This window comes from Phascolarctos cinereus, unplaced genomic scaffold (assembly GCF_003287225.1).
Source record: "Phascolarctos cinereus isolate Bilbo 61053 unplaced genomic scaffold, phaCin_HiC Scaffold_2;HRSCAF=192, whole genome shotgun sequence".
Lineage (NCBI taxonomy): Eukaryota > Metazoa > Chordata > Mammalia > Diprotodontia > Phascolarctidae > Phascolarctos > Phascolarctos cinereus.
In genome coordinates, this window is record NW_027555625.1 from 367,894,309 (window position 1) to 368,038,487 (window position 144,179).

At 36.9% G+C, this 144,179-nt stretch overlaps 1 protein-coding gene and 1 long non-coding RNA gene across 2 annotated transcripts in view; both read right to left on the reverse strand.

Annotated features, from left to right (window-relative positions):
- Positions 1-3,243: 3,243 nt before the first annotated feature.
- LOC110220914 (protein TUNAR) lies at positions 3,244-91,771 on the reverse strand. The gene is made up of 3 exons (XM_078150425.1): positions 91,629-91,771; positions 76,192-76,302; positions 3,244-5,587 (listed from the first exon to the last, which is right to left on the reverse strand). Exons 2-3 carry the CDS (start codon positions 76,228-76,230, stop codon positions 5,402-5,404), a joined length of 225 nt encoding a protein of 74 aa, XP_078006551.1. The 5' UTR covers positions 76,231-76,302; positions 91,629-91,771; the 3' UTR covers positions 3,244-5,401.
- A 40,502-nt stretch (positions 91,772-132,273) lies between these two features.
- Positions 132,274-144,179, reverse strand: part of LOC144455958 (uncharacterized) — a 47,300-nt gene continuing 35,394 nt past the window's right edge. Inside the window, exons 2-3 of the long non-coding RNA XR_013484860.1 lie at positions 139,859-139,953; positions 132,274-132,358 (exon numbers count right to left, since the gene is read on the reverse strand). This is a non-coding gene — a long non-coding RNA (uncharacterized LOC144455958). The remainder of the gene's footprint in view (positions 132,359-139,858; positions 139,954-144,179) is intronic.

Here is a 144,179-nt window from a genome sequence, read left to right on the forward strand (position 1 = left end):
TTCGCTGAGAGCATGGGCTCAGCACTTATCAAGAGTCATCATGAGATCCACAGAGAGTAGTAGAGTGATGCTCCCAAAGGGAATGTCATACCCCAAAGAAGCCAGGTCCAATGAGAATGGAATATTAACACCAACAAAAGACATAGATGGTCATGCAGTGTCAGATAACATGAGTTGTTCCACACTTATGTCTTGGCCATAGCTGTTTCCTATGTGTGTGCACCTCATGAGTGATTCTTATTCATGTACACGCCCCCACTGATGGCGGTTATATATGTGGGAGTGTGTCTTGGATTTATGGAGAGAATGTTCTATTGAAATGTTTCTTATGCTATTTCATTAAATGCCTTTGCTTTGAACCAATTATCTTCTGACTAAAACTGCTATGGCATTCACTGGGAGTATCTTTGGAGTTTTCATGAAGGAGCAAGCATTAAAAAGGAGTGTAGAATTCAGAACCAGGTCTCTAGAGGTCATGTAGTCCAACTTCTTCCTTTACACATTAGGAAAATGAAACCCAGAGAGGTGAGGTGACTTACTCAAAGCCACATAGGAAGTAATTACAGGAGTCAGGTTTCAGACTTAGACTTTTTGATTCCAAATTCAATCTGATTCTGAATTCTATGATCCTTTTACTAAACAACACTGGCTTTGAACTGGGATGTATTCAATCAGTAGGGGGAATCAGTAGAAGAGGTTTTTCCTACAAAGGAGCAGGAAGGTGTGAGACATATTTAGAATGTAATGAGTAGCTCTTTTGGCTGCAGCATAAAAGGAGAAAAGATCGGGAAATGTTAGTCGGGGCCCAATTATAAAAGGCCTTGGAGGAAAAAAATGAATATTTATTTTATAGGAGAGGAATTATGTGGAATGTTTGAGCAGATGGAGAGACATGAAGGGTGCTAAGTGGTTTCTTTTGATAGTCCTAGTTACCTTACCATCTCTTAATTTGGGAATTGGTTAGGATGATATAAGAACCCTTTTAAAGGGCAGATATAGCCCCAGCAGTAACTGCATAACTTCTTTCACTATACCAAAAACTCATCTGTTTTTGGCTTAATTCCTGCAATGTGATGACGATGACAATGATGATGATGATGATAAAAGTGTAGAAAGGTTATGTCCCATAGCCCAACTCCAACTAATGCAACTAACAAGATGCTCTAAGCCCTGAGAACTTTGTTTGAATATATCAGGGTATTTATACCTCTTTGAGTTACAGGAAAAAAATTATCAAAAGAGTAAGATAAGTAGAAACAATTTCTAGGCACCCCTACTGAATCAATCAGTCAACCAATCCAAGGCATAAACTTAGTGGAAACAACCCTAGTTTATTAATTTAGGAAGGAGTGAAGCGTTTGAAGCCATAGGCTGAAATCAGATAATAGAATGTATTGGGATTCATTGAAAGAATTAGGCACACATTGAAAGAATTGGGTCCTAAGTAGAGGAAACTCAAGCAACACTAATACTCCTAGTGGTAAAAGGCCTTGCCAGGGTCTTCTAATTTCATCCTGTGCTCTTTCAACTGACCAACACTGCTTTCCATAGGCCTCTGATAAGCCCAAAATTTGAATGAGGCAGTTTCTTCAGTCTGCTAGCTAAAGGATCAAGGAATGGCTGGTGTACTCCATTCACAAAAATAAGACAGAGAACTGAAGATATTCATGATTTTTGATTCAGTTTTTTTTATAAACTATGGTTTGTATTTGAGCATGGCATAAGTAATACACCAAAGTGAACAGAGAAGTGGCATAGATACACACACTTACACTCCCTGGTTATTTGTGGTTAATACCACTGATGCGAGACATTCCAAATTATTAGTGAAATTTCAGCACATTTGTCTACCTAGGCCATAGCTGTTTTCACGGCTAGCTTGTCCCTTTAAGTTTGTTTCTGCTACAGGGTGGAGACAGATGAAGAACCATCTCTGGATCTGATAATAAGCAGCAAGCTCCCAACTCCCCAAGGAATGCCCCTGATGAGATCTTCTCCTTTCCTATACCAGGTAAATAGAAGGTCCAGGCCCCTCCCTAGACTACAGTAGACTAGAAATAAAGTTGTATGATATTGGGGGGGGGAAGCATTGCTTTTAGGGGGAAAGGACACCTAACACGTGCTTGATACATGACCCTAGAAAAATCACTTACCTTTTCTGGGCCTCAACTTCTTCATCTATAAAATAAAGATGATATAAATACTTACACTACTTACCTCCCAGGATTATTGTGAGGAAAGTTCTTTGTAAATTTTAAAAATGTGATTAAAATTCAAGTTGTTAATAACAATAAATCAATTTTTTTTCTTTTTCTTTTTCTTTTTTTGCTTAGGCAATTGGGGTTAAGTGATCTGCCCAGGGTCACTCAGCTAGTTAGTGTCAAGTGTCTAAGGTTGGATTTGAACTCAGGTCCTCCTGACTCCAAGGCCAGAGCTCTATCCACTGTGCCACCTAGCTGCCCCAATAAATGAGTTTCTTAAGGAAAGAAACATCAACTGGGGTGGCTGGTTTACATAAAATGTTACTGCAGTTGAAGACATGATGTAAAAATGTGTGTGTGTGAAGGTTGAAGATAAAACTTCATATGGAAAGAGGCCAAGGACTCTAGTTTCAGTTCTAATATTAGTGAAATGTTGGGGAACTTACTTTTCTTCTATAAGCCTCAATTTCTTTATCTGTTGAATGGGAATATTAAGATTTACACCCTCAAAGGGTAGTTGTGAAGAAAGTACTTTATGAAATGGAAATCACCATAAATATGAGCAATTGTTATTATAAAAACTGAATTATGGGCATTCCTTTTCTCAGTACTCCAGGTAGGACAAACAATCTCCTTATCATAGACTCTTCAGATAGAAGTAGTACTTTCCTGGTTAAAAAAAACACCCCCCCAAATTTAAGCTCATTCAGACTTAAATTCTTCTTATTGTGATTGAGGTGAACAAACTGATGCTCCCTCTGGCCCTCCACTGCTCCCCCACTTTAGGAAAAAAAGGTTTATACTCAGTTAACAGTTGATATTTTCAAGAAAAAAAAAAAAGGAAAACTGGAACCCGTTTGAGAATGTATGTTGAAGATGAAAATCATTATCAAATCAATAGCAAAAAGCCTTAGAAGTCATCTAGTCCAAACCTCCCATTTGAGATGGGACTTTCTCCTACAACACCCCTAATACTGCTGATTTGCCTTCAAAATATCCCGTGAGAGTTGTATTGAAAAAAAAATCGTGATATGCGTAGTAGTTATTTTTTCCCATTGCACCTTTATTTATTTTTTACTGTAGTTTGCTATCCAGCATTTTTACATAGACTTTCCATAACCATATTACATGTCCCTCCTCTTCTCATTCAGTCCTATTCCTTATCAGTCTTTATGAATACTGCTGCTGATTTGCATGCTATTCTTTCAACATTTATATTATTCCCTGGGTTTGGGTTGGAAGTTTGGGGTGAGGAGAGTCAGCCCTTGGTAAAATTGTGAAGTAGGTGAAGTTTGTCTTTTAAGCCTGTCACATCCCCTTTCTAGGCCTTTTCTTGGTAATGGAGGTTGGATTTTTTTTTATTATTGTTGCTGTTTTTTTTTTTGTTTTCATCTTTTTTGTTTGTTTGTTTTTTATCACCCAGGCACTTGTTAGGAGAAAAGTCACTAACATCTTAGTATGAATTAGTTGAAGACTGAATCATAGAATCTTAGAGTAAGGGATTGTTTAGTTCAATCCCTTCCATGTGTGAAAATTCCAAGGCATTTACATTTAAAAAAAATCTAGCCTAGGGAAAGAATCCAAAGGAAAAACTGTCTTCCATGGTAGAATAGCAGGCATGTCTCATGTGCTAGATGAGGTATTTTGGGGCAGGAGGACTTCTTTGCTCCCTGAAAATTTCACTATGTAAGTGATTGCCAATTTTGCTTACACAGAAGGTCAGTCTTAGGGGAGGGTGAGATGCTATTCTTAGGGAGGCATTGATATACTAGAAGAGATTGATCAACTGGTGTAAATATATCCAAATTCTGTCAGAGAACAAGCTTTTGGGGTGTGAAATCAGGCATTTTACAAGTGTATGTCAGGGCATTAGTGGGTACCATTTAATGCAATGGAGGAGTCATTTATGTAAATGGTCCCCTGAGTGAGTTAATATATGCCCCATGGTGTGTAGAGACCTCTCAGGGAGATTATTGGCAGGGTCTGGCTGACTACCTCCATTTAAAAATTTGCCTATTTCCTTTTGCCATTTTCTCTTGTATTTTCCTGGCACATCTGACTGACTTATCTCAGTGCATTTGCAATTTAAATCATGATATGATAAACTGATTGTTGCAATGACAGAATTGTAAATTATTAAGAATTGGAGTTTCTATGTGGGTACTCCCTCTTTTTTTTTTTTTTAAAAAGCTCAATTAAAGATAGGATTTTCAAATACTGTCATGTCTCTCCAACCAATCTTCAGTTTTGTCTCTGATTGACCCACCACACAGGCCTTGTTCATGCATAATCCTCAGTCAAGATAGCATGCATCTCAGATCTGTATGCCCATGATATTTTCATATTTCTGACAGTTCCACAAAAAACCTCACCATAGACTGTTTCATCTGAAGTCATGCACTAACCAAAGCTGAGGTTGATACTGTATAAAAGTGGTTTGGAACAGAAGAAGTAAAAGATATTAGAGAGGCAATAAATAGTCATAACTTCTAGAGGAAGGGACACTTATCATCAAGGGATCATTTCAGAAAACCAAATCAAGCTTTGGACATCCAAGGGGACCTCTCCAGATATTTGGTCCATGCTAAAAGAAAATAACATATTTATTAAAAATAGAGATTTGTAAACATCAGCATGAACTGATACATATGTCAGGCCAATGAAAAAAGAAAAATAAATTATTCCCCCCTCCTCTCAGTATCAAAGGCTGAGATACATGGCATTAATGGGATTGTTGATAAGTAATTGCTACAAATTTACCCCCACTATATGGGCTCCTCAGTTATGGGGCAAAGAAGCTCAAAAAGTTTGACCAGTGATGAAGACAATGTTGATTTTTGAGAGGACACAATCTGTGTCCACATAGTCCTATGTTGGATATGCTCTTCTCTTTTCTGCTGTGTTAAAGAACTGTTCTGCTTGACACCATTAATTCCATGAGCCTTCTGCTGTGGCCCATCCTCACACAGAAGGGGTTTTTTTTGATGCTGCTCAGACCAGTTTCACTGAATACATTGTGCTTTTGTTCTGCTATTTGCAGATTGGTGCATTCTGTTGATAACTTGTTTGAAGAGTTCAAAGGACCATCTGATCTTGCAGGATGTGGATAGCTACAGTGCTTAGGCTTCACTTAGCAGCCCATTTCTTTCTCTGTAGGAGTCTGTGGTGTCTCAGCAGAAAGATCCCTCCTGCTCTGCCCTTCACAAAGTTGTATAAATATATACAAAGATGATGACAATGAGGTTTAAGATAGTCCCAATAATTCCTAGCATGGCTAGGATACTTTCTTCTTTATTTTCCTTTTCTTGTCTGCCTCTATCTTCTTCATTACCACTAGTGATTACCATCTTGGTGGCCAATGTCTTTATCCTCCTCCTTAGGCTAACCTGGAATTATAAAGAAGCATCAAAGGATATTACAGATTTGCAAAGGTATTTACTTGGCTAAACATACCCCAAAATTATGGTCAGTTCATGCAAGTACTTTGGATAGGAAGGTGTGTAGAGTAGATGGGGGTAGTGGTGGAAGCTATGTGTGGGAGGAGAAAGTGAGGCAACTTGGGAGGGAAGACATAGCCAAATATTGGCCAATTTTGGGGACACACATTTCTTGACCGTACATTTAGGACAGAGAGACAGACACAGAGAGAGAGAGAGAGAGAGAGAGAGAGAGAGAGAGAGAGAACTGGTCCTATGACTTCATTCATAAAGAGAAGTCTCACTGAGAATGCAGATTAACTGCTCTGTAAGTTGAAGTCTTAGTTACCTGATTAAGTGAATTGTTCAGCTTTGGACTTGAGAACTGAAGCCATCTCCTTGATTCTGAGGTCAACCATCTATCCACTATACCATATACCACCTTTGATAACGATATATAATACTAAACTTAAAATAACAAACTCAGTAGTTTATTTTTAAAAATTACCTATAATTACTAATCAAACACTGGTTCTATTACTTCAGTGTTCATGTGATTTTGAACAAGTCACACGAGTTAAGAACCTCTTTTGGCTTCAATTCTGTCATCCATGAATGAGAAATGCTATAACACTGTGAGTCAGTTACTTCTCTAAAGTTGTTTTCTCAGGAGCTATGCACTTAAGAGGGATGTACAGTCCCTTCATTATGTGTCCCTGTAGAAGTTATATGTGCTGGGCTGTTCTTTAAAGTGTCCTGGCCACAGAAAATACTGAAAAATTGGGGCATTGGTGACTTTAGTCACAAGGTCATTGACAGGCTCAAACTGGAACTCTCCTCAAATTTTTTTGGGAATACCTGCACTAGAGGTAGTGGGACCATGGCAATAAGACTGTTTATATGATATATTACTCTTATAACTAAAGAAAAATATGAGGAGGGGCTTGTGTCTGAAAATATTTTCAATTTACTGTGATTCAACTGAATTTAGTCTTTTGAAAGTACTTATTCAGAATTATCTATATTGTGCTTTGATGGAGGGAGATCAGGTCACTGTTACTAAGAAATTTAAGAAGTATGAGTCATATCAACTTTCTAAGTAATTTCCTCAGAACCTAGACATTTACAAGGGTGTATAACTAATTCAGGCCACAACTTTGGGCATTTTGCACATTATTTTCAATGTGCCTGTGGAAGCAGGGTGAAGGGTAAGAGCTCTATCATAATCATTACCTAACAGATGCAAAATGTATTAAAAGGTCATAGAGATCATAGACTTCAAAAGCTAAGAAGGACCCTGGAATCATATCATAGAATTTTACAAGTCACAAAGGACCTTAAACATCATCTGACTTTACCCCAGCATTTTAAAGAGGAGTAAATGAAGCCCACAAAGGGAAAATGACTTGTCCAAGATTTCACAGAAAGTACAGTGGAAGAACTTGAGACTAAAACTCTAATGCCTTGCCTCCCAGGCCAGCATCCTTTCTTCTGCATTAGAGTGACATAAATAGACTCCAGTCTATTCTATTTAGTGTGCATCTCTAACTAAAGAAGTCTTATTTGTTAGGATGAAGACATCACTCTTCATACATGTTTATTTTTCTGCAGTTATTGCTGCATTCTTTCTGCCTAAATACCAGCCACATCAGAGTTCTATATCACCCAGCTATTTTTTCCTATACATTGCTCAAAACTTCCCCTTGAATTCCTGAATCCTTGAGCTTAATCCTTTCCCTTCTGTCTCTGTTGTCTTTCCTGTCAATCAGGTTGATTGATAGAACTAAATCTAGAAGGAACCTTAGTGGTCATATAATCCAACTCCTCTCTAATTTTTAGGTGAGAAATGACCAGTTTTATGAAGAATAATAGATTCCAAAGGTTGACCTTTTGGTCAGCATTCAAAACACTAAGCAAATTCCACAATGAATATTTAATCAATTAATAAATATTTATTAAGCTCCTACTATGTGCTAGGCATTGTGCTAAGTGCTAGACATACAAAAAAGGCAAAACCATTCCTGCCCTTAAGAAACTAACAATCTGGGCAGCTACATGGGATAGTGGATAGAGCACTGGTCCTGGAGTCATTAGGACCTGGGTTCAAATCTGACCTCAGACACTTACTAGCTGTGTGACCCTGGGCAAGTTGCTTAAGTCTGATTACCTAAAAAAAAAGGTACTAACAATCTAATGAGAGAGACAATATGCAAATTAATATATACAAAACAAGCTATATACAGGTTAAATAGAAAGTAATTAACAGAGAAAAGGCACTAGAATTAAGAGGGGGTTAGGGAAGACTTCCAGTAAAAGAAGACATTTTAGTTGGAACTTAAAGGAATCTAGGAAAGTCAGTAGGCACTGTGGAGGAAGGAGACCATCCTAATCACGGGTGATAGCCAGAAAAAAATGTCAGAGATTATAATGAAAAAGTGAAGGCCTTTAGCAATACCTATGTGTTTTCAAAATTGCTCCGAAAGGGTCAGAACGATGGACTCTTTTGCATTATTCCTGTTGAGACAAGTGACTTCATTCCAAGTACATATTATCTTGGTCATGTTATTGTTTTTTTATTAAAATACTCTAAAGCTTTGCAAGTAAAAACAGGAAATTTGGAATAAATGTTTTTCAACTCCATTTGAGTCTTACTCTGATGCCATATTGCAGTGTGGAGGTGACTCTGAGATTTGGAAGGCTATGTCAGCAAGGCTTAAGAAGTTTCTACCACACAGCAAAGCTTCAAGTACAGTTCCTGTAATAGTATCTGATGTCTGAGGGGCAGCCTAGCTGAGTCTAGAGAGCCTCAGTACCAGGAGGCCAACTTCTAAGTGATAAATTCGCAAAATCCTACAAAACAAGTAAAAATATAAGATGGCTTTTAGACCTCTGTAAGGACATCAGTAGCCTACTTTACCACTAAAGGAAGAAGCCAGATAAAGCCAAATCCCCTGATTGAGGCTTGAAGCAATGGCCTAAAGTCCCTTTTCCCTTATGGTGGTGAGGGTTTTTTTTTTTGTTTGTTTATGTGTTTTTGGCTAGGCAATGGGGTTAAGTGACTTGCCCAGGGTCACACAGCTAGTAAGTGTCAAGTGTCTGAGTCTGGATTTGAACTCAGGTCCTCCTGACTCCAGGGCCACTACTCTATCTACTGCACCACCTAGCTGCCCCAGTAAGTTTTAATATCAACTGTCCCAGCATAAATCAGCAATAGTCCCTGTATTTTTACCTTCTCAACAGATTCAGGATCCCCACTGCTTTCTCTTAATGCCTGGTCCTACTTGACCCACATAAGAACCCTATCAAATTCTAGCAAGTTCTATTCTACCAGGGATCCCAGGGGACCTGACTTGTTTCATCCCCCCGATTGCTTCTTATACTGTGAATAGTTTCCCCTCAACAAGTTATTTTCTTTCTAGGCCTGTATTCAATTGTGGTGTACTCCACCCTCCCCATAGGTCGGCTTTCTCATTTAGAAGCATCTGCTGCTGTCCAGGGCTGAAACTAATGTTCTTGAAAACCTTCTCTATTTCCAAAGCCCAGGCAGGCCTGGGAACTCTGCTCCAACAGTAGGATCTACCCCCTTCTTCCTGCCATCAAAGTTGTGACTGGGGGCCAGCCTATAACCACTTACCCCAAGGGCTCTTCCCCTGGCAATATAAGGTGCAATTAATGGAAATTGCTGATGCTTTTTTTTTAATGTACCTTGAAATCCCTGATCTCTCTTAAGCTACATTAAAAATCCCTTTCCCTCATGAAGGGACATGGTAGCATGGTAAAAATGGTAGCACGGAAGCTAATAATCACAGTTCATAATCCATCTGTAGATATCAACTTACATGGTGATACCCTTGATGTGAGATTATTAGTCCAAAGACTAACAAGGGATGTACTACTTGAAAACCTAAATCATACTAATATTGACATAAGCATGAAACTAGAAGATGTAAGGAAGTTGTTGCTAAATGGAAAGATGGCAGATGGGTTCTCCTTGGAGAGATAAACAATGTAGTTGGTTTTATTGTTCATCAAAAGCCACCAATCCTTTACAACAGAGGGTATTTTAATATCGAATCTATAGGCCCCCAAGGATCTGTGGATAGAGTCCAAAAGGTCTGTGGATTTAGATGGGGAAAACATTACATTTTTATTTTCACTGACTTCAACTGAAATATGAAATTTAGCATTTCCTTCAAATATTTATTCTGAGATGGAGTCCTTAGGCTTCACCAGATTGCCCAAGGGTTCCATGCCATAAAAAGTTAAGAATTTCTGTTTTAAAATCTATTTCAAATTCTGCTTTCTTGATTCCCCAATTTGGTAACAACCTTTAGTCTGGATCTCAAATAATACTTCATTTTGTAATTCTTAAATTCACTTATTGTGTTGCATATCTATAACTATATTTACCGTTATCTTCTCACCCTAATAGTATATAAACCCCTTGAGGTCAGAAACCTTACCTTATCTAAACTATGTATAATAAATAGTACTATGCTCTAGAGGTAATAAGAACTTGAGAAGTATTTATTATTTTGTCTGGCAATTTACAAGATGTAGCAATACCCTGTGCAGAGGTAAATTAAACAAAATGAGTGGCTTCATTATGTTTTGATGAGGCTTATAGTCTTCCTAGCCAAATTTATTTGTAGTTACTATTTAAGTTACTAAATCCTTTTAAAACCATTTTGTTAATGCAAACTGATTTTTTGAGAATTAGCATTGTTTTCTGTTCAAGAACAAATAACATTCCCTACTTGATTTATATTATGTATTGGACATCTCTTTTTAAAATTTCCTCTCTTTTCAGGACCCCCATAGATTTTTGAGCCATAACTATTACTATATTTAGCAGCTTTCTGTGGGACTGCAGAGATGAGGACTATATGTCAATGATTGTGAGAATGGGGAGACCAATACCTTGAGGAGAGGTCAAACTTTTCCAAATTTGAACCTGAGTAAACTACAATTTCTGGGTACAAGTCTTGTCCTTCTTTGGTATCTCCTCATCCTCCTCCTCTAGATACCTTGTATAATGATCCTTCCATGCCCTCATTATAGTATTGCTTCCAGTACCAATCTATTCTCTGTATACTTAATCTAATTTGGCTGCCTTCCCCATATTTGTTTGATTTAGTACAGTTTCTTTCTTCTCTGTAAGTTCTTCAGAGGCTGTGAGGTTAGGGTTCAAGTGGTTTCACTATTCTTGATAGAAGTCTATGATACTACATCTATAAATTAATATCATTTCAATTACATTGACATAATCATCTAGTACATCATAGAATTATAGATCTAGAAGTGGAAGGACCTCAGAGACCATCTAGTTTAGCTCTCCTCCAATTTTACAGATCAAGAAACTAATTGGAGGACTAACTCAAATTCACAAAGATAATAATTGTCAGAGGTGAGATTTAAACCCAGGCTTTTGGCTCCAGAAATTATAGTATTTCAATATTATGATGCCTACCTATAGACTTATTTAAGCACAATACTGGGGTACACAAAAGGCACTTAATAAATGCTTGTTGATGGTCCAACCATGGACAGTGAATACCTCCAATTGTTTTTATTTCTGTAAATGTAAGAATGTTTTGTATTTTTGCATTTGAGTATATTCTGAGCATTGAATGCTTTTGTATTTACATGAGTTTTGAGTATGCTCTGGGTAAGTTAACTTTCAAATATTTATGTATTTTATAGTTATTTTGAATGGAATTTATTTTTTATATCTCCTCCATCTGGGTTTTGTTAATAATAATGATAGGAATAGGGACTTAACCTGTGATTTCATTAGTTTGGGGAATATCTGGATGAGCAAATTCCCCCTATCAATTCAGGACAGCTCCTTTTCTGCAATTTAGAGTCTTAGAGAAATGTCTGGGACAATGACTTGCTCAGGGTCACAAAGTCATTATGTGTCAGAGACAGGACATCATCATCATCATAACAAACACTTATTTGGTGCTTTAATGTTCATAATGTACTTAACATATTTTACTTCAACTGATCCTCACAACAATTCTGTGATGTAGGTACGATTATTATCCCCATTTCATAGATGAGGAACTAAGGCTGAAGGATGTTTGCCTGATTTACCCAAGCAACTGACAAATTACTCAGGTGAAACTCAAATTGGTTTTCTTGATTCCAAGTCCTACACTCTCTCCACTCCACCAGACTTCTTCCTATTGTGCACAAAAGTTAATTTTTGTTATTTTCCCAATATACTATGGCTACATGAGTTCTAAGAGCCTTTCTTGATCTGACATTCTATAATACCTCAGAAACACTGAACTTGAGTTCACATTCTTAATGCTTGGCACAAAGCTCTCGATACAAGAAGCACTTGCTAAATGCTTCCTATTGTTCTCATCTTAAATTTGTTTTAGGTAACAAAGAGAACAAGCCACTTCTCCTCTCTGAGGGTCTGTTCTGTTTTATATATATATATATATATATATATATATATGTATGGAAGATGGGTTCAGTGATTTCAAAGGAAATGAATGAACACTCCAAGTATGATGTTTTTACTCAAATTTTAAATTCCTTTCTAAATCTACTATCCAGGGATTCTGTGATTTTCATCTCTAAAATGAGAGGTGCAGAGGGTAAGATTCCTTCCAGGATCACAGGTTTTGACTTGCAAAGGGCATTAGTGATCATTTACTCCAACTCCCTCATTTTAAAAATGAGAAAAAGTGAGGTCCAGAGAAGGGAAGTAGATAGTTTTCAGAGTCAGAAAGGTTTGGGTCTTCTGACACAATGGCAATGTAAATCTGAGCAAGTGACTTAACTTCTCACTGCCCCAGGAAACTATGGTTTATAAGGTCCTTGAAATGCATTGATAGGGTTCCTTCATATACCAACAAACATTCCTTCTATACCAACATTCAGTTTCTATCTCTAGGCCCATTAAAGATATACAGGGAATTGACACAAATATGACAACTCCAAGAATCATTGCTCAATAGATAAATGACAAAGGATGTGAACATTCTTTTTAAGGAGAATTACTCATTAAAATAAATTTAAATAATTTTGAGTTTTCACCTTATATCATGAAAATTAACAAAGATTAATACACAATATACATCTCCATAAAAATCCAAGAATGGTCAATGCTGGAGGCAGCTATGAGAAAAGATGTAGAATAATACATTGATTATGGAATTGTGAATTGACCCAATTATTCTGTATATAATTTTGAAATTATTCAAGAAAAGTCACTAAATTGTTAATGTTCTTTGATGCAATAATCCCAATACTGGGCACTTATCTATAGGAATCAAATACAGAAGTAAAGGACCAATAATTACACAATATATAATAATTTGTTACACAATATATAATAATTCTTATATAAGCAGATAACTAGAAATAAAGTGGGTGCTCATCAACTGGAGAATAGCTTAAAAAATCCCTTTAGCATATGAAAGTAATGGAATGTTTTTATTCTGTAAGCAAAGACAAATATAAGGAATTCGGAGAAAAAAATGGGAAATTTGTAGGAACTGATGCAGAACAAAATTACCAGAATGTCTTCCCCCAAAACAATAATATATGCATTGACTAGGACACTAAGGATGCAAAGAAAAAAAATAAAGAAGGCTCAGAACAGATCTCCCTTCTCATGGCAGAGAGGTATTAGACTACCAAGATAAAAAAGTGTAGATGTTGTTAGATGTGATAACTATATGAGATAGTTTAACTTGCTTTCTTTGTCACAAAGAAGACTCAATATAGAAAGGGGAGATATTCTTCCCCCTCCTCCAAATATTGGGATATAGAGTGAAAATGTATTTTTTTAAAAGATAGTTCTTATCGTCTTTATTCTTTGTTATTGGGGGTGACTCTCTGGGAGGGGATGGAAAAATACACTAGGAAATGTAGATGATGTAAAAATAAAACATATCAATAATTTTTAAAAAGGGATTTGTAAAAGAGGAAAGAAAAAAAAGTGTAGAGATTTTAGCTTAGTTAGAGCTATGCGATTAGCTAGCTGGCCATGATCAACTCAGTTAACCTCATTGAACCTGTTTCCTAACCTATAAATTGAGGAAGTTGAAGTAGATGATCCCTAAAGTCCTGTATATTATAAATTTATCTCAGTCTGATATCCTGTTTCTTAGCCATGCTATAAAATATGATGATGGTGATGATGATGATGATGGTGATGATGATATCACCCTCAAAGTCCAATTCATCCAATTTATTTATTTTATTCTTTGAGCTACTTTGACTTTTGATATTAACCTTAATCTATTCATGTTGAATTTTTTTTTGCCAGTTGCTGATTAAAAGAATCTAGAATTTCTAACATTTGCATTTTCTTTTCCAGATTTGTTTTCCCAGGTTTCTCTTTTGTTGACTTTATTTGATAAACATTTCATTGTTTTCAACTTTGCATCACAGTTAGATATTGATATAGCCTTTCAATGCCTTTATATAGATCTTCAATAGCTCTCTCAAATCACTTCTGTCATACTGGAGTGTGATTCCTGACTTTATGGGTATTTCTTGAAAATTCTACTTTTTCTCCTATGTTTCTTACCTTAGTATGGCCACTGAATATACTATTATGTGCAGGTTATGATATTGTTCATACTTTTTGCCAAAAAATGTAGAAGAATGCATTTTTTCACAATAGCTTGATGCAGACTTCAAAATATCTGGGGGAAATTAATTAAGAAACTGTACTGAACTCACTATTATTGTAGGCTGAACTACAGTTATTACCTACAATCACTCAGACATAACATTTATCCATAAAAACTTAAAAACAGCGTTTTATAAGATATTGCCATGGATCACAACAAAATGTGGCAAGTCCTCAAAGAGATGGGAATATCAGATCATTTTACTTGTCTCCTGAGCAATCTATGTGTGGGCCAAGAAATAACAGAACTGAACACGGAACAACTGATTGGTTTAAGATTGGGAAAAGAGTATAATAAGGCCCCATATTGTCAACTTATTTATTTAACTTACATGCAGATTACATCATGCAAAATGCCAGACTGGACAAATAAAAAACTGGAATTAAGGTTGCTGGGAGAAATAGTTCATGGGTTCATGAGGAGTTGGACATGACTGAACAACTGAATAGCAAATAAGAATATAGCAATTACTCATAATCTCCAAGCTACGTGGAATCAAAAGTTTTCAAAATGTAAACACCCAGCAGAGGAGATCAAAATCATGAACCAACTAGGTGGTGCAATGGATAGAGTGCTTTAGCCTGGAGTTGGAAAGATCTGAGTTCAAATCCAGACTCAGGACTGTTCACTTAAGTAAATGAAAACACTTAAGTTTAGTACTTAGCACAAGGCCTGGCACATAGCAAGTGCTTAATAAATATTTACTGAGTGACTTAGTAACTGAATTAATCATTGTCTGCCTCAGTTTCCTCAACTTTAAAACAGATGATAATAACACCTATTTCACAGGGTTGTTGTAAGGATGAAATGAGATAATATTTATAATGTGCTTAGCACAGTGCCTGGAACATAGTAGGTGCTTAATAAATGCTAAAACATTTAAATGTGAGAACAGAATGAACTCTCTGTCCAGAACTAAATGTCTCACCTCTATGGCCGTGGACTTTGGTGAATGTTAACCTCAATATGCCTGGTCTTAAGCCCATCATTCCTTGTCCCAGCCCTCTGTATGTCATGTTATGAAATTTTTTTCATTCATTCATTCATTCATTCATTCATTCATTCATTCACTTATTCATTCATGAAGGATATATCTCTGTCCCCTACTAGATGTTTCCAGTGAGCTTATGAGGAATGATTTTATTCACAATACTTCTATCAAATTGCAAAATAAAAATTGCATTTTATCCAGCTGCACACCAGTCCCCTGAATAGCTGGCCATGGTGGTGCATACCTGTAATCCTAGTTACTAGGAAAGCTGAGGCTGATGGACTTCTTGAGCTCAGGAGTTCTGAGCTGCATAAGGAGTTTTCACTAATAATAAGTTTGACATCATTATGATGAACCTCTGAGTTTATAAGAAGGAATGGATCACTTCAGGTTAAATACAGGTCAAATCTCCTATGCCAATCAGTAGTGGGATTGGCTTTATGGTTAGCCCTTGAATATCCAGCCTTATCGAGATGAAGAGACTTAGATTTGAAAAAATATTCTCTATTTTTATTTAGAACATTGTGTCTAAAAGAAAAATAGCTGGATAGTAACTTGTTCTGGAACTATTTCTAACTAAACCCCAACAAAAAAGATGAAAATGAGATAATAATGTTAATAATTATATATGGTTATATGTAGAGTTACATAATTAGTTACATGTGTCAGAGGATAATCATTAATACTAATTTAATGTTTTAAAGATTTATAAAATACTTTATATATATCATCTCATTTGAGCCTTACAACAACCCTGTAGGATGGGTACAGAAGGTATCATTATTATTATTATTCCCATTTTATAGATAAGGGACTTGTGGCTCAGACAACTTAGGTGACTTGTCCATGGCCACACTACTAGTAAGTATTAAAAGCAGGAGTTAAAACTGTGTCTTGAATAAGAGTGTCCCATACTCTTTAAATCCCATAATCTATTCATATGAAGCTACCTTTCTTCATTTCCAAGTGATTTAGACCAAAGTGCACTGGATTTGAAGTCAGAACACCAGGATATATACTCTGTCTTTGCTACCCACTCTAACTGATTTTATATAAGCCATTTATTTTCACAAGGCCTCCGTTTCCTTATCCGTAAAATAAAGGGTTTAATTAGATTATTTCTAAGTTCTATTCCAACCACAATCCTATTATCTCTAGTCTTGTGTCTACTACTTACCATTCCCTCCCAAATTGCCCTCTTCTCTTTCCCTGGCTTTTGCTTTGTGGTGCATTCTCTGTAAAGTATGTTTTCTGTTTTCCCTTTTTCAAATTCCCACTAAGAAAGAGAATAATTTTATTCAAGAACAATAACATCACTGCCCTTGATCGTATTGGCAATATAAGTGTTTGAAGAAAGTCCAAAGGAAATTATTTTCACAGCTCTTGGAAACAGATTAATAAAGGGCACCAGAGACTTGGCCAACTTCCCACCACCTATCATCTAGAAAATGAAACATTATGGAAATAACCTAGCAGTCCTAGATATAGTTGTTTGTACTTTTCTTAATGAGACTGCAGTCTTCATCCATTCATGTTTTCTTTGGTGAAAGGCACCATTCCAGAGAGTGAAATAGCACTGGATTTGGAGTTGGAAGCTTTGGGTTTGAATCACAGCTCTGCCATGAACTATCTTTGTGACTCCTTGGACAAGTTCTTCTTATCTTTGCACCTCAATTCCCTTGTCTATAAAATGAAGACTAGGTGATCTCTCAGGGCCCCTTCTAGCTCAAGATCAAAATGAATCTCCGTGTTTTCAGAGGGTACAAATATGAAGTAATTCTATTGTTTCAACCTTGGAGCACATTTTCACATGGAACTAGAACCACAGAATATCATATTTATTTATTTTGCTTTTTTTTTGGTGAGGCAATTGGGGTTAAGTGACTTGCCCAGGGTCACACAGCTAGTAAGCATCAAGTGTCTGACGAATGTCTTATTTAGAAGAAACTATGAGATAATATATAGCCCAATCCCCCTCATTTTGTAGATGAAAACTAAGAGAAGTAAAATATCTTTCCCGAACAGCTAGCCCAGTAACAGAGCTGGGACTTGGTCCCAGCTTTCTGATGCCAATGTCTAGTTTTCTTTCTACAACATCAGTAATTGAAAGTTCTATAGTTTTCAGGTTTTACTGAGTAAACCAGATAGGTCCTACTTGCCTTGGATGAGCAGCCTATGTTTCATAAATAGTTTGCTTTGGAGTGCTGTACCCATCAACCATTCACTTACTCAGAAGCATTTGCATTTTTATGTGATTTTTCACTATGACCAGACAGCAGGGTGGGTTCACCATATCTGGCCTACAAAACCCTCATTATCTCTACATATGGAAAATCCATACTGAATCACAGAACCTCAGATTTGAAAAGTACGTTGGAGGTCATATCTATCTCAACTTACATCTGGATCAGAATCCCTTCCTTACATCAAGCCCAAATTTATCTTTCAAAATTTTACTGATTGCTTTTTCTTTTTCTCTCTGTGGCCAAGCAGAACAAGTCAAATCTCTCTTCCATGATAGCCCAGTTCCTTCAGCTAATCCTTATATGTGATGATGTCAACGTCCTGTAACATTCTGATTGCCTTCCTCTGAATACTCTTCAGCTTATCAATGGCTTTCCTAAAATATAGGACCCTAAACCAAATGAAGTAGTCCAGATATGATCAATGAGGATACAGTACAATGAGATTATAGTTACCTAGGTTCTTAGACCTGGACTAGTGCCTTCCTTAATACAGCCTAAGTTCACAGGGACAGCTAGATGACACAGTGGATAGAATGCCAAGCCTGGAGTCAGGAAGACTCATTTTCATAAGTTCAAATCTGGCCACATACACTTATTAGGCGAGTCACTTAACTTTCTTTGCCTCAATTTCCTCATCTTTACAATGAGCTGGAGAAAAAAAAATGGTAAACCATTCCAGTAGCTTTCCCAAGAAAACCTCAAATTGGGTCACAAAGAGTCAGACGCAACTGAAAAACAATTTAACCACAAAGTTCACAGTTTTCTTGTTTACCATAAAATTTTATTGAGTCATATTCAATTTGTAATCTACTAAAACTTCACTGATCTTTTTCATATGAACTTCTATCCAGTCATAATTTCCTATTTTGTACTGAAGGAGTCGATTTTTTTTTGAACCTGAGTATAAATCTTTCCATTAATCCTTATTAAATTAGATTATTTTATTAGATTTGGTCCAGTCATCTAACATGGCAAAATATTTTAGGATCCAGGTTCTCATCATTTACTGTGGTAGCTATATCACCTAGTTCTGTATCATTTACCACTCTAAAAGGCATATCAACTTTATTTGCATTTGAGTTCAAGTTGGAAATTGTAGAGGTTGAATGATGTATGTCTAGCATAATAATAAGAAATCTTATAGGGCTAAGGACTCCGTGGGGAAAATTGGATAGATATATAACAGAGACCTTGTCCTCCACTCCCAAACAGAGAGGAGTTAATCTACACATCCTTGAGATTTGTCAGGGATAGGACTATATGGATTACACTGAATCCTCACCAGTGTTGGTATCTTGCCATCTAACTACATGAGAACCCTCTGCCCTGTCCCCTCATTTCACTTCTTGCTTAAGGAATAATAAGCAAATTACTATTCCATTGTTACTGGAAAAGAAGCAACAATCTATCGGTCTGTGGCTCCATTCATAATCCTTGTGACTGCCTAAATCAAAATTCCTGTCCCCGGACATTACTTCCTGATACATATCATATACCCCAAAGAAGATATATTCATTTGAAGGTAGGGACTATTTCAATTTTATATTTGTACCCATAGTACCTTAGCACAGTGCCAGGAAGACAGTAAGCATTTAATAAATGCTTTTTGCTTGACAATAAAAAGTACACTGGAGCTCAGTGTCAGGAAATCTAGATTCAGCCCATAATTTTGACAATTTCCAGCCATTTGTCCTTGGGAAAATCCTTTAGACTCTTCAAGGATCACCTTCCTCAGTTATAAAACAGGAATACTACTAGCAAATCTATTATGCAGTATTATTAAGAGAAGGCATTTCATAAACCTTAAAATGAAATATAAATGAAAAGTACTTTAGATCTATTTATTGTACAGTGCTAATGGAAGGAATAACACACACACACACACACACACACACACATACACATACACACACCTGTAAGGGCATTTGCCATTAGAGAAATAAAGATTTTTTTTAACATAAGTTAAACTATATCCTGAATCATATCCATATTGTAGAACACATGCTCAAACATGTAAACAAGGACCTTAAATTTAAGATTGTCATAGTGATAGTATACCTGTGGTCCATAGCCATCAGTCTAGATTTACATAAACTTTAGTTCAATCTTAGGGATGTCACAGTGATCATAATTTCATACTCTTTGGCTGGTGCTTCTACTCTTGGAGCATCAGATTTTGGTTCCTGTCTAGGTCTCAAAGGATGCAGTGTGGCATAATGGATAGATAATTGGCCTCAGAACCAGAAAGGATGGGGTTTAACTCCCACCACTGACATTTACTGGTTGTGTTGCCTATATTGGTAGTGGCAGTTTCCTTTGCCAGTGAAGTCATGGTTCCAGTCCCATCCCCAGGTCACTACAGCAAAGGTAAAGAACATTCAGCTCCCTTATCAGCATTAAGGTTAACAGAGCATGGAATATAGTATTGGTTTTATTTAACCTCAAGGAAAATGCAAAGGAGTCACACTTGAGTTCATCAATACTCAAGACAAGTCTCCTTTCTTTGCGGTTTGCCTCAGCTCCCCAAAGTATCTATAGAGTCCTCCCAACTACCCTAGGACTGAGGTCTCTCTGTAATGGGAAAACATTCAGTATTGATAGAGAGTGAATCCCTTTCCCCAGGATCTGCAGAGAATTCATAGTACTTAATCTAGGTTTGCTCTTCCTATATCACAGCTCTCACTGTGTCTTTACTATGGCTCCTGCTTGGCTCAGGAATTTCTCCACTTGTCCAGAAACTTCTCTGGTGGCCCACCACTACTTCTTCACTGCTGCTGCCTCATGACTTTTTTTTTTTTTGGTGAGGCAATTGGGGTTAAGTGACTTGTCCAAAGTCACACAGCTAGTGAGTGTTATGTGTCTCAGGTCCTGCCCACTCTAGGGCCACTGCTCTCTCCACTGTACCACCTAGCTGCCCCCCTTCTGACCTTTTAACTCCTAGCCCAGTCCAGGAACTTTTAGGGGCTCTACCACTGCATTTCCAGGGCCATGGTGTTCCCTGATCCAGTTTTCTAGGGAAGAAATAAATGGCTGTAGGCTTCCCTCTAGGAAATTGGATTGTTTCTGTCATATGGATTTCTCCCTGGCTGTTTTCTCCATTGCTCTATAACTCTTCTTGTTAAAGGTCAAGTTTGAAAGGTTTAGCTCAAATCACTTAATCATTCCTAATTGTAGTCTTGAAGAGCCAACGGGTACCCAGGGCAAATTGAATTCACACTTTATCAATAAGCTATCATAAATGCTAGGACAAAGGCCTCATTCACCCAACAAGGTCCTTACTACCGTCTACATTCTCACTCCAGGTAAAATATTTTCAGTCCCTGTAAGTTATACCCCAGCACCTTACCGGCATCTCTCTAGGAACCTGGGAAGGTTCCATAGTATCAGAGAGTTCACCCAATGATATAGAGGAAACCTTTTTTTTTCCTATTTTTGCCAGCACTTTTTTCACAGGTCTTTGTGACCTGTGCTTTCATCAGCATAGGGAATTCCCAGTGGGGAAACTCTTCTAATGCAGACTGGCAACTTAAAGTCAGAGAGTTACCTGGGGAACAGAGAGGTTAACTTACTTGTTCACAGTCACGCAGCTATTGTGTGCCACGACCAGGATTTGAATCCAGGATGTTTATCCACTATACAAATGGTGTAAAATTCTAACAGAAATGGATCGCTACAAGCCTGCATATTGACTTAGAAAACCATAAATTTACTCTACTTATGTTATAGCCTATTTTTATTTATTTTGTTAAATATTTCCCAATTACATTTTAGTTTGGCTCTAGGTATACTGGGGAGTTTTGCAAGTGCCTAAGGGTTGCCAATTTGATACATCTACACTACAAATGTTGCCCCTCTCCCAGCACTTTCAATTACTCTAGTGCAAAGACTTTTGATAAACTTTTTTTATGTCAAAAGTCCTCTTTGGCAGTCCAGTGAAGCCCTATGGATCCCTTTTTCAGAATAATATTTTTAAATGCATAAAAGAAAACATAGGATTATCAAGGAAACCAATCATTTAGAAAAATTCATCAAAATAATAAAAAAAATATTGATAGTACCTCTGAAATCTCCCCACAGATCCCATGTAGATTGAAGGTTTAGATAAGCCTTTTGCCTGATGAATCCACTAGAGGTGGTTCAATAGTACTCTTGTTACAATCCATAGGTACTCACAAACTCAACAAATCTTACTTATGTGTCCCAGTCACTAATTCCTGGGCAACCACAGTGCTTACATTTACTTTCAACACATAATTGTATAATATTAGCCCTTATTTTATTTTAGTTTAGTTTAGTTTTTTTAGTTTATTTTAACTTTCCCAATGCCATGCAGGAAATCAGTGATCACAGATAAACTCTCAAACTGGACCAAAATTTTGTGCTTCAGTTTAAAGAAGAGTGTTCTTTTTTAAGCCTCACCCAACAAACTGCATCTGTACCAGGAATCAATTTCTTCACTAAGCTAATAGTTCTATGACAGTTATTCTAATGTTTCTAATAATTATACATTTCTATGATGGCAGGTGAGGCATATCATTTTACTTTAATCTTATATCCCTGGGAAGTAGTGTGGAAAAATGTCATTATCTTGATTTAGTCTGAAAATCTAGGTCCTTCCAATCTTAGCTCTTCAGATGAAAGCCTGTCACTTCCCTGCTGTGATTCTCAATCTCCTTCCCCTGAAAAATTAGAGAATTAGACAATGATTTCTAAGGTCCATTCCATCAAACAAATTTAGGACACTTTAGGGATGACAGAACAAGTTGCTAATTGTAGGAAGAGAATGATAACATTCTGTTACAGGGTTCTCTGAATGACGCTTCTGACATATGGGATTGATGTAGAGAAGAGTGAGGGTCAGTTAACAGAAGTGCTAATAAAACTGTAATTACAACATCCTGGATGGGGAAGTAAGTGCCTTTCTGCTCTAATGAAGTTTGAAGCAACTCTTAAAGTTTCCATCCAATCACCCAACTCATGATACCCAGAATCGAGAGACTTCTCCTAATTGTAAAAGTGGGGTGACAGAAGACCACATGCCTGAATCACAGTGTCTTGGAAAGGGGGAGGAGGTTTCCAAATATATAAGAAAAATGTATTCCTGCTTCTAACATATAGTAGCTATATGACAACAGGCAAGTCCTTCAACCCCAAGACACCTGAGATAACCTCTAAAACTGTAAGTTACAGACAATTTACTGAATTCAAATTGGTAGAGTTGGTTTCCATACCACCAACTCTCTATACCCAAGTTATATGTCTGGAACAAAACTACTTAGTACACCCAATTAAGTTTTCTTGATAACTATTTACATGTAAGTTAATTCATTTGATATGAAAATATCATAACAATCTCCTTTCTAAGTTCCTATCAGGATTCTTTAATTTTTTTTTATTCTGAAGTTGACAAAATCAATAAAAATTAACATTTCCATATTGAAAGAAGAGAAAACTAAGATTGTATGTGAAAACCAGAAATCTCTTGTTTTTTTCAAAGTATAAAACACAATCAATACATTAGTTTTAAAGCTGTTCTGCTCTTCGGTGTCTCTAAATTTCCTTTTATTCTCTTCTGTGATTTTTTGGGTAACTTCCAATTATTCTCTTCTGTCTTTTGCTTCTTTTTTAATATCTCTATCACTAATATCCCTCTGTTCCCAAAGCACTCCCATTTAAAAAGTTCTCCCTTGTAAAAAATAAGCATTGTCAGGTAAAACAAATCCATGATCAAAAATGTATGGATCATTCTGCACCATCACTCCTCTCTCAGGAGGTAGACAGAATGCTACAGCATTGGTCCTCTGGAGTTAAAATTGGTCCTTGAAATGATCAGAGTTCTGAAGGTTTTTGAATCTGTTTTTATTTACGATGTTGCAGTCATTGTGTAACTTGTTCTTTTTATTCTATTCACTTCACTTTACATCATTTTATATGTCTTCCCACGTTTCTCTGAATCCATTCCTTTCAGTGCAAGACTTTTTTACTTTTGGCAAAATATAACACCCACTTCTGTTTAAAATAAAAAACAGTATAAGAATAAACAAAGCTTTCCTTAATTTGTTTATATCATCTATCTAAAACTAAGAGCAGCATTACATGTAATGGAGAAATGCTAGGGACCCTTCCACTAAAATTCGTAGCGAGGCAAGGATATAGATCATTAGCACTATTATTTGTGATAGCACTAGAAATGCTAGTTATTCAGTAGTAATTGTTAGCATTTACATAGAACTTAAAGGTTTGTACATTTCATCCTCACAATAGCTCTGTGAGGCAGGTGCTATTAATATATTTTATAGATACATATTTTTATAAAAAAGGAAATTCACACCTAGTAGTGCCATGACTTCCCTACCGCTGTCTAGGGCACCACCACCCTTGCACTCACTCAGGCTCACAATCTAGGTGTCATCCTTGACTCTTTACCCTCTCACCTTCCACATACAATGTGTTGCTAAGGCTTGTTGATTTTACTTTTGTGACATTTCTAGCATATGCTCCCTTCTCCTCTGACACTTCAAAATTCTGGTGCAGGCCCTCATCACCTGACTCCTGAACTATTGCAATAGCCTTCTCATTGGCCTACCTGCTACATGTCTTTCCTCACTTTGATCTAGCCTCTATTATATCAAAATTATCTTTTTACAACATTTCTGTGACTGTGTCCTTCCTCCCTCATGCCCCCCCCACTTAATAAACTCCAAGGGCTCCCTATTATTTCCAGGATCAAATATGAAATCCTTTGTCATTCAAAGCCCTTCATATCCTGACTTCCTCCCCCTCCCCACTCCCCCAACCCTTTCCATTTTTCTTAATCTTTACATCCTTTACATAATCTTCAGCCCAATGACACCGGCCTGGTTGTTTCTTGAAAGAGACACCTCATTTCTGGACTCCAGAAATGTTACCTGATTATCCCTTGAATGTTTGTAATGCTTTCCCTCCCCATCTCTGCTTCTTGTCTTGTATTCTTCAAGCCCCAGTTAAAATCCCTCCTGTAGAAAGCCTTCCCCAGTCCTTCTTAATTCTAGTGCCTTTCCTTTGTCAATCATTTTCACTTAATCTTATCTATAGCTTGTTTGTACATGTTTATTCTCATGTTGTCTCCCCCTTTAGATTGTGAGCTCCTTGAGAGCAGGGTCTGTCTTTTAATTTTCTTTGTGTCCTGAGAGGTTAGCCCAGTGCGCCTGGCACATAGTTAAGTATTTAATAAATATTTACTGTCTGATTGATAAAGGGTGTGGACATTTAAGTCACTTTATTTCCATAATTCCAAACTACTCTGCAGCTCAACTACTTATTAGCTGTAAACTCTAAGCAAATCTCTCCTCTGTGGGTCTCAGTTGTTTTATCTGCAAAGAGGGAATAATTAGCACTGCCTAACCTAAAAAGTATTTGTGTGAGTGTATGTGTGTGCACATATGTATATGCAAAGAAAGTATTTTGTAAACATTTTAGAGAGAAGCAGTGAAGCAAGTATTTCTCATCTATTTGGGCTAAACTCATGAGTGTGGTGAATAAAGAATTAGCTTCAGAGTCAGGAAGATCTGAGTTCAAGTTCTACCTCTGACATATCCTGACTGTGCAATCTTGGTTCTCCTACCTAGCAGACTGCTCCTTCTGAGTCTCTTTTGCTGGATCCTCATCTCTCATGCCCTCTAACCACAGGTGTCCCACAAGGTTCTTTTCTAGGCCCTCTTCTTTCTCTATTTTGCTTCACTTGGTTATCTCATTAGCTCCCATGGATTTATTATCATCTCTATGCTGGTGATTTCCAAATCTATCTATATTGTCCTAACCTGTTTGCTGACCTCCAATCTCACATTTCCAGTGGCCTTTCAGACATCTCAAATGAAGTGCCCAGAAGACATCTTCAACTCAACATGTCCAAAACTTAACTCATTATCTTTCCCCCTAAATATTTACTCCCCAACATCCTTGTTACTGTCAAGGGCAGCACCATCCTCCCCATCCCTCAGGCTTACAATCTAGGTTTCACCCTTGACTCCTCACTATCTCTTATCCCTCATATCCAAGCTGTCACCAAAGTCTATTAATTTCACCTTTGCAACAGCTCTTGAATATGTATCCCTTTCACTCTACTCACAAAACTTCCTCCTTGATGCAGAACCTAGTCACCTCATATCTAGACAATCGTAATAATGGGTTTCTTTTCCTCAGCAATCTCTCAATCAACCACCACCCCAGTCACCTGCAAAAATGATTTCCATCAAGTGCAGGTCTGACCAAATCAACTTCTCTACTAAATAAATTTCAGTGGTTCTCTATTTTCTGTAAGATCAAATACAAAATGCCTTCTTTAGCACTTAAAGCTCTGCATAACCTAAGTCTTCTTACACCTTACTCTCCATCATGTTCTCTTTGATCCAGTGACGCTGGCCACCTTGATATTCCACAAACAAGACATTCTCTCTCTCAGCTTCAGGCATTTTCTCTGGCTGTCCCCCATGGCTAGTATACTTTCCTTCCTTATCTCCATCTACTGGCTTCCCTAACTTCCTTCAAGTTTCAACTGAAATCCCATCGGAGGAATTCTAGTCCTTTCCTTCTCTTATTTATTTCCTATTTATTTTGTGCATGGCTTGTTTATAATATATTTGCCATTGTCTGCCCCCATTAGATTGTGAGTTCCTGAGGGTAATCAGTCAGTCAGTGAATAGACATTACTAGGTACCTCCTATATGCCAGGCATTGTGCTAAGTGCCAGGTATACAAAAAGAGGCAAAAGATAGTCTGAACAGTTGCCAAAATAATCTTTCTAGAGTAGAGCTGTATTTCGAGCCTGAGTTAGAATCCTGATTTTGCTACTTACCCTGTATATTTGACCTTTGGTAAATGGTTGAACCTTTGTCCACCTCAGGTCCTCATACGTAAAATGGAGAGGTTGGACTAGATGGCCTCCATAACCTCTTCTAGCTCTGAATCTAGGACAAAACACAAACTCCCTAGCCTGCTATTTAAAGCTTCCATAATCTGGCACCCCTGAACATTTCCAGTCTCATTTCACATTCATTTCCTTTCAGTCAGTATATGTTCTAGCCAACCTGGCCTTCTTGCTACACCCTAAGGCAGAATTTCTCTTCTATTTACATCCCTTCTCTTCAAGTGGTCCTCTATACCTTGAATCTATTTCCTCTTCTTCTTCACCTGTAGACCTCTATTGCTCTCTGTCTCCTCAAATTACCTTGTTCTTATTTATGTGTGCATATTGTTTTCCTCCCAGCCTGACAGAATGTAAGATTTTTCTTTTCATTTCTGTATTTCTATTCTCTTTTAAAGAGGCAGAACAGAGAGCTGGACTTGGAATCAGGAAGAACAGGGTAGTCACTTAACTGCTGAGGGCTCTAGGCAGCTCTCTAAGACTATAAGTTGTAGAACAGTTGCCAATCTGCATTGGTAAAGTGATTTTTCTCACTAGAGGCAGAAATGAACCCTAAATGAGTGAAATTGGCTTGCTAATTCAATCATTTTTTAATAATCACCTTCTACCCACCTAATACCAAGGAAGAAAAGATAAGACATGGGGCATAATCCTTGTTCTTGAAAAGTTTAGAGGGCTAGCTATTGAGATAAAACTAACACATAAAACAACAGTGAACAATATAAGGTAAGAGATAATTAAATGTTAAATTGTGTGGTATAGACATAAAGTGCTACAGAAATTTAGAGAGGAAAGACTGCTGTGAAATGGAAACTATGCCCTTGGGGTTTCTCATCAATCCTTTTAATCTTCAATGTCTTGCTATTGTCTTTATCATAAATTATAAACTGATGTATGTAGACTAGCATATTGCCTTTTATTAGCTCCATGTTCCAGGCAAACTGGAAGACTAGATATTCTTCAATTTCATCTTGCCCTATCTTGTCTCCAAGCATCAGTGCTGGCTGCACCCTATTTCTGGAATGCTTTCTCTCTCTCCATACTTCCACCTCTTGAAATTCTTCTTTTTAAGGAGCAATTGAGGTGATCCTGCTCCATACAGCCTTGTCTTAATCATCCCAGAACAAAGGCCCTATCCTAGTCTGACTCACATTATGTTTATTTGTGTACAAACTACCCTTCTGCTATGAGAATTTATGGTGTTTGAGGACAGGGATTACAGCTCAGATCATTTGAGTGAAAATAATGAATTCTCCTGAAGTGGTTGCATTACATGATCCTCACTGCATATTTCCATTGGAGTGGAACTAATCATCATATTTTACATAATTATAACATTGAATAGTGCAAATCTGAATACATGCAACTATTTCAGGGGACTCATTATTCACACTAATTAGGACCTAGCTCTACAATTTTTCATCTTTATTTCACTAGTACATAGCACAGGTCTGGAAAATAGTGGATGCTTAATACATTTTGATAAACAATTACAGTTTGCATGGTTTTCCTTGTATACTTCCCACTGTGGCTATTCCAGATTAATAATTGCAAGTGATAGGGATAACAACAGATTGCCTTTGTGCTGCACTGGTGCCTATGAAATGTAAAAAGTCCTGGAAGAAGGTCTCCAACACATTCAGTTCACTCTTTTTACAGCATCTATAGAAGAATATGGACAATAATTGCACAGGATGAGAAAGCATAAAGGGATTGTGATCTGTACTGATTGAGTGAATGTTCAGGTTCACAATTCCAGGAGATGCACTCAGACTACAACAGAGCTAGTTTTCCTTTTACTAAGATCATCAAAGGAGTTAATATTAGCAATGGAGGATATGTGATGAAAATTAGACATAGTGACAATTTGGACTAGGTTATCTGTGCCTCTGTTAGTCTCTCATAATGGTATCAGTCTGGGTGAATGGTTTAAGTTTCAGAAGGTTACAAGAATAAGGATGCTTTCACCACTGACTGTTTTTATCTCTCAAGTACTAGATGGCAAATTAGCCTGTTGGTTACTTCAGCAAGTGTCAAACATACTGTGTATGTAACTTAAGGGTATATGGCTCTAAACTTTTCCCTTTCTCCTACTTACAACTGTGTTTTTCACATAGTTAAGTTTCCACTGTGCTGCCCCCAAAGAAGTATTTCCATATCCTGACTATGTAAACAACTGGGACTTGGGGATTGCAGCAGGGCCTGGCTTAAACCCACTTCAGTGAGATCATAGATCAGTTAAAGAATTCAAATGAGGTATCCCAAGGCAGGGCCTTTCCATTATTCCACACAACCATTTTTCATAATGAATTCAATAGATGAAAATTAAAATAAAGAATAAAATAGGCAAAAATTTTGATTTAATAACATTTACTTTAGCTATCTCAAAATATTATTCATAGTCTTTTATTTTAAAAATATAAATTTTATTGATATCTTTTGTTTTGACACCACCTAAAATTCTCTTATTCCCCCTTCCAAAGAGCCATCTCATATATAATAGAATATTTTTAAAGAAAAAAAGAGAAAGAAGAGAAAAATCAATCTGCAAAAGGAAACAATATACTGAAAAAAAATTATGTGATATATGCAATATTGTACAACTGTGGACCTTCCACCTCTACAAAGAAATTGGGAAAGAGGGATGTATCCTCTCATATCTCTTCTTTGGAGCCATGTCTATTCTTTATAATTTTATGACATTTTTTAAATTGTTTTGTAGTGGTTGTTCTTTTTGTTTATATATTGTAGTCATGTATAGTTTTGTTTGCTCTGTTTACTCCACTCTGCATCAGTTCACGTAAGCCATTCCATAGTTCTCTATATTCATCATATCTTTTGTTTCTTAAGTACAGTAATATTCCATTACATTCATATACCTCATTTTATTTGGCTATACCCCACTTAATGGGGCATAGCTGTCCCTAGTTAAACCTTACTTTGTTTATAGGCCTTTGCTATCACAAAAAATGCTGCAATAAATATTTTGATGCATAGAAGGACTTTCTTTTTTATCAGTAACATCCTTGAAGGTACAGGGCTAGGAGTGGAATCTCTGGGTTAAGGACTAAAGATATTTTCATTTTATTTGTATAATTCCAAATTGCTTTCCAAAATGATTGTAGCGATTCACAAGTCTGCCAAATACACTAGTGTGTCTATCTTCCCAGAACCCTTTGAGATTTGACTATTCCCATCTTTTGTAATCTTTGCAAATTTGTGGATGTGAGGTGAAATCTCAGAGTTCTTTTGATTTGCATTTCTCTTATTATTGATTTGGAGATGTCTTTCATATGGATATTAATCATTAGCAATTGGCTTTTAGTTTTATGCATATGTGCATGTGTTTATATGTGTATGTATATACATATTCACAAAACACAATATATGTATATGTATACATGTGTACATAAACATAAGCATATGTATGTGCTAGCTGTCTATTTTGGATACTAAACCCTTATCTGAGAAATTTAATACAAATATTTTTTCCCATTCATTTGCTTCCCTTCTTATCCTGGATACGTGAATTTTGTTTGTGCAGAAGTTTTTCAGTTTCATGTAATCAAAATTATTATCTTTGCCTCTTTTTCATGTTTAGTTAAGAATACATCTCTACTCATACTTGTGAAAGGCATATAATCTGCTTTTCTTCTAATTTTTTGTATGATCTTTAATATTATAGCAAGGTATCAATTTTGAATTTATTGAAGTAAGATGTTGGCCTAAACTTAGTTCCTGCCACACTACTTTATTGTTTTCTCAACAGCTTATTATTATTATTATTATTAAATAGGGAGTTGTTGTTGTCATTGCTGTGTTTTAGTAATTTATGTTTTGAAGTTTATCAGTCATTGGGTTATTGAGTCCCATTGTTTCTAGTTCTCCCTTTTCTGGTCTGTTCCGATGACCCGTTTCTGTATTATAAAACTAATATCAAATGTTTTTGATGACTATTGCTTTATGATATAGTTTGAGTCTAGAAGAGTTACTTCCTCTTTATTCCTACCTTTTTTATTATTGCTCTTGATTTTGTACATCTTTAGTTCAAGATGAATGTTGTTATTTTTTTATCAAGTTTTGTAGTTTCTAATGTATCCCCAATGCATGTAATGTTTGATTTTATATGGATACTTTATCATATTAAAAAAGTCCTTCAATGCCTGTACTTTACTACTGGACTTTGTCAACCATCTTTTTATATATTTCTTGATATAATCATGTGATTTTAGATGTTTTTGTTTTTAATACAATGAAATATGCAGACGGTTTTCATAATGTAACTAGACCATGGTGAATTATTTCTTGGATGAATTTCTGTAGTATGATAATATTTACATTTATTGAATCAATATTCATTAATGATATTATACTATAATTCTACTTACTTGTTTAATACTTCCTGGTTTATATGTAAGGTCTATATTTATCTCATAAAAGGAATCTAGTATAATGTTTACTTTTTCAATTTTTGAGATAAATTTGTGTACTATTGGTATTAATTGTCCTTAAGAGTTTGATAGAATTCCCCAATGACTCTATCAGGACCAGGAGTTGCTCTCATCCCCACTGTAACCTTCTTTTCTAATATTCAATAATTTAACATTTCACTTTTGCCTTCTGTTAGTTTGGATTCTTAAAATTTAAATGTATCCCTTTATTTCTTTTGTGCTTTAAATTTTGTTAGAATGGTGCATTATCAGTTCTGATAATTCTTTAAAATTCTATTTTATTGTTTTTCTACTTTGTTCATTTGCTATTTTGTTGATTTGAGTTTTCTGGCCTCCTCCCACTTTTTATTTAGATTGCCTAAAAGTTTATCAATTTTGTTATCCTTTTCATTTTTGCTTATCATTTCTATAGGCTTTCTGATTTCCAATTCATCTATTTCTCCTCTAATTTTCAAAATCTCTTGCTCATATTTTAGATTAGTATATTGTTCTCTAATTATTAAAATATATATTCAGCTTATTAATCCACTTTTTCTATTTTATTAATATGATTTCCCCCCTGAACTCTGCATTAGCTGTATTCCAGAATTTTTTGGCCTATTATTTTTGTCAATATAATTTTCTTTTACATAATAATTAATTGTTTATGTGATTTGTTCCTTGGCCCACTAATTAATTAGGATTCCATTGTTAAATCTTCACTTGGGTTTGCATCTTTTTTATTTGAAACTCTTGAACTCATTAAAAAAATGTTTATTGAATGATGGTCTGTTAAAGATTTTCTAAAAAATCTTTTTCTGCCTTTTTACATTTATTTGCAACATCTTCATGCATGAACACATGGTCAAGTTTTGTGAAGTTCCATGTGGTCCAATATTCTTTAGCAGTGACATTTAGAAGATGACATAAAACTTTTAGTTCTAGTTTCTCCAGTGATTTGTTCAATTCTATACTTTCTCTGTTGTTTATCTTTCTATTGTATCTGTCTAAAATTGAAAGAGGAACATTAAAGTCTCTTGATATTATTGTATTATTGTTGCTGTGTTCTTGTTAGTTATTTTTTTCCTTTATGAATTTAGATGCTAAGGCATCTATAGTCCTGAGAGACTGTAGAAGTTATTTTCCCTTCATTGTTTACTATTGATGTGATTACGGTACATCACACAGTTTCCTCTACTTTCTTTAAAATTTAATTTATTTTTAATTTATTAAATAAAACAGGCATTTCCATAATGTAGTATAACAGAAAAGATGAAACTGCAGATCTACTATGTACAACTATTTCTATTCCTTTTAAATATACAACAAATGTATCATGTAAATTTCTTTTATTCTTTCCTCAGCCCACCCTAGAGATTACTACCATTATACACACACACACACACACACACACACACACACACACACACACACACACATGTAAAATTATTCTATACATACTTCTATTTATCAGTTCTTTCTTTGGACACAGATAGCACCTTTCTTCATATGTCCTTTATAATTAATTTGGGTATTTATAATAGTCAAAATAACTTATCCATTTAAAGTCATTCTTAAAACGCTATTGCTGTTGTTGTATACAGTATTCTCTTGGTTCTGCTTATTTTGCTCTTCATTATTTTGTACAAGTTTTTCCCTGGTTTTCTAAGGTCATTGGGCTCATCATCTCTTGTAACACAGTAATATTCCATCACAATCATATACCACAACTTGTTCAGCCATTCCCTAATTAATGGACATTCCTGTAATTTCCAGTTCTTTGCCACCACAAAGAGAGCTGCTATAAATATTCTTTTCCTTTTTCCTTGATTATCTTTGGAAATAGATGTAGTAGTGGTATTGCTGGGTCAAAAGGTATAGGTAGTTTAATAACTCTTTGGGCATAATTCCAGATTGCTCTCCAAAATGGTTAGATTAGTTCACAATACCACCAACAATGAATTAGTGTCTCAACTTTTCCATATCTCCTCCCACATTTGTCGTTATTCCCTTCAATCATTTTAGACAATCTGGTAGGTGTAAAATGGTATTTCAAGGTTGTTTTGATTTGCATTTCTCTAATCAATAATGATTAAGAGCATTTTTTTATATGACTATAAATTTTTTTGATTTCTTCATTGGAAAACTGCCTGTTAATATTCTTTGACCACTTATCAATTGTGGAATGACTCATATTGTTATAAATTCAACAAAGTTCTCCATATATTTGAGATAGGAGACCGTTATTTGAGAAACTGTCCAAAAAAGCAAAGGAAGGAGGATTAGCAGTACCAGATCTGAAACTATATTTTGAAGCAGTAATTATTGAAACTATCTGGCACTGGCTAAGAAATACAAAGGTAGATCAATGGAATAAAGTAGACATGCAATTTGCAGCAGCAAATAAACACAATAACCTTGTGTTTGACAGGTATAAAGACTTAAGATTTTGGGATAAGAATTCATTATTTGGCAAAAATTGCTGAGAAAACAGGAAAGCAGTATGGCAGAAACCAAGCATAAACCAACATCTTAAACCATTTGTCAAGGTCAAAATGGATACATGACCCTGGCCGTAAAGAGAGACATTACAAGGAAGTTAGAACATGGCACATATTACTTATCAGACTTAAGGATAGGCCAGCAATTTATGAATAAGTGAGAGAAAGCAAACTTAGGTGTAAAATGAGTATTTTTTTTAACCTTAAATAAAAAGGTTTTGTAAAAATAAAACAAACGCAGCCCAGATCAGAAGGAAAGCAAAAAAATTGGCAAAACAAATTTTTATAGGTAGTTTCTCAGATAAAGGTCTCTCCATCTTCTAAATTTTTTCTCCCTTTTTATGTGCCCCTTCATCATACAGCTTAGGCCACAGAAAAGATTAATTCACCTGTAAGGAGAGGGGAGTGTGAGATTTATTATTTGATTTTTTTCAACATGTCCTTCCACCTCCACTTCTCTTATTTAACTTGTTTTAATTCTTAACCCCTTAGGGGGAAAAAATCTCTTAATACTCCCTTTGTTGTGTTGTTGTAGTTTTAACATAGGTATCTTTATCTTTCTAGTTTTTCATCCTTTTAATAGTCTCTAGAAATGGAGTGATTAATTTCATTACTTTTGCATTCCTTCGCAGCTATATTTATCTTTCTTATTGTTTCTCTTATCTGGAGTGTTCGGAAAAAAAAAACCTCCCAATCCAATTTTTGTTGGAATGCTAAAAATTCTTCTCTTGTTGAATGTCAATCTTTTTTTCATTGATGATCAGGCTCAGATTTGGAAGCTATGATATTTGAGGTTGCATATTGAGCTCTTTTGCTTTTCAGGACATAGTATTTCAGGTATATTGTGATTTCTGATGGGGCCGAAAAGTCTTTTGTTATTCTAATTTACTTTATATATGAAGGTCTTTCTCCTATTCACATGCAGAATTTATTATTTGTCCCTGGAATTGTTAAATTTAATGAATATGTGTCATGAAGTTTGCAGCAGTTTTTTTTCCCCTAAAGACAATCTTACAAAGTAAAAGGACCCACATGTATAAAAATATTTATATGCAATGGTATACTATTGTACTATAAGAAATGACAAGCAGGATGATTTCAGAAAAATCTGGAAAGATTCACATGAACTGATGCAAAGTGAAGTGAATAGAATCAGGAGAACAGTGTACATAGTAATTGCAACATTGTAATGATGATCAGCTGTGAATGATTTAGCTATTCTCAGCAATACAATAATCCAAGATAATTCCAAAAGACTCATGATGAAAAATCCTATCCGGATTCAGAGAAAGAACTGATGGAGCCTGAATGCAGATAGAAGCATACTATTTTTCACTTTATTCTTTGTAGGGATTTTTTGTGTTTGTGTCTTCTTTCACAACATGACTAATATGGAAGTATGTTTTGCATGATTGCACATGTGTAACCTATATATATCAAACTGTTTACCATCTCAAGAAAGGGCAAGAAGGGAGGGAGGGAGAAATTTTGGAACTCAAAATTTTAAAAATTGAATTTTAAAAATTGTCTTTATATATAGTTGGGAAAAATAAAATGCTATTTTTTTAAAAAAAAGACAATCTGTCAGTTCTTTTGATTCGCATCATGTTTTCTATCTTCAGAAGTTCTGGGCAGTTCTCTTGCATTATTTGTTACATTATATTTTTTAAATTTTTTTAAACTTATGCTCCTCTGGGAGACTCATGCTTAAGCTTAAGGTACAGCCTGTCATCAAGATAAATGTGTTCTGCATGTGTAGGGATCATTTATTCTTTTAACAGTATTGCATTTTCCTTCTTTTCTTCCAGACTGTCATTCAGTTCAGTATCTTCTGTATTTCCAATCTGTTCTGTCTTTTGTTTCTTTGGAGAAACTTGTCACCAAAGATCCAAGTTTTTCTATTCTGTTAATTATTTCTGCTCTGCAAGCCATAAATTACGCCCTTTCTTCCCATTTAATTTCTGCTTTCAAGATTCTTATTTCTCCCTTGAAGCATTTGAGAACATCCTTTTGTGGTTCCATTATCCCTTGAAAATCTAGAGTGCTCTGCCTTACCAGGCATTGGTTCTCTTTCCTTTGTCATGCAATATTTATATAGAAATGGTTGTACTTGTTTCAGTTTCTTGGGGACTATCTTCACTGATGATTCATCTTTTTATGCTCTTGGCTTTTTTGTTTTAACTTAGTTTCATTCTTCCTGAGAACTTTGGTAATTCCAGTCTTTTCCCCTTATGTTCCCCTAACACTCACTTTTTGACTTCTTCCCTCTAGGAGTTGGATCCCAAAACTGTCTTTCTCCCATGTTGGAGAATTTACTTTTCATCAGTCTCAGTCCACTATTCCCAAGTAGCTTCTGGAGGGACTGAACTGACCTCAGTTGGATGCTAGGCCCCCTTTCTTCAAGCCTGGTACAGACATACAAACATAGCGGTGCATTAGCTCAGTTATCTCTATTCTTCGGTTCTCCAAATAAGGGATACTTCAGTGAGCTGTTACCTCAATCAGAACAAGCTTCTATTTTCCTATATGGACCCCTCTTCCAGAAGGGGATGTGCACATTTGAACTCTGCTGCTTTTTGCCATAGAATGGTGACATTAGAGTAGGAGCAAAATGTTCTGATAGAGACTACAGCAACAGGAAGGAAAATACCCAATAGTAGTCAGAGCGCAAGCTGGTTTTTCAGGTATGCTACAGTATAGGTTAGTCTTATCTGCTCTTAAATCATCAGGCTGTTACTTTGTTAGGCTTCTTATTGTCTTGGTCTATGGAGACAGCTGTAATTGTTTTACTTCTTGCACTTAATTCTTATTGCGGAGAGTTTTGAGAGTTTGTGAGAGCCAGAGAATATATCTAGTTTACCATCTTGTTGGTAACATGATCTGGAAGACTTCAATAATCTATTTTAAAGCACTAGTAGGCATTTACTAAATGCTTGGTTATTTGAACTGAATTATGACCTTTTTCTAATCATATAGTTCATTCAAATGGAGGCAGAGTGACTATACTGGCACACAAAGGTATCAACACAGCTTTAGGGCCTATAAGCACCTGATCCCTGCTTTAGAACAACCCTGTCTTCCCTCAAAGAAGAATAAAACCTCAGCATTGGAAGAAGCAACCATATACTCCAACCCATACCTGAAAAAGAATCCTATTTCCTTTTTGCCTGATAATTGATTGCTCTATCTCCGCCTGAAGACCTACAATGAGAGGGCATCCATTACTTCTCAAAACTAGACCATTCTCTTTTTTGGCTAGTTACAAATGTTGGGAAATTTTTGCTATAATTTTTAAAAGGCAATAATAAAACTTACTTAAAAAAATAAGATATGGTGTCAAGAACTGAACAAAATGTTTTCTCAGTTACCATTCAATATTTTGCAATCTAGTTTTCTACTTTACACGCAAATGAAATGCTGTCTCAAAAGTAATAGCACTCTCTTAGTTTTCCAATCTTATTAGCTTTTTTCAGTCTTTATCATTTTGAACTCTCTGCTTCATTGGCACTGTTGTCTACTCTGTCTTTTTAGATATTCTTTTTTTCTCTAGGTTTTCATGACACTCTTCTCTCCTGTTTCTCCCACCTGTGAGACTCTTCCTTATCAGTGACCTTTGCAGAATCCTAATCCATATTTCATGGATAATGTGGTTAATCCCTAAGACTTCCCTGGGTTCTCTTCTCTTCTCTCTATATTTTTAGTGACCTCATTAACTCTCATTGCATCAACATACAAACAATTCACAGATTTGGAAATCCAGCCTCATTCTCTCCCCTGAGCTTCCTGCATCACCAGCAACTTGTTGGACACTTCCAATTGGGTATCAGAGAGACAACTCAAATGCCACAAATCTCAAATGAGTCTCATTGTTTTATCCCCAAATACATCTCCTTAAAACTTCCTTATTTCTTTCAAATGCACCACTATTCTTCCAGTCTTCTAGGTTCATAGCCTTGACATTATTCATAGCTCCTCATTCTTCCTTAACCCACATACTCAATGAATTGCCTGCGTTGAACTTAAAGTCAAGAAAACTCCAAAATCTGGACTCCAACACTTACTAGTTGCAAGATCTTGGGAAAATTACTTAACTTATGTTTGCCTCAGTTTCCTCATCTATAAAATGGGGATAATGATAGCATCTACCTCTCATGGTTGTTGTGAGGATAAAATAAAATATTTGCAAAGTGCTTTGCAAACTTTCAGGTGTTCTATAAATTTAGCTATTATTATTAGTATCATTATTACCAATTCTTGTTATTTTGACCCCTACAACATCTCTCACATCCAACTCCTTCTCTGTCCTCTATAGTCATCACCTGAGTTAGGTCCAAACAGCCTCTCCATTAGATTAATGCAATAGCTTCTTAATAGGTATCTTTGACTCTGTGCCTTCAAACAGGTCATCTACCATACTTGGGATGTAGTCAAAAATGTGCTGGAGCCAGTTCTAAATGGCTTGCAAATGATTGTTAAATTTCCATTGTGAGCATTTACCTCTCAGAAATCAGTAATCCCTGCAAATTGGGGGGGGGGAGGTTATTATTTTGTTGATTTTCTAGACTTAAGAAACTATTAATAATGTAGATTAAACTTGAAAGTATGTGTGCATACATTTTTTCTCATTTGTTAAACATGTACCAGCACATCCCTGTCTTGGTGTGTAAACATTGCTGGAGCTTGGCAGTAGTACAGTGGAAGACTCAGGAAATGATGTCATGACCAGGCTGGAGGATAATGATGATAATTACAATAACTGATATTTATGTAGCACTTTAAGCTTTGCAAAGGGCTTGACATCAGTTATTTCATTTGAACCTCATACCACAGGATATACCTCCTCACCTCCACCTCATGGAATTATGCCCAAGGAGTTATAAAACTGTGTATACCCTTTGACCCAGTAATTTCACTATTAGTTCTTTTCCCAAGGTATATCAAGGAAAAAGGAAAAGAACCTATGTGTTATAAAGTATTTACAGCTTCTTTCTTTGTGGTGGCAAGGAACTGGAAACTAGATACCCATCAATTGGGAAATGGCTAAACAAGTTGTGGCATATGATTGTGATGGAATACTACTGTGCTATAAGAAATGATAAGCAGGTCGATTTTAGGGAAAAAAATGGAAAGACTTACATGAAATAGTGAATAGTGAAATGAGCAGAACCAAGATCATATTGTATCCAGTAACAGCAATATTGTTTGAATACCAACTGTGAAAGACTATGTTATTTTGATACAAATTACAAAATTATAAAAGACCTATGAAGGAAAATGTTCTCCTCCAGAGAGGGAGCTCAAAAATAGAAGTATGTATAATATGGTTTCACACACACACACACATACACACACACATATGCACACATCACTGTCTTCTCTAGTGTGGAGCGCTGAGGAGGGAAAAAAAATTAAAAGTACATAGCAGAGAATAAAAGAAAACTCAGAAAAAAGCACAGAAAAGCAGAGTAATTTTAGAAATGATATGTAGCATTTATTACAGTTATTTTTTTTAAAAGTGAACAGTATAAAATGGAGATTCATAGCTTCATATTGAATCCTCTTTGTTGTTGTGCTGTGTACATGGAATTTTTTTTTGCCTTTTTGTATTTAAGTTGAAAATGAATAAAAAATTAAAAAGGAGTCATTCCAATGTGATAAGAACAATTCCATTTACCTGTGTATATTGCCTTATATTTCTGGAAGGGAGAGATAAAGTTAGATGTCTAGCTACTAGATTAAAGAAGCAATATGTGTAGGGCATCTTAGGTCCACCATGCCATTGGGAGGCTTCTTGACAAGCAGGGTAGAAATTTTGGATTAGAAGGATGAACCAATGAACTCCATCCAGAGAATATAGAGTAGGGATAAATCTCAAAATGGAATAGCTGTATTCTGAAGGGGGAAAAATAGGTATGAATCTTTAAAAATACATGGCTGCTTTTTGTTTAAACATCACATTAATTTCCAAATATACAGTTTCCCTACCAAGAGGTCATTCCTTTGTAACAAAGATTTTTTTTAAAAAAATAAACAATTCAACAAGACCAAATATATCTATTGGAAATTATGGTATATTCAACATAGCAAACTCATAATTTTCTGTTTCTGCAATAAAGTGTGGGAGGAACATTTTCCCAGCTCTTCTCTGGGGTCAAGCTTGATGATTATAATTGCATAGCATTTTCTCATTTTATTGGTCTTTCCATCTAAATTCCATGTATATTCTTGTTCTCAGGGTTCTGCTTGCTTCATTCTATATCAGACCATATGTCTTTCCATGTTTCTCTGAATTGTTCATATTTATCATTTCCTATAGAATAATAATATTCAATTTCCTTCATGTACCACAATTTGTCAGGATATTCTACAACTGATATAGACCTACTTTGTTCCTAGTTCTTGAAAGTTTTGGTATTGCTATATATGGAAGCTTTCTTTCAGTCTTTGGGGGTATATAAACTTGGATAATTGGAATAATCAATTAGTAACCATTTATTAAAGGCCTACTTACTATGTACCAAGAATCTTGCTAGGTGCCAGAGATACAAAGACAAAAATGACAATGTCCCTGACTTCAAGCAACTAACAATCTAGGGGGTGGGTGGGCAGCATACATACAAAAGTATATACGGAATAAATGAAAATATGTAAAGGTAGTTTGGGGAGGAAGGAAAGAACTAGCAGTTGGGAAGATCAGAAAAAGTTCCAGGTAAAAAGTATTGCTTGAGTTGAGTCTTGAAAAAAGTAAAGTATACCATGAGGCAAATGTGAGAGGGCATTCCAAGCTTGGGGGGTGGCCAGTGCAAAGGCACAGGGGTGGGAGATTGGGTATCATTTGTGAGGAATAGCAACAAGGCCAGTTGGGCTAAACTGTAGGCTGTAGAAAGGGAAGCAATATATAATGAGGCTGCTGGGATAAGGTTGTAAAAGGTTTTAAAAGCCACACAGATGAGGTAATATTTTATCATATATACATGTATATATGTATTTACATACAAATGCATACACACACCATATATGTGTGTATGTATAGATGTGTGTATGTATTTATAATATATGTGTGTGTGTATGTATGTATGCACATATGTGTGTATGTATGTATATATGTATGAAATGTCCCCTACAATTGAAGAAGTGAGTGACATGGCCAGACTTGCCCTCAATGAAAATCACATGGGCAGCCGTGGGAAGGATGGTTTAGAATGGGGATTGACTTAAGACAGGGAGATCAGCTAGATCATTGCAATAGTGGTGAGGACCTAAACCAAAGTGGTTGCTGTGTAAGCAGTGAGAAGGATTCAGACACAAGTGATACAGAGGTAGAAAGAGAACAAACAGGCAACTTATTTGATATATGGAGTGAAAGAGAGCAAGTAGAGGATGATGCCAAAGCTGAGAGCCTAGGAGTCCAGAAGGATGATAATCCCTTTGAGAGAAACAGAGAAGTTAGGAAGACAGGTAGAGGAAGATGTATTCTGTGTCAGATAGAAGAGTGTTTGTGTTTGAAGTATCTGTCAGACATTCAGTTTAAAATGTCCAATTAATTGTTGATTATGTGGAATGGGACCTCAGAAAAGAACTTGGGTTTGGGTATATAGAGCTGGGAACTATCTCCAAAGAGGTGATAATTAAATCTATGTGACTAGGAAGACACCAAGTAAGAGACCATAGAGAGAAAGAAGAGAGCCCAGGACAAAGCCTAGGGAGTATACTCTCGGTTAGAGGACGTGATATAGAAAATTATCCCCACAAAGAAACCCCAGAAGGATTGGTCAGACAAGTAGGAAAAGAACTGGGAGGGAACAGTATCACTAAAACCCAAATTAAAGAGAGTATCTAGGAGAGATCAAATGTGTAAAATACTGCAGAGAGATCAAGGAAGATGAGGAATGAGAAAGAATCATGAGATCTGTCAATGAAGAAATGAGTAACTTTGGGGAGAAAAGTTTCAGTTAAGTGATGGGGTTGGTAGTCAGATTGGAAAAAGATGGGAAGGATCATTCTCTATTTTTTTTGTAGCCATACTTTAATCCCTGTCCTTGTTTCAATCTTCAAAATAACCCATCATTCGGGACTTGCAGGAATGAGGTTCAATACTGAACAATACTCTAAAAATCATCTCTTTGTGGTTCATTTTGCCCCCAGTTAAGGTTACTTCTGGCAATCTTAGTGTAGAGCTTAAAAAATAGCTCTTTTAAAGATGGTGCATGTGTGTGTGTGTGTGTGTGTGTGTGTGTGTGTGTGTGTGTGTGTTTAAAAGGTTTGCCCCATCATACCCTCAATGTAATAATGCTTATCAGGTACCTTCATTCTACTTCACAGGAAATATAGAAAAAAATAAATGGTTAATGTTAGCCTACAAACAACAGATACAATTCTCCTGCTTCTCCTATAGTCCACCAGACTTATAGCACCAACCTGTGATTGATACTACTTTCACAAGGAAAACAAACTTAAGATTGTTGTAAAGGCAACTCTGTTTTTCACACATCTGTACTGTCCAAATGATTCACTGTAGTAAAGGAGGGCAATATGCAGGGTTTTTACTTCCCCATACCATGGCTGTAGTGCCCTTCTTCCTCTCCAGCTATGTGGATGATATGTGCAATCTTTTTTTTTCAAGAGTTTGGCTGTACTCAAAACCTCTCTCTAGAAGGCTAGGTCCTCTGCTGTGGAGATTAGGAACTCTTCCCACACTGGTGAAGGCATGTACAGCCCCAATACATCTATGCCTAAGCTAGCTATTAACTACTCTTAGTGGCTAGAAGAATGCCCAGGAAGTTATTGGCTTTGTTGCTCTCTGATATGTCTTCCAAGAAGAGAAAAAGCAGAAAAGACAAATATACAATAAAGACTCCCTTTTACAGGTTCAGCATAAAGGGGTGGTTCTATTCCACAATGGCCCAAGCCAATCATTTCCTCCTCAATAGATGACATAAAATGAAACTCTCAAACAACAGGTCAGTGCAATCTAAGACCATCAAACTGATAATGGAATTAAAATTGGAGTTAGTCAACGAGTTTCCTGGATAGCTACATCAGTCTCTTTAGACATCTCCCCTTTAGAATCTTAAAAATAATTTCTTCCTGGGACTTTCTCACATCTGGAACTCTCTTGCCTTATAGTTTCCATAGATTCAAAATATTTAGCAATTTTATTCTACTTAGCCTTTCACTGAATACTTTAAAATCTTCCCTACCAAAATCTAGATTATGTGTTACAAAGTGCTCATGTTGTCTTTCTAACAAAATTTATGATGAGATGCCCTCTCTCCTCAAGATTCTTGCTATTCTACTTCAGCAGTCAGCTCCTCCTTCTTAATCAAAATCAGATCTAGTATAGAATTTCATTGCAGGCTAACAACTACAATGACTATAATAACAATAATAATTTATATTTACATAGTTCTTTTAAAGTTTGTAAAGCATTCTACCCTATACTACCTAATTTAATGCTCTATGAGGTAGGTACTACAGATACTGTCACCTCAGTTTTACAGATGAAGAAACCTAGAGTAGTAAGGGTAAGAGATTTACCCATGATGACATGGCTGGTAAATGTCAGAGGCAGGATCATAATTTGACTCTAATTTCAGAAATTAATCAATTAGCAAATATTTACTCAACAACTCTTATGTGCTAAGTACTGAGAATATATCACCAAAAAAGAAACAGTTGATGTTCTCAAGGAATTTATATTCTAGTACAGGAGAAAATACATATGTTACAGAATCATAAAACCTGAGAGTTGGAAGGGATCATAACAACCTTCTATCCCAACTGAATCACAAAAGGAAACCTCATTATAACCCCCCCAAAAAAATGTTCATTCAGCCTCTGCTTAAAGACTTCCACTAGAGGGAACCCATCATCTCTTGAGGCAGTCCATTCTACTTTTGAACAGCTCCAAGTTAGAGAAAGTTTTTCCTCATATCAAACTTAAATTTGTCTTTGAGCAGCATCTACTTATTTTTCCTACTTGTATCTTCTAGAGTTAAACAGAACAGGTCCAATCTCTCCTCCTCATGATAGTATTTCAAATACTAATTGACAGTTGTCATTTATCCTCTTGGCCTTCTTTTCATTAGGCTAAACACTTCTAGGTCTTTTAACTGATCCTCAAATGCCATGGACTCAAGGTCCTTTACCATCATGTATGAGTCTTCCTCTCTATGCTCTCCAGTTTATTAATGCCCTTATTAAACAGTGGTACTCAGAATCAAGCACAGTAGTCTGTGTTCTGATAGGGTCTGACAAGGACAGAGTAGAGTGGCACTGTCACCTCTCTATTCCTAGAAGGCATGTCTCTCCTGAGACAGCTAGGTGGTACACTGCATAGATCAGTGGGCTTGAAATCAGGAAAACTCATTCTTATGAGTTGAAATATGGCCTCAGATGCTTATTAGCTGTGTGACCCTGGGCAAGTCACTTAACCCTGTTTGCCTCAGTTCTTCATCTGTAAAATGAGCTAGAGAAGCAAATAGCAAAGCACTCTGGTATGTTTGCCAAGAAACTCCAAAATGGGGTCAAAAAGAGTGAAACATGATGGAACAACAACAACATGGGCCTCCTAATGTAGGCCAATATTTTGTGAGCGATTTTTTGGGCTAATATACTGACCTATGACCTTCTTCAGAACAACAGCTGTCTATCCATGCTTCTCCCATCTTGTGCTTATGAAGGTGGCTTTGGTACTCATTGGAAGCCTTTAAACTTATCCTTATTGAATTTTGATTTATTAGATTCAGCCCAATTCTCTATCTTATCAAGATCTCTTGGGATCTTGACATATTTAAGTATATACAAAATATGTGTAAAATAAATGTGAGATCATTTGGAGGGGAACTCTAGCAGCTAGCAGAATCAGGAGATACTTCATGTAGAAGGTAGTGCTTGGGTAGAATGTGAAAAATGTAAGGGCTGCTACAAGGAGGACATGAAGAAGGAATGAAATATAGACATGAGGTGCAGCTAGTGCAAAGGCTAGACAGGAGATGGAGCATCATATGTGAGGAATAGCAAGAAAGCCAATTAAGCTGGACCATAAAGTTTGGGAAGAGAAACAATTTATAATAAAGTTGTAAAGGCAGTTCAGGGCCAGGTTGTAAAGATCTTTACTAATCAACCATTTTGCCTGTCAATAGGGAATAAATATTGTATCAAAGATTCATTACAGATTTGCTGTTTAAGTTTCCTTTTCAATTGCAGGGTAGCAGGAGGTTTTTTGTTGTTGTTGTTTTTGTTAAATTGCTTGTTCATTGTTTTGTTCTCACTTATCATTAGCTTATGGGGCATAGTGAACTAGCCATGGAATTAGGAAGACCTCAGTTCAGGTCCAGCCTCTGATATATACTGGGTCTGTGGCTCTGGGCATATTATTTAATCTCTTGTCCCCAGCAATTCTTTAATTCCATAATTTGTAGAGTAAGAGCCAATCCATATCAGTAGTAGATCCTCATCAAGAGTTTGCCACACCAGTAAAATCACAGGTCCATCTCCCTCACCCTAAATGACTATGGTGAAATTTCTTGTAATTAGAACCATACATCAATGTTTAGTTGAGGATAAAGAAGGATGAGCAAAAATTAGACATCTGTTGTATGAAATGTGCCACATTTACCCCCAAAGTCCAATTTTTAAAAAAAGTATACAGTCTCATTGACAAAGCAGTTGATTGCAATAAATACTAATTGATTGGGTCATAGATTTAGACCAAAAAAAGGATTTGTAAATTAAAGTTATCTATAATCATATGAAAAAATGCTCTAAATCACTAATGATTAGAGAAATGAAAATTAAAACAACTCTGAAGTACCACCTCGTACCTATCAGATTGGCTAATATGAAAGAAAAGGAAAATGATAAATGTTGGAGAAGATGTGGGAAAATTGAAATACTAATGCATTGTGGGTGGAGTTGTGAACTGATTCAACCATTCTGGAGAGCAATTTGGAACTAGGGCCAAAGGTCTATAAAATTCTGCATAGCCTTTCATCCGGTAATACCACTACTAGGTCTGTATCCCAAAGAGATCGCAGAAAAGAGAAAAAGACCCACATGTATAAAATATTTATAGCAGCTCTTTTTGTGGTGGCAAAGAATTGGAAATTGAGGGGATGCCCAAAAATTGGGGAATGGCTGAACAAGTTGTGGTATATGGATGAAACTGAATACTATTATTCTATAAGAAATGATGAAACGACCAGGAAACAAGAAATACAGGAAATGGGGTACAGAAGTCTATCCTGCCCTACAGGAAAATAGAAGGGGAAGGGGATAAGAGAAGGGGGCAGAGATAGAAGAGAGGACAGACTAGGGGAAGGGATATTCAGAATGCATGCCATCTTGGGGTGAGGGGAGGGGTGAGATGGGGTGAAAATTTGGAACTCAAAAACTTGGGGAAGTGAATGTTGAAAACTAAAAATAAATAAATTTATATTGAAAAAAAGAAAGAGAAAAAAAGAAATGATGAGCAGGTGGATTTCAGAAATATCGAGACTTATATGAACTGACGCTGAGTAAAATGAGCAGAACAAGGAGAACATTGTACATAGCAACTGCAACATTTTGTGATGATTAACTATGATAAACTTGGCTCTTCTCAGTAGTACAATGATCCAAGACAATTCCTAAAGACTAATGTTGGAAAATGCCAACCACATCCATAGAAAGAACTATGGAGTCTGAATGCAGATTAAAGCATATTATTTTCACTTTTTTGTGTTTTGTGTTTTTTCTTTTTTTTTTTAAGGCAGTTGGGGTTAAGTGACTTGCCCAGGGTCACACAGCTACTAAGCGTCAAGTGTTTGGTCTGAGGCCAGATCCAAACTCAGGTCCTCCTGACTTCAGGGCCAGTGCTGTATCCACTGCACCACCTAGCTGCCCCTAAATCTCATTTTCTTTTTTTTTTTTAGGCAATTGGGGTTAAGTGACTTGCCCAGGGTCACACAGCTAGTAAGTGTGTAAGGTCAGATTTGAACTCAGGTCCCCCTGACTTCAGGGCCAGTGCTCTATCCACTGTGCCACCTAGCTGCCCCATTTGTTTGTTTTTTTCTTTTTAATGGTTTTCCCCTTTTGCTCTGATTCTTCTTTCACAACATGACTAATGTGGAAATATGTTTAACATGATTGTACATATATGACTTATATCTGCTTGCTGTCTTGGGGAGGGAGGAAGGAAGGGAAGGAAGGAGATAAATTTGGAACTCAAAATTTTACAAAAATGAATGTTGAAAACTCTCTTTACATGTGATTAGAAAAAAATAAAATACCATTAAAGAAAAGAAAAGAACTTCATGTTTCTCCTATATGTTTTGACATCCTTGTTTTCTTTCTAGACTCAGCTCAAATGCTACCTTCTATGTTAAGCCTTCCTAATTTACCCAGTCACTCGAGCCTTCCTCTCTAAGATTACTGTCCTTCTATTTTATGTTTATCATGTATGTACCTATATATCTATATGTTGTTTTCCCCATTTCTGTGTATGTTCTTTGAGGAAAGGGACTATTTTTGCCATTGTAGCCCCAGCACTTACGCACAGTACATGGAACATAAATAATGTTTAATCATTGCTTTTTGTCTGTTTGATTGAGTCTAACACCCTTACTTTCCAGATGAAGAACCTCAGGAACTGAGAGATTAAGTGACTTGCCTTACATAGCCAGTAAATTTTCTGAAGCAGGATTTGAACCCAGGTCTTCCTATCTTCAAATCCAACACTCCAGCACTCAATGATTTTGAATGCTATATATAGCTCTAGCAACATCATTTTCTAAGTTGATTTGAGTTGGGGTACTGTTTTGTTCTATCATTATCTGTTTTCTGTACTTTCACAAAAATACCTATTGATATTTTAAAATTTCTTCATACATGTCCTTCAGACTCTTGATAGAAGTCAACTAGAAGCCACAAAACTGAGTATCTGTCTACCTTCTCCATTCTATCAGGTCAGCTGTCTTTGAGTTTTTGTTTCAAAAGTAAATTGGACTCCTCTGCAACCCCTGAAAACACCTTGAATAATTCAGCTTCCATTTCCTCATGCTGTGGCCTATGCTTGGAATGTTTCCTGTCTATCTTTGCCTTAAAGCCCAATTCCAATGCCACTTCCTTCATGAAGCCTACACTGATTTTCTACCTATGTCAACTTTCCCTTTTGGATTTCATATTATACTTGGTTTGGGACCTCTCTGTTATAATTACCATGTAATATCATAGGTAAATATCAGGGCATCTAGGTGGGGCAGTAGATAGAGTGTCAGACTTGGAGTCAGAAACACCTGAGTTCAAATTGGGCTCAAACACTTACTGTGTGACCTGGGCAAGTTACTAACCCAGTATGCTTCAGTTTCCTCATCTGGAGAACAAAATGGCAGACTATTCCAGTATCTTTGCCAAGAAAATCACAAATGGGGTCATGAAGAATCAGGGACTGAAATGACTGAAAAACAACAATCATGTACAACAATTATCTATATATATATTATCCCTTTCTTATATTGTAATTTCCACATGAGTAGAGATTATGTCTTAACTAAACTTTATCTGTCCGCCCAATATCTTCCTTTCCCCAACTGCCAAACACCAGCAAATTTTATAAATATGCCATTCATGCCTAACTTACATGTTAAAATATTAGCCTGTACATGGTACCAGACAGATCCAGGTGGAAAATGTATCTGCTAATAGTCAGTCAGTCAAAAAGCGTTTACTAAGCACTTACTATTTATCAGTCACTGTGCACATCTTTGCTTTGGCTAACCCCATTTATTATGGTTAGAGTATGCTCTTTAGTCTTTTAATCCTTTTGATCTATTGATCCTTCAAAACCTTGCTCTAATACCATCTCCTAGACAAAGTTTTTCCTGATTTCTCTCCACAACAACCTTTAACTTTGCTCCTCAAATCTTTCTTTCCTTGGACTCCACATAGCAAGTTTACAGTTCTCCAGTTCACTTAATGTACTTGTGTTCTATTTTGTACAACAGTTATTGGTATCTAAATAGACAGAAAGCTCTGTGGGGCAGTGAGATTATTTCATTTAATCTTTGTAGAAGTCCTGCACAGAGCAGTGTGGAATTGTGGTAAGACCACTGAATTTAGTGTTAGAATTTGATTGAATTTTAGTTCAGAATCTTCTACTTCCTACTCTTGTGATGCTGGGAAAAAATTTTGTTTCTCTGGTTTTCTCATCTATAAAATGGGGAGAATAACACCTGAATTACCTCCTCCATAGGATTGTTGAAAGGAAAACTCATTGTGCTGTAGAACACTGTAGAAATGTGAACTTTTATTAAGGTAGTTGTTTACTGTTCATGAAATTGAATTGTGTTGCATTGAAGTGCTTAGTCCTGAGTGAGACTTTTATCTCCTGAAAAAGGTGATGCAGCCTCCCCCAAAATGCATAACTGACTTTCAAGGATTATATCACTGAGTGAGATCATCTAGCCCCAAATGATTTTTAGGCAAGAGGAGGATGGGGGGGGGGATAAAAAGACAGCCCCTTTCAATATCATCATACTTTTCTGCCAGTCCCACCTTGATATTTCTTAAGAGGAAAAGTCAATTCAGATACATGCAGTACTGGTTTTTAGGAGCCCCATGTTTCAAAAAGAAATAGTGAAAGAGATTTTTTTCTAGTTCTGTATTTTCAAAAAAAGCACTTGTGAATAAATAGATCTGAGCCTGCTTTCACCTGTGGGCTTTATCTAGACTTTCTATGATCTTCACTGACCTCTTTCAAAAGTCGGTCATCTCCCCAGTGAAGTAAAAGGGAAAAACATGCTGCTAATGATGTGCCATTCTGCAGTCCAACAGAGCACGCAAGAAGCAGCATGGGGGAGGCAGCACTTTATAGTAGAAATATCACTTGTCTTCAAATCAAAAGACCAGTGTTTTTGCCACTAACTGTATAAGCCTGGCAAATCCTTTCTTCTTCCTTGGTCTAAGTTTCTTCATCCATAAAGTGAGGCAATTAGGATTGACTATTTCTAGTGCCCCCTTTTACTCTAATATTTTGCAATTCAGTGCTTACCAGCAAAGGCAGCATGGTATAATCAATGGAGATCTAGCTTCAGAGTCAGAAATACCCGAGTTCAAATCCTGCTTCTAATATGTCTTGCCTATGTGACCCTGGGAAAGTCATTTAACTTCACAGTGTTCAAGGCAATCTTCTGAAGCTATGGTAGAGGAAATCTCCTCACCCATGAAAATGGTTCCTTATACCAACAAAATTACAAGTCTAAGCCTTTTCTCTCTTTCCTGTGATTATTTGCAAAGCTCTATGGGGAGGGCTTTGAAAAAAAATGAAAAAAAGAAAAAAGAAAAATCCAGTATTTTCAGGGAAATCATTATTGGTTTACTAGACTCCTACTGTTTTTCTTGGCTGCCCCAGGTATTTCTCCCTTTCTAGTCTATTATTTACAAACAGGTAAAAGCAGATTCCAAATTACCTTTGCATGAATTAGGGAGAAGCTATCGATAGAGAACTATAAGATTTAGAGCAGGGATTCTTAACTTGGGCTCCACAGACCCTCAAGGGGTCTGTGAATAGATTTTAAGAGGTTTGTGAACTTGGATGGAAAAAAATAGATATCTTTATTCTGATTTACTTCTCACCAAAATTTAGTATTTGCTTTTACTACAAATTTTGAAAATAATCCTGAAAAGGAGCTCACAGGCTTTACTAGACTTCCAAAGGGGTCTATGACACCCAAAGATTAAGACCCCTGATCTAGAACACCTCCTTCTTGTACAGAGGGAATTAAGACATGGACAGGAGAATGTGACTTGCCTACCATTATACCATCAGAGATGGGACTAAAAGTCATTTTCTTGAATCGCTGGCATTCTTAGACACCATGCCCAGTCTTTAATTTTAATGGCAGGCTGGAAATAGTAATTGCCTCTACATGAAAGAAAACTGGAGACCTAGTTCTTGGTTTCCTCTGGTGACAGTGTCTAGAGGGGAAGGCAGGAAAACAAACTTCATCTGAAGTGGAAAGGACACTTAGATGGAATGTTGGAGCTCAAAAAGTCCTTTGAGACCATCTGGTTTCTAGTTCATCCTCATCATGTTAAAGACAAGAAAACTAAAGTCCAGAGAGGGGAAACTATTGGAAGGAGCAGGACTGAAGTCCAGATTTCCCTAGATTCTTAGGAGACTTCACATAACACAGGGCAAGTCACTGGTCTAGCTGGGATTCTAATACAGGGCTCCTGGCTTCAAATCTGGAGCTCTTTCCACTACATAATATTTTGGGGTAGTTGAGGATTTTTCCTTTTCCTTTTCTTTTTAATTTCTTTGCTTGATTCTTTCATTAAAATAATAGTAAACAGTGTAGGTGAAGCCTGAAACTTGCTAACAGATAGATTAGTTTTGTCAAAAAGTATGGTAATTTTTGGGTCTTTTAAGGAACATAAAACCTACATTCATCAAATTTGGGAAAGATAAAATTTGGAAACTTTGCTGCCATTTCTTCTACATTTAGCACAGCAATGACAAATATTTTATATGAGAATGCTGGCAGGACTTCTTCATGTAACTAACTATTAAAGCTTCAGGGTTCCATTAAATGCCATCTAACACAGACATGCACTAGGCTCTGTGTTAGACAGCCCACAGTGCCTAAATACAGTGACAAAAAAAAAAAAAGCTCCTGAAATCAAGGAACCTCCAATTTAGTAGGAAAACATTTATGCACATATGTGATAAGAACAAAGCAGGAATCCTGGCAAAGTTTTCAAAAATTTGTTGAGGGAGGGGTCATTTTCAGCTGAGGAATTTGAGAAGAATTGATTTAGGTGACTGTATCAGAACTGAGCCTTGAAGATAGAATTTCTAGACAGTATATTTCAGTTATGGAAAATCACCTGTGTGGACACAGAGAGATGAAAGAGGGCAGGATGAAATTGGACAGCAAGTTGGTGAAATTTTTTTAATGAGTTAGTAATATTTTCATCAGCCTCTCACTCATTCCACATAAAATAGACCAGGTGTACAGCCACCTGACTGCTTCCACTTCTCACAAGAAGTCCTAGAGTTACTTGATGTCACCAGGAGGGTTAAAGGAAATGAGATACAGGAGTGGAGTCTCTCCCTTTTCTAAAGGTCCTCTTTAACTCATCAACTCCTCCTGGATCACTGCCTTGCCATGGTGGAGAGGCTTGTGTAGCTCAGTGAAACTATGAGCTATGCTATGCAGGGTTACCCAAGATGGATAGGTCATAGTGGAGAGTTCTGACAAAAGGTGATCTACTGGAGAAGGAAATGGCAAACCACTCCAGTATCTTTGCCAAGAAAACTCCATGAGCAATACTAAAATGATAAAAATAATGACACAAAAAAATGAGTTCCACAGGTTGGAAAGTGTCCAACACATTACTGGGAAGAGCAGAGGACAATAAGGAGCTCCAGAAAGAATGAAGCAGTTGGGCCAGAGCCAAAAGGAAGCATAGTTGTAGATGTCTCTGGTTATGAAAAGGAAGTCTAATGTTATAAAGATCAATATTGCACAGAAATCTAGAACATAAGATCGATGAACCAAGGTAAGCTGGATGTGGTCAAATAGGAGTTGGAAAGATTAAACATTAACATCTTGGGTGTCAGTGAACTTAAATGGCTGGAAATGGATTGATTTAATTCAGGTGATCATTACATGTACTACCGTAGTCAAAAATCCCGAAGTAAACAGAGTAGCCCTTATAGTCAATAAAAGGGCAAGAAAGGCAGTATTGGTGTGTGATCTCAAAAATGACAGAATGATATCTGTATGAATCCAAGGCAAACCATTCAACATATAACAATGCAAGTCTATGCTCCAACCACTGATGCCAAAACAAGCCAAAGTGGATCAGTTCTATAAAGATCTATAACATCTTCCAGAAATAACATTAAAATGATGTCACATTCATCATAGGGGATTGGAATGCTACATATAGTAGGAAATCAAAAGATAGCTGGAATAACAGGCAAGTTTGGCCTTGGAGTACAAAGTAAAGCAAGGAAGATGCTAATAGGGTTTTGTCCAGACAACTTGCTGGTCATAGCAAACATTCATTTTTCAACAACCCAAAAGGTGGCTATACACATGGACATCATTAGATGGTCAATGTCAAAATCAGATTGATTATATATGTTGCAGCCAGAACAAGCCCTATACAATCAATCAGTTAAAACAAGGCCTGGAGCTAACTGTGGCTCAGATCATGAGCTTCTTATTTCAAAATTCAGACTTAAAATGCAGAAAGTAGGGAAAACCATCAGACTATATAGGTATGACCTAAATAACATCTCTTATCAATATGAAATGAAAAATATTAAGAGATTTAAGGGATTAGATCTGGTAAATAGCATGCGTAAAAAAACTATGGACAGAGGTTCATGATATTGTACAGAAGGCAGCAACAAAAAAAAAAACCCAAAGAAAAAGAAAAGCAAGAAAACAAAATGGCTGTCTGATGAGGCTTTACAAATGTCTGAGAAAAGAAAGAAAGGGAAAGGGAAAAGAGAAAGATATATCCAGCTAAGTGCAGAATTCCAGAGAATAGCAAGAAACAATTCTTAAATGAGCCATACAAAGAAATAGAAGAAAAAGGAATGGTAAAGACAAGAAATCTATTCAAGAAAATTAGAGCTATCAAGGGAAAGTGCCATGTAAAAATGGGCATGATAAAAAACAAAAATGGTGGAAGTAGAAGTAGAAGAATCCTAAAAGATGACACTGTTAAAGGGCTGTGCTCCATATATCAGCAAATTTGGAAAATACAACACTGGCCACTGGATTGGAAAAGATCTGTTTATGATGCAATCCTTAAAAAAAGGGCAACACCAAAGAATGTTCAAATCACCAAACAGTTGCACTCATTTCACATACCAGCAAGTTATGCTTAAGATTCTGCAAGCTAGGCTTCAGCAGTATGTGAACTGAAAATTGCCAGAAGTGCAGGTTGGTTTTTGAAGAGGCAGAGAAACTAGAGACTGAATTGCTACCTTTCATTGGATTATGGAGAAAGCAAGGGAGTTTCAGAAAAACACATACTTCTGCTTCATTGACTGCACTAAAACCTTTGTGTGGATCACAGTAAAATGTGCCAAGTCTTCAAGGAGATAGGAGTAACAGATCATTTTACTTGTGTCTGAGGAACCTGTATGTGGATCAAGAATCAACACTTAGAACTGAACATGGAAGAACTGATTATTTTAAGAGTGAAAAATAAATATGACAAGGCTGTATATTGTCACCTTATTTATTCAACTTACATAAGCACATCATGCAAAAATACCAGGCTGTATGGACTAAAAACTGGGAAAAAAGTGCCGGGAGAAATATCAACAATCTTAAGTATGCAGAAGATACCACTCTGATGGCAGAAAGTGAAGAAGAATTAAGAAGCCTCTTGATGAGGTGAAAGAGGAGAGTGTAAAAGCTGGCTTGGAGCTTAATAATAAAATTAAAAACCCTGAGATCATGGCAACTGGTGCCATCACTTCCTGGCAAATAGAAGGAGAAGAAATGGGAGCAGTGTTAAGTTTCACATTCTTGGGCTCAAAGATCACTATAGATGGCTACTGCAGCCTGAAAGTAAAAGACACTTGCTCCTTGAAAGGAAATCTATGACAAATCTGGATAGCATACTAAGAAAGCGGAGGCATCAACTTGCCAACGAAGATCCATATAGTCAAAGCTCTGGTTTTCCCAGAAGTAATGTATGGCTGTAAGAATTGGACCATAAGGAAGGGTGAGTACCACAGAATCAATGCTTCCAAATTGTGGTGCTGGAGAAAACTTTTGAGAGTCCCTTGGACATCAAAAAGCTCAAATCAGTCAATACTTAAAGAAATTAATTCAGCTTATTTATTGGAAGGACAAATAATGAAGTTGAAGTTTAACTACTTTGGCCCCATAATGAGAAGACAGAACTCATTGGAAAAGACAATGATGTTTGGAAAGATTGAAGGTAAAAAGAAAAGGGAATAGCAGAGGATGAGATGGATAGATAGTGTCATGGAAGCAATGACCATGAGCTCCAACAGACTTCAAGAGACAATGGAAGATAGAAGGGCCTAGTGTGCTATGGTCCATGGGGTCATGAAGAATCAGACACAACTGACCAAATGAGCAACAAAATAAGTCAACAGCTCTTCAAGTTCACTGGATGATAAAGGAATTTCTTTGTCATTCATCCCAAACCTAAATCTTTTGGTACTGAGTCACAATGGCTGACAAAAAGCAACCAAAGAATTCATTATTCCCAAAGTACAAAAGCACTGATTTAGCACAGTTGGTTGGTCAGAAGGAGGCAAGGAAGCATTTTGTGTTACCTACAGAATCTAAGCTACCAAGTGACTATACTCTCATTTGCTTTTAAAAAAGGTTCTTGCCTTCTCTCAATTCCAATTCTCCTTGGCTCAGGCTTAGGCCTTAAGGACAATGTCCATTTGCCTGATTCTGAACTGAAATCATCACATTTCATTAAGTATAGACACAAACAACAGAATAACTGGCAGGAGGTGGTGAAATGTAGGGGCAGTTTCTATTTCCAAAAAGCCTATTTATCTTTAATATCTGTCACCAGACCTGGATTCCAAAAGAAGAAAGAAAGTCACTTCTTTTTTCCTACTTTAAAGATGTGAGGTAACTATTCCAGAAAGCAACTAGGAATTATGTAAACAAAATAGTTAAAATGCCTCAAACCTTTGACCCAGAGATTACACTGCTAGGCATGTATCCCAAGTAGGTCATAGAGAAAACAAAGGCCCCATATAAACCAAAATATTTATAGCAGTACTTTTCATGCCAAAGAAAGGAACTAGAAACAAAATAGATGTCTGTCAACTAGGGAACAGCTAAACAAATCATGATAAATGAATATAATGGAATATTACTGTATTGGCATATATAGCCAACATGACAAATACAGAGAAACATGGGATAACTTGCATGAAACAATGCAAGAATGACCACAAAACAAATGAAACTGATGTTGTTGACATTACAAATAATAAACTTGGACCCAAAGAAGAGATATAAATAGACACATCTTTTTGCTCCTTTGAAGAGGTAGAAAAATCCATGAGTATGGGACATTGCATATAGTGTCGGATTATTTTTCTATATATTGACTAGATCTGGGGAATTTTTCCCCCTCTTCTTCCTTCCTTTCTTTTAAAACAAAATTATTTGTTATATGTGAGGGGGCAGAGGTAGACAGAAAGAGGAAAAGTCAGGCATTATAAAAAAAGATATTAATAAAAATCTATTTTAAAGAAAATGAAAGTGTAAGAGATAGAATTTCTATGTCTAACTGATTTCCAAGCAAATAGATCACTTCCTACATTTTTATCCAGATGCCTCTTACATGCCCTAGTGTTAACAACTTATTAAGGTCATATCCAATTGTGGCAAAACAGTGTCACAGGACTAATTATTATGGCAGACTGGCTCTTTTGGCCAGTTTAATGACCCATCTGTAGCATGCATTCAGCTGGGCTGCAGCAAAAATCAGCAGAATGTGTAGGCAGAATTGTAGTAAACCAACTATCTTAGTTCATCCATACCATGGTTCAGTGGTTTGCCCCATATGGAAATAACCAATGTGAAAGGGATGGTATTTCTGAAGGGCCAAGTTTCTCTGGGAGGAGTAAAAGAATCCTTGCCAAGTGATCTGTGGGAATCTGCATTTCCCCCTTCTTTTCAGTGGTTAAAGGGAGATAGAATGTAGTACTGGCCTGCAAAACACAACGTGCTGATTTTAAAGAAAAAAAATTTAGAAAGTACAATATAATTTTTCCTCATAAATGAAACTCATAGCTCACAGAGGCTCATATGAGTTACTATTGGAAGGGACCTTATAGGTCATGTAATCCAGCTCTCATTTTGCAGATGAGGGAAGTCAGTCTCAGAAAGGGGACTTGCCAGAAGTCCCACAAGCAGTAAGTAGCATATCTGGGAGTAAAGCCCAACTACTCTGACAGCAAATACAGGGATCTTTCTATTTTATATCCTACCCCACAGCTTTTGTTAATTGTTAAAGAGGGTGCTACTTCATGCTCTTGCCTCTCTGAATGACAAGCCCCATAGTCAGTGGACAAGAGGGTTGGATCCAGACTCATGAGCTTTTAGAGCTATGAGATGATGTTAACTATATGGATAAGAGTGGCCAATATAAATTCTAAAGATCTGATGACCTCCTCTTCTCTAATAAAATCTAGTCAGTCATGAGAGGTAACTTCTTAGATTTTCAAGAGGCTTCCACTTGATAATGCTGTAGGAATGACTTTATTGTTTTCTTCCATTAAATTATATTCTGGTCAGAGGATTTTCAATATTCAGGCACAGCTATCACCAAGTGATCTTCATTTCTGATGGAAACTGGGTCTTCTTACTGTTCTTGCTGATTTATTAGCAATTTAGATGGCAGACAGATAATTGCTGTTAGATATGTATGTGGGGAAAAACAAAGGAATTTATCTATAATAAATAATCATTATGATTGTTCACATGTCTACCAAAAGCATGTTTACATGTTGACTCTCTTATTTGAATGTATACTTCTGAGGGAAGTTGAGGATTTTTTTTTTTTGTATTTCTTTATACCTCCAGTGCTTAGCACAATGCCTGGCACAAAGTAAGTATGCTTATTGACTGAGTATTCACACCAGACTATACACAATTATTCAACTTTTACAGAGACTAGACTATGGAAAGCAGCAAATAAGAGTAAGAAGAACTAACTTGAAATTCTGGGTCCTAGTTCTGTCTTGGCTATTGACTTACCATGTAACATTGGGCAAGTCATTTCCCCTTTATGGGCCTAAGTTTCACCACCTAAAGTGAAAGGATAACATTTGATGCCATCTAAAGTCCCTTCTAGTTCCAGCATCCTGTGTGTCTTTCTATCACTATCTATTTATGTGTTTGTCTGGCCCTCTTTCTCTCTGTGTCATACTCAACTGTGCACCTACTTGGACAGCATTATTTTTAGGCTGAGACTGTACCAAAGGGTTTTCTGAGAAAGCTGATTGCATGGCTCTGTGAATCCTGATGGGGTCAATGCATGCCTCATTTTTACATTAGCTGTCACTCCTCATAGCTATGCAGGCATTTTCAAAACAATTAGCTGTATTACTCGTTCTTGAAAGCCTTATGATGTCCTCAATAGCTGAAATTAGGGGTGAGAAGGGGTCTAAAGGACAGTAGGCAGCTCAGGGGAACTGGTCAGCTAATTCAAGTATATATCTACTGAAAAGTGGAGACTTGTGTAGAAGCTGAAAGCATTTGGGGATGAGATATAACCCAAAGGCACTTGAAATTAAGGAAGGTGAACCACATTTACAAATATTTCTCCACAGTATTTATTACTGTGTATATTACGTAAGTATTGCACATTATAAGTGAATCACAAGCAGAGTATGAAGTTATTCTGGTCTGGGTCTGACTCAGGTCAGTCCTCTGGTAATTTAGGTTCAATGTTGCCAATGAGACATTTATAGGTTATCCAATGGTTAATGAAAGGATATTTAATTAGCTGTGGCAGGATATTATAAGGATAATAAGGAGGGGCATTGAGATCCCCCTTTGAATTGATTCAGCTGAATGAAGCTCCCATTCCCATCCTCTAGCCAAGCATCAGCACACACCTGACTCTCCTTCTGGCTATTTTGTACTCAGGTGATGAGGAAATGATATTAATGATCTGAGTCTTTAGTCATCTGAGCCAATTAAATCTCAAGGATGGCTTCAATATCTTTTAAGGAAAAAAATCTAGTCTCATTTTTATGGAGGAGTGAGGTAGCAAAGAGAGACATGGAAAGATTAGGGTATTGCTCCTAATATTGAAAGGAACTATTTTTTAAAAAAAGAACTTTCACTATCTTAGGGGGAGGGCAGGACACAAGGGAGACAGAAGATGGGAGGACCACCAGTATTAGAATCAGAAGACTGGGTTTGGTCACTCACTAGTTCTGTGATGAGTGATGAGTCACTGCATCTCTATGAATTTCAATTTTCTTTTGAAAATGGGGCTGCAACAGGGCTTCAAGGAAAGTACTCTATAAACTTCATAGTATTACCAACTGGTGAGCTGTTATCACCCATTAACTCTATTCAGTATAACACCTACGCATATAGTACAATAACAGCTCACCTTTCTCTAGCACTTTAGGGTCATCACAACAGCCCTATGAAGTAAGTGGTAAGAGTAATAGTAGTAGCAATAATGATAATAACAATAACTGAGAGATATTTGGTGCCTTAAGGTTTGCAAAGTCCTTTACATGCATTATTACTTCTTTTCATTCTCACACTAATCCTGTAAACTAAGTGCTATAAATAATTTTTAATGGATCTTTGATAGCATCGTTGTAGAGAGGTCCAGTTGGGGAACTTTCTTTTTCAATGGAGATCAGTATCTCATCTACAACTTATAGACTTGGAGAATTCGAATGACTTGCTTTGGTTCAGAAAGCCAGTTTTTGTCAGAGGCAGGGCTTCAAACTAGGTCTTTTTGACTCCAAATCCAGCTCTTTATCCACTATGCCATGCTGCATCTTGCTCTAGGTATTATCTCCATTTTACAGATAAGGTAACCACAGCCACTGTGACTTGCCCAGGGTAACATAGCTAGTAAGCGGCTATGGTGGAATTAGAATCCAAGTCTATATGATTCCAAGTCCAGGGATCTATATGCTTCAAACAGGTATTATTTTCATTTTACAGATGAAGAAACTGAGTCTAATATAGGTTAAATGTCTTATCATCATAAGATTTGGGGCTGGAACAAACTTTAGAGATTGATCCCAATCAACTCAGGATGCTAAAGTCCAGAGAACAGTGTGACTTGCCAGTGCTTATGTTAACTTCCAACTAGTGTCATCAGGATTAGAACTCATATCCTCAAATTATACATCAAATATTCCATGCACTAAATCACGCTATCTGATGCCTAAGGATAATACTATAGCTGAAATCCATTCCCCTATACACATTTATAATGCATCTACTACTAGTTTTGCCAAATACCTTTATAGTGAGCACTGTTGAAAAGTTTGAAATTCACTGCAAGTTCTTTAAACTTAATTGAGAAGACTAGAAAGTCTTTGTCAAGTAAGTTAGCTTTTTTTTCCCCCTAAAAGGCAATGAAACCATCTTTGAAGCCTGATTGATCCAAGGGGATAAGGCTTGAGATATTAGTGAAATTTGTGGTTGCCTAAGATTAGCATAAAAGGAGTCCTCCTACACTCCATCCAGTTTATTCCCTGTATGTGAGATTCCATCTCCTGCCTATGTTTCTTTGCTTATGCTCTTCCCCACCCTTGGACTGTTCTTTGTCCTCACTTCCACCTTTTAGAAGCCTTAGCTTCCACTGAGGCTCAACAAAAGTGCCAGCTCCTTGAGAACACTTCCTTGAGTTTCAAAGCCTCTCTACTACCTTGCCAAGAGTCAAAACCCCTTTCTGGGGATATTGGCAGAAAGAGGAGCTAAGATCAATCGAGTCAACATGTCTCCTTTATATACTGCTATTGAACAAATTATTTTGGCTCATCATCAGACGGTATAAGACTGTGGTGTCAAACTTAAATAGAAATTGATCCCTGCTGGCCCACATATTGACCTGGAAAAACACCAATTATCATAATTTATGTTGTATTGTATTTTTATTTATTTTGTTGAACATTTCCCAATAAATAGTCTGGGGTAACACTCTGGACATTTGCTGGTCATGACTTTGACAACTCTGATTTAGGAGTAAATTATTTCACAATTCCAAATCCAGTCCTATACCACTGTACCAGCCAAAGTTGGGCCCAGGCCTGAACTTGGAGCAGGGGTGGGTAATAAACAATTCTCTTTAACAAGTGAGACCTAGTTGAGTCTGAGAGCAGTCATCATTTTCACATTGATGAATTGCTCTGTAGGCAGAACCACCACCACTGGTTACATGTGTTGTATAGCATATCTAAAAGGCTTTATTTCTCCTCCCCAGAATTCACTTGACTTACTTTGATGGTAAATCTAAGCAGAGAATATGCATCTCTATCCCTCTAGAAACAGTAAATATTTCTGTCCAAAGATTCATCAAATGAGAACAGAGCAGGGAAATATTCACATCTTCTACTCAGAAAGCTGCCACAGTTTCTCTTTTATTCATTAACAACAACACAAACAACAAAAGGAATGCAAAACATTGCATAATATTTGTTACATCCTGTAATTCTACTTATTTGAAAGAGATAAAGCAGTAGGATTATAGTGGCAAAAGATGGCTTAGATGATCACCTAACCTATGTCTCTGCAGAAAATTGTGCCTAAAGCAAACAGGGAAATGAAGCTTTTGTCCTGGAATTTTTTTTAAATTGGGTAGATATATTAGTTTTAGTGAACTGTCTTCCCCCCCTCCTTACTTATTTATTCTTTATTAAAAGGGACAATGTACTGGATAAAGAATAGGGAGGGATAGATTCAGAGATAAAGGTGATGGAAAAACGAAAGATACATTACTCATTTTTAAAGTCAGTCAGAAATTCCCAAACCTCCCTGAAGTGATCCATTTCTATATTTAACAACTCCCAATAATGTAATGTCTAAGATTTGGAGGCTTGCTCTCAGTAGCTTTTAACCACATTCAGTTGGAAATTCTGCAGTAGAAAGATCCTTGCTTTCCCTTGAAATCTATTCTTCTTCCTGATTTGCCTCCTCTATCTAATGGGTAAAAAGCCATTCTGCCAGCCAATTTGGTTCATAGCCTCTGAATCATCCTCAGTTCTTTACTCTTCCTCACCACCCCTTCTAGTCCCCTCCTGCCTTTATATTCAGTCATTTGCCAGGTCTTGTTGATTCTATCCCCACAACATCATTCTCACATGTTTTTCTTTTCTCTTCTCTCACATGGCCACCATCGCAGTTCATGCCCTTATCACCTCTTGTCAGGACTCCTGTAATCGTCTCCTTGCTGCCAGTCTTTCCCACCTCAAATTCATCTACCATGAACAGCCAAATTGAAATTCCTAAAGTACAACTACAGCTTTGTCACTCCTCTGCTCATAAAGCTTCAACAGCTCCCTAATGCTTCTAGAACAAAATACAAACTCCGACATTTAAATCTCTTCATAGTTTGACTCTGACCTATCTTTTCAGACAAGTTTCACATCATTTCCCCCTCACACATTCTTTGTTCCAGCCAGTTTATGCCCTGAATGTGAGATTCCACCTTCTTCCTGCTTGTCTTTGAATGGGCTGTTCCCCATATATGGAAAGTTTTCTTTCTTTACACCTCCATGTCTTAGAAGGCCTCACTTTCTTCAAGGCTCAGATCAAATACCATCTCCTTCAGAACACTTTTCTTGGTACCCTCATTGTTAATGTTCTACCTCCTATCCCTAAATTATATTGAAGTATTCATACAGCAAAACAGTTTCTGAACCTCCTGATCCTACATGTACGCAAACAGGTATTCAGCACCTACAAAGTGCCAGGTACTGTGCTAAGGTGCTTTACAAATATTAGCTCATTTGATCCTATCCTGGGAATACAGATATTATTATTATCCCCATTTAACACTTGAGGAAACTGCAGCAGAAGTTAAATGACTTTCCCAGAGTCACAGAGTTAGTAAGTGTCTGAAGTCGCATTTGAACTCAGGTCTCAAAGCACATGCAATTGAATAGTCACATACTCAGGCATCCTGGGACAAATTATATGTTCATATGTACAATAGGGGGCAGCTAGGTGTCACAGTAGATAGAGTGCTGGTCCTGGAGTCAGGAGGACTTGAGTTCAAATCAGGCCTCAGATACATAATACTCACTAGCTGTGTGACTCTGGGCTAGTCACTTAACCCCAATTGCCACACACACACACACACACACACACACACACACACACACACACACACACAAAGAGATTTGTATGTACTGTAATGATTCCATACTATAATGGGACAGCATCTCTTAATTCAGCTGACTTAAAGTACTTAAAGCACTCTAGTGGGGCAAAAAAAAAAATGACACATTTCAATTTTACATTAAGGTTTAGAAAGTATTTCTAAATGCTTTCCCACAATACAGTATAAGCATTTTTATTATCACCATTTCACAGATGAGAAAATGAAGGCTTAGAGGGGTTAAGTGACTGGCCAAGGTTTATATAACTAGTGTCAGAACCAGGTTTGTTAAATGAGGATGTGCTGGTAAATGTTCAAAATCGGCTCTCCAATAAAATATATACAGGACACACTTTTAAGTTCAATCTTCATTATTAACATTTTCTTTATCACTTTTCTTATGTCTAGACAATCAACTAAACAATGAATCAATCCCTGAATTGAAGCATTTGTTAAATTCTAGAGTATAAATGTTCACACTGATAATTGATTCTTGAGCCTGTACTAGCTGGCTCTAGCACATTGCTGGGTTAGGTCGGATGACCTCTGGCGTTTCTGATTCAGGTCTAAACCAAAGATGATACTTTGATGACTCCAAGTCCATCACTATTTTTATATTTCTTTTCTGATATTTTTGTTTTGATGTTGTATGTTTCTATACATATATTATACATTTTATAATTATATGTCTGCCATACTGCCTCTACAAAAAAGGATTCTATTTATTCTCATTAACTCCAAAAGGGAAAACTAGGCCCATTGGGTAGAAGTTATATGGAGGTAGTTTTAAGTTCATTCTAAAGAAGAACATATTAGATTAAAGAAGAGCTCTGTGCATTGAGAGGTAGTAAGTTCCCCACCAGTAAAGATATTAAAGAAGAACGGGAACACCCTATGTCAGAGATGTCATAAAAGAAACTATGCACAGGGTAATGTCTTGGACTAGAAGCCTTTCCCAACTCCTCCTAACTCTGAGATCTGATGAACATGAGGGAAAAGGGGTGTCCCTGTCTTTATCACATCAAGGCTACTAACATGTTTGTTTCACACCTGAAAACTCCATCATAACATATGATGGTCATATCAAACAACCCCCAAACAAAAACAGACAAAAAAAAATAGTAGCTTTGAATACTATTGCATGTGAGTCAGAAATTAATCACAAAAACACAAAATGTGATTATTTCTAGTTCTTGGTTCACATATAATGGTAGCCAAAGCATTTCTTGTTGTTTTTTACTTTGGGGGTGAGGGTTGATATAGTTTATCATGATTATTTCCAGTGCACCAGAAATGAGTTTATATAATAAATTTCTATGGAACTTTAGGCTTTAAAAGTGCTATTCTTATATTTTCTTTTTATTAATATAAATTTATTTATTTTTAGTTTTCAACATTTACTTCCACAAGATTTTGAATTCCAAATTTTCACCCCATCTTGTCCCTCCTCCCACCCCAAGATGGCATGCATTCTGAATACCCCTTCCCCTAGTCTGCCCTCTCTTCTATCTCTCCCCTTCCCCCTTCTCTTATCCCCTTCCACTTCTATTTTACTGTAGGGCAGGATAGATTTCTGTACCTCATTTCCTATATTTATTATTTCTCAGTTGCATGTGGAAACATTTTTTTTAAACATGTGTTTTTAAAACTTTGGGTTCCAAATTTTCTCCCTTCCCCCCACCCACCCACCCTCATTGAAAAGGCAAGCAAGTCAATATAGGCCATACATGTACAGTTATGCAAAACACTTCCATAGTAGACATGTTGTGAAAAGCTAACTCTATTTCCCTTAATCCTATCCTGCCCCACCCCCCATTTATTCTGTTCTTTCTTTTGACCTTGTCCCTCCTCAGAAGTATTTACTTCTGATTACCCCTTTCCCAATCTGCCCTCTCTCTATCATCCCCCTGCTCTCTTGTCCCCTCTCCCCCTATTTTCCTGTAGGGTAAGACAGATTTCCATACCCAATTGATGTGTATGTTATTCCCTCCTTAAGCCAAATCCTATGAGAATAAGATTCCTCATTCCTCTCACCTTCCCGTTTCCCCTCCACTGTAAGAACTTTTCTTGTTCTGTTTTTGTGAGATAATTACCCCATTCTACCTCTCCCTTTCTCTTCTCCTAGTATAATCCTCTCTCACCCCTTAATTTTATTCTCCAGATATCACCCCTTCATCTTCAACTCACCCCGTGCCATCTATCTATCTATCTATACATACATATAATTTTTCCCCTCCCCCTACCCTAATACTGACAAAGGTCTCATGAGTTATAAATATCATCTTTCCATGCAGGAATGTAAACAGTTCACCCTTAATAAGTCTCTTATGATTTCTCTTTCCTGTTTACCTCTTAATGTTCCACTTGAGTCTTGTATTTGAAAGTCAAATTTTCTATTCAGCTCTGGTCTGTTCATCAAGAATGCTTGAAAGTCCTCTATTTCACTGAATGACCATTGTTTCCCCTGAAGGATTATACTCAGTTTTGCTGGGTAGGTGATTCTTGGTTGTAATCCTGTCTCCTTTGCCCTCCAGAATATTATATTTCATGCCCTGTGGTCCCTTAATGTAGAAGCTGCTAAATCTTGTGTCATCCTGATTGTGTTCCCACAGTACTTGAATTGTTTCCTTCTGGCAGCTTGTAATATTTTCTCCTTGACCTGGAACTCTGGAATTTGGCTACAATATTCCTAGGAGTTTTCCTTTGGGGATCTCTTTCAGGGGAGATCAGTGGATTCTTTCAATTTCTATTTTGCCCTCTGGTTCTAAAATATCAGGGCAGTTTTCTTTGATAATTTCTTGAAAGATGATGTCTTGGCTCTTTTTTGATCACAGCTTTCAGATAGTCCAATAATTTTTAAATTCTCTCTCCTGGATCTATTTTCCAGGTCAGTTGTTTTCTAATTTTTCATTCTTTTGGATTTGTTCTACTGTGTCGTGGTTTCTCATAAAATCATTATCTTCCAATTGCTCTATTCTAATTTTTAAGGAAGTGTTTTCTTCAGTAAGCTTTTGGGCTTCCTTTTCCATTTGACCAATTTTGCTTTTTAGGGCATTCTTCTCCTCATTGGCTTTTTGGACCTTTTTTGCCATTTGGGTTAGGCTATTTTTTAAGGTGTTATTTTCTTTCAGTTCTTCCAAGGTGGTATGATAAGGGTTGAAGTGTTTACTCTTTTCCTGGCCTGTGCTCTGGTCTTTGAGTGACTGGCCACAAGCAGTCTTTTCTTTCTTGGAACTATGAGTTGGGTTTTCTCTCCGCAGCCACTACAAGCTCCACCTCGCTAGTGCTCCTCCTCACCCCAAGACCACCTCCCAGAACTGTGACTCAGATCCAAGCATGGGCAAAGCAAGAGATCCCTGCAGTCCCCCTCTGATCAGCCACTTGATTCCCCCTGAGTCTGTGGGCTGGAAGCTCAGGACACAGCCATGCCCAGGCACCTGGGCTAGGCGTTCTGCGTTCTGGAACTGGCTCTGACCTAGCTCTTCTCTCACCAAAAAAACAGACTTCTCCCACTGACCTTCTAAGTTGTCTTTGGCATTCATGGATTGAGGAGTCTGAAAACCACCACAGCTGCCTGTGATTCATTCCTCTGAGGCCTGCTCCAGGTTCACTGTGGCCTGCGCACCTACGCCGAGCTGCATTCCTCTTCCCACACAGCGCAATATGCCTTTCTGATCAACCATCCAGGCTGTCTCGGGCTGGAAATTTGTTTTACTCTGTCTTCTTGTGGGTTCTGCTGCTTTAGAATTTGTTTAGAGCCATTTTTTAAAGGTATTTGGAGGGGTTTGGGGGAGAGCTCAAGCAAGTCACTGCACTCATGCTGCCCTATACTTATATTTTCTCATTTGATCTTCACAAAAAATGCTCTGAAATAGTAGAGCAATGACTGAATTACAGATTCATAGCCTTAAGAACAAGAGGATAGCTTAGAGGCCATATAATCCACACTCAGTTTGCAGACAAGGAAAATGAAACTCAGAAAGATAAAGTGAATTATCCAAAGTCATATAGTAAATACCAGAGCCATTTTACAAAAACCACCTGAGTCTCAAAGTCAGGTGACTCCCTCAAGATCCCACAGTAAAGGGTAATACTGGCCCATGGCAGAGGCTGAATTCAAATGCAGTTTTTCAGGCTGCGAGTCTGGTGCTCTTTGAAATAGTCTATTTTACCTCATCCCCACCCTTATTCCACAAAAGTTTTCTGTATCTGGAATGTCATCCCTATTAATTCCATGAAGCTTTTCTTGATTTCTTAGTGATTTTTTCCTTTTCTGATCTCATAAAACTTTATACTCATCTTATCTGATCTCATAAAACTTTATACTCATAGACTTAAATATTATACACATTTAAATGGGTTAACTATGTGCCTGTCTTATTTCTCCCCAATAGACTATAAGTTATTTTTATTATTCTCTCTCACAGTGCATAGCACAATAGATGGCACATTCTCTGTCCTTAATAAATGTTTGTTGAATGAATGAAAGCTCAAAAAGTTCAGGAATTATGCACAGACTCTGTTCTTTCTATAGAGGATGCCAATTACATTTAGAACTGAAGTGGTACTTTGCAGCAAAGTACTCCCTTTTATAGGAAGGAGATCCTTGTTTTCAAACCATTTCACCATTAAACTATTTACTTTTCAACAAATTGCTCAGGTTAACATAAAGCATAACACAAACTCATAATTTTAATCTATATTTTATGCATGAGAGTGTCAGAATATAGTTGCAGTATTTAACATATAAATTAGCTAAACATGGATCATTAAGACAAGAGCAACAGCATCAACCTCTGCAATTAACCTTTTAAAAAACACGAGTTAATTAATCTGAAATTCTATGGCTCATTTAGCCCAAGACCCTTAAGTGCTCCAATGCTTCATTATGGTGTAGAGGTGATCAAGAGTTTCAAAAGGCCACATCAAAGGAATACTAACTCCTCAAGGTCCCACCAAGTTAGAATGACTTTGGGAAAGGCTTAGTAATGGGCTCATCACCAGAAAGTTGGTCATTAGTCCACGATGTTTGGGAGCATATCAGCTCGTGAAAAACATCTAGCAAGGTGTGGAGTGAATTGGTAATGAGGGTTAATATGTGATGGCAGCAAGAACACTCAGACTGATGAAATCATTTGCCTTTTGAGGCATTAAACAGCATCTCAGATTAAAGAAATGCTTTTTGTCTTTTAGATAGTGAGCTCCTTGAGGGAAGGACTCTTTTGCCTCTTTCTGTATCCCCAGCAGTTAGCACAGTGCCTGGCAACCTAGAAGGCTTATTAAATATCAATATTAAATATTAATACAATAAACATTACTATAATATTAATATTAAATATTAAAAAATATTTATTGACTTATTATCTGACTAGTAGTATAGTATAGGCAACAAACAAGAATTTACTTGGATTACAACAATTGTTTCCTGTGTCTGAAATGCCCTTTCTTCCTCTACCCCAATCTGTAGATACTTTACCCATTCTTCAATGACCATCCCAAGTGTCACTTTCTCCATGAAGTATTCTTGATCCCCTAACTTGAAAAGTGATTAATCCATTATACTTCATGCTTTTTTACTTTTAGATTCTATAACAATTAGAACAGCATTTAGTGATTAGAAAACTGGCCACAAATCCAAGAAGAAATGGGTCCCAGACTTGTGTCTGACACATGCTAGCTGTGTGTAAATCACTCAGTCCCTCAGATCTCTAGGAAGCCCTTTAGGACCTTAAGTTGCAGACAAGGTGCTGCAACTACCTGGTTTCCTATTAGCAATGAAATAACAGGTTCAATCCCTTGCACTATCCATGTATAGGTCCTTATATGCTCCTACTAGGTTCCATGAGAGCAGGAATCATGACCTATTCATGTCTGTGTTTCTCCCAGGCACCTAGCAGAGTGCACCTAGCATTGTATGTCCTTATTTCAACTTTAAAAGATCATCAGTTTCAGCAGTGTGGGTACTCCTGCCACTAACACAGACCTCAGTAGTTGGTTTTCATGAGTTACTATGGCCAAAAATAGTAATTTCTTGGTGGCCAATTTTTAGGATGTGAAGCTCTTTGAACTTAGTGCAAGCATATTCCTTAAATGGCAGACATAACCAGCCAGCACTCCTTTAATAGTTACAGATTATTTCCACACTATGATCAAGCCTTGGAGGAAAATACTACACATTGTCATAGGCTTCTCATAAACCTCTGGTGAATTAATCAATAGGAAAATAAAAGTAAAAAGGTAAAAAATGGTAAAAAGGTAAAATATATATACAAAATATATCTAATACCATGTATAGCCTTTTTTATTTATTTTGTACATGATGCTAATTGGGGCATAGGATTTTACTTAAAATATTTTAGAATTCCATACATATCTACATGTGTCAGAAGAAAATTAAAAATAAACACAAATTGGTAATAAATATAACAAGCTTTTAATTAACAGGCTTTCTTTGTTAATAGCTATGAATGATATGTGGCCAGACTATTGATAGCAATATTAGCTAGCATTTCTATAGTGCTTTAGGATTTGCAAAGCCCCTTTACAAATATCTTATTTTATCCTTACAACTCTGGGAGGTAGGTGCTCTTATTATCCCTATTTTATAGATGTGGAAAATGAGGCAAACAGGGGTTAAGTTACAGCCCAAGGTCACATAGCTAGTATCTGAGGCAGTATTCAAATCCAGATCTTCTTAACTGCAAGTCCTGCACCATCCAATGTACCACACCTAGCTGCCTCCAATTCTAACTTTCACTGTTTAAAGAAAATCAGGTTGGGTTTTTTGGGGGTTTTTTTGTTTTTTGGGGGGCAATTGGGGTTAAGTGACTTGCCCAGGGTCACACAGCTACTAAGTGTCAAGTGTTTGGTCTGAGGACAGATTTAAACCCAGGTCCTCCTGACTTCAGGGCCAGCACTCTATCCACTGTGCCACCTAGCTTTTTTTTTTTTTTGGCTAGGCAATGGGGCTAAGTGACTTGCCCAGGGTCACACCTAGTAAGTGTTATGTGTCTGAGGCTGGATTTGAACTCAGGTCCTCCTGAATCCAGGGCCGGTGCTCTATCCACTGTGCCACCTAGCTGCCCCAAAATCAGGTTATTTTTAATCCTGTATGAACCATAATTCACATTTCTTTTATTTCCCCTATTACAACTTCAAAGAAATACAAGAAGCCCAACCTCTCTTAATTCTAATGACTTCCATCTGTTAATTATTTCTTATTCATCCTATATATAGCTTGCTTTGTATATATCTTTTTGCATGTTGTGTCCAACATTAGATCATAATCTCCTTGAGGTCAGAGATTGTCTTTTACCTTTTTTTCTGTATCCCCAGTGCTTAATACAGTGCCTGCAACAAAGTAGGTGCTTAATGAATGTTTACTGATCGGTTGAGTGAAGTATTAGAACTGAGGGATTCTGTGCTTCTTGAAGGTTTTGCCTCATTGCTTTGCTACCCTTATATCTATTTGGCACTTAATACTTTTTACATCCTTTATCTCATTTGACCCTTACAAAAACATTGTGAAGCAGGCAGGGCAGGTTTTATGGCCTCCATTTTATAGGTAAATAAACTGAGGCTCAAAGTTTGTGATTTTTCTGGAGGTCACATAGACAGTAAGTTAGTAGTAACTTAGTTGTTAGTAGTAAGATAGTAACCCAGGACTAAATTTTAGGTGCCCTGATTTCTAAGCCAATTTGCTGTCTAGTCAAAAAATCATTGCCCAAATAAGTATTGAGATCAACATGACCTCAAAGGTTCTCCAAAATTGTCTTTGAACTCTACGCTTAAAAACTTCTAGTGTTTGGGAACTTTACTTCCTCCCAAGGCAGCTCATTCTATTATTGGACATCACTAAATTGCAAGGTTTCCTTACTGGGGGCCCAATTTAACCTCTACACAATACACATTCCTTGCTCTAAGTTGTACATTCTGGGCTAAAGCTGTACAAGTCCAATTTGTTTTCTAATGACAGCTCTTCAAATATTTTAAGATAATTTTCATGTCCCTTAGTCTCTTCTTTGCCAGGCTAAACATTCTAAGTTCCTTCACCTGATGCTAATATGGCATAGTTTCCACGCCCTTCACTGTCCTGGTCAGTTTGTTCTTCAAATTCAGTGCCCCAAATTGAACACAGTATTCCAGATGTGGTATGACCAGGGTTAAGTACAGCAGGACAGTAACCTCCCTCACCTTCTTTTGGAAATTAGAAATGCAAACCACTAAGCTCTAAGTCAATTTACATTATTGGCTATACCAGGAGACTTATTCTTGACTGCTGAAATTATAGTAACAAAAAGCATCTAAGGCATATTTCAATAATCTCCTCCCTTTTTGATAATATAAATAACATGTCTGATGGAGAAATTTATGATCACCTGGGCTTTGAATAATTAAACTTGTTAGCTAAGGAAACATATTTATGATGTGCACTTCTGTGAACTCACAGTAATTATGTCAAATAGAGGATTAAATATTTGAAGCACAGAATGTCAGAAGTGAAACATACTTCAGAAATCATGTAAACCCAACTCCTTATTTTTGGAGAGAAACAGTAATCCAGACAAGGGAAATGACTTGCGTAATGTCACAAAATGTGTTTATAGTAGACCTGAGCCTAAAACTTTAGTGTCTTCTTTCTCAAACTACTATTCTTCTATTTTCTTTTCTTTGTTATGGTCTTAAAATCATTTTAAAATATATATTTTCTTCCACTGTGATTTGAGTGGTACATGAATTTATAAACACTTTTCTGCTCTTAGAGCTTTTCTTCTCTGCTTCAAGAAAAAAGGAATAACTTGTAAACCTCTTAAAAGAGAAAACATACAGTATGCTTTGAAGGGGCTTTGCTATATAACATGGCCTGTGCTTAAATATGCAAGCCAGGTTGCATTATCTATAGTAGAGCCTTCCAAAAAGTCCCACTCATCAACATGCCCCATTGAGCTAGAAACAAAGCTGTACTCAGGATTTTTATACCAGGGAAGCCCCGGAAATTGCTATAAGGCACATTAAAAAAATAAAAGAAAATTAAAGTTCATCATTCTATAGCTCTTGTAAGAATACATTTCTCATAACAAACATCTTTTTAGGAAGGTATTGTCAGTACTATTATTCCCATACTACAGATGTAGAAACTGAGACTCAGAGAGGTGATGAGACTTGCCTAACCCATGTAACTAGTAAGTGGGAGAACTCAGACTTGAAGACACAGGTCCTCTGGCTAAAAGTCCAAGGGAGTCAGAAAAGGGAGCTCCTAGGTGGGATCCAGGAAGCAAAACGTAAGCCCCCAAGTCAAATGTAAACAGAGACTATCTTTCTTTTTATCTTTATTACTTTGGTCCCTAGTGCAGACTTTGTCCATGGGAGATTTTTAATAAATATTTATTGAACTGAATCTGAGCACCCCCAAATGGTGCCATCCATTCTTTTAAAACAAATAGCATGGTTTCATTAGGACCATGAATATAAAATACTTAAGATGCGATTTTGCCCCACCCCCACCTACAGAAAACTAATTCACCTTTTACTTTTCCCTGACAGCCTTGGCTTTCTCCATCCTTCAATATCCTTAAAAAAAGATATGCTTGGGGGAAAGTTCACTGGGGTGGGGAATATCGGGAAATGATGGTGAAGTACAAAAAAGGGGAAGCAATAAAGTAAAATATTGACTCCATTCAATAATGAAAATTAACTATCCCAAAGAAAATTTCTATCAATTTGAATACACACACACACACACACACACACACACACACACACACACATATATATGTATATGTATATATAGACATATCCAAGTGAATCACATGATTTATTAGATCTTGGATAAAATATAAGATCCAGCAGTCACCCGCATCAAAGCATTGGTGTAACTATAAACTATTTGTATTTTGCTAACTTATTCTACTTGGCTACAGAGGATAGACTTAGGAGTAAAGAGTAGTATTTGTGAAAAGGCACATGTAGCCTTGTTGTAAGGAAAACTTCTTAATAATTTAGTCCTATCCAAAAGTGGAAAGTCCCATCTCAAGAAGCAGTGGACTCCCCCTCTCTGGAGGTTTGTAAGAAAGGGTGGATAAACACTTCCGGGGTATGATATAGAAAGGATTCTCAGTCAGGTATTGGGCTGTATTAGATTCCTTGTGAGGTTCCTTTTAACACTGAGATTGATACTGTAATAATATTTAAAAGAAATTATAGCATCATTCTGACATCTAAGTATGTATTACTATCCACTATCAATTTATTTTATTATTCATTAAGCTTTAAAATGTTATCATGTATATGCAAGATGGTATAATGCTTGTCATGGTCATTTCCCCATAAAGCTACAAGTTTTGAGTAGCTCTGATATTTGTGGTACTATTTATAGTGGTATTCATCTTCAAAAACAGTTGTGTATATTAAAAAATGACATGCTGTCCCCACTTGTCATCCAGGAATAAAGTAATACAGACACAAAAATCATTGAGTTCCCTGTGTATAAGTGCCATCTAAATGTAATATTCCAGTATTTGCACCCTTATTGAATCAAATAGCATAAGGATCCCTGTAAGTCTTACTGCATAGGTCTCATTTGTAAAAGTGTCTGATCTATAGCATGTAACATTATTATACAATTAAATAATTGCAGTACCTCACATAATAGACAATAATTTCTATTGAAATGAAAATGCTGAAGGCAAATAGTCATAGACTGCAGAATATTAGAGCTGGAAGGGGTCTTAAAGCTCTTCTAGTCAAACTCCTCTGACTCCCATCATACCAGGAGTTGCTCAGCGTGCTTGAAATAGCAGTGATTTGCAAAAAAATAATTGCCAAAAATCATCTTCTTAAGACATAGTTCTGACCATGTCACTCTTCTACTCAAAGACCTTAATTGGCTCCCCTTTGCCTCTAGGATAAAATACAAATGCTTCAGCTTGGTATTTACAGCCCTCTACAAACAGGCTCCAAACCACCTCTGAAGCCTTATTTCATGGTTCCTCCCTTCACGTGTTCAACATTTCAGCTACACTAGATTGCTAAATTGTTCCCTAAACTTCACATGCTATCTCCTTCATCCTTGTTTTGACTTAGAATGCACTCTCTTTTCATTTTCAGTTTTCACTCTTTTCTTATTTCAGGTCTTAGTTCAAGTACCACTGCCATATTATTCCTAATATACCCTGTTGCTAGGGTTCACTCACTATTCATTTGAATTTCTGTTAATTATACTGATCTGTATATGCACCATGTCCTCTTGTTCCTTGAGGACACAAACTGTTTAATTTTAGTTTTCCATCATCAGTTCCTAATCAACACCTTACATACAGTAGGCATTTTAAAAAAATGTTTGTAGAATTTGAACATATCTATTTGGAAAAGCTATACAATCTTAAAAATGTATACTTCAATGACTATTTGCTAATATGCTATTTGAATCTGTGTGAGTTTGAAAACAATGTAGAAAATGGTGAGATATAACACAGTGAAGATTGCTTTTTTCCAGGAGAGTTAATCATTGGAGTCAGTGAATTAAAGGTAATAATGAGGAAAAAAATCAGGCTAAGTGCATCTAGTTCAATGCATCTATTTCTATGTTGGAGTCTTTCTAGAAGAAGTGGTTCTTGAAGAAAAGTAAAAAATTGTGAAGGGAGAATACATGATGAAGTGAAAAAAAGGAAAAGAAGATCTAGGAATGAGAGAAAGTTAATGAAAACAATCAGTTAGAAGATGAATATTAGAAGCTTAGTACATTGGGCAATTGGCCATCAGAATACTAACATTACGGCATTTAATATCAAAGGAAAATCAGTCTGATTTTATAATGACATGTCATTATCATTTTCACAAGTTGCTTCCCTATCCTAATATTTACTCAAAACACAAGTGATTCATATTGAAAACCAAACTTAATTTACATGTGTGCATAAAATGCAAAATTTCCTATATGCAGGACTTCTCTGTGAGATAGAAGGTGTAAATGTAGGCCCACTCTACTGACTTTTGGGGATGGAACAATTATGTAATATATCCCAGCTGGTATTTAGACTTTGGGAAATACGTAGAACACTAATGTATTTAGAAAATCATGTTTCATTTATAATTCAATAATTCTTCAAAGGGTTCATTAACTCAGGTCTTAAAATTAGCTATGAAAAAAATCTTAATTCCCCATAGGTCAAGTTAATTAATTTAACTGTAATCAACAGCCAAGAAACAAGTAATGAACTAAAAGTTTTTTATCCACAATTCTAAGATAATCAGGGTACCTCTAGATACTTGCTAGAATGAATCAATCCATTACTAATGTAATTAGTAAACAATATATGTGGAAGTGTTGGAAAAATTAGCTTTTTTTTTACTCCTACTAATAATTTGACCAAAAAAAGTCTAACCTGTGCAAAGAAAATTAATTGTAATTAGAAGGAAAATTTAAGGGGTATATACTTGTAGCTGGTCTTTGTGGTCACATATTATATCTCCTCCTTCTGAAGGATCACTGTGGCACACATTTAGACAGGTTCAAAGTATATAACCAATTGCATTAGTGTGCTAAATTGAACACCTTGAAGCATTACATAGTTTTTACCCATTTCTCCTAGGATGGGCTTTTAAAATATGTTTAACTTTCAATCTTCTCTTGTTATATCATATTTGACTCTTATAATCTTTACTACATCAACCACCTCTTCATTTAGTGACCCCTGGTCTCCACATGATTCTGTCCCATTAATTCCCTAGCATAGATCAGTATAAGTACACACACTTCTTCCCATCCCCCAAAATAACAATGGGAATTTCACTTATTGAGCTGAATGTGATTCTCTAAGACTCCATAGTCATCCAGTCTAAACTTGAACTAGAGATTCTACTTATAAATTGCCTTACCCTTACGAATCAGGATCTAAATACACTTTTCTATATGACCTTGTTTTCTTATCTGCCTAAGAATGACCCAAGAATATGTATGAGAACATTTAAAAGCCACAAAGAGGGGGAACTAGGGGCCAAATGAGGAAGTCCAGTGTACCCTGTCATATTAAAGTGGCCTTTCCCCTATGAAAAGTAGGAAGTGTCACTTGCAATAGGGAAATTTATGACAAGCGTGTATTGAGGGACCATTATCAACAAGACTTGTACTTTTTATGCAATCTATGATCACAGTGATAATTGCCAGAAATGACTAATTGCAGAATAACAGAATCAGCTGACATGAAGGAACTGGTTTTTCCAGCTAAGATCCTATCGATGTATCCAGCTTTAGGGCAGAAAACGTGTAAAACAAAGCTAACATACACTCCACATACTAATTACAGGGTAGGCACATTAGAACAAACCAAATGTTGCATGTTACATCATTCAAGAGGTCATTTGTAAAGACAAAATTCCAAGCAAAGCCTCAGATGTTGATTAAAAGAAGCATTAGGCATAAGCTTAAATTCAACATTCACTATACTTTAGAAGTGGTGTTTTGTTTTTTGCCTTTTTTTTTTAACAAAAGGAAGGAAATGCTGGTTTAGTCTGTTTGTTCGATACTTATCAGAACATGTATTTGACCAGACATACATACATTCCCCTCCCCCAATTCCAAAGTAGCTATATCTAGAAAACACGGGACATACCTGTGTCTACTGGGGGCCAGGATAAAGAAGACTATTCATTCCAGTTTGAATATTTTGTCGTTCCTACCAAACAGGTCTTTCTCTTTTTCTTTTTGGTGGACTGTGGGTGATTAAACCTGGTTCTGTATACCAGGTGTCTTCAAACACGCATTAAATATGTAGGAGTACGAAGGAAGCTACAAAATGTTAGTAGAAACTATACTGTCAATCAGGTGTCCTCAGCCATGGAAAATGACTACTCCAGAAAACAAACAGGTTATAAGGCTGAAGGTGGAGAGAAATAACAAATAAGGAAGGCTTTTAAAAAAAATTAAGCAAATGGGCATTACTACAAAGGCAGAAAAGGGCCTTACCATGCAGTGCATCAGGAAGAGGAGAGGGGCAGGGAGCATTCTGCAGACATTGAGCTGAGCATGGCATCCAGGTATCCTGTGAACTGGGCAGGCGTCTTCAGCACCATTCTCCTGGACAAAGCGACAAGTTTTCAGCGGGCTTCAGACGGCCATTGGGCGCCAGATCCCTAGAGCTCAATTCATTTCCTTCTCCTGGAAAGATTTTTCCTCCAGTGAAGTCTCAGCTCAGCACTACCATTTCCCTGCTGCTCCCAGGGGATCTTCATGCCCAGCTTCTCGGGTCATCACACAGACTTTGGAGAAGCAAAAGACAGAGACCTTATTGAAGCCCAGGCACTGACTACGGTCCTAGAGTGGATAGAGAAAGGGTGGGCGGGGAGGCCTTAGAAGGCAAAGAAGAGTGGCCCTAAGAAAACCATCCCCACCCATGAGGACTCCTAGGTTTTCTGATGACCCGGCAATCTTCAGAAAACACCGAAAACTTTCCCACGCGGCGAGTTCATATGGTAGCTTCTCCGGGGTGCGCCAACAACCTACATCCATTAAAGGAATTTGGGAACCATCTTACCGACGCCAATAGCAACGGCGGCAGCAGCAGCAGCAGTAAAAGGCGGCGGCGGCAGCAGTAGAGGCACCAAAAGAAGCAGGAGCGAGCACTTCAGCTTCCGCGGGCCCAACTAAGTTGGGGGAACAGGCAGAGCTGTGGATGCCAGAGGGCTTGGGAGATGGTTTGCAATGTCAGGAGTCCTCCCCCCGCCAACCACCGGGATGGGGATAGGGTGGGTGGAGGGTCCCCTCTTGCCTTCTCTCCAGAGGGGTAGGGGAGCGGAGCAGGTCAGTGCATCGGGAGAAAGGTGGGGAAAGAGGGCATGTCTCTGTGTATGTGCATGTGTGAGTGTGCGTGTGTGTGTGTGTGTGTGTGTGTGTGCGTGTGTGTGTGTGTGTGTGTGTGTGTGTGTGTGTGTGTGTGTACACGCGCGTATCTGAGGTGGGGGCAATTCGGGAGTGCCTGGTTGGAGAAGGAGGGCGCGGAAGAGGGGTGGTTCCTGCGCCCCCTCCTGCCTTCAGGGTGACGAGCAGCTCGGGCTTCCCCACTTCTCGGTCTGCGGAGCTCCGTTACCTAGCGACTCACTCCGGGGAGCCCACGCTGACGCCTGTTAGCTGGAGCTGCGGCAGCCGTCAGCCAAGAGGAGGGGGAGATGTAGGAGGGGGCGGGCTCATGGCCTCAAGATCTTGTAGGTTCCTTTCCTCTCTCCTCCCTTCTCTTGCCACCCCTCTCCTTTTCTCTTATTCTTTTAGGCTAAGGGGGGTGGCGGCAAATCCTCACCCCTAAATCGGGAAGGGGAGAGGGCAGGTAGGGCAGCAGAGGACATTAAAGCAGTCTTATCCTCTATCCTCTCCACCTCATGTTCTGCCTCTGTCCGCCACCTCTCCCCCCACACCCCCGCCAACCTTGGCTGGCTAAATGTGGCCAAAATGGGGGAAGGGGGGTTGGGGAGAGAACAGTGAAATTGAGGAGGGGGCAGTCATTGCAGAGGGAGACAAGGGAGGGGCGACAGACTGGAGAGGAAGGGAATGTCCTTTATTAGGAGGTTCGGGCTTCCCCCAACCACAGACTGGGACTACTGCACTGGTGCTCCCACCCAGGGTCCGCCCAGGGCGGTAGGAGAGAAGCAGCAGGTGGCTGCGCTCCTGCCCGTGGGGGCGCAGAGTAAACTGGGTGATGGTGATGAAAGGAGTGATATCTTCCCGGAGCTTTTGGTACATCGGGCAATGGGAGCAGAGAGAGATGGGCCCAAGGCTAATTTGGAAGCTTGCAGAATGTAGGCACATGGGTGTGAGTGTGTGACACAAACACACCTAACACCCACGTGGGTTAAATGGAGACAGTTCTATTGCTGGAAACAGGCCTCCAATTTGTCCACTCCTTTTCCAACAGCTATAGGGAGTGTATGGAGTGTAGGGCAGCATATCCTCCCAGATGGGCTGCCCTCTCCCTTTCTCCTACATCTTCCTCCTCTCTCTGTTCCTGCTCTGTAAGAAACACCAGGGCTTAATACAGTGCCTGACACATACTAGGCGCTTAATGAATGCTTGTTGGCTTTACTTTCTAAGATCTTTGTCCAAACCAAAGACAACCAAGTCTCTTACCAATGACCTGTCACAGTTTCTCTGAAATAAAAAGCTTAGTTTTGACAGAGGAGCATTTGCCTTCTGGCCTCATAAATCTTGACCAGCCTTAGAAACGATCTTCTTTATCTAGCCATTTCACCTTATTCTAGGCCTTGGTGTCTTATTTTCCCTGATGTGTTCATCTTCCTTTTTTCTCCCTTGTGGGAGTGGGGATGGGAAGGTTCACTAGAGAATTAGGGAAGGAACTAACTAGATTAGGGGCAAAATCAGACCATTGCTGTATCTCCATCAATCAATAAACATTTATTAGCACCTCCTATGTGCTAAGTAACTGAGAATGAAACAGGCTGTATCCTAGAAAAGGTTTCTTGGGGAAACAATATGTGTATGCTCTTTTTTTTTTTTGCAATTATATCCTCATCTCCTAGCACAGTGCCTGGCACATAGTAGACATTTAATAAATGCATATTAATTGGTTGAGGTATACACAAAATATATCTCTTCTCCTTGAAACTAACACTAATTCTTGGAAAGGCTGTGGATTTTGCACTTTGTAATGGTACCTTACTTATAATCAAGTTGTGTTATATAGAGCCCAGCTCCTATCCAAAGCATCTTTCTGCCTCCTTACAAATGTGTATGTATATGCGATTTGACCAATCTAGAAAGAGTTTTTTCTTTTGGACCTCCTCTCTGGTGTGTGTCCCCTGGAGAGAGACAGGCAAAGACAGAGAGGAGAAGGGAATAAACCTTTATATAATTCCTACTATGTGCCAGATACTGCACTAAGCAGTTCAGAAATATTCTAATCCTCACAACCACTCTGTGAGATAGGTGACAGTATTACCCTCATTTTACAGTAGAGGAAACTGAAACAAACAGGTTTAGTGACTTGCCATGGTCACACAGCTAGTAAGTGTTTGAGGCCAGAGCTGAACTTAAGTCTTCCTGACTCCAGGCCCAACATTCTATCTGCTCTACCACTTAGCTATGAAGTGTATATAGGAAATAAATATTTGTCTTACGTCAGATTCATATTGTACATTTGACCATCTTTCTACTTCTTCTATATTTGAAGTTATATTATTGATATAAGCCATCACTTAAGCTATAGGTATTTTTTCTCTGTGGATGTTGATGGGTTAGTTGGAGTATTAAGAGCCAAAGAATACGAGAAAAGGGGAGCCTAAACTCCATCCCCCCAGTAGGCCCCATAGAGGCCAGGTTTCCCTGGGAATGAACTTGGTCAAGTCCATATTCTTGAGTCCAGAGCAGACGGGCCCTTGGAGGAGAAGGAAGTAGTAGTTGCAATGCCCCAGCTCATTGGGCTCAGCAGTAGTTCTTAGTGTTAGAAAAGAATGAAAGAAAGGAATTAAATACACTGGAGCATGCTTTTGTGAGATCCACTGTGCCTCTTGGCTGGGGAAGACAAGGATCTGTTGTGAGAATGGGAGGTTATATCCTAGAAGAAGAGAATATATAGACACATCACCTGAAAAAAGATGCTATCTGCTTATGTGGTAGGTATGGAGGTAGGGATTTCATAGAATATGAAGCTGGAAAAGATCTTGAAGATGATGCAATTCAACCAGCATTTTACAGATAAGAAAACTGAAACCTCACATAATAAGGTAATGTCACACAATTAGAATGTGGTTGAGACAAATTTTGAACCCAAGTCATCTAGATCCAATTTCAGTATTTAGAGTCAGAAGACCCAGGTTCAAATCCCATATATCTCACTTATTGCCTGTGTGGCCTTGGGAAAGTCACAACCTCCCTGAGTCTCAGTTTCTTTACCTGTAAAATGAGAAGTTTGTACTAGATGGCCTCTAAGCTTCCTTCCAGCTCTAAATTTATGATTCTACAAACCATTCTTTCTCTAGTCATTGTTTTCAATTTAAGGGAAAGTAACCTTTAAGATAAATTTTGCTAATGACATCCTCAGCTGACTTCAAAATGGCAGCCTAATATCAGGAATTCAGAATTGTCCCTCAGCACAGAAATAGCACAATAGGTACATTTTTGGAGCTGCCTTCCAAATATGTCTTTATTAATCACACTTATGGATTGCTAGGTAAGTCCAGAGTTTAGAATAAATAGAAAAGCAGAACTCTCCCTGAATTTCCAACATGATCCACTGTCTTGCCATGATATTCCTTAGAGAAATGTATTTCAATGAAAATGATATTTGACAACAAAAGCACTTTATACACGCATTGCAAAAATTGGGTAAGCATTGGTCTGTGAAATTTATAGCCTATAAACCACCAAAAAATTTCAAGCATTTTGGGATTCCTCCATCTATCTCACCTACTATATTCATCCTCTCCTTTCTTTTAAAAATGAATCTGAAAATCAACATGGAATTAAGAAATATCAGAAATGCATTGTCCACAATGTCTTAGTATATCTATCTAGAATGTGATTTTGATATATCTATCACTTGTGTCTGGGCTACACTTACTTACAAGTCCGAGAATAGCAGAAGATCCACTCTGCCCCTTCAGCTGGGAGTATATGTCTGTTCCCTCAGGAGGAGTTTTACCTTAAGAAAAGAAGGGAACAAACAAAACCCAACATTGCTTGGGAAGAATTACCTGCTGCAGAGAGACTATCTCAGAAAATATTCTAATTGTACTTTCCTCAAAATATAAAAGATTTTTCTAAGTTTCAGATGAAGGCCTAGAAAGAATATTTATCAAGTTTGACAATAATAATAACTAGCATTTATATAGCACTTACTATGTGCCAAGCACTGTTCTAAGCACCTCACAAGGATTAATCTCATTTGATCCTCACAATAAATCTGGAAGGTAGGTGCTATTATTATCCCCACTTTATAGATGAGGAAACTGAGGCAAACAGAGGTTAATGACTTGGCCAGGATCACTCAGCCAGTGTCTGAGGCTGAATTTGAGTTTAGGTCTTTGTGTCCCTAGGCCTAGTACTCTATCCACACCAAACTGGCAGGAATTGCTGATATGTTGGCTGACAGAACCAAGATCCCCACATGCATAGAAAGACCTGAAACATGGGCGGATAAATGCAACATTTTATACCTTGGTTCAAGCAATCAACTGCATAAATATGAGATAATGACAGTGTGTCTAAATGTCAGGTCACAAAAAAATCCAAGGGGAGTAAGGAGTACAGCAAATTTTATACGAGTCAACGGTGTCACATAGAGCCCACAAAAGGTAATGCAATCTGAGGTTACCTTAACAGAGGGGTATGGTTTAGAATGAGGCATTTGATAGCTCAGTTATACTTTGCCTTAATACTTTGTTCAGTTCTAGGTGCCAGAGTTTAGGAGGTCCATGGACAAGCTGGCACATATCAGGAAATGGAGTCCTAGGGATAGCAGTGGTAGTGAATATCTCATAGGGCAAATAGTTCAAATGCTAGCTAAGAATCATTGTAAGTGCAGTTCAGTGTGCCTATGAAAAAAAATCATATGGTTTTTAAAAGCAGAGTGAGGTGTGGCCAAGCCTTTATTGTGGTGTCATAAAAAATTATTTCAATCCCTATGAAACATATGAAGATACTTCACCAGAAGAGTGTGGGATAGGTTTACTGGATCCATTGGAAAAGCCTCATCTGAAGGCAGATATAGAAACAGATATGTCATAACAGAGAAGCATCATTTAGGAAGCAAAATTAGGAACTTTCTCAAGAGAGAGCTCATTCTTTCCTGGAGAACAACCATAGAAAATCTTATTACACCCACATAATTGAAATTACTGAATTGGAAGGCTTCTGACAACTGAAGGATAGTATGATAGAAGGCCTCAGTGGAAAAGCTTATGTATTTATATGTGTGTGGGGGGGGGTTATGTTGGAGCAAGAGATGCTGATGGCTGCTAACTCAGATATGATGTAGCAAACTTACTTACAAAAATGTGAAAATAAATTTTGGGATGGTAAAAAAGCAAAGTATGCATATTGTACATTTGTAGTATCTACATTTCATTACAGAGGGGAGAAGCCATATGACTTTCTAATTCATATAGATATCGAATTATGGAGAATGATAGTGGATGGGGACATTAAAGACTAAAGATAAAATTAACATTAGATTGGGAAAAGTATACAAGGTCCCAAAATGCAACAAACTAGCAGGAACAGAAGTGAATAGCCAAGACTGTGTGGAATACACTTGAAGAGTTTAGTACATAAAGATTTAGTACATAAGATGGAAAATAGGCCTAAAGATGTTCAGAAGAATTCCCACCGGGAAGATCCAGGCACAAAAAGCTAAGGAATATTTGACCAAACATGGGCTAAGGAATTGAGGTAAAACAATAAAAATAGGCATGCAGAGTCTTAAAGGCAAGTACCATGGACAGTAACAGTATCCCTGGAAAAGTACTAGAGCACAGGGATTGAAATCAGACTGATATATGATCATTATCATCTGGGAAAAAAACAGAGAGACAGAGCAAACTACATTGTGAAGATAGCTACACAAAGACTGTATCCAAGTGAGCAGCATATATGCCACAGGTCCTATAGAAGTTAAGAATAGCAGCTTTAGTTTTGAGAAAAGGCAGTGAGTACAGAGAAGGAGATCACTTAGGTCCCCATCAACAGTGATCATGACCTTATTAACAATTCCTAATGTTTTTTTTCTACCTGAAGTCATAGGACCTCATATAAAAGTGACTGAAAATTAAAATGTGTACCGTACTATTGTCCTGGATAGTGGAGCACAAGCAACTATTGTGTTCCAATCATTCTACAAAAGATATTTGAAGAAAATACCTTTAAAGGCTTTTAGAAGACTTTGGCCTTGGAGAACTAAATGCCAGATATTACCCATATATGGGTAGCACTTAGCACTTTGACATCACCTCCTCACTTCTCTGCTTGTATAACTTCACATAGCAGCCCATCAACCATTTGCCGATTTTGGCAATCATCCACAGAACTGTGGCAAAGAAGGCTGGTTCAATGAAGTGAAAGTCACGTAAGCTTATTGTCATAATTTTTGATGGAAGTCTCAACCTTTCAGCTATACTGCCCTTTGTTTATAATCCAGTTCTTTAGCTATTACACTTTGGCTTTTACTCCTTCTTTAGCTATCAACATAGCTTCAATGTCCCACATCCTTCTGGAATGGGCATCTGCATCCACATTTGTTTCCCCTGATTGGGATCTAATTCTGAATTCATATTTGGTTAGAGCTGCATCCCATTTCTGGCAAATGGCATTTAACTTGCACAATGGTCAGGACATGTTAGAAGATTATTGTCAGTCCACATTTGTAACTTTGCTCCATACATTTGGTCTTTGAAACTGCTCACTTCAAAGCCAGAAAAATCTAGTTTGTGAATTTAGTAATGGATCTTGCTGTTAGTCAAGCCTCTGCTCATAAATGCAACTGGTTTTATGTGACCATCACACCTAAGATATCTCTCCACTAAGACAGAAGCTAGCAGAAATCTACCATCTATCTTTATCTTCAGCTTGAAAAAATGCTGAAATAAAGAAACAATAGTATGATCACCTGCCTGTTTACAAGACTTTTAATGGGGCACAGAGTTTTGTAGAGAAATGTTGGTATTGACAGGTCATATAAGTTAACTGATTCATGGAAAGTTACTCTGTGCTTAGCTGTTGAAAGACTAAATGACTTGCCTTTTTACAAAATAGCCCCAAAGACTGGTGGTGTCTTTAAAGACAAATAACCAAAATTACTTATTACTTATTGTACTTATTATACTTCCTCTACTTATTATACTTCCTGATGGATAGATTGGGAATGATGGACACTGACTTTAGTAGGCTGTACAAAAAAGAGACCACCTGTCAATGATTCAAAAACTTCCTGATCCAGAAAATGGATCAGAAAGAGCTCTTTCAAGTGAAGGCTGTTTACTATACCCATCAAACCAGTTCAAATGATCAGAGAAGACTGAACCCAAAGTTATCACTAGTCCTGCTTATAATTTCATCAACAGAGTACAGCCCTCAGACATACGGACATAGCCCTCAGAATATAATAACAGTGCTTGTCAGCCTGTACCTTGAGCTCAGATTTAGGTAGGCAAGACTATAGCTTTGATGAGGATTGCAATCATCTTATATCATCAACCAGCTGTGTACAGAGTTAGTTAAGTCAAATAGATCATAGGAAAGCAAGGCCTATCCAGCCAGTGACCAGACTAATTTGTGACTTTTGAGTTGAAATTGGTAAAATAAGTTTAATTATTGCTTGGTATTGTGACACAGGCCTCTAGTCCCTGGTGCTAGGAAATCTAAGATGATTGGATTTCTTGAGTTCAGAGTTCCGAGCTGCAGTAGGGTTAAGGGCCATTGGGTGCTCACACTAACTATAGCACCAATATGGTGAGCTCAGGGGGTGGAGGGACACCAGGATGCCTAGGGAGTGGTGAACTAGATCATGGTGAAAAAAATGGAGCAGGTTAAAGCTTTCATGCCAATTAGTATTGGGATCAGGCCAGTCAGTGGTCATTGCCCTCCCAACTCAAGTAATAGGGAGATTTGGTTTCAAAATAAATTAAAAGAAATGGTTTAAACATAAACTAGGAAGTAATGCTAATGTTTCCCGATACAACGTGCGCCTTGTATGTAATTACATTTGTTCATTGATGAATGTGTTCATTACTGCATATTCAATGGTGTTTTTTATTATATTCTTGTTATGCTTATATGCTTAGTATTGTCATTATGTCTGTTACAGATACCATTGTTAACTTTTCTTAGTTTATCTGGTGGCTCTGGGTACATAGTTGTGGTATTTTGATTACCTTGAAGGCCTGCTTTAGGTAGACTTATAGTATATGGTATCTTTGCTTTTACTTTATAGATATGCATGTGCTGTTGTGGTATGTGCACATAATGTTTTCTGCATGTACCGGAGATCTGTGGTCACTGAATCAGTTTGTCAAGTAATAGTTTGTGTTATTCTATGTCTATTATATGTATTGTTGATATATATATTTGCAAAATAAAAGGCAACTTAAGGTGATTATCTAGGGTACTGGGTTAAACATACTTGTTCTGTTATGTACTGATATGCATTTGATGCTATGATGCACTATTCTTGATGCCAAACATCTGATTTTGCAGGGGTCTACAAAATTCTAAATCCCAGGGAGGAATGAAGCACTTTACCCCAGGGCCTGTCAGGGATGGAGAGCAGAAGGCAGGAGAAGAAAGATATTTTGCTGTAGATATCATGTGGATAAGAATTTCAAACACTGGCTAACCGTCATGGTAAATGTAGTTCATTGTGCCCACAGAATGATTGTGTGATTCAAAACCACGGAGCAAGATTTGAATAATCCTGTGCAGTAAGTAAATGATGGAGCTAGAGAGGAGAAAAATACAGCATAGAAAGTAGTTACATGTCCACTCGCCAGTGGCATCAATAGCACCATAGAACAAAAATAGGGACAGTCCAGTAGGGTTAATAGTTCCCAGGTTTCCCCACAATGGTCATTGTTATCCTCCACAGAAAAATGGTGCATTAGTGATAGGAGTAGAAGATAAGACTGAAGTTTTCTTCCTCCTGTGTAAATCCTGTGACTGAACAAGGGTCTTTTTTTCTCCTTCCACTTTCTTAGTTTTTCCTTCTTCTGTTCTTTCAGATGTAGATTTAAACACAACGTATCAGATTTCCCCTTTAAGCTGCTTCCTTTGAATGAGTGAATGAATAAATAGACATGCACTTATTAAGTATTTATTATGTTTTGAGCACAGTGTTAAGCTCTGAGAATACAAGTTTAAAAAAAGTGAGATATTCCCTGCTCTCAAGGCACTCAAATTATAATTGGGGGAGACAGCATATACAAGAAAGTTGAGCTACTGAGTAGATGGAAAGGTTTGGAATCTTAAGAGTACAGTAGTAGAGTGGATGGCAAAACTTAAAGGCCTTCCAGTTACATAAGTAGGTAATACTATTGTGCCAACAGATTGCAAGGCATAAAGCCGTGGAAGGTTTTAAGGCATGAGGTACATTAGGAAGCAGAGGCAAGGCAGATAGTAAGGACTGGTAATCATCCATCTCATTGAAAGGGATAGAGTTGTTGAGTCTCATTTAATTTAAGCCCAGTGAACAATCAAGCAGCCCAGGAGAAAGGAGAAGACAAGAGTAATCCCAGTGGTGGCATGCCTTCATTTCCTGGTTGAACTCTAGGACATCTCAAGGCCAGGGGAAGAGTTGAGGAGGGAAGGAAAGGTGAGGAGGGCACCTAGTAGCAGTGGGCCTTCCTAATGCCTATCTGGATGGATTCTATGATGGTAATAATATTGTGAAGTCTAGTTCCTCTAGGTAACTATTGGACTAATTCCAACTGCTCTCTGTGTACTTAATTTTGTGCAGAATATGTGGGTGATACCGGCTCAGAGAGGTGTTTAGCTCACAGTGGTAATTAGCTGCAAGTGTCCTTTTTTCCTATTGGTGGCTTACAGGCCACTTGGAGGCAAAAATGAGCTAGTGACATTGACATATTAAATTTTTTTTCTCATTACCCAATAAATCTAACAGGCAGTGATAAAACAAAGTCAGAATTTTCTTTTCTTCTGTCTTGATAGAGACAGTATTCATTGTGATTGTAATCAAAAATGCCTGGAACTAAGTTATCTCTTCTGTTCTGAACTAGAAGAACACCGAGGAGGGGAAAATTGGAGGAGAAGGTTATAACTAGGAGTGACTCTTCTCTCCGAGCTAGTGTAAGTGGTCAAAGATAGGTGCTGTCTGAGTGCATTCTGTCCCTTTCTCTTGCTGTGGGTGCAGACAGGGACAGAGTGAGGAGTGTTTAGTCTGCTGTTCATCATTTCTTGCTTCCACTATCACTTACTGCTTCCACCTGCATAGTGAGAGGGCTGGACACCTTGCTCTCAGAGAATCAATTGAATTAGCTAGATCTGACTAGTGTGAAGAAGAGAAGACTGAGGAGACATAGTTGACTTCAAGTATTTGAAGAGCTCTCGTATGGAAAAGGGACTAGACTTGTTCTACATGGCACCTAGAGGTGTTATAAAAGGTATTTTTGTTTAGGCATGAGTTGAGCTAGATTATTTCTGAAGTCCTCTCCACATCAGATTCTGAGAATAAGGAAAAAAAAACCTATGCATGGTATACTATAACCAAATATGTATATACAGGGGAAATTGTTCAGTATAACTGCTTTACCAAAGGCTGCTGAGAAAGCCCCTTCCCCCACCACCTCTCCTAATTAGTTGGCCTCTTGCCTTAAAAAGAAACAGGAAAACAGACTGCTGCATGTAATGCTGGTAGAACAACTCATTACATTTGATGTATCCTAAGCACCCAAGAAAATGCAGTCTGAGATAATGGCAGTGTCTAGACAGCAGACACAACCAGACTTTGATACAACAGCAATGGTGAGTGTGCAGTTCACTGCTGTCCATATGCTAAAATTCCTCTAGATATGATACGAACACACTCACTGCATCTAGATGAGGTGTTAAAGAAATTGTTGTAACTGAACACTTTGGATATTCTGTGGCCCATTGACTGAGCAGCATTATACCATTTCTTTGCCCATGGTAGGTACTCAATATATATTTTTGTAGAATCTCAGAGTTAGAAGGGCATCAAAGTCCCTAGACTAAAAGTAATCTAATGGAGCCTCTATATGAGCAGGAATCTTTTATTCTTCTCCCTCACAAGCATTCCTGATGAAGAGTTAAACTATCTTCCTTTGGAAGGCTACCAGTAATGGAAAACTCATTCTATCTTAAGTCATCCTTTTCAGCTTTTTAATAGCTCTGGGAAGTTTTTTTTCTCCTAAAATCAATGCAAAACACCTGCCTCTCTAAAATATCCATCTATTGCTCCTAGGTATTTCTGTTTCTGTGGTTCAAGAAGAGCAAGTTAAATCAACAAGTATTTATTAAGCATCACTGTGCTAATTGCTAGTTCAATGCATGACACAAATAGCTAATAACTTTTGTCATTCTGACATTTTGTCTTTATTATCACAACCTAAGATTATATTGGGTACTTATTTTGCTGTCATGTCATACTTTTAATTCATATACTGACATTATGCTTAGTTCAATGAGATAGCTGTAAAAAAAATGTTTGGCATAACACCTTACACAGAAGTTCTTATTCGCTTATTCCCTTCCCTTATCCTCAATGGCTTTTTCATAGGAACTATTGTCTGAATAGTCCTCCCTTGCACCTAGATCTGTAAATCTGATTTTTTGAATGTCAATGTAGGATGCTACATTTATCTCTATTCTACTATATCATATTAGATTTTACCTATTTTTCTAGCTTGTATAGTTCTTTTGGATTGCCTTTTCTTTCATCAAATGTGTTAGCTAATGTCCCAGTGTCATCCACACATCTGATAACCATTGTTGTCTTTACCCAAGTCATTGATAAAATCAGCATAAGGCCAAGGACAGATCCTCAGCACATGCTACTGGACTTCCCTCAATCAACACATTTTGGATCTTGCTGTTGAGTTAAATTCTCCTAACCATTCTCTCATTCAGCCTTCATTTCTCCATCTTGTCCACATGTATATTATGAAAGGGTTTGCCAAGCAACCTGCCAAAATTGAGGAAATAGATTTGGAAATCCAGGAATTGAAATATGTCTTGGCATTGCCTAGATTGGGGGTGGGGAACCTGCAGCCTTGAGGCCCCATGTGAACCTCACAGAACAAAACCCATTTGTACAGCCTTTTGACCAATTCAGTCACAGGGCCACACTTAAAGACCTAGAGGACCACATGTGGCCTCAAGGCTGCAGGTTTCCCTCCTATTGCCTAGATTAAAATTATGTAGAAAAAGACCAATACCTACATAAATGAAGTGAAAGAAAATTGGTTGAAAAACTGAATTTCACCTGAAGGAGAAAAGATGTAAGTTGGATGCGAAAGTTGCCTTTCAAGCATTAGTAGGGTTATCTTGGGAAAAGATAAATAAAACTAATTCCCATGGCCCCAGGGAGGCAGAATTCACCTAACATAAGGGGGAAAATGATTCATTTGATCAACCACTTCCTCTCTGTGAGAACCAGTTTCCTCATCATTCCAATTAAGGGTTGGACTTGCCAATCTCTAATGTTCCTTCCAGCTCCAACATACTAGGACTCTGAGTTGTTCAATTCTCTGTTCTACCTCATTAGGCACAACTTTAGTCTTTTGACCAACTGCCTAGGTGGCATAATCTTTGCTTCACAATTTCATCATCAGCATTGTAAGCACAAAAGGCAACATGGAAAAGTTAAAAAAAATGGGGCAGGATTGGAATTAGAAAGGCCTGGATTCAAGGCTTGCCTCTTACACATGCTGGCTATATGACCATGGATAAGATATGTAATTTCTCATTGTCCCCAGAGAATTTTCTAATATGAATTTACAGATGAATGACCTGCTGATGTGCATTGGTAGATAGACTTCCCACATTGGGAGTTACCCATGCTGATGGAATAACAGGTTCAGACTCTCCCCAAAATGAAAAGTACATTAGAAACCTATTTTACAACTTTTTAACCAGCCAGGATATATGATATGTAAATTTGAAGAATCTCAAGGGTAAACATCTGTTTAAAATGTTTAATCCATAAGCATGTTCTCACTGGGAAAAGAGCTCTGCCACGTATGCTTTGGCAAAGCAGCAGTAACTGCTGATGAATAACTATTTGTATCATTTCTGAACCAACCTCTACCCATAGGGCAAGAACATTATAGCATGTTAAAAAAGGATTAGACAGGCATCAGCTAAATTAGTCTTATTCTAGTTCTGTTAGTCTCTCTGGTATATATTTAATAACATTACTATGGAATACCAGTAACAAAAATTTCCTTCTTTCAAGTGTCATTGCAATGGAAAGTAAAATGGTTTCTTTAAAAAAAAAAGTACCAACATTTTACCATCTTGAGCAATAGAAGATTAGTAAAGCAGGTTAAATTTTCTCTCCTTAAAAAGTATCACTCACACAAAATAAGAATTTAACAAAACTGCTTCTTAATATAATCCATAGCCTGTGCAGAGAAACTTCTGCCAAGGTTTATAGAATTGCTTTTAATGGATAGAAGTGCTAGGAAACAAATAGTAGGAATCCTGTTGTTGACTTATTTGGATAAAAATTCCCTATGCTTATCATAAAGTCTAGCCCAAATCACATTTTAACAAATCCCCCCATCATTTTTTAAAAGTGAAAATGATAAATTTTAACATGTCATTCCTTCCAAGGTAAAAGGGATTTCCCCTAAAAGGGCCTTATTGAACTTCAGATTGATGTCTTCAGACTTCTCCAGCCACATGTGACATATTTTAACTACACCTCTCTAAAAGACACTTAAAAATCTTTTAGAGCCTAAAATTCCAGCATCCTGGGGACTCCATCATTCTCTAAGCCCATTAGAGCTAAGGCTATTCTTTTACTCAAACTAGTTAAAATACTAGTGCTCTGTTAGGTATTTGCAAAGATTTAAAATAATCTGCCGAAGTCTCTAGGGTCCCTTTGAGATCTAAGGCTCTGTGATTCTATGATGTATAGAGATGTTCTCTGGGCAACAGGCAAAGAAAATTTAATACAATTATGCCTGTGATGTTTTCACAGGGCAATCCAAAGTAACACGTCATACTATATGCTTTAAAAAGTAATTCTTTCTGGATTCTTCCTCTTTCTCTTTTCTTGCTTTGGAGTGCACAAACATAAAATTCCTTATCATCAAGCTGGAGCTTTATTCACAGATCTTCCCAGCACTTCCTACCTCTCTCATTTTAATTCACAGCAGTCTATACCTATCTTGCACTCATTCTGTTTTCAACATATCCATTTATAGATTGAACCATTTTGAGTTTTCAGTTGAAAGTTGTTTCTCAGGCTTTATTCTTCATTTATGGGAGAGGGGGTGGGGTAATAGTTATATCCTAAGTTAATTGCAATTAAAATTATTCATATTATTGATAATGAGTTAAGTAATCATGAGTAATGTAAGTAAGCTGAACTTTGTTCTCATAACAAATTGAGAATACAGTATTTAAATGAAGTACCTCATGTATACTAGGGCACACACTACCATATTCAAAAGATTAATATTAACACATTAACTCAAATCTGCTGGGGAGCCATTCACATAAAAATGCTAAGAATGTGAAGAGTGCCCAAATCATGCATTCTTTTCCTTACGGTCAACAATTTATATTAATTGCTCTAAAAGTTGGTAATATCCTCAGATGACAGGGAAGTTATGGTAATTTAGAGATACAAAATTGATTTATGATCAAAGAGACTCCCTTAACACATTTCCCACTTTCCCCACACCTCCAGTTAACCTGCTTACCTTGGAAATCAGGAACTCTAATGTCAACTCACTAATGTAAAGCAAGGAATTTCTTGACTAGATGAGAAAAAAGAATTCTTCCTCTCCTTGCATTTCCAGTAGAGAGCCTTTTGGAGAGCTCTGTTTGCTACAGCATTTCTGCCAGAGGCAGACGTGTTTGAAAATTTGTGGAAGAAAATTCTAGTGCAAGGAAGCTAGTTTTTCCACCAAGTCATCAGATTTAAAAAATGTTGTAAAATGTTCATGCACTGGTCACGTCATAGAAAACACATTAGCACTGAATTATTTGGGGATCAACATTGCCAACTGATGTGAGTAAATTTCCAAAGCAGACCTTTCAGAGAATAAAAAACTGATATATAGGGTAAGAATCACCAGAATGTTTATTATATTACATTTCTGCTATAATGCCCTACTACACTTTGTCTTTGAAAAGAGAGCTTCAATTAGAGATTGGAAGACCATATACTAGGAAGGATACATAGAATACAATGCTGAACATAGAGTCAGGGAGACATGGTTTCAAGTTCTAATTCTGATACTTCCTTGCCAGTGAGTTGTAGTTTCATTCAGTGGAGATAGTAGCCCAGTAAGAGACTATGAACCCTGCAGGGAGCAGGCCTAGTGAGTCAAGGCACAAGACCCAAGGAGTTTTGTGAGAGGACAGAGTGCAACCATAATTTTCAAGAGTTTAACAGAGGAAGAGGAACAGCTAAAGAGGAACATCTAGGCTAAAAAGCCCAGCAGAATTAGCTGTTGATCAGACAGTGAAGCCAGGGTTAACACTGTGAGGACACCATGAAAAGAGAAAGAACATTGGAGTCCTGCCATGCTGGCAGTTAAAGTCACCTGGGCCACATATGCTCCCTATATGAGTAACTCTCCACTTGCATATTCTATGTGCATGCTCACTCTTCCCACTGATATTTTGTGTGGTTCTGGGAATGTCTTTCCCATACTTATGAGGAATGTTCTGTTACTATTGTTTATCTGATTCCATCTCGATAGATGCCTCTACTTTGAGCTAATAGTGCCCTTGGCTAATTATTTAAGGTAAATGTGCTGGTGAGAGCTTATGAGCCATGGTTTAGTACTGCACATTCACAGAAAACCTTGAATGTAGGAACAGCCATCCTCTTGGACAACTAACCCATGAGAAGTATTCTAGTGGAGGCATTCCACTGTGGGAGCTCATCCAGGCTATATTTGGTGTGTCCTATACAATGGCAGGGACCCACCAGGGAAAGATAAGATTTTTGTTCTGTTTTCAGACTATGATTGAAAATCATTTTTCTGATGTGTTTCCTTTACAAGGAAGACCAATTTGTTTGAGATAACTTTTGCACAATTGGATGTTTATGTACTGAGTTTTATTATATTCCTATGTCCATTATAAGCATGGAAGCTGATAAGAGCATCATGGATGCTGCATCCCTAGAACATTGGCTGCATCCCTAGCAATTCATCTAGAGCGCACTGTGGTAGCTCATCTCCGTTAGATTTTTTAATTTCTTCCTTGGACAGATCTAGACTTTTTGCCTTACTGTAAAATTAATTTGAACAGCTTGTCTGGGGTCCTTATGGACTGTAGGTCCTTAGTATCAGGCTTGCCTAATGTCCTAGAAACCCAGAATGATGAACCTGAAGTGCTTAATCCCTTTGGAACTTTTAAAAATTTATTTGATTTCTTTTAAAGTTAGCCTAGTTGTTCTAGTGAAGGGTGAGTCCAGACCTCTATTTAGAAGACCCCATGTGTTGCAGCAGTCCAGCAGGGAAATTTTAATTGTAGTATGTGTCTCAGGGATGTATTGGAAATTTTTGTCTGAACCTCCAGTTGGAAGGTCTTATGTATTGTAGACATTTTCAGTGTCTTGTATGCTTTGGGGACCCAGAAAATTTTGGGGATGCAACAGTTTAGTTTATCAATTTAATGTGAGTAGATGACTTTCAGTTGGCATCAGGTTATCAACACATCTTGGGAGCTTTGTTGGGATGAGATTTTTTCCCTCTAAAGAATGAAACTTGACTTTGTTTTATCATGTTTCTTTGCTTTGTTGTCTTTGAGTTAAGGAGGTGATTTGTAAGAATAAAAATGGGTGGAAACCTCTGAGAATATTGTAAAATATTGTTTACTGAATTGTAAAACCATATATTTTGCAATAAGTGTAATCTCCAAGTTCACCCACCAGCTATGACATTCCTGGAACCTCATGTAAAATTATTGAATTTTGAATTGTCCAAGACCTGTACTACATAGAATTTGCTGAGACACTTAAGCATAAGATGGTGATGAAGGTGCTTTGATGGATAATTCTGAGTATCCTCAGGTCTAAATAGCTTTCTACTCTGAATTGGGAATAAAGACAAAAAGGACAAAATCACCTCAGTCGATTTGCCAACAAAAATTTAACTGTGGGGAGAGTGTAGTGAGAAGGGAATTTATCAATTGAGTTTCCTCTGACCCAAGCCAAACTAATGGAATTGTAGAATACAGAATATGGGGGAAGGTGCAGCTAACAGATACAACTCTATGTTCAGAGTTGTATTAGAATCAAGAGTGAAAGAAGAGATACTTGGGGAAGATGTTTCAGTAATATAAGATGACGAGAAGGGGAGTAGCTCCTTGAAAGTGGCCTTAGTATTTTCAATGAAATATGAAGCAAGGTCCCCAATTGAAGGGTCAAAGAAGGTAATGCCATAGGAGGCTTGTGGATGGATAACAAAGTTTGGGATAGCCATTGTGGTGAGTGGGATTGCAAACCAATCAAGGAGGTGTCAAAGGGTTTCTTTGCTGCTGTGAGGGCCTAGTTGAGATTATGTAACATATATTTTTAGTGTACCTATCCAGTCTGATTTTGTGATTTTCTCCAGTTTTATTAAGCAGCCTGTCAATCAGGGATGAAGGAGGTAGATGGTGAGAACAACCCAAAGTTGGAATTTGGCAATGCATGATTGTCAATAAGACAGGGGTCAAGGGATTCAAGAGTACAGGATAATATGGAGGTGAACATGTTTATCAAAGGATAGATACAGGAAAGGGAGGAGAGCACAGACAGTGCAGGTGTGATAGCATGAAAAAGTACTGAGGGATTGAGTGAATAGAGGTAATGGTGAAGATGAAGGAGTTTTAAAGAGTAAGAAAAGATGGAATGATTAAAATACTATAATCAATTAAAGGAATTGCAGAGTTCATAAAAATCATAAAACTGTTGGACGTGATGACAAAATGGATGGTATGACCAACTACATATGTAGCTAAGGTGAAGTGAAGGAAAAAAGTCATGATAATTGAGTAGAATGAGTAACTGGAAAGTTAGGATATGTTGAAGTTACCTAGGGTAAGTAAGAGTTTGGCTGAAGAGAAAGACAGACAAGCATTGATTTCACTGAGGAAGGAAAGAGAATGTCCTGGAGAGTGATCAATAATGGCTACCAGAATCTGGATTAGGTGATAATTTGGTATAGCATGAACCTCAAAGAAAGAAATGTTACTGAGTGATAGTAGTAGAGGAAGGGTCTGGAAGTGGCAATAGAGAGCAAATAGTATTCTAACTTCCTTACCATTACCAGTGAATGGAGGTGGGAAGGAGAGAGGAGGCAATATGATTGAAAGTATAATTAGCAGTAAAAGTATGGCCAAAGATTCAGTGTTAGCAGAAGAGAGCCGTGTCTCAGTGAGTACCAGGGGATAGAAAGAATGAGAAAAAATGGCATAAGATGAAATGAAATGTGTTCATCATGGAGCAAGTATTCCTGAAGAATACAGTGAAATACTGAAGAAGAGGTGAGAAGATCTAAATTGGCACATGGGAATGAGGGGAGGGTTGAGATGTATGAAAGTAAGGAAACAGGTAGATGAGGATAGGGTATGAGATTTACATCTTGGCAGCCAGAAGTTCAGAATCACTAGTATGGGGAGAGTGTAAGGAAGCTGCAATACGCTAACTACTAAGGAGTGATTCCAGACAGAGTATCAGTGGTTGGAGGAGGTCTTTTGAGGAAAGTAGGTAGCTAGAATTTTCAAAGTTCTCCTTCAAGTCCAACACTGGGGCAGGTAGTGATATTGTGCCCTGTGATGTCCTTGCAGGACCAGTTCATAGAAGGCATGAACAGAACAAGGTCAGACCCTAGAGAGTCTGACTATGGGGAGAAAGTAACCAACTAAAGGTGGTGGGTCAACTAAAGAAATCTCTAGGGGTGATGTCGGAGGCTAGGAGGCAGATGACTGGGGCTGGTTGAGGGCTAGCTGCTACCAGAGCACTGGAGAAGACCCCTGGAAAAAGATGACAAACAGGAGGTGGGCCAGGAGCAATAGGGAATTTTTTTGAAGTGCATATTCATCAAAACTTGTCATTACAGAATGAAATCTATTGGATCAACTAAGATCTCTTAACAGGGGAATACAGAATATCAAGTTCTGGGTTGAATTTAAGCATTCCAACTGGACTACGAATCATTTTCAAAGGTTATAATCTGCATTTAAGGATATGTATTATAGAGGAGGAATAGAGGAAAACCCAAGCTTTTTACAATGATCTGGGGAGAGGGGTATTCCAATGTAATATGAGATGATTAATATGCATCACAATTGAGTTGAGCAAATAGCTGTAATATTTGGTACAGAACTTTCTAAGAAGTCCACACACTAAGGAACTAATTTTGGTCTGGTATAACCCTATTAAGGTTTCTAGAATTTTTCGTGTTTGAAAAAGGTGAATTTCTGGGGTAATTCCCATTGCCATTGTAGAATTGAGGACAAAGAATTTTAAAGCTTGAAGCAACATTAAAAATAACCTTTATTTTATAGAAAAAGAGAACACAGGACCAGTACTCAAGAATTTGAAAAGCTGACATTTGGAAAAGGGATTTTGCTTGTTCTTGTCCCTAGAAGAAAAGGAATAGTAGATGAAAGTTGCAGAGTGGCAAATGTAGATGCAATATAAAAAAAAAAGACTTCCAATGATAACTGTAAAAAACTGTAAAAAAAAATGTAACATGCTATCCTTGGAGACAGTGATTTTTTTGTGTCTGGAGGAATCATAGCTGAATAACCCCTTGTCAGGGGTAATATGTAGAGGAATCATGACAGAAGTAGAAGTGGAACTAAATAACTTCTCAGATTTTTTCAATTCTAAGATTCATCTCTGAGGCACATTTTATAGATGAGGAAACTGAGTGAGAGAAGTTAAGTTACTTGCTGAAGTCCTTATGGCTAAAAAGTGGCAGAACTGGCACTAATGCTCAGACTCCTAGTCTTAAGTGCTATCCCATATTAATGATTCAAATGAGTAAAGGAGATTGTCTAGATATTTGAAGATTTTACGGTACTGGAAAGGACTGCATGCATCTGCTGATGTGGTAGAATAATCATACCATTGGCCAATTATATAACCATCGTGCCTGCTATAAAGCTAATGCTTTGAACTTCCATGTCAAAGTTGAGAATTCCAAGAAAAGACAGACAGCCCAATGGAGGAAAATTCAATGTTCTTTTGATCAGCTATTTGTCATTACTAGTGAACAAGAATCAATAATGCCTTTGACACTGGTAATCCAGTATATGGGTAATAAAATCTACCTCTTCCTTGTAGAATGTAAGTAACTTGAGATGTTTCTAAATTTGCATAGCCCCACCTTGCACTGGCAAATAGCAGGCACTTAATAATTATTTGCTGATTGTTGATCAATTGGTTATTTGGGTAACTTTGCGAGAGACTTTGGAGTGGTCATCATCTAGACAGAAAACAGAATGTGATTCAATTTGAGTGCATATAAAATGGGATTAGAATACTGGGGAATGAAGGTGAGAGAGAAGGGCATCTGAACCCATCCTCAGAGTCAATTCTGTGTTAGCTTCAGAGTCTAGGCAAATGCAACCTCTGCTTATAAAGATAACTAGAAAGACCCTGGTTCATCTGCTTATCAATATCAACTTGGAGAATTTCCTAATTGGAACCAAAAATTAGATAAAGTTTCAAATCTATAATCCAGAATTCCAGAAATAGGTGTCACCACACAGCTGCTGCAGTTGTCTGAAAGCCTCATTCAATCAAGAGTTCCAATCATTTTTATGTTCGACATAGGGTCAGATTAAGTCAGGACAGTGGAAAAGTACAGGCTTTCTGTCCTTGTTTATATGTTTTTAAGACCATTTAGCCTAAGTAATTCTATACTGGAGTCCTATCACTACAATATTAGGCAATATATTTCAAAAATCACAATTATCACACTCAGATTTGTTATGTGTAAATGGAGGCTAAGGATACATTCTGTACATTACAAGATTGTTGTCAAGAAAGTGCTTTAATGAGACTCATTCCTTTTTGTTTGAGACAACATTATGAGAGTATACCTGTAGCTTAATGCTATCGTCAGAAAGAGGTTGGTTGATCTGGAATCAGTTCAATTGCCCTTGTTTTAAAGATGAAAATATTGAAGTGAAAAGAGCTGAAGTGATTTAATTCTCCAAGTCACATAAAGCAAAGCCAAAATACGAATACAGGTTATCTGACTCCAAATCCAGTTTTCTTTCTTTCTATTTCTTTCTCTTAAGAAAGTCTCTTAAGAGTCTGTCTGTTACACCTATTGTTCTTTCCATCTCACCATGCTTCTTGATGAATTGATCTTTCAGGTAATATTTGTTCATGTTTTTATTCAGTAACTACCAGTTATAAAGGGAACTAAATAGACCAGCACAAACTCACATTTCTATAGCTCAAGTATACTTTGGGACTTCCTATTATTTGTTGGGCTATACTCTGGATTTCTAGCATACCCAGCTCTTCATCCTGAAACCTCCCTTCACACTGGAATTCACACATTGGAAGTACTCTTCACATTGTTGCCATATCCCTCTGATTAGATGACTCCTCCCAGATCCTCCATTTAAGGAGAGTATCTGAGCCAACTATGTGTTCCTCTGCATTACAGATTTCTTCTATGCACCCCTCTCCTCATATCTTTGTCATACTCTCCCCATTCCCTCTTCGAGCTTCCTTTTACATATTGGCTTCTCTCATTAGAATGTGATCTCTCTGAGGGGCAGGATTGTCTTTCTACTCTTATTTGTATTCCCAGTACTTAGCATAGTGCCTGGCACAAAATAAGTGTTTAATAATGTGCATTAACAGACTGTTGACTATTAAAAAGTTCTAAACATTAATGTTAGACTCCATGAATTATAGAATTGAAATTGGAGTGTTTGACACATCATAAATAATGTAAGAATATGGATAGAGGACATTTCTTGTAACTGTGGCTAGAAGACTGCTTAACCAAAATTGGGGTAGAAGAGATAATCACAAAAATAAAAAAAAATGATCATTTTAAGTACATAAAATTGTAGTTTTGCAATAGCTAAATCAGTGCAAGCAGACTAAGAATGGAGTATTGATTGGGAAAAAAAAATTTTCATCAAATATCTCTTCTAAGGCCCTAGTAGCAAAGATATTTGAAATTAATAGAACTACTTAAGACAAAGATCTTTTGCTTAAAGGATAAGTGGTCAAAGGATATGAAGAAACCATTCTAAAATAATTTCAATCTATTAATAAACATAAGAAAGATTACTTCAAATAAATAATAAGAGAAACGAATATTCAAAATAACTCAGATTTCACCTCATACCCAGATAATTGGCTATTTTAAATGATGGAAATAGTTCATGTTTCAGGGGCTGGAGAAAGATAGGCACATTGATACTCTGTTAATGAAGCTGTGAATTGGCTCAAACTTTCTGGAGCAATTTAGAATTATGATTAAAAAAAGTTATTACAATGTTAATAACTTTTGAGCAAGAAATCACTCTTTAGGCAAATTCCCCCAAGCAAGTAAAAGATAGAAAGATCCTAGATATATCAACATATGGCAATACTTCTGTGGTAGCAAAGAACTAGAAATGAAGCAGGTGTCAATTGACTGAGAAATGGCTAAACAAATTGTGGTACGTGAGTGTAATGAAATATTACTGTTATATGAGAAAAATCAATATAAATAATTCAGAGAGACATGGGAAGATGTATATCAATCAATGAATCAAGAAGTAATGAGAACCAGAAAAATAACAGTGAACATAACAATGTAAATGGAAAGAAAAATAACATGAAATCAAACACTGCATAATGTATAATAGTTACAATGACCAAGCTTGGCCCTAGAGAAGAGCAAAGAAAATATACCCCATTCTCTTAATTTCAGAAGTATAGAATTATGGATGAGGAATGTTGAATATGCTGTTAGAAACAAGCAATGTATTATTTGGTTTTGTTGAACTGTTTTTCTTTTGTAATGGGCCTTTGGCACACCCCTCCAGGGACCAGTGATCTAAGAGACTTAGAAAGAGGTGCCTGCTTCTATTGGGTAAAATGGGCCTTCCTTGAGTTCCAAACTTACTTCCCACACACACCTTTTGGGGAGCCAGAAGCAAGAAGACCCTGAAAATCAACAGAATTGTTTTGTTATCAGTTATACTAAAAGCATTTATTAGTATCATCTTGCAGATTCTAACTGTAGGTGCAAATATATTTATATATGTACATACATATATAGTGTGCATATAGCATATATGCATATTTTATGTACCTATACACACACATATTCTTTATATTAGAAAAAAAATACCAAGGAACTTTGGACATCTACCACAGTTATAGTAATATATTTTATATACACATATGTAATCAACTTGTGCACAGTATGTTTATATATATTTGGCTGAAAAGCATTCTTGGATTCTGCAGAATCATGCACATTTCACCTTGGTTTGGTCTACAAAATCAAAAAAGGATAAATGTTTGCCTTGCCCTTTCTAGTACATAAGGGATATCAGGGGGATTTTTGATATAGTTGCAATGGCCTGCAAGGGTTTCCCCCCCACCCTGGTATATAAAATGATAATTGACTGGCTTTTCTAGTGGTAGAAAATTAAATGCAATTACATTTAGTTGGAAAGAAAAACCTTTCTAGGTGGTATGGCTCTATGACAAATACAAAAAATTATGTGCTTTTAAAAAGATGTTGCTTTGGTGCTATGTAAATGTGTCACTTAATTTTTTAAAAAATAATGAAAAGTTCATAGTTCATAAAATATTAGAGCTTAAAAGGACCCTAGAGATCATCTAATAAGCTTGTAGCATGGGCTCGAAGGTGACAGGGATGTAAAAAAGTCATAGTTCCAAAATTTGCAAAATAATAATAATAATAATATCTGCCCTGTTTCATAGGGTTATTTCAAGGATCAAATAAAATTAGTGATTTTAGGGCTAAAAAGAGATCTTAGATATCAGCAAGTCCAATACCTTCTTTTTACAGATAAAGAAGCTGAAACACTGAGAAGGTAAAATAACTTACCCAGGGCTATACAGCTAATAAGCATTTGAGTTGGCATTTGAAATAAGGTCGTCCTGTATTCTATATTCTCTCTCTCTCTTTTTTTAGAAAATTGCGACATCTGCCTTTCTCCAATCCTGTGATTCCTCTCCCATTTTCCATGATCTTTCAAAATCTCTAACAATGAATGGCTCAGTGATCATTTCTGCTGATCCTTTCAGATTCACATCCTCCTCCTTTATCCCAAACCTACCTTCCTAGGCATGTGTTCTACTACACCCTTTGACAATCAATTGAATTTAAATTGGCAAATGTGTATTGAGCACTCACTGTGGGAACGTGGCATAGTGAACAGAGTTCTGGATTTAGAGTTCAGAAGATCTGGGCCCAAATCTTCACCTCTGACACTCACTGCCACTTAATCTCTGACTTTCAAACACCACTCAGATACTAAAAATTTTGGACTAATAGGGCTTGGTGTAGGTGGAGAGAGTTTCCATACTTATGAAATCCCAGGTCCTTGAATGTTGGCATACTGTGTGCATATACATGAAAAAAATTTATAAACTCTGAAAACCTATATAAATTATCATCATGATCAAAGATCAAGTGAACAGTACAAACATTAAATGACTGTCAGAAATTAGAAAAGATTATTGCAGGAATGAATTGGTAACGGAAGGTTTCTTGAAGAAGTTAAGACTTGATTTGTACCTCAAATCTAAGAAGGATCTGAATAGAATTATAAAAAACATTTGAATGTTTATGGTAGATGTAATTATAATTTTTAAGGTACATTTCACTGTAATGAATAATATCTAACTAAATGCTGATCATTCCCACTCATATAATGCTTTAAGGTTTGCAAAGCACTTTGCTCACACTTGGTATAAAGCTCAGCAAGATTTAGCAAGTTGGCTAGAGTCACCTACCTCTGAAGGCACAAGACCAGGATGAAAATACAAAACTTCTGACACTGAGTCCCTTGCTCTTATGCCACACTCCCAGATCATTTGTGAGGGTTTTCCCTTTAAAAATGGATTTTTCTTTTAACAAATGGGTCTGGATTTGATAGCCAAAATGAAAGAATTTTTTGTTAGTTCCAAGTTGAGCTAGAGGATGCTGGGGTCCCTTTTAACTCTGGAACCATTTCCTTCCTACTTTACTATTAGTTTGCTTGGTTTTTTTTTTAACATAAATTGTATTTTAGCTTTCACTGAACAGCATACGTATTTAAATATATAAATGTAATACCTAACATAAGTATATAAACCTAATACCTAACAGAGGCAAACAAAATCATATTTACCTCAAATACAATCTAACCAAAAGGGTTTTACAACTGTAATAAAAAGAAGATGGAGAAATATATGCATGAATATCCTATGTATAGACACTAAGCTAAATATCATAAAGAGAAACTACTATGTAGGAAGAAGAAGAGCACCAAAAACACCCAGAAATTCACAGGAGACAAATTCCAAGGAGACAGTTAAAAAGAAATGGTGAATGTGAAGAATTCAGAAAGATATTGGGACACATAAACCGGGGCAAAATGAAGTGAGCAGTAGCAGGAAAACAATGACTGCAGCAATGTAAATGGAAAGAACAATAAAATGAAATAGGACATTTTAAATTATAATAACCAAGATTGACCAGGGAGAAGAATTTTAAAAATTCATCTTTCTCCCTTCATTGTACAGGGGGGAGTTATGGGTATGAAACATTGCATCTATGGTCAGATATGGTCATTGTGCTGGCTTTGTCAAATATCTTGTTTTTTCCCTTTAAAAAATCTTTATTACAAGGGAGGAGAGATACTTCTGGAAATTAAAATATATAAAAATAAAAGGAAACTAGCATTGCCTTTATATTACTATGAGGAACCAGAGTAGGATAGAAGGAAGTTTTCCTTCCTTCACTTTAAAATACTTTTTTTTTAAAACAACACTGTTAGTTAGCAATATTCCCTCCCTCCACAACAGAATCTTGCATTTTAACAAAAAAGTGCAATTAATCCAAGCAAACAATTGACTGGGTCTTGTAATATATGCCTCATTCTACTCCTATTTGTCTACCCCCTTATAGAAATGTTCCTTTTTTTGCTCTTGGAAGTATTAGCAAAGCATTTGCATTTCATTCTAACTGTTTTTCAGCTCTAAGCCCCCAACCAGAGACAGCTTTGGAAGAGCACTTCATTATTTGATTTATTTCTCTTTATCTGGGTATACTTCCTCCTAAAATGTCTCCTGCCAACTGCATAATTAATAAGTACAACTAGATGAGCCACTGCTTTTGGTAAATACTGTTTGTAAAGAAAAAAATTATTGTTTAAAACAAACAAACGAAGGTAAGCAGATTTTCCAGAGGGAAAGGCTTAAGGCTTTTATGAGGCAGTCTAAAGCAAGAAAAGTAATACACAATTACTGCTTTGGGATGTGTAGTGGGGGGTGGAGAAGAATCAGCAAAACAGCATCTGTCCTGATATCCTTTTGCCAGTTTAGCTCATACAACCTCACTCCCAGAGTCCTGGCCTTTCTCTTTGTAGTGGCTGCCTCTGCTGGTACATGTGGCTTCTCACAGCATCCCCTTCTTCAGGTGCATGTGTCTGGTCTGGAGCTGGGATTCCTTTCAAGTCTGACTTTCTGCCTGAATTACTGAATTGACTTTGAAAATGATCTGGGTGTGTTTGTCTTATGCTCTTGCTTCACTTCTAATTCGCTCAATAGATTACTTATACCTCATAAAGGATTACCTGAAATGACTGCATTTTTACAATTTACCTACAATCTGTTTACTTTTGCCCCACTCCTTTTTTTTTTTTTTTGGTAATTAGAACTTGCACTTTCAAAGACCAACTCTTTCATATGTTTTCTACACAATTTGTTCAATACTTTGTTACCTCAAAAGCACTGATATAAATATTTGTTATCTTTGGGACAATTCCCCCCTCCCATTTTTAACTTCCTTGAGGTGTATATCCAATTGGGGAAGAGCTGGATCAAAGGGAATAGCTTTTCTACTACAGTTGAAAATTATTTTCCAGAACAGTTGGACCCATTCACAGCTTTAACAACAGTATTAGTGGGGATGTCTTCCCATGGTACCACGAAAATGGAATATCTTTATTTTTACCTCATGCTGAGTGTGAGGCAAAAATACAGAGCTTTGAATATTAAATTTCTCTTATTATTGGAAACTTGGAACATTTTCGGTATGGTTTTGATAGTTTACGTTCTTTGTTTTTGAAAAATGTTCAAAATATTTTGACCACTTATTTATTAGAAAATGTTGCTTGATCTTGTATCAATTCTTGATAGATCTTTGATGTCAGATCATTATCAGTGATAAAGTTTTTTCCTTTAATTCATAATTGTTCTAATTCTATTTGAAATTATTACTGAAAAAAACTTTTAAATTCCATATTAGAAAACCTTTTTATTTTACGTATTGTACTTTTGTTTCTTGTTTGATTGTAAATTTCCCCAAAACCATGGCTCTGTAAGACACTTCCTTCTATTCTCCTTTCTTTAAAAAAAAAAGAATATAAATTAAACCACTTTATCAATTGTTTATTTATATAAGCACATCCGATAAAATCTAATAAAAATTTATTAAGCTCCTATGTGCCAGGTACTATAAGAAGTTCTGGGGATACAATTAAAAAAGAGAGACAGACAGTCTGCCTCAAGGAGCTTACACTCTAAAGAGAGAGACAACATACAAAAGGAGGAAGAAAAGGAAGGGAATATGCAGGGTTACCTAATACAGTGACATCTTGTTCTGTGGAATTGAAACCAGGCAGAGCAGCAGATGCAAAGTGAAATGAGCTGAAATTCCAGTTAAATGTCCAATTAGGGTTTATTTTGGTATATTACACAAGACATCTAAATTCAACTTTGTCAAATAGTTTTGAGTTTCACCATCAAGTCTTGTCAAAAAAAATGAATCCTTCATGAATGAACAAGTTGTGGTATATGAATGTAGTAGAATACTATTGTTCCATTAGAAATGATGAGCAGGCAGACTTCAGAAAAATCTGGAAAGACTTGCATGCTGAGTAAGAGCTAAGTAAGAAAGAACTGATGCTAAGTAAAATGAGCAGAACCAGGAGAACATTGTACATAGTAACAACAACATTGTGCAATGACCAACTTTGACAGACTTAGCTCTTCTCAGCAATGCAATGATCTAAGACAATTCCAAAAAATTCATGATGGAAAATGCTGCCCATATCCAGAGAAAAAACCATGGAGTCTGAATGCAGATTGAAGCATACTTTTTTCTCTCGTTTATTTTTTTTCTTTTTCCTGGTTTTCCCCTTTTGTTCTGATTCTTCTTTCACAACATGACTAATGTGGAAATACATTTAATATGATTGTACATGTATAGCCTTTATCAGCTTGCATGCTCTCTTGGAGATAGGGGAGGGATGGGGAAAATTTGGAACTCAAAATCTTATGAAAGTAAATAGGGCAGCTAGGCAGTGCAATGGATAGAGCACCGGCCCTGAAGTCAGGAGGACCTGAGTTCAAATCCAGCCTCAGACCAAACACTTGACATGTACTAGCTGTGTGACCTTGGGCAAGTCACTTAACCCTGATTGCCTCACCAAAAAAAAAAAAAGAAACAAAAAAGAATAATAAAGTGAATGTTGAAAACTAAAAATAAATAAAAATTTAATTTAAAATAATTAATCCTTCCTCCAGTAGTTTGTGTTTTTGTATGTACTGAAGACTGGGCTATTTAGTTCAATTGCTTCTTTCTTGCTTATCCAGTATGTTCTACTAATCTAAATTTTAGTAATTTTATATTATTTTAATTAATATTGTGTTTCCACATCACTCCTCATTTCTAGATATATACTTCCCCTCCCCTGCCTAGTGAGCTATCCTTTTTAAAAAGAGAGAAAAATAATCAATGAAAACCAACCAGATTATCTGAGATTGATAACATATGCAATATTCCACTTGAGGAAGGTATATTTTCTTGATTCTTCTTTAGGGTTAAGCTTGGTCATCATAATTAGTCTCCTTCAAAAAAACCTTTATATTTACATTATTGTAGACACTGTTTGTATTGTTTTCTTGGTCCTCCTTATTCCTTCCTACATAAGTTCATATAACTATGTTCATATACCATTCTTTGCATTTTTCATATTTCTCATTTTTATAGCATAGTAATAGCTCATTACATTCAATAGGACCAGAGACTATGTCCCAGAGGAATTACTCTCTCAACTCTGTATAAAAGATACAAAACAAATCCACATAAGATCACAGATTTAAAACTTACATGGGAAGTCACATGACATCTATTAAAATCCCCTCATTTTACCATCAAATACCTGAGGCCAGAAAGGATAACTTGCTCGAGTTCACACAGGTATCACATAACAGACAGCAATTAAGGCCAGTTCTTTTGAGTCAAAGTCCACTACTGTTCCCACTGCACTACTGGCTCAACAGGATTTCCGTACAGGAATTCCAAAATCCAAGGGAATATTATGGAAAGAGAAATCCCATTCTGAAAAGCTACCAATTGCATAAAATATTTCTCAATCAAAAAGGCACACTCAAGTTTTCAAACAAAAATGTTACAAGTATTTTGTAGTACGTAGTAGATTTATAGAACTAGACAAAAGGCTAAGGAAAATGAGGCTAGAGAAAAGGCCATTGGGTTTGGCAACTAAAAGATCATTAGTAACTTTTGAGAGAGCAGTTTCAGTGTAGTGAAAAGGTCAGAAGCCAGATTGCAAGGAGTTAAGAAGAGAGTCAGAGGAGAGAAAGAATTTAGCTTAAGGGGAATTTAGCTACAAAGGGCAGAAGAGATACAAGATGTTGGTGGAGTTAGAAGGATCAAATGAGATTTTTTTTTAAATGTGGGCGACATGAGTAAGCAGTAGAGAATGAGCCAGTAGACAGGGAGACATTGATAATGAGTGAAAAAATGAGGATGACAGAGGGGGCAATCTGTTAGAGGAGAGAGGATGAATGATATCACTTTTTTGTCAGGCAGCAGATAGAGCACCAGGCTTGGAGTGAGAAAGACCTGAGTTCAAATCTGGCCTCAGACATTTATTAGCTCTGCAACCATGGGCAAGCCACTTAACCTTGTTTACCTTAGTTTCCTCATTTGTAAAATGAGCTATAGAAAGAAATGGCAAAACACTCTAATATCTTTGCTAAGAAAATACCAAATGGGGACCTGAAAAGTCAGACACAAATAAAACAACTGAACAACAAAAACCATTTGGATGGGAAGGGTTAGGGGGAGAGCAATGAATAGAGTATCAGGCCTGTAATCAGGAAGTCTCATTTCCCTGAGTTCAAATCTGGCCTCATATACTTGCTAGCTATACAACTCTGGGCAAGTCACTTAATGCTGTTTGCCTCAGTTGCCTTCTCTGGGAAATGAGCTGGAAGAGGAAATGGCAAACCACTCCAGTATCTCTGCCAAGAAAACCCCAAACTGGGTCACAAAGAACTGTACATGACTGAAATGACTCAATAGCAACAGGGTTCACTTTGGCAAGCAGAAAGGCCACTTCATCATATGAAATGGAGTGAAGGAGGAGATAGTGGTAGAAAGCAACTGAGTGATAGGAGATGAGGAAGAGAGAAGAAAAGGGAACTCACAGCAAATGGCCACATTTTTCCCATCAAATAATAAGATTATGAAGAAAATCAAATATATTAAAATAGTTATCAAAACTGTTTTTTTGAAAATTCACAGACTCCAGGTTAAGAATAATTTAGATGACTTGCTATATAATACAGTTTGAGATACTGGAGTATTTTATTACTTCCTCTTCATTTCTTACCTTTTCTATTATTTCTTTTGATATTTTGGAGCTTTTGTTTTTCTGTCCAAATTAACCATTTTTATTGTTTCACCTCTAAGAAGTATTCACTTAGTTGTATGATTGGTTGGAATAGCACTAAATTTGTTAATTATATTAGTAGTATTGCCATTTTCATTGTACTGGCATGGATCAACAGTAAACACTAAATAATCTTCTAGCTGTCTAAGCTTCTTTTATTTTTTTTCTCTAAGTGGCATTTTGTATTTGAATCTACACAGCTATTGTGTTTATTCTATTGAGTAAGTTGATTGACAAATATTTTATGGATTTTGTAGTTATTTTGATTGGGATTTATCTTTTTTTATAATTACATCTTGAAATTTGTTATTGTTATATAAAATACTATTGGTTTTGTGAGTTTGTTGTATAGTTTATAACTTTGCTGAAGCTCTGTTCATTCTTTAAGATTTTCTAAGTAAAACATCATGTCATCAGAAAAGGGATAGTTTTGTTTCTTCTTTTTCTACCTTTATGCCTTTAATTTCTTCCTTTATCTCTTTGCTATGGCTAACATTCCTAGAATTATCAAACAATGGGAGGGGAAGTGGGCAGCCTGGCTTGATATAAAGCATGCCTTTGGTTTTAGATGGATAATTTTTATATTAAAAATCCCTCTATTCCTATATTGTGTAGAATTTTAGCATGAATAAGTGTTGTAATTTCTTAAAAGCTTTGATTTAGGATGTTATGATTTTCAATATGATTATGATTATTATTTAAATATGATTAATATTATTGCTCATATTATATGATTATTATCATTTTTATAATGTTGAACCATTCTTACATCCATGGAATAAATCTAGTTTGGATATAATGAATGTTTTCTTGGATAAATTGCTCTAGTCTTTTTTTTTTTTTGGCCACGGTTTTATTTAAAAATTTTGAACCAATATGCATTCATAATAGTGTACTATAGTTCCATTTCTTTGCTTTATCTTTCTCTGGTTTAGGCATAAGGTCTATGTTTTTTCTCATAAAAGGAGTTTGGTATAGAACTTTGTTGATTTTGATAAAACTTTTAGCATAAGTATTAATAATTCTTTAAGAGTTCCACTTTTGGGAACCAAGATGGAAGAGTAAGAAGCAAGTTGCTCTCACACTCCCATATTAACCTCCGAAAGCCCAGAAAATATTGCCCCAGGAAAAACTCTGGAACAGCTGCAGGAGGGGGAGCAGTACGGAATGGGGGATGTTCCAGCAAGCTTGTGGAAAGCCCTACCTCAGAATACTAGGGGGAGATCCTGAACCCCAGGTGGTGGAGCAGGCAAGCACCAACACCAGGACCCCCCAAGTGCCTCACTACAGGCAGGAAAACCAGTGGAAACCAACTTGGAAAACCACCACATGCCACAGTGTTCTCTGGCAGCCAAGTCTCCCTGCACCTCAGAAAAACTCTGGGAAGCACATGTCCAAGAAGAAGAGCTCCAGGCAGAGAAACATCCTGCAGCAGTGAAACATACCTCTGCAAGGCCTGGATGAGCAGGAGCCAAAGAAAGGAGCACAATACCCAGGTGAGCAGGCATCATCCAGGGGCCGACTTCCCATTCCTACCCCTAGAGTTCCAGTGTTGCTGATTCCAGCCCAACACTAGGTAAGCTACCAGAACCCTACAGCCTCCAACTGCCAGCATCTGAGACCCCTGCACATAAAGCCAGTGACCAAGCCAAGGGCTCCCAGCACAAGAAGCTTGGGTCAGTGCCCCTTGCTCCCTAGCAGGACAGCTCAATTTTTTAAAGGCCAGGAAATAAGCAAACACCATGAGCAAAAAGAAACATACGATGACTATAGATTCTTATTATGGGGACAGTAAAGATCAAGGCAGAAATTCTGAAGAGGACAACATTGTCAACAAACCCACATCTGAAACCTTGAAAGGGAATACGAACTGGTCTGAAGTCCAAAAACCCTTCTTGGAAGAGCTCAAGAAGGATTTTAAAAGTCAACTAAGAGAAGTAGAAGAAAAATAGGGGAAAGAAATGAGAGGTATGCAAGAGAGAGTTAAGAGCTTGGAAAAGGAAGAACAAAAATTAACTGTAGAAAAAAAGTACTTAAAAAATACAATTGTCCAAATGGAAAAAAAAGTATATTGAAGAAAACAAGTCCCTAAAAAATACAATTGGCCAAATGGGAAAAAAGCACACAGAAGAAAACAACTCCTTAAAAAGCAGAATTGGCCAAATGGAAGAGGAGGCACAAAATCTAATAGAAGAAAACAATTTGTTAAAAATTAGAATTGGGCAAGTGGAAGCTGATGACTCTATGAGAGAGCAAGAATCAGTCAAACAGAAACAAAAGAATGAAAAAATAGATGAAAATGTAAAATATCTCATTGGTAAAACAACTGACCTGGAAAATAGATCCAGGAGAGACTATTGAAAAATTATTGGTCTACCTGAAAACTATGATGACAAAAAGAGCCTGGACAGCATCTTTCAGGAAATCATCAAGAAAAACTTCCCAGAGGTCCTAGAATCAGAGGGTAAAATAGTCATAGAATAAAATAGTCAAAGAATCCACCAATCACCTCCTGAAAGAGATCCCAAATTGAAAACACCAAGGAATATAGTAGCCAAATTCCAAAATTCAAAGAGAAAATGCTACAAGTAGCCAGAAAGAAACAATTAAAATATCATGGAACCACAGTCAGGATTATGCAGGACCTTGCAGCTTCTACATTAAAAGATCATAAGGTGTGGAATACTATATTCTGTAAGGCAAGGGAGCTTGGATTACAACCAAGGATCAACTACCAAGTGAAAATGAGCATAATCTTTCAGGGAAGGAGATGGAAATTCAACAAAATGGGAACTTCCAAACCTTTATGATGAAAAGACCAGAGCTCAACAGAAAATTGTATCTTCAAATATAAGATTCAAGAGACACTTAGAAAGGTAAACAAACAGGACAGAGAAAAACATTTTATTGATAAAGGAAAACTGTTTACAACCCTACAAGGGAAGATGACACTTGTAATAACAATACAATTCTCATGAGTTACATCATTTTAAAGGGATATACACAGACAGAAGGAGTGGGTATAAGTTGACTTTGATGTAAAGACAAAAAAAAATTAAGTGGGTTAAATGGATCTAAGTAAGTGGATTAATTGGATCTAATTAAGGGATTGTACTGGGAGAAAAGGAAAGGAGGAGACAGAGAAGGGTAAATTATATTACATGAAAAGGCACAAAAACCTATTACAGTACAGGGAAAGAAGGGAGGGAGAAGGTTGTTGTTTGAACCTTACGCTCATCAGATTTGGCTCAGGAGGGAATAATATAAACAGATAAAGAAATCAAACTTACCCTATAGCCAATAGGAGGGAAAAGATGAAAGAAAAGGGAGGGAGCTAATAAAAGGGTGTGGGGACAGAGGGAGGTGGGACTGAGGGAGGCAGCGGTCAAAAGAAAAACTCTAGTGAGGAGGGAAATTGAGAAAGGAGAAAGGAAAGCATAAACAGGGGGGATATAGGATGGAGAGGAAGACACAGATAGTAATCATAGCTGTGAATGTGAATGGGATGAACTCCCTCATAAAACAGAAGTGGATAGCAGAAAGGATTAAAAACCATAATCCTACAATATGCTGTTTACAGGAAACACATTTGAAACAGAGGGACACACAGGGTAAAGGTAAAAGGCTGGAGTAGAATGTATTATGTTTCAGCTCAAGTAAGAAAAAGCAGGGGTAGCAATCCTGATCTCACACAAAGCAAAAGCAAAACTAGATCTTGTTAAAAGAGATAAGGAAGGAAACTACATCCTGTTAAAGGGCACCACAGGCAATGAAGTAATATCATTACTAAACATATATGCACCAAGTGGCATAACATCCAAATTCTTAGAGGAGTTCAGGGAGTTACAGGAAGAAATAGACAGCAAAACTATACTTGTGCGGGACTTCAACCTCTCCCTTTCTGAACTAGATATATCTAACCACAAAATAAACAAGGAAAATTAAGGAGGTGAATAGAATTTTAGAAAAATTAGATATGGTAGACCTCTGTAGAAACTTGAATGGTGATAGAAAGGAATACACCTTTTTTTCTCAGTGGTACATGGCACCTACACAAAAATTGACCATGTACTAGGGCATAAAAAAAACCTCACAATCCAATGCAGAAAGGCAGAAATATTAAATGCATCATTTATAAATCATGATGCAATAAAAATTATATGTCATAAAAGGCCATGGAAAGAGAGATTAAAAATTTATTAGAAACTAAATAATCTAATCCTAAAGAATGAATGGGTCAAACAACAAATCATAGAAACAATCAATAACTTCTTTCAAGAGAATGACAACAATAAAACAACATACCAAAACTTATGGGATGCAGTAAAAGCAGTTCTTAGGGGAAGTTCATACCTCTAAATGCTTCCACGAATAGAGAAAGAAGAGATCAATTAATTGGGCATGCAAATAAAAAAAAGTAGAAAAAGAATGAATTAAAAATACTCAATTAAATACAAAGTTAGAAATACTGAAAACTAAAAGAGAAATGAATAAAATTGAAATTAAGACAACTATTGAACTAATAAATAAAACTAAGAGCTGGCTTTATGAAAAAACTAATAAAACAAATAAAAAACCAATAAAATTTGGTTAATTTAATTAAAAAAGAAAGAAGAAAAATAAACTACCAGTATCAAAAATGAAAAGAGTGAATCCATCACCAATGAAGAGGAAATTAAAACAATAATTAGAAACTATTTTGCTCAACTGTAAGTCAATAAATTTGACAATCTTAGTGAAATGGATGAATATTTACAAAAATATAAATTGCTCAGATTAACAGAAGAGGAAGTAAAATACTTAAATAACCCCAACTTAGAAAAGAAATTGAACAAGCCATTGACGAACTCCTTAGGAAAAAATCTCCAGAGCCAGATGGATTTACAAGCGAATTCTATTAAACATTTAAAGAACAATTAAATCCGCTACTATATAGACTATTTGGGAAAATAGACAAAGGAGTCTTAACCAAATTCTTTATTATGATAAAAATATGGTGCTTATACCTAAACCAGGAAGAGTCAAAACAGAGAAAGAAAATTATAGATGAATTTTTCTAATGAATATAGATACAAAAATTTTAAATAAAATATTAGCAGACATATTACAGGAACTTATCATAAGAATAATACACAGTGACCAGGTAGGATTTATACCAGGAATGCAAGGCTGGTTCAATATTAAGAAAAGCATCAGTGTAATTGATCATATCAACAACAAAACTGACAGAAACCACATGATCATCTCAATAGATGCAGAAAAACTTTTGACAAAATACAACACCCACTGCTATTAAAAAACACTAGAGAGTATAGGAATAAATGGAGTCTTCCTTAAAATGATAAGTGACTTCTATCTAAAACCTTCAGCAAGCATCATATGTAATGAGGATAAGCTAGAAGCATAAGGTCAGGGGTGAAACAAGGATGTCCATTATCACTAATGTTGTTCAATATCATAATGGAAATGTTAGCTTTAGCAGTAAGAGAAGAAAAAGAAATTGAAGGTATTAGAATAGGGAAAGAAGAAACAAAGCTATCATTCTTTGCAGATGATTTGATGATATACTTAGAGAATCCTAGAGAATCAGTAAAAGAAATGACTTGAAATAATAAACAACTTCAGCAAAGTTGCAGGCTATAAAATAAACTCACATAGAATCATTGGCATTTCTATATATTACCAACAAAGCCCAACAGCAAGAGATAGAAAGAGAAATTCCATTTAAAGTTACTGTAGACATTATAAAACATTTAGGAGTCTACCTACTGAAACAAACCCAGGAACTACATAACACAATTACAAAACACTTTTCACACAAATAAAGTCAGATCTCAATAATTGGAAAAATATTAGTTGCTCATGGATAAGCCGAGCTAATATAATAAAAATACAATTCTACCTAAACTAATTTACTTATTCAATGCCATACCAATCAAACTACCAAAAATTATTTTACAGAGCTAGAAAAAAATAATAATAAGATCCATCTGGAATAACAAAAGGTCCAGAATATCAAGGGAACTAATGAAAAGAAATGCAGGAGAAAGTGGCCTAGACCTTCCAAATGTTAAATTATATTATAAAGCAGCAATCATCAAAACTGCTTGGTACTGGCTAAGAAATAGAGTGGTGGATCAGTGGAATAGGTTAGGTATTCAAGACACAGCAGTCAATGACTATAGTAATCCACTATTAGATAAACCCAAAGACCTCAGCTTCTGAGATAAGAACTCACTATTTGACAAAAACTGCTGGGAAAACTGGAAAGGAGTATGGCAGAAAGTAGGCATAGACCAAAATCTCACACTGTATACCAAAATAAAGTCAAAATGGATTCATGATTTAGATGTAAAACCTCATACTATAAGCAAACTGAGAGAGCAAGGAATACTTTACCTGTCAGATTTATGGAGAACAAAAGAATTTATGACCAAACAGGAGACAGAGAGCATTATGAAATGCAAAATGGATACTTTTGTTTACATTAAACTGAAAAAAAAAATTTACACAAACAAAGCAAATGCAATCAAGATTAGGAAGGAAGCAGAAAACTGGAAAAGAATTTGTACAACCAGCGTCTCTGATAAGGGCCTCACTTCTAAAATATATAGAGAAGTAAGTCAAATTTGTAAGAATACAAGTCATTCCCCAGTTGTTAAATAGTCAAAGGATATGAATAAGCAGTTTTCGGTTGAAGAAATTAAAGCAATCTATAGTCATATGAAAAAATGTTCTAAATCACTATTGATTGGAGAAATGCAAATCAAAACAACTCTGAGGTATCACATCACACCTATCAGAAAATTATAAATGTTGGGGAAAATGTGGGAAAATTGGAACACTAATGCATTGTTGGTGGAGTTGTGAAATGATCCAACCATTTTGGAGAACAATTTGAAACTATGCCCAAAGGGCTATAAAAATGTGCATACCCTTTGATCCAGCAATAGCAACAGTATCCCAAAGAGATCATAAAAATGGGAAAAGGACCAATATATACAAAAATATTTATTGCAGCTCTTTCTGTGGTGGCAAACAATTGGAAATTGAGCGGATACCCATCAATTGGGGAATGGCTGAACAAAGTGTGGTATATGAATGTAATGGAATACTATTGTGCTATAAGAAATGACAAGCAGGCAGACTTCAGAAAAACCTGGAAAATCCTGTATGGACTGATGCTGAGTGAAGTGAGCAGAACCAGGAGAATGTTGTACATAGTAACAGCCATGTTGTGAAACTTTGATATACTTGGCCACTCTCAGCAATGCAAGGATCTAAGACATCTACAAAAGTCTCATGATGGAAAATGCTATCCACATCCAAAGAAAGAACTATGGAGTTTGAATGAAGATCAAAACACACTACTTGCTCTTTTTTTCTTTTGTTTTGTTTCCTCTTTCTTGTGGTTCCTCCTATTGGTTCTAGTTCTTCCTTACAACATGACTAATGTGAAAATGTGTTTAATAGGAATGTATGTATAGCCTATATCAGATTGCATGCCCATTGGAGGGGGAGATGGGGAGGGAGCAGGAGAAAAATTTAAAACTCAAAAGCTTATGGAAGTGATTATTGATAACTCAAAATAAATTAATAAAAATAAATAATTTTTTAAATTTTGATAGAATTATTTTGTAAATCCGTTAGGATCAGAAAGATTTTTGTTTCCTTTTGGAAGTTCTTTTACAACTCTATTTCCTTTTCTAAGACAATATATTTAAGATCTCTATTTGGAATCTTATTACTTTGGGTATTTTATATATTTTTAAGATAACCCTCTATTCTTTTTTGTGTTCTCATTTTTTTTGGCATATACTATAGACAGTCATCTATAGTAAGTTTTATTATTTTTTGCCCTCTGGTTTTGCTGTGTTTTCCCCTTGTTCATTTTTGTTTTGTTGATTTCATCTGCTGCCCTCTTCCTTTCAACTGGTTTGGCCAAGGGCTTATCAGTTTTGCATCTTTCCAGAGTACTAGCTTTTAGTTTTGTTAATCATTTCTGTAGCCATTTTGATTAATGATTTATCTATTTTACTCTAATGTTCAAGATGTCTTTCATGCTTATTTGGCTTTTTTATTTGTTGGCTTTCTCATTTAAAATGCATATTCATTTCATTAATCTTTTCTATTCTGTTAATGTATACACACACGCACACATACACACATATATACATATCTATACACATATATATGTATATATATTCCCTTTGGTGCCTTATCTGGATCCCAACTAAACAAACTATTAAATTGTTATGGTATCTTGTTTCATAATTACTAATCACTTCACTGATATGTTCTTTGAACCACCCATTATTTTTATTTCGTGATTATCTCTTTAGATTAAATTTATGTCTTGTTTTTCCACCTGAATTGACCATTAGTTTTATTGCATTATCTATTAAGGATATGGTTAGTATGTCTTTTTACATTTGTTTTTTAATTTCTTTTTTATGCTTTATTTAGTATTTTATTTCACCCAGTTACATGTAAAACAATTTTTAGCATTTATTTCTAAAACTTTGAGGTCCAAATTTTCTCCTTTCCTCCCTCCCCATCACCTCTGTTGAGAAGGCAAGCAATTCAGTACAGGCTATACATGTGAAGTCATGCAAAACTTTTCTGTAATAGTCATATTGTGAAAGAAAACACAGACCAAAAAACAAAACCTCAGGAAAAAGAAAGTAAAAAAAGTATGCCTAAATCTGTATTCAGACACCATCAGTTTTTTGTCTGTGGATATATGGCATTTTTCGTCATAAGTCCTTCAGAGTTGTTTTGGATCACTGTATTGCTGAGAATACCTAAGTCATTCACAGATGATCACTTTACAATATTGCTGTTACTTTGTACACAGTACATTTCACTTTGCATTAGCCCATGTAAGTCTTACAGGTTTTTCTGAGGGCATCCTGCTCATTTTTCTTACAGTAAAATGGTATTCCATCATGATCACATACCACAATATGTTCAGCCATTCCCCAATTAATAGGCATCTCCTCAATTTCTAATTCTTTGACCCCAGAAAAGAGCTCCTATAAATATTTCTGTACATCTAAGTCCTTTTCCTTTTTGTTTTTCATCTCTCTTATGATACAAAATCAGCAGAGGTATTGCTAAGTCAAAAGGTACACTTGGTTTTATGCCCCTTTGGGCATAGTTCCAAACTGCCCTACTGAAAGGTTGAATAAATTTACAACTCCACCAACAGAGCATTAAAGTCTCATTTTTCCCACATTCCTTCCAGCATTTGCCATTTACCTTTTCTGTCCTATTAGCCAATCTAATAGGTATGAGGTAGTACCTCAGAACTGTTTTAATTTGCATTTCTCCAATCAATAGTGAATTAGAAATATTTTTTCATATGACTATAAATGTCTGATTACTTAATCTGAAAACTAATCATACTTTTGATTAATTTCAATTGGGGAATGGCTCCTATTTTTACAAATTTGACTCAGTTCTCTATGTTTCAGAAATGAAGCTTTTATCAGAGAAACTTGCTTCAAAATTTTTTCACAATTACTATTGCTAACTGTATTTCCCTCCATCATATCCACCCCATTCATTCTATTCTCCCTATCCTTTCACCCTGTCCCTCCTAAAAAGTGTTTTGCTTGTGACTACTCCCTCTGCCAATCTGCCCCCCCTTCTATCATTGTCCCCTTTCTCTTGAACTCTTCCTTTCCTACTTTCCTGTAGGGTAAAATAGATTCCAATACCCAATTGAGTTTGTATATTATTTCCTCTTAGCCAATTCTGATGAAAGTAAGATTCACTCACTCCCCTTTACCTCCTTTCTCTTCCCCTCTACTGTACAAGCTTTTTCTTGCCTCTTTCATGTGAGATAATTTACCCCATTCTGCCTCTCCATTTCTCTTTCTCCCAGTAAATTCCTCTCTCACCCATTAATTTTACTTTATAGATATAATTCCTTAATATTGAACTCATATCTCTGCATTCTATCTATATATACTCCTTCTAACTACCCTACACTAATGAGAAAATCTTATGAGTTACAAATATCATCTTTCCCTGTAGGAATATAAATACTTTAACCTTATTAAGCACTTTATTATTTCTCTTTCTTATTTATGTTTTTATACTTCTCTTGAGTCCTGTATTTGAAAGTCAAATTTTCTATTCAGCTTTGGTCTTTTCATCACGAATGCTTGAAAGTCCACTATCTCATCGAATATCCATTATTCCCCCTGAAGGATTATACTCAGTTTTGCTGTATAGCCAATTCTTGGTTGTAATTCTAGCTCCTTTGCCCTTGGGAATGCCATATTCCAAGACCTGAGATCCTTCAGTGCAGAAGGTTTTTATATCTTGTGCCATTCTGACTGGGACTCCATGAAACTGGAATTGTTTCTTTCTGGCTACTTATCATATTTTCTCCTTGACCTGGGAACTCTGGAATTTGGCTATAATATTCCTGGGAGTTTTTATCTTGGGATCTCTTTCGGGAGATGATTGGTAGATTCTTTCAATTTCTATTTTACCCTCTGGGCAGTTTTCCTTGATAATTTCTTGAAAATATCTAAGCTCTTTTTTTAATCATGGCTTTTAGGTAGTCCAATGATTTTTAAATGACCTCTCCTGGATCTATTTTCCAGATCAGTTGTTTTTCCAATGAGATATTTCACATTGCCTTCTATTTTTTGTTCTTTTGGTTCTATTTTATTGTTTCTTGATTTCTCATAAAGTCATTAGCTTCTAATTGCTCCATTCTAATTTTTAAGGAATTATTTTCTTCAGTGAACTTTTGGACCTCCTTTTCCATCGGGCCAATTCTGCTTTTTAATGCATTCTTCTCCTCATTGGCTTTTCAGATCTCTTTTACCATTTGGCCTAGTCTATTTTTTAAGGTGTTATTTTCTTCAATATCATTTTGTCTCCTTTTTACCAAGCTGTTGACTCATTTTTCATGATTTTCTTGCAACCCTCTCATTTCTCTTCCCAATTTTTCCTCTGCCTCTCTTACTTGATTTTCAAAATCCTTTTTGAGCTCTTTCATGGCCTGGAACCAATTCATATTTTTCTTCGAGTATTTGGATGTAGGAACTTTGACTTTGTTGTCTTCTTCTGAGTGTGTGATTTGATCTTCCTTGTCAGCATAATAACTTTCCATAGTTAGGGTTTTTTCTGTTGTTTGCTCATTTTCCCAGCCAATTATTTAAATTTTACCTCTTTTTAAAAGTAGGGCTCTGCTTCCAGGGTTGAAGGCATGCTGTCCTAAACTTCAGGGGTTTTATGCAGCTATTTTCAGAGATACTTCTAGGGACCTGTAAGTTTTCAGTTCTTCCAAGGTGGTATGATCTAAGGAGAGGTGTTTACTACTCTCCTGGCCTGTGCTCTGATCTTTGAGGGACCACAAGCACTCTTTTCTGCCCTGGAACTGTAAGGATGGTGCTCTTTCCATTGTGGCTTCAAGCTCTAATGTGCTAGTGCTCCTCCTCAACCTAGGACTACCACCCAGGACTGTGACCTGGATCTAATTATGGGCAAAGCAATGGAATACTGCCTCAGTGCTAGCAAAAAAAAAAAAAACCTGTAATCTCCTTCTGAACAGATGTTTAACACCTTTACTGTCTGTGGGCTGAGAATTATGGAAGCAGCAGCTGTTTCTGCTGCTACTTCTGATTCAGTCAGTCCCAAAGCCCACTCCTGGTTTGCTGGGGCAGGGGCTGTACTTGGACTGTGCTCCACTCTCACCCAACTCGAACACACAGATCCTGCTGATCTTCTAAGTTATTTTTGGTGTCTGTAACCTGAGAGGTCTGGAGACTGCCACTGCTACCAGTGATTCAGTCATTCTGAGGCCTGGTCTTCACTGGTGGCCTGTGCTAGACTGCACTCCTCTCTCACCCTGGTGCAACAGATCTTCCCTGCTAACCTTCTTGGAAATTTGATTCATTCCATCTTTTTTATGGGTTTTGCTTCTCTAGAATTTATTTAGAGTAATTTTTAAAGGTATTTGGAGGAATTCAGAAGAGAGCTCAAGTGAGTCCCTGTCTTTACTCTGCCATCTTGTCTCTGCCTTTTTTTCCCCCAATTTCTCTGTACCCTAATATGCGATCTCTTTTTTGTGGAAATGTTATATGGAACAGAGAAATATATTCATGCTATTATGCTTCAACTCAGAAGGTTCCATATTTTAACTCTAAATTCTATAATATTTTTTCTAATTCTGTATTTCTCCTTATGTTTACCTCTATAAGATTTGTCCAATTCTGAGAGAGACACATTAAAATCCCTTACTGTTATTGTGTTACTATGTATTTTTACCACACATTTAATTTTTCCTTTATGAATTTAAATGCCATACTATTTGGAGAGCATAAATTTAATATCAACATGGATTCATTGTTTATAGCTTAAATAAGTATAATATTTACCTGCACTCATGTCTCATTAAATCATTGAGCTTGGTTAGCAACATTCTATCTTTTTTAGGAAGTCTAATATTGGGTAAAGTTTTACATTTTTTCATTCTAATCTATGTATTTTTCCCAATTTTCCTTCTTCAGAAGCCCTAATTTCCTTTCTTTTAAAGTCTCATTTCATTTATTTTAACTACACTTGGATTTCTTGTGGCAAAGCCATTCTTTTTTTTCCTGAGTCTCTACTTACATTTGTTATGGAGTTACTATCTTCTTATGGGTTTACTTCTTGGACTTCTCTTAACCCATGGCATTTCTTCATTTTATTAGGAGTGTTCCTCTGTCTGTAATTAATTATTTCTGCTGGCTCAATTCCTGTATTGGGACTTTATGCCACCAATAGACCCTGCCCTCGTTGCATCTCATTTTGGGTGGTTTGGCCTTACTCCTCTCTCTACTTTATCTGAATGTCATTGCCACTTCCCTATTATACTAATGGGTGAAGTATCATATCTTGGTCCCTTCCTTGACCTGTATTTTAAGTTTGACCTAGGAGAATAAGCTGGATCCAAAACTGGGAGCCTATCTCAGTCTCTGCTTCAGTCCCTACTTTCCATCTATGTCTCGTTGTGGTTCATAATATGTTCCATCCTTAACCCCATCCTTGTCTCCTCCTTGCACAGTCACCTACTAAGAGAAGCTTTGTCCTGATACAGACCTGAAAGTAATCAAATTAATATTGGAAATCCCACAGGCCTCTTAGAAGTACCTTTGATATGTGCCTTTTGTGTGCCTCTCATCCTTTTCCATTTCCTTGGATGGTTATGTATGAGGAATTAAAGTTGTCCTTTAATTTAGCTCTGACAAGCTAGAACTCAAACTTCCACCAACTTTTAGCCATCATTTCAGGACATCACTTTGTTTTCAGTTCCCCTCCCCCCTCCCCAGAACCTTAGACCAGAATGTCTGTGGGCTTCCAGGTATCTTCTATAGTTATGAACTTGATGGAGGAACTTACTGGTGTTTATCACAGAATTGAGAATTGGGACCTCAGAGGCTATTAAATCCAATCCACTATAACATATTTGACAGGTAATTAGCTGTATGCCTTTGCTTTAGGACTTCCAAAAAAAAAAACCACTTCTTAAAGCAGTCTATTCCACTTTTTCGAAGCTCTAATATTTAGTGTAATCTTGGCTTGCCGCTATTGACATATTTATCAAAATAGATGTTTGAAAACACATTGAGTCCAGATTAAGAATGATTTAGATGATTGCTGCTATATAGTACAGGTTGAAATATTGACATGCTATTTCTTCTTCATTTCTACATTTTTCATTATTTCCTTTGATATTCTAGAGCTTTTGTTTTTCTGTCCAAATGGTTTTTTATTATTTCATCTACCTCTATAAAGTTTTCCTTTGGCAGTATGATGGGTTGGTATAGCAGTAATTCTTTAAATTACTTTGTTAGCATTGTCATTTTTATTATATTGGTATGACTCAACAATAAACGCTAAATATTCTTCTAGCTGCTTAAGTTTTTCTATTTTTTTTCTACTAAATAGCATTTTGCATTTGAATCTAATAAGGCCCAGATTTGTAATGATTTTGCTATTATGAAATGGCTAGTGCTTATGTCCCCAGTTAGAAAGTAGACTTCTCTAACAAGGGGATGAGGTTTTAGCTTCTAGCCTTATACTTAGAAAGGCCTCTCTCTTTTGTTTGGCTCTTGTTGCTTTCCCATGCTGTCATGACAGAAATAAAGGACACAGGCTACTTAAAGACAAGATCAGTCACAGACATTAATAAAAAATAACATTAATAATCTGGCAAATGTGGTCTTCAAACACAATTTTAAAAAACACAATTAGGTAGAAGTAAGGCAGGAACTCAGTAAGAAAGTAAGGAAGGCTCATCTTTTTGAGTTCAAATCTAGCCTCAGATACTTACTAGCTGAGTGACCTTGGGAAAGTCACTTAACCTTGTTTGCCTTAGTTTCCTCATTTATAAAATGAGTTGGAGAAGAAAATGGCAAACCACTCCAGTATTTCTGCCAAGAAAACCCCAAATGGGGGTCACAGAGTCACACATTATTGAAAACTGAAACAACAAAAACAAAGGAAGGAACAGGGTATACAGACCTCTTTTTCTCAAAGGTCAGTTCTTCCCTTAGCACTTATTAGAAGAATGAGCCCCTGACAAAAGCCTCCCACAGTCACACACCTTTCTGCTTGTTCATACAAAGATTACTTCTCAAAGCTTTTTTTAAAAATTGTAGGTGTCTTTTTCACTGGCTTATTCACCCTACTCTTCCCACCCTCTCCACCTTTAATGGCTGATATCACAATTAGGTTCCTCTCTTCACAATCTGTGAGTAGCTAGAAATTCCAAAGGGCTTTGTGGCCAACTCACCCTTTGCCCCAAGTGATTCCATTAGGAAATTAAGCTGAAAATTGATCTCTTTTGCGACTTCTACCCGATGCAAAAGGTTCTTCCCTCTCAGGTCAAACACAATAAGTCATCCTCCATCTGCATGACAGCCTTTCAAATACTTGAAAACACCTATTATGGTGACCCTCAGTCTTTTTTTTTTCCTAGGCTAAACATGCCCAGTTTCTTCAACTAGTCTTCATATATTGTTGCTCTTGATTGGGCTCGACTCAGATCAGTCCCTGGTAGTTTAGATTTGATCCTACAACAAAATGAGACACATATCATAAGTCATTCATCACTTAACAATGGAAGATTTATATAGCCAAGAAGGGGAAGGATATGCAAAGAAAGATAAGCATTGAGGGCACTTTGAATTGATTTAATGGAATGAAATTTTCTTGTCTGTGTTACTCATCATGATCTACCAGGTGAATTTCCAACGGTTTCCTTCTTCTTCCCCTCTTCCTCAGCGCTATTTCAGCACATTCATTTTTTAGTACCCAAGTATACAACTTTACATCTATTCCTATTGAAATTCAGCTTATTAGCTTCAGCTCAATGGTCTAGTCCAGGGGTGGGGAATCTGTGGCCTAAAGGTATCTCTGATAGCTTTATGTCATCTTTAAATCTGATAAGCCTTTACCTGAGTCAGCATAGAATCAAGGACAGATCCTTGGGACACTCCCCAAGAGATCACTTGCCAAATTAATTTTAAATCATTAACAACTTCTTCCTCTTCAACTGTGCAGGCAATTCTGTGTCCATCTGATTGTATTAGCATCTTATCCATTTCTTTCCAAATTCTCTTGGTTTTTATCAAATCTTTGCTTCCTCTGGCACCTGTTTTCTTCTTTTCTGAATTGCTTCTTGAGGGAGATGGGCTTGGCTGGAACCTTTTAATCTTTATCTTTGCCCATATTTATTCTTCAGCATCCGTGGTATCTTTACAAAAATTGATAATGTTAGGAGTAAGTAAATTGAAAATAAATGTAGAAAGGCAGAAATATTAAATCCATCTTTTGTGAACTACAATGCAAAAAATGTAGTCAATAAAAGAAATAATAGGTAAAAACTAATATATCCTAAATAATGAGGGTAAGACATGAGTGATAGAGATACAAATTGATGCCACCTGCACCCAGTGCCAGCAAAACATCCCCTGCAATCTTTTTCTTTTCTTCTTTTCTTTTCTTTTCTTTTCTTTTCTTTTTTTTTTAAATTTTTTTTCCATATGCTTTTGAGTTGAAAATTTTTTCTCCCTTTTCTCCCCCCCACCCTCCCCAAGACTGCACAATCTGACATAGGCTTTACATTTACATACCCATTAAACATATTTTCATATTAGTGAAGTTGTAAGTAAAAATTAAAACCAATAGGAGGAACCATCAGAAGGATGAAACAAAATTCAACTTAAGGTAAAAATAAGTGAGAGCGATTTGACTTCCATAGTTCTTTCTTTGAATGTGGACAGCATTATCCATCCCGAGGCCTCTGGAGATGTCTTAGATCCTCATAATGCTGAGAAGGGTTCAGTTTAACATTCTTAGTCATTGCATAACATGGCTGCTATTGTATACAAAGTCCTCTGGGTTCTGCTCACTTCACTCAGCATCAGACCATATAAGTCTTTCGAGGTTTTTCTGAAGTCAGCCTGTTCATCATTTCTTATAGAACAATAGTATTCCATTACATTCATATACCACAACTTGCTCAGCCATTCCCCAATTGATGGGCATCCTCTCAATTTCCAATTCTTTGCCACCACAAAAAGAGCTGCTATGAATATTTTTGTACATGTGGGTCCTTTTCCCATTTGTTTGATCTCTTTGGGATATAGCCCTAGAAGTGCTATTGCTGGATCAAAGGGTATGCACATTTTTGTAGCCCTTTGGCATAGTTCCAAATTGTTCTCCAAAATGGTTGGATCATTTCACAACTCCACCAACAATGTATTAGTGTTCCAATTTTCCCACATCCTCTCCACATTTATCATTTTCCTGTTTTGTCATGTTGGCCAATGATAGGTGTGATGTGGTACCTCAGAGTTGTTTTCATTTGCATTTCTCTAATCAATAATGATTTAGAGCATTTTTTCATATGACTATAGATGGCTTTAATTTCTTCATCTGAGAACTGCCTGTTCATATCCTTTGACCATTTATCAATTGGGAAATGGCTTGTGTTCTTATAAATTTGTCTTAATTCTCTATATATTTTAGAAATGAGGCCTTTATCAGAAAGACTGGTTGTAAAAATTCTTTCCCAATTTTCTACTTTCCTTCTAATCTTAGTTTCATTGGCTTTGTTTGTGCAAAAACTTTTCAATTTAATGTAATCAAAATTATCCATTTTGCTTTTCATAATGTTCTCTATCTCCTGTTTGGTCATGAATTCTTCTGTTCTCCATAGACCTGATAAGTAAACTGGGAGAACAAGGAATAGTTTACCTATGGTATCAGCCTTTATATCTAAGTCATGAACCCATTTTGACTTTATTTTGGTATATGGTGTGAGATTTGGGTCTATGCCTAGTTTCTGCCATACTCTTTTCCAGTTTTCCCAGCAGTTTTTTTCAAAGAGTGGGTTCTTATCCCAGAAGCTGGGGTCTTTGGGTTTATCAAATAATAGATTACTATAGTCATTGACTACTGTGTCTTGCATATTTAACCTATTCCACTGATCCACCTCCCTATTTCTTAGCCAGTACCAAGCAGTTTTGATGACTGTTGCTTTATAATACAATTTAAGATCTGGAATTGCTAGGCCACCTTCCCCTGCATTTCTTTTCATTAGTTCCTTTGATATTCTGGACCTTTTGTTTTTCCAAATGAATCTTCTTATTATTTTTTCTAACTCTATAAAATAATTTTTGGTAGTTTGATTGGTATGGCACTGAATAAGTAAATTAGCTTAGGTAGGATTGTCATTTTTATTATATTAGCTCGGCCTACCCATGAGCAACTGATGTTTTTCCAATTATTTAGATCTGATTTTATTTGTGTGAAAAGTGTTTTGTAATTGTGTTCATAGAGTTCCTGGGTTTGTTTCGGGAGGTAGACTCCTAAATATTTTATAATGTCTACAGTAAGTTTAAATGGGATTTCTCTTTCTATCTCTTGCTGTTGGGCTTTGTTGGTAATATATAGAAATGCTGATGATTTATGTGGGTTTATTTTATAGCCTGCAACTCTGCTAAAGTTGTTTATTATTTCAAGTAGTTTTTTACTTGATTCTCTAGGATTCTCTAAGTATATCATCATGTCATCTGCAAAAAGTGATAGCTTTATTTCTTCTTTGCCTATTCTAATGCCTTCAATTTCTTTTTCTTCTCTTATTGCTAAAGCTAATGTTTCCAGTACAATATTGAATAACAGTGGTGATAATGGACATCCTTGTTTCACCCCCAATCTTATTGGTAATGCTTCTAGTCTGTCCCCATTACATATAATGCTTGCTGAAGGTTTTAGATATATGCTATTTATTATTTTAAGGAAGACTCCATTTATACCTATGCTTTCTAGTATTTTTAATAGGAATGGGTTGCAATCTTTTTCTGACCAATTGTCTGACTCCCTTACCATCTCTTGGCTTAAAGTTCCCAGACCTGCTACTGCTGCTGATGCTTTCATGGCTGCCTCCATTTGTGCTGTCATGCTCTGAGCTGGCTCCTACTCTGATGTCATAGACTCCTCCTACCATCCTGCTAAGTTGTCTTATCCTAGAAAAATGTCTCACTCTGATGTTTTGTTGTCTCTGGCACTCAAAATTTTGATTTGAAGAGTTAAAGTTGTTTGGAGGGGAATGTTGGGAGAGTTCAGCTGGGTTGCTACTTATACTCCACCATCTTGACTCTGGCCCTCATTCTATGATCTTTTGAAAAAATATCTAACCCTTAACCCCATATTTCCATGTGAAAAGAGCTTTTACAGATAAGCCTCTATTAGCAACAGTAACAGAAACAGCAACAGAGTATGAAGAAACCACCTGGACCTGGAAGTCAGAGGTTCCCTGTTTCACCCGTACTCCTCTACTATAGTCCAGAGATGACTGTGCTTTCTCAATAATGGTAGCAGTAATGTACAGGATCACAGAACAAAGAATTACTAAGGACCTTAGGGATCATGTACTGGGTTCAGAGTCAGAAAGGTCTGAGTTCAAATCCTGCCTCAGATACTTACTAGTTGCATGACCCTGGTCAAATCACTTTATCTCTGCTTTTCTCAGTTTCTTCAACTATAAAATAAGGATAATAATAACACCTACCTCATAGTGTTGTTGTAAGGGTGAAATGAAGAAATATTTGTAAAGTGTTTAGCACAGTGTCTGGAACACAATAGATGTTTAATAAATGCTTATTTCTTTCCCCTTGTTTTGGTAACAGATGAAGCAACTGAGACTGAGACCCATTAAGTGACTTGTCTAAGGTCACACAGACAGAAGAACTGGGATTTGAACTCAGATCCTCTGAATTCAAGCTCAATGATCATTCCATTACACCAAATTGCAAAGGTATTGGTGAGATACTCAATGACCAGCATCCTCACTATACACACCTTCAAGACACTATGATCGACTCTGTCTCTCTCTCCCTGTCTGTCTCTGTCTGTCTCTGTCTGTCTCTGTCTGTCTCTCTAGTAGGGAAAAAGTTTCATGCCTTCCAGAGCAAATCAATTCGTAAGAGCAATTACAGTTCTGTGTATTATACAAGAAAAGCACTTATTTTTTTAATTAAGTTAAAATTTGTAGCATCTAAGATTGAGAAATGGATGACAGCCTTCTTTAGAAATACTCTGAACATTAGACATATGGAAATACTCATTTTTACAGCTGATTATGACATAGACCCACAGTAGAAAAATGAGTAAATGAGTGTGGGGAGAGGAGAGCTTCCTGTGGTAATGTGTACCAGTTTCTTCCTCTTGTGGAGTTAATAAATCATTGTTTCACACTTATTCCTTCCTTTCTCCCACAAATTAGTACCTGTGGCACTGGGAACTGTCTGTGCATCTCCCCTGGCCTAATTTTTAAAATTCCAACATAGTAGTGTCTCAGTCATGCAGCAAGACTATGTAATTTATTATGTGAGTTCCTGGCCAGGAAGTCTTAAAACAAACACAGAAATATAAAACACTTATGTGCTTAACAGCTGAAAGGTACAGGGCTATAAATGAATAATAGTAAATTAATTAATTCATTTAATAAGAACTACAAACAATGAATAAAACCACATCTCTGCTTTCCTGGGCCTTCCCATAGAATCAAAGAACGTTAAACTTAAAAGGGACCTTAGAACAATAAAATGTTAGGGCTGAAAAGGACCATAGAATTGTACAGCCATATACTGTTAGAGTAAAAGTTATTTTTCATATCATTTAACCCAAACCCCTCTCATTTTATAGGTGAAGAAACTGAAGTCCAGAAAGAAGTAAAGATGACTATGGTTGCACAGCTAGTGGATGGTAGAGCCAAGACTCACATCAAAATATACATTCTCTCTCTCTCTCTCTCTCTCTCTCTCTCTCTCTCTCTCTCTCTCTCTCTCTCTCACACACACACACACACACACACACACATATATATATGGACATGCATATGCACACTGTTCATTCCTAGTATGGAAAAAGTTTTGTGCTTTCTAGAGCAAATTACTTCATAAAGGCAGTTGTAGTTCTATGTATTATAGAAGAGAAGCACTTACTTTCTTAATTAAGTTATAATTTGACAATTTTCTTTTCTTCTGGCTCTCTGTGAAAGTCCCCAAAGCTATGAAACTCCAGAAGGAGTCTAATTAGAAATTGGCCCTACTTACTTACTTTCCACTCCTGGATCACTGCCTTGTTGTGGTGGAGGGGCATGTGTAGTCCAATGAAACTATGAGCTATGCCATGCAAGGTTACCCAAGATTCATAGATCACAGTAGAGACTTATCTTTGACAAGAAAACCCCACGGGCAGTATAAAAATGCTAAAAGATATGACACCAGAAGATGAACTCCTCAGATTGGAGGGTGTCCAACATGTTAGTGGAGGACAGAAGGGCCTGGCATACTATGACCCACAGGGTCATGAAGAGTCAGACAAAACAACAACCTAAAGGATACATTACAAAGCAAGAGTAAGACAGGTAGTTACTTTGCTATTGTGACATTTTAACATTTAATTAAAACTTTAATTTAGGAACGCGTGCTTCAGTGCCTCCTGTTCTTTCTTCCAAAAGGAGGACGTGACTTTTAGAAAGTCACAGTAATGATTTTTATTCATTTTAAGAATTTTAACGTAAGAAACTGAAGTTGATATAAAAAGGATAATCATCTAAACTGGAGGTTTCTGGATATTGACCCATATGTGCCATAATTTGAAAATATATACCAAATAATATCTGGATTATTCAGGAGGTTGATTTTACAATTTGTAGGTTATCTGGGGCCCTTGCTTTCATAGTGTCCTAGACATAGATCTAAAAATTACCTCAGAGGTCATTTAGTTCAACCTTCTCATTTTACAGATCAGGAAATTAAGGTTGAGAGAAGTTAAGTGATTTGGCAAAAGCCACACAGGAAATAAATGATAGAACTAGGATTTAATCCCCATGCTTTCTCTCCAGATCGAAGGCTCTTCCCAGTCTAGCACAAAACAGAACAAGAGAAGTGCAGCGGATGATTCAAGGAAGCAGAAAACGGATGAGGAAAAAAATGTTGGAAACACTTCTAACAGGCTCCCAACATACTGTAGATTACTGGGTGTGTTTTCTGTGAGCCCAGGCCCAAGGAAGATAGATGGTGTTTGTTTCCAAATGTATTCATGGGATCCTTAGTTTGCAGAGTGTGCTGAGAGTGAGCCAATACCATGGTAAGGCAAGGCTTCCCAGTAGAATCATAGCCCCTTTGTGTAGTCTTTAATTGCACTCTCCTGGATGAATTCTCTTTAGGCCTGGTGTCATGACAATTGCTTTGTCTATGTTCTTATAGCACTGCATGTTTCTTACCAGGGTATTCATTGCTTGAGGGCATACAAACTGGAGAGGAGTGCGAGATGGAGAGAAATAAGGGGGTATTCTGTAACGACAAGAAACAGCCAAAACTAATAGGTGTTAGGTTCATAAGAATCTCTTACTGATCTACTCCTTTTCTCTACATCTTACTCTTTACTATCCAAGAATACAAAAAATCCAGTGATTGTGAGACTCTTTATTACTGGTTGCTTAGAAAAATAGGCATAATATACAGGTGTAATCAGAATCACAGAGTGTTATATTAGTTCAGATTAGGGTTAGATTACTTCCAGATGGGGAGTCCAGGGAGATCATATCATTTGAACTAGACTTTGAAGAGTAGGTGGCAACTGTGGGTAGAAATAGAAGAGAAGGGCACTCTAGGTGGAGGTAACTGTGAATGTTCTCTGGAACCGGGTAACGAGAAATCTAATTTGCCCAGATATTAGAATGTAAATGAAAGGAAGTAGTAGTAAATTAGTCTAGAAAGGTAGACTAGTATCAAATTGTGGATGGACTTAAAAATCAAGAAAAAAAAGGTTTGCACTTCATTATAAATTAATCAATTAACAAGCATTTATTAAACCACCTACTAGCTGCCAAGTACAGTGCTAAGGTTGGAGATCCAGAAAAGAAGTGTCTCAAGAATACATAGAACATGGAATTCTAAAAGCAGAAGCTACACATATGAAAATAGTTCTAAGAAAAATTGTACATAATTAAATAAAAAACCCAGAATAATTCAGGTTTTACCTCATATCCAGAAAACTGAAAAAGAGGGCAAAAGTTGGGAATAGCAGTTGTTGGAGGATTGTTGTAAAGATGATCAGTCAATCATTCAGTAAGTCAACTAGCATTTATTAAGTGCCTATTGTGTACCAGGCACTGAGCTAAGCAATGAAAATACAAAGGGGGAGAGGGAAGCAAAAACAACCCCTGCTTTCAACGAGCTCACAATCTAATCAGGGAGACAATATATATGTCAATAGGTAAGTACAAGAGTCATACAGAGTAAATGGAAAACAACCTCAGAGGGGAAGGTACAAGTGCCTGGGGGACCTGAGAAAAGCCCCTTCTAGAACATAAGATGATACTTCTCTGTTATTACAGTTGTTGATTGAACAATTTTGAAATGGAATTTGGAATTATTCTAAGGAAGTGACTATCAATTTACCTTTACCCAGAGATTCCACTACTAGAAGCATATTCTGAGGAGGTCAATGACAAAAAGAAAGGCCTACAGATATATATATACACACATACACACTGTGTGTGTATATGTGTGTCTGTATATACACATATATATACACACACATATATATACACACACATATATATATACACACACACATATATACACACACACACATATACACACACATATACATACATACATATACATATATGTATATATGTGCCTTTCTTTTTGTCATTGACCCCCTTGGAATGTGTGTGTGTGTATGTGTGTGTATGTGTGTGTGTGTGTATATGTGTGTGCGTGTGTGTACATACATATATATACAGAGGATCCAAGTGGCAGAGTGGACAGAGTGCCAGGCCTAAAGTCAGGAACACATCCTCCTGAGTTCAAATGTGACCTCAGACACTTACTAGCTGTGTAGCCTGGGGCAAGTCCCTTAACCCTGTTTGCCTCAGTTTCCTCATCTGTAAAATGAGCTGGAGAAGGAAATGGCAAACCACTCCAGCATCCTTGCCAAGAAAACCCCAGATGGGTTTTCACAAAAAGTCAGACACAACTGAAAATGACTAAATAGTAATGTACATCAAAAATTTATGCCACTATTTTTTGTTGTAGCAAAGAACTGGAAACAAAGCAGCTGCTCATAGATTGGGGAATGGTTAAATAGTGGTACAGATCCCCATGACAGAGGGGAGACAGAGTGAAGACATTCTTCATTGGTCCAGCACACCTACCACTTTGAACATAGGTTCTAAGGACTGTTATAACAATAACAACAACAGTAATACCATAGTGCTTTAGGGTTTACAAAGCACTTTGCAAATATTGCCTCAATTTATTTTCACAAAAACCCTGGGAAGTAGGTGTTATTTCTATTAATGTTCTTTTCAATAGCTTATAGTTGGTATTTTATTGTTGTTATTCAGTCATTTCAGTCGTGTCCAATTCTTCATGACCTCTTTCGAGGTTTTATTGGCAAAAATGCTGGAGTGGTTTGCCATTTCCTTCTCCAACTCATTTTACAGATGGGTAAGCTGAGGCAAATGGAGTTAAGGGACTTGCTGAGGGTCACATAGCTAGTAAGTGTCTGAGGCTTGATTTGAACTCAGGTCTTCCTGACTAGCTCTATCCACTCCACCACTTAGCTGCCAAAATTGGTATTACAGCTGAACATTTTCGACATGTAACTGCTGCAGTTGAACTCAGATTTTGAGATATGATTCATATACGAAATTCTGCCTGTAGAAGTAAGGCCCAATGATTGTCTAAGCCTTGGGTGGAATTGGATCTCATTATGCATTGTATGCTGAAATAACTAGTGGCAGCCTCCCTTCTTAAGAAAAAGAAACATTCGAATTAAATGTAATGTTGCATAATTATGTTTGAATATTGAGTTAATAATTTTCTTTGAAATATATCATACCTGTTTGTTACTTCTTGGTTTGATAAATCCTCTTCATTTTGCTCAAGTCTGACTACCACTGGAGTATTGTATTCAGTTCTGGGTGCTGCAGTTCAAGAAAGACATTGCTAAGCTAGATGTTATCCAGATGTAGACAACCAGAATTGTGATGTCTATGTTATGTGAAGTTCAGTTGAAGGGACTCAGGATGTTTATTTTAATAGGTTATTTTTTAAAAATTTTCACCTTTTTCAGAATTGTGATAAATCTTACCATTCAGGCTTTATCTCCCCTACTCTAAGAAAGAGAAGCTTTTTAAAGGTCATGCTAAAGATGGTTTTGAGAATCTGAACTAAACAGGTTGTACACTCTTAAAATATCAGCCTCCCCCCAGCTTTGTTGAATGTGTGCCAAGGCTGACCTGTACCAAAGGAAGAAAATTGAAAAAAACTGTTCAAAAACTCACAGACCTGTATCTTGGCAAATCAAGACCTCCAAAGCCTTCAAAAACAAATCAGATAGATCAGGGATCTCCAGATAATAGATGTAGGGCCAAATTGCTTACTCTTCGTGACCCCATGGGGTTTTCTTGGCAAAGATAGAGTGGTTTCCATTTCCTTCTCCAGCTCATTTTTCAGATGAGGAACTGAGGTAAACAGGGTGAAATGATTTTCCCAGGGTCACACAGTGAGTAAATGTCTGAGACCAGATTTGAACTTAGGAAGATTAGTCTTCCTGACTCCAGGCCCAGCACTCTATCCACTGTGCCACCTAGCTGCACCACTTGCTTTTGTAGGCCTATTTAAAAAGACAATTGAACTTTATTTCAAAATAGAAAAGCCATTATTAGCTCTTGGGGCCATGCAAAAAAAATAGGCTTGTAGGGCAGATGTGGCTCATAGGCCACAATTTGCTGATGTCTAAATGGATTGTTATCTGTGTCTGAAAGGAGTCTATAATTCTATATAGACAGGAATAATCTAGTGCCAAAATTGCTGTACTGCTGAAGATTCACTACTGCTCGCTCTCTACAGACTTGAGAATCCCTATCTTTCTGCGTGGGGATATGAAGGTTCTGAATAGTCCTGGGAGGAAATCTGGAAGCAATACCTTTCAGAAACTTTCTCTACCATCTTCAGTCCCAGTCATGTGTGCTATACTCCTTCACTCGATTAAGTAGTTTGTGACTTGGGCTCTCTCTTTCTCTCTTTTTCTTTTAGTGGGCCAGGGTTAACCTCTTATCCTAGAATCATTTATTTAGGTAGCATGTGTTACCCACTCAAGGGAAATGAACAAGGCAGACTGAGCACTTTTCTAACCTCTGAAATTTGCTCTTTGAATCCAGGGCAACTGATGATATGAACTGTCTGGAATTATTAGTTTAACTGAATGATCCTATCATTAGAGAGAACATTAGAAGAACATGAGAAAAGACTAAAGTAATTGTTAGGCTGAAATTATATTAGTTTGAAGCTGTCAAATTCAAGTTCTGAAGTACTTCTGTCAAGTATCTGGGTCACACAGTCATTCTTAGAAGATAAAAGTACTCCTAGAAAATAGCATGGCAGAAAAGAGGCATAAATCAACATCTTACACCATATGCCAAGATAAGGTCAAAATGGGTACATGATCTAAATATAAGAGGTGAAAGCATAAACAAATTAGGAGAGCAAGGAATAATTCACCTGTCAGATCTATGCATAAGGGAAGAATTTATGACCAAACAAGAGATAGAGAACATTATGAAATGCAAAATGGATCATTTTGATTACATTAAATTAAAAAGTTTTTGCACAAACAGAGCTAATTCAACCAAGATAAGAAGGAAAGCAGAAAGCTGGGAAACAATTTTTGCTGCCAACATTTCTGATAAAGGCCTCATTTCCAAAATAGTTTGAGAACTAAGTCAAATTTACAAGAATACAAGTCGTTCCCCAATTGATAAATGGTCAAAGGATAGGAACAGTCAGTTTTCAGATGAAGAAATTAAAGCTATAAATTGGTACACTAATGCATTGTTGGTGGAGTTGTGAACTCATCCAACCAATCTGGAGAGCAATTTGGAACTATGTCTAAAAGCCTATAGAATTGTGCATAGCCTTTGATCCAACAATACCTCTACTAGGTCTGTAATCCAAAGAGATCGTAGAAAAGGGGAAAGTACCCATACATACAAAATATTTATAGCAGCTCTTTTTGGGGTGGCAAAGAATTGAAAATCGAGGGGATGCCCATCAACTGAGGAATGTCTGAACAAATTGTAGTGTATGAATGTAATACAATATGATTGTTCTACAGAAATGATGAGTAGGCAGATTTCAGAAAAACCTGGAAAATACTTTCGTGAACTGATGCTGAGCGAAGTGAAGAGAACCAGGATAACACTGTACATGGTAACAGCAACATTGTGAAATGATCAACTTTGATAGACTTAGCTCTTCTCAGCAATACAAAGATCTTAGACAATTCCAAAAGATTCATGATGGAAAATGCTATCCATATCCAGAGAAAGAACTATGGCATCTGAATGCAGATCAAAGCATACTATTTTAACTTTTTTTTCCCCTTTCTCATGGGTTTTTCTCTTTTGTTCTGATTCTTCTTTCACAACATGACTAACGTGGAAACATGTTTAATATGATTGTACATGTACAACCTATATCAGATTGCTTGCTATCTTGAGAGGAAGGAAGAAAAAAATTTGGAACTCAAAATATTATAAAAGTTAATGTTTAAAACTCTCTTTGTATGTAATTGGAAAAAATAGAATACCATTAATTAGGAGGAAAAAAGAAGACAGAAGCACTCATCAGATGGTTATGTGCAGAGAATTGTCTAGATCAAAAGACTTTTCTAGGATTTGGTGGAGATTATTGGGAGTTTGTGAAGACTAATGCCATCATTGCTAAGTCTGTCAGACTCATGAGAAAAATTTTAGCAGTGGAAGGGATATTAGTAGCTATCTAGTATGACTCATACCCAAAAACGTATGTCCTAATTCAACATGCCCAACAATTATAACATGCCCCTTTTGCCTGAAGACCCCCAAGAAGGGGGAATCCTCCACCTTTCAAGGCAATTCATTCCTCTTTTGGATGGCCTTAATGATTAGGAAATTTATCCTGACATAGAGCCTAAATTTCCCTCTTTGCAATTTCTACTAATGTTTCTGGTAGTGCTTTCTGGAGCAACTGGAACAGGATAATTCCTCTTCCAAATAACAGACCTTAAAATGTTTGAAGGTAGCTATTGTGTCTCCTGTGTCTACTCTCCCCAAGCTAAAATCTCTTAACCTTCAACTAATCCTCACAAAGTACAGAGAAGTTACTTCCGCCATTCTGGCTGTCCATCTCTGGACAAAATTCAGCTTAGCCAAGTACTTTGTAATCTATGACATCCAGAATGAACCCAACACTCCAGTTGTGGTATGAGTTAAGAAAAACATAGAAGGGTTATCATTCTCTTATTCCTGGAAGCTATGCCTCTCTTTTTTGTGTGTGGGTAGAATGGGGGTAGGTAGAAAGAACAAATATATTTTATTTTCAATTCACAGAACAAAACAATGGTATTCATAACACAATACAATTTTAAAAAAAGATGATTACACATGGTACTGCAAATCTACCATGTATAAATTCCTTTTCTCTCCAAACATAAAACAAAATTATCATGCAAATTCTTTTTTCCTTTTTTTCTTCCCTACCCCTTTCTCTTAATGTACCCAAGACTACATTGACTCTTTTGGTTGCCGTGTCACAATTATATTTGAGATTGAAGTTCGCTGAAAAACCCAGATTTTTTTTCAGAATACCTGCTGTCTAACCATGCTTCCTCCATCTTTTTCTTGAAAAGCTAATTTTTTAACCCAAGTGTAAGACTTTACATTTATCTATTTGTTGTCATTCAGCTATTTCAGTCATGCCCAACTCTTCATGACCCCATGTGGGATTTTCTTGGCAGAGATACTGGAGTGGTTTGCCATTTCCTTCTCCAGCTCATTTCACAGATGAGGAACCAGAGGCAAACAGAGTTAAGTGATTTGCCCAAGGTCACACAGCTACTGTTTCTGAGCCCAGATTTGAACTCAGGAGGATGAGTCTTCCTGACTCTAGGCCCAGCACTCTAACCACTACACCATTAGCTGGCACTAATATAAGACTTAGTATTTATCTATATTGGATTTTATCTTATTAGATTCCACTCTAGCCTGTCAACAGCCTGACTCTTTCATTATACATATTATCCCTCCCAGCATTGTGTCACCTACAAACTGGATTAATAAACTTTATATTTATCCAAGTCATTGACAAAAAGGTTAGACAACACAAGGCCAATTAAAGATCTCTAGGGCACTCTTCTGGAGACTCCTGCCAAAGTATCATTGCATGATTGATGATTAATTCTGTGAATAAAGCCATTAAATCAGGTTCAAATCCACCTGGTTGCATTGCTATCTAGTTCATATTTCTCCATCATTTCCACAAGACTAGAATAAGATAACTTGACCAAAGCCTTTGCTGAAATCTAGGTAAATTATATCTCTGGCATTCTTTGACAAACCACTTTGGTAACTCCATTAAGAAAAAAGTAAGTGTTCTCCGAATGAGGCTGTACTGGCTCTTCCTCGCTTCCTTTACGTAAACCATCTCTTTAATAATCCATCCTATAATTTTCCCAAGAATTGAAAGCAAGTTCACTGGTCTATGCTTTGCAAACATATTTCACTTTTTTTTTCCTTTTGAAATTGGAACATTTATTCTTCTCCAGGCATAAGTCAGCTTTCTCAATCTCTGTTGTCTTTCCCATATTACTTACACTGGCTCAGGATTCACATCCACCAGTTTTCTCAGTCACCAAGAATATAGTACATCTGGACCAAATACCACAATGTTTTTACTTATGTAGTATATCAAATTTTAATTAACCATTTTTGTCATCATTTCCAGCCTAAAAGTAATTTTAGACAGAGAAAACAGAAACGTGATAAGAGTTGAGCATCTTTATCTTTGTCTTCTATTCAATTATCATTGTTCTACCCATTCTGAGCAATCCTATTTCTTCTTTGGTCCTCATTTCCTCAAAATGAAGGAAACAAGACAAATGCTTTTTTGGTATCCTTAGCTCCCCAGCCTCAGCTCACTGTGAGTATTGGAACTTCTGCAGTAGATCGGGTGCCAGGCCTGAAGTCAGGAAGACTCATCCTCTTGAGCTCAAATCTGGCCTCACTTACTAGCTGTGTGACCCTGGACAATCCCTCATCTGTAAAAATGAACTGGAGAAGGTAATGGCAAACCACTCCAATGTCTTTGTCAAGAAACTCCCAAACCTGGGCAAGAAGAGTCATACACAATTGAAATGATTGAACATCAGTTGCCCTTGCTTCCTTCCTCCTTCCTTCTTTGAAGAATCTAGGTTGGTTAGTAAACTGTCTCTACATTCACACTGGTTCCTTTAGAAAACTCTTATTTTTCCTCCATCATTGGATTGGTTTCCTTTATGTCTTTAGATTTAGATTTGTGAAATTCTTTTTACACCTCACCTGACTTTCCTTGTAGAATTTTAGTTCTTTCCTCTGAACCCTTTGAAATCTGCTTCCAAAATCTAGGGTTCATTTCCAACTGTACCTGACTTCCTTTCTTTATCACAAACTGTAGGAGAGATTGGTCAAACGTCTCCATTGTGACTCCCCCCAACCCATAATTCCTACTCCAACAACTACTTCCTCCCTGTAAGTGAGAAGCATATCTTTAAGAGAGTTTCTCCTTGTTGGTTCCTCCACCTTTTGAAAGATAAAATTAACATTAAGACAAGTCAATCAATCATTAATCATCTGCTTTTGGCAGAGAATGAGCTCTAGCAGATGTCTGGATAATCGAGATCCCTGTTTACTATTGTATCATGGCTCTTTGCCAGTCTTATGATCTATTTCCTGAACTCATCTATTTTTTTCTTTCTATTCAGGCAGTCTATTATAAACCAATAACAAAATCACCTCTCCATCAGTCATCACTCATATATCATCTAAGCTTCTCTCCTCCTCTTCTCTGGTTCTTGTATTTCCTTACATAATTATACCTTCTTAACATACAATGATACCCTTCCCACCATCATGTGTTGCTATAATAATTAGTTGGAATAATATATAGTCATTCATGAGACACAGTATCACACAATTCCTAGAGAATAGGCCATAGAGTCACGATGACCTAGTTTCATGTCCCACCTCTTACATATTCTGGCTATATGATTTTAGCAAATCAGTTAAACTCTCATTGGCCCATGGCAATTCTCAAAGACTCTAAGTTATAGAGCAATTGTAGATCTCCATTGATAGATAAAGCTTCCTCACTGGGCAGCTCTCTACACTGATGAAATCACACAGATTTAAAAAAAAAAAAAACCTTTGTGAGACATTCCAGTCATGGGTTTCATTTCTTTCCCCTTCCCTAAGTCTAAGTGTTATGAATAAGGTAAAATTCGCCTCTTTGCATTGTGACTTCTAGGTCCTCTTGCTCATTGTCCAACCTGTGAACATTTACATACAGACATTTGGGGCCATGGCACAGTAGATAAAGCACTGGGACCAGAGTCCGGAAGCCCTTAATTCAAATCTGACTTCAGACACCAGCTATGTGACTCCAGGCAAGTCACAACTTCTGCTTGCCTCAGTTTCCTCTTCTATAAAATGAGGATAATAATGGTACCTATCTGTGGGGTTTCTTGTGAAGATCAAAGAAGATAGTATTTGTAAAGAGCCTGGCACAGTTCCTGGCACATAGTGACTGCTGTATAGTTGTTAGTCTTTACTCCTGACTACCTTCTTGGATTTTTGTCTCCTATGAATTTCTAGATGTCTCAACTGCTAGTTTTCTTCCTGTATTGTGTTTACAAAGGCAATGAGGTGACACAGTAGATAGAGTGTGGGGCCTGGGTCAGAAAGACTCCTCCTGGGGGCAGCTAGGTGGTGCAGTGGATAAAGCACCAGCCCTGGAGTCAGGAGGACCCGAGTTCAAATCTGGCCTCAGACACATAACACTCACTAGCTGTGTGACTCTGGGCAAGTCACTTAACCCCAATTGCCTCACCAATAAAAAAAGACTCCTCCTCCTGAGCCCAAATCTTAGCCTTAGACACTTACTTAGCTGTGTGACTCTAGACAAGTCACTTAATGTTATTTGCCTCAATTTCCTCACTGAACTTGAGAAGGAAATGACAAACCATTCTCACATATTTGCCAAGAAAACCCCAAACAGGATCACAAATGGTCAGACATGACTGAAAAACAACTGTACAGTTATAGCTACAAAGAGAATGGTCACTTGGCTGTTGGCAGAAATACAAACCACGTCCAGTATAAGTCCCAGTAAAATTAACTTTATTCTCAATGCTGAGTAATGTTCTGAGTCTTATTTTTTGAACTACTTATGGTTGTTTACACTTCACCCCTAGGTAATTTAAGATGTTTATGACATTTTATTACATATTAACAGCTCACACATATCTGAATTCTCTTGCTTTGTCTCAACAAATTCACTGGAGCCCTATCCTACTTCATTTCCCTTTTCTCACTAACCACCTATTTGTTTTACCCATGTGTTTCTCTTACCTTCTCTTATTTTGCTCTGATGACTACTTTCTTCTTTTCTTTCTCCTTGTGTTTTTCTCTTCAGCCTTCATCATCTTGCTCTTTCTCCTGTAACCCTATGTCATAGAAGGGTGAAAAATAATCCAGACCTGGGGATTTTTCTCCAACTTTTCATCCATTTCTCCCAAATTTTTCCTCCCCAAATTCAATGTCTGGCCTTCTTATCAAGCCAAAACTTCTGCAAATCATCTGCACATTTCCCTTTTTCCTCCTATTTATCTCAGGTCCTCCCTTACACTGTTCCTATTCTCTCAGCCTTTTCCCAGAGAAGCTAGAAATAACATGACTTCCATCAAATGTACATGCTCTCCAAGTACCAGAAGCAAAAGGACAAGAAAGGACAATCCGATCTGAATCCTTTGAGACTATAAGGGATAAGAAATCTAAATAAGCTTTTAGGGATTTTGTCAATGGCTTGACATATGTACTAGCATAGGCTTATTCATATTCAAGTGTATAGAGGATTTCATCCCAAAGACCATGCCTGGGGGTAGACCTGGCAATTTACGAGAACATATGTGGCTCAGCACTAATGCTTTGAGATGATGAAGTAATCCTATTATTGGCTACTGAACAAAAAGAACTACTTACTCAGTAGGTCTTTTTTGTCTCTGTTGTTACTACTTATTAAATTTACTATATGCTGAAGAAAAATGTATACTAAGCCACAGTTCTTATTTGTATATGCAATCCTCTTTTCTGTTTTTTATATTGAATTTTTTTTCTGATTATCAAGCAATTATTTTTCCTCTCTCTGAAAATAACATATCCACAATTTATAAGGAATTATTTAAAATTTTAAGAACAAGAGCCATTTCCCAATAACTATATGGTAAATGGATATTATCCTGTAGTTTCAGAGGAAGAAATCCAAGCTATTAACTACTGTATAAAAATGTTCCAAATCACTAATAATTATAGGAATGGAAATTACAGAAACTCTGAATTTCCAACCTCACTGACATCCATCAAATTTGCAAAGAAGACAAAAGAGTAAAATGATAAACATTGGGGGGGGGGGACTATGGGAAGACAGGAACATTAGGGAACAGCAACAGGTGTCATGAATTGGTATAAACATTTTGGAAAGTAATTTGAAATGACGACTGAAAAATCATTAAACTGCACATAGTATCTTGACCCAACAATAACAATATGAGGCATGTAATCACAAAGAGGTCAAAGAAAGAGAAGTACACATATGTGCAGAAATATATATAGTAGCTCTTTAATTTTTTTCAATTATCCAGCATTTACTTCTCTCCTTCCCATATCACCTCAACTGAAAAAAAAAGATACAAAACCCTTATAACAAATAAACATTGTGGAGCAAAATAAATTTCCATATTGGTCATGTCCCAAACTATATGTCCTATTCTGTATGTTAGTCCATCATCTCTCTGATGGAAGTGAATAATAATAATAATCTTCATCATTAGTCCTCTGGAATCATGGTTTATCACTGTGGGGATTAGAGATCTTAAGTCTTTCAGAATTTTTTTTACAACATTGACGCTATAGTATAAATTATTCTTCTGGTTTCACTCACTTGCCTCTGCTTCACTGTATTCAAGTCTTTCTATGTTTCTCAAAAACTATCCTTCCTCATTTCTTAAAACAGTAATATTCCATTACATTCACATACCATAATCTATTCATCTATTCCCCAACTGATAGGCACCGTCTTAGTTTCCAGCTTTCTTGGGGGTGGGTGTTGCCACTGCTATAAGTATTTTTGTGCATAGAGGACTTTTTCCTATTTCTTTTATATCTCTAGGGGACAGGCCTAGTAGTGGTATTACTAGGCCAAATAGTGTGCACAGTTTAGTAACTTTTGGAGGCATAGATACAAATTCATTTACAACATGCTGGAACAACTCACAACTTTGTTAATAGTGTATGAATAATGCTTTCTTGCACTTCCTTAACATTTGCCATTCATCTTTTATTCAACTTTGCCCATCTGACAGAGAGGAACCTAAGGGTTGTTTTAATTTGCATTTCTCTAATTATCAGTTATTTGGAGAATGTTTTCATGTAGTTATAGATAGCTTAGATTTCTTCCCTTGAGAACCACCTGTTCCTATCTTTTGACCATTTATCAACTGGGAAATGACTTTTTAATAAATTTGAAGTTGTTCCTTAAATATCTTGGAAATGAGAACTTTATCAGAGAAAGCATCTGTACAGATTTTCTCCAGTTAACTATTTCCCTCTTAATCTTAAATGCATTAGATTTATTTGTGCAAAAACATTTTAATTTTATATAATAAATGGGGCAGTGAGGTGGTGCAGTGGATACAGCACCAGCCCTGGAGTCAGGAGGACCTGAGTTCAAATCCAGCCTCAGACATATAACACTTACTAGCTGTGTGACTCTGGGCCAGTCACTTAACCCCAGTTGCCTCACAAAAAAAAAAATTATTTAATAAAAATTGTCAATTTTATCTTCTTTGATCCTTTCTATCACTTATTTGGTCATGGACTCTTCTTTTTTCATCATAAAATATTTAATAAGGTATACTTTGGGGGAATATACTGCACATAAAATATAAAATCACAATATGAAGTGATTTCAACCCTAAGTTAGAACTGCAATATATTGCCGCTGATAAGACCTACTGAAAGCATACATTTTTAACTGACACAAAAGTGGCTTATTTAATGCAACTCTTTTTACACAATGAGAATGTTTTGAATACCTGTTATCTGAAAGAGAATTCCTTTTTCTTCTAATTTGTTTATGATGTGACCTTTTTAATGTGTAAGTCATATTTCCATTTGGAGCTTATCTTGGCACATGGCACATGATGTTACTCTGCTGTCCAATTTTCTTAGCAATTTTTTGTCATCATGTGACTCAGTGGGTCTTGAAAAAGTAATGACTGTTCTATGTGGTTCTCTTCCTTCTACTCAATGTGTGTCAAGTAGCTTTTTCTTCCTGAGCTTCCTGTGTGGGGTTAAAGAGGTACTGCCCTTCTCCACTATGGTAGAAATATTGAACTTTGAGCACATGCAGCTAACATGGATGTAATGGACCCAGTTACCATTCACAGGCATGCATAAAGAGTAGGTAGGGTGTCCCAGCACAGCTGGTCCATACTATATGCATTCCTATGCTGTGACTGATCCTACCTGAGGTACAAGAAGTAGTTATCACTCAATGCATTCTCCTTTATAAAGAACTACTGATTATTTTAGAAACGTGGATTAGAATAGAACCTCAGAGCCTGGAAGAGATGCTGTAGGCCCAAGATTTATGCATGAAGTGGGAGACCACATTTTGATGCATTCAAAAGAAAGCACCACTAACTCTCAATTCATACTAAAGAAATGGAGATACTGTGGTGTAGCACCATCATCAAAGTGTGTATGGAGGCCAAGATCCATGCCAATAAATTATGAACATGATTATGGCTTTACAAGATTCACTATTGAACTCAGTGAATTAGATCCTGTCCTGAAAGATCTCTTTGCTTCAATGGGTGCTTGATTCTGGCCAGAAAAAAGGTTTTTGGAAGAAAAGAATTAAGAAGCAGCAGCTGCTAAGAATCAAAGAGTAGAAGAAGTGCTCCAAAGATCTTAAAGGTGATATATGGAAGAAAATCACCTGGAACACATGCCAATTTTTTTAAAAAAGTAATTGATGCCAATCAAAGAGAAGCATGGGTTTCTAACTGATGAGATTAGCTGAAGCCTTTATCGAAATGATGAGAAAAACAGAGGCTCCTCCACCCTAGGTAAATGGACTGGTCAATGAGATAATGAGATTCAAATAGGCTGGTCAGTGAAATACTGCAACAAACAGGGGTCCTCTGCCCTGGCAAATGGACTGAACAATAGGATAATGATGTGCCTAGATATGAGCAAAACTCTGAACTATCACTTCTCCTTGCCTACGTGTCCCTGATTACCTTATCTCCCCATTCACAGCAGGTTTTCCTCTATAAGAATCTCTAGTTTCTCCTGGCTAGGGGGGGCTGTCTCCATTAAGGAAATGCCCTCCTTAAGCTGGGGTCTCTCTTAAGCTGCGCTCTCCCTTGAGGGGCTGCTGACTCCATTAAGGGAATGCCTCCATGGAGGAGCTTGCCTCCCTTAAGGAAGAGCCTGCTTGGTGTATTACCTGGAATAAATGTCTTTACTTGACTTGGAGACAGCCTGAATGAGTTCTTTCGAGACGACCCCACCACACACACCTTGCACCTACCTCATCATTTGTACCCTGAAGTTCAGCACAATGATTCCTATCGGGAACTTTGAAAAGACCCTGGGATTTAGCAAA

Excerpts from the sequence above, each read along its gene's own strand:
- LOC110220914 (XM_078150425.1), bottom strand. The coding sequence starts at position 76,230 with ATGCTCCCTGCCCCTCTCCTCTTCCTGATGCACTGCATG. Across the intron at positions 5,588-76,191 it reads TCTTCCTGATGCACTGCATG|GTTAGCCTAAGGAGGAGGAT; the intron begins GTAAGGCCCTTT and ends TTATAATTCCAG.